Source organism: Pipra filicauda, unplaced genomic scaffold (genome assembly GCF_003945595.2).
Source record: "Pipra filicauda isolate LSUMZ 115617 unplaced genomic scaffold, ASM394559v2 scaffold395_size657635_pilon, whole genome shotgun sequence".
Lineage (NCBI taxonomy): Eukaryota > Metazoa > Chordata > Aves > Passeriformes > Pipridae > Pipra > Pipra filicauda.
The window spans coordinates 290,626-433,976 of NW_024104526.1; the positions used below are offsets into that span (position 1 = coordinate 290,626).

General features: G+C 41.3%; 5 protein-coding genes across 9 annotated transcripts; 3 read left to right on the forward strand and 2 right to left on the reverse strand.

Annotated features, from left to right (window-relative positions):
- The first annotated feature begins 2,205 nt into the window (after positions 1-2,205).
- On the forward strand, positions 2,206-24,704 carry DHX32 (DEAH-box helicase 32 (putative)). Its single transcript, XM_027726456.2, has 11 exons — positions 2,206-2,962; positions 5,532-5,725; positions 7,482-7,854; positions 8,070-8,315; positions 10,470-10,569; positions 10,685-10,843; positions 19,075-19,266; positions 20,227-20,376; positions 21,434-21,624; positions 22,466-22,647; positions 23,743-24,704. The coding sequence occupies exons 1-11, from the start codon at positions 2,693-2,695 to the stop codon at positions 23,936-23,938; spliced, it is 2,253 nt and encodes a 750-aa protein (XP_027582257.2). The 5' UTR covers positions 2,206-2,692; the 3' UTR covers positions 23,939-24,704.
- Positions 24,162-34,286, reverse strand: LOC113990757 (BRCA2 and CDKN1A interacting protein). The gene is made up of 7 exons (XM_027726457.2): positions 33,956-34,286; positions 30,642-30,716; positions 30,089-30,169; positions 28,935-29,033; positions 28,262-28,449; positions 27,009-27,186; positions 24,162-24,558 (listed from the first exon to the last, which is right to left on the reverse strand). The coding sequence occupies exons 1-7, from the start codon at positions 34,082-34,084 to the stop codon at positions 24,388-24,390; spliced, it is 921 nt and encodes a 306-aa protein (XP_027582258.1). The 5' UTR covers positions 34,085-34,286; the 3' UTR covers positions 24,162-24,387.
- Positions 34,203-46,492, forward strand: UROS (uroporphyrinogen III synthase). Of its 4 annotated transcripts, none has more exons than XM_027726460.2 (10): positions 34,204-34,549; positions 36,345-36,434; positions 37,235-37,318; positions 37,699-37,795; positions 39,526-39,600; positions 40,037-40,111; positions 42,719-42,802; positions 43,121-43,206; positions 44,374-44,472; positions 45,186-46,492. In XM_027726460.2, exons 2-10 carry the CDS (start codon positions 36,372-36,374, stop codon positions 45,330-45,332), a joined length of 810 nt encoding a protein of 269 aa, XP_027582261.1. In that variant the 5' UTR covers positions 34,204-34,549; positions 36,345-36,371; the 3' UTR covers positions 45,333-46,492. The 4 variants fall into 4 exon arrangements, with proteins under 4 accessions (XP_039241036.1, XP_027582261.1, XP_039241035.1 ...); XM_039385101.1 differs by having other exon boundaries at positions 34,204-34,514; XM_039385100.1 differs by having other exon boundaries at positions 34,205-35,031.
- Positions 46,493-46,711: 219 nt separating this feature from the next.
- On the reverse strand, positions 46,712-69,863 carry EDRF1 (erythroid differentiation regulatory factor 1). 2 transcript variants are annotated; one of them, XM_027726451.2, is made up of 25 exons: positions 69,736-69,863; positions 68,183-68,391; positions 66,689-66,755; positions 65,382-65,507; positions 64,768-64,892; positions 64,265-64,424; positions 62,925-63,026; positions 62,521-62,642; positions 61,730-61,841; positions 61,053-61,200; positions 60,870-60,978; positions 60,464-60,575; positions 59,294-59,554; positions 57,853-57,924; positions 57,587-57,737; positions 55,247-55,435; positions 54,023-54,223; positions 53,505-53,723; positions 52,167-52,390; positions 51,611-51,769; positions 51,073-51,222; positions 50,688-50,841; positions 50,306-50,421; positions 49,537-49,700; positions 46,712-47,529 (listed from the first exon to the last, which is right to left on the reverse strand). In XM_027726451.2, exons 1-25 carry the CDS (start codon positions 69,799-69,801, stop codon positions 47,358-47,360), a joined length of 3,690 nt encoding a protein of 1,229 aa, XP_027582252.1. In that variant the 5' UTR covers positions 69,802-69,863; the 3' UTR covers positions 46,712-47,357. The 2 variants fall into 2 exon arrangements, with proteins under 2 accessions (XP_027582252.1, XP_027582254.1); XM_027726453.2 differs by lacking the exon at positions 62,925-63,026.
- A 646-nt stretch (positions 69,864-70,509) lies between these two features.
- On the forward strand, positions 70,510-76,302 carry TEX36 (testis expressed 36). The gene is made up of 5 exons (XM_027726464.2): positions 70,510-70,613; positions 71,219-71,425; positions 72,233-72,364; positions 74,567-74,647; positions 75,952-76,302. Exons 2-5 carry the CDS (start codon positions 71,375-71,377, stop codon positions 76,207-76,209), a joined length of 522 nt encoding a protein of 173 aa, XP_027582265.1. The 5' UTR covers positions 70,510-70,613; positions 71,219-71,374; the 3' UTR covers positions 76,210-76,302.
- The last annotated feature ends 67,049 nt before the right edge of the window (positions 76,303-143,351 follow it).

Consider the following 143,351-nt stretch of genomic DNA (forward strand, 5'->3'; position numbering starts at 1 on the left):
TAATTGGCTTTGTTATAAAGTAAATGAAATCTGAAATCCTCTATTTAAACAACATTCTGGGGGAAAAAAAGAAGTGACACCCTCACATTCCCATTGCTGTTGCAAACTATTGCTGCCAAAACAGGGGAAGCAAAATGGAGCAAAGAAAGAAAGAACTCTGTACTGCCACTGATATCACAAATCTAAATTATTCTAAACTACACACAGAACATCCTCATCCTCTGAAAGATTTAACAGCAAAGCTGCAAAGAGTGCCTATATATTAAGAAGTCTTTATTAAAAATCCAGAATACGTTATGTGGTATTTATGGCTTTCCTAGAGCACATTATCATAAGCACTTGCACAACAACATATAATTTAAATCAATAGCAAAGTTCTCATTGATATCTTTGAAAGCAGCTTATACCCTCATTTCTAAAAGCACTCATCTGCAGCAAGTGTTTCTGTTATTTATTAGGATTAATAAAATCCTGTTGCATTATGTTAAAATTTACATCTTGCAAGTCCTTAAGGGCCTGCTGTAATAATGGTAATCAGAAGAGATGATTATGGAGCTCATCAGAAAAGGGTGAACCACTCTAAAAGGAAGAAGAGATCTGGCTAAATAGTAAAGGCAAAGCCAAGAACAAAGGCAGGTGGAGTGACAGGACAGGACAGACGGGACAGGCAGCAAAATTAAGGACTAACAGAGGCAGGAGCAGAAGCCAGTCCTCTGGAAGAGAATTCCAGAGCTGTAGCAATGAGGTTATCAATCATTTAACAACCTGGTCTGTTAAAACATTCAGTATCATAAAAGGAGTATTAGTTTCATGATATTTCAAATAATAATAAACATTTTTCTTGATTTGGTAACATTTAAATTTGCTTTTTTGTATCACCAAATCAAAAATGAGGAAAAATAAAAAGATTGCTGTGATATGACTATTTAAATTTGTTCAGTGAACCAGAAAATATTCCTCTCCAGTTCTTAGTGTTTTGAAGGTAAACCTGCACTGCAATTGAGGAAATCAGGGAGCACACAGTGCTACTGATGCTAAACATGTGAAAAAATAAGTAAAATAATAGCAATTCATGTGTTTGCTTCATGTAATTTTAAGCTGAATTTTACAAAAAAAAAGAAATCCTCTGTAGGATTGCACTTCCAATCCTTTCATCACATTTTCCTTATTGAGTAATTTTGGGCACATTTGAGAGGCAGAGATCTCAACGGTAGGGAGTTTGCAGCAACAAACAGGGAAGGATGTAACACAAAATCAGATAACCCACAGGGTAGAGTTATGCATGAAGGTCATAGGAAAAGTGGTTTCCAAGTTCAGCTGAATGACCTAATTCGGTGTTATTTGCTGTAACACCAGAGAGGGTGTTCAGGAGGTAAATCACCTTTTGCCCCTCAGAGATGTTCCACCAGGAGATCACACTCGGTTTTGGTCCCCAAACTGGGCAGTCTGTCAGTCCCTGGTGCCAGGCACTCCCAGTGCCAATAATCAGCCTGTTCTGTGAGCAACACAGACATATAATTAGACTTATCTCATTTGTACTGAGATATCCAGGCTGCTGAACAGAAGAGTTTCTCCTCCTTCTCTTTGTTGTTTTCCTGTGCTGTTGCCATCAGAAGCTGCATTTAGGGCATCATAGCCAAGATGGTCCAAAGCTCTGAAACAAGAAAAATTCGTAAGAAGAGGCAATAACTTTCATTCTATTACTTAGTGCAGAAAAAGCCTGATATAGAAAAAGCATCCAAGCATTGTGCTCCCAGTCTGTTCATCAAGACATTATCAGCATCATTATTCAGCAGGACACTTGCCTCTGGAGCTAAAATAACAAATGTTATTTAATATTTGTCTTGCAGTACAGATCAGTCAAGATTAGGAAACACTATTTTGTTACTTTTGAGCCCCAAGAGTTGGAGTCACTTTACGTCAGTAAGTTTTTCTTCCACCATCTTTCAAGGCCACTCCTGGTGCCCTTGGAGGGTTAGAACTGGACTCGCTCTGCTTTGTTTTTAACATATTAAGCATATTTTAACAGTGGCAAAAGCTGTCAAAGCCTTGCAAGGCCTCTGAGCTAATACACAGAGTATATAAAACGACTCTTTACTGCTCTGACTTGCTAAAACACTGCAAACAATACAAACCCAGAGCGCTGGCTGTTCCCGACGGACTCTTTCCGTCGCTGTTGTTGCAGAACCCAGGGGTGAAGCCCATTGTGCCGGGATTAGCCTCCCACATGACATCCCTGCAATCACAATAAGTGCTCCAGAGCCTCCTATTCACGGCAGCAGGAGCGATAAAGGTCAGGCTCAGAGTGCTCTTTCCCAATTATTCTCCAGCCTGGCCCAGCCGGAGCAGACAAGAGCAAACACGCCGGGACTTCACAGGCTACTGGAGTGCAAAAGCTACTCAGCTTCTCTTTAACATCTTTGGGTTTAATCATCGAGGCTTTGAAGAGTTTGGATGATTTTTTAAATATATTTTCTCAAGGTTATTAAACCACCTGGAGTGGGACAAGCAGACCACAAAGGCAGCTGGAGCCCACGACTGAACTTTTAAACCGAAGAGCTGCGAAATACTGATCCTGGGGCAAGGAAAAATGGATTTCCTCAGGTTTAGGGAGCCAGAATGATCCATCAGTACACAAAGGACTCCTTCCACTACTGATGTGTTTTTGCTGGGAATAATTTATGCAAGAAAAATGGAGCTTTTAGCCTTTTCTCCAGAAAATCACTGCTTTTCAGAGTTACTTGACAGCAGTGATGGTGATGAAGAGGAAATACTTGTATGTGGAGAAGATTTAGAGCTTAATCCTTTTGATGGCTTGCCTTACTCCTCCCGTTATTATAAACTTCTGAAAGAGAGAGAAGAGCTTCCAATATGGAAAGAGAAATATACTTTCATGGAAAGTTTGCTTCATAATCAAATTGTGATGGTGGCAGGAGATGCTAAGACTGGCAAGAGTTCCCAGGTCAGTACAACAGACTTGGTTGGGGTTTTTTTAAAATTATTTTTAGAACATTTAATGTTGTCCACTTTTCTTTTGCTATAACTATTTCACTAATACTATATATTCTTAAAAAATAATTTTGCAATAGTTCAGTATGCACAGCTGTTGCCCTGTATTGGGCACATCAATATCCAAATTTACATTTTCCTTGTATGTGTTATGCTGAGAACTGTCTGGTATTGCAGAATAAAAGCACCCAGTTCTGAAGAGATGCAACACACACAGTTGTATTGAGTTTAGCAGTTCTCAGTGCAGAAACAAATGTGCAGCCAACTATTGTAATCTGAGGTATTAAGGCCAGAGAGGGAAAGTGAAATACAGGAGGTGAATAAACATCAGTGCAGTCAAACATGGATTTAAAATTTATGAAACATTTAAACAACTTTCTTTAAACATTCACCAAAAATTGATACTTTATGTTTGTCTGTTACAAGCAAGTTTTACTTGGTTGATGGTGTTTTTAGGGTTCAGGGTAAGATAAGTTCAAGAGTAACACTTCTCAGATTGTCTCAGATGCTCATAAACAACTAATAAAAATCTCAAACTACAACTTTTCTGTATTAAATACTAAATTTAAAAATATCAAGCCCTTTCTGAACACTGCAGACCACATGCATGAACTGCTACAGTATAAAATCCAGAACCAAATATACACACAGCCTTAGAAAAATTCTGTATAAAATATTATTGTACCCACCAGTATGTTCACTGTTCATTTTTGTTTTGTTTTTATATCCCAATGTAACATCTCAACATGAAAACGTACCAAATGCACACTTCTAAATGTATTACAGAATGTATCAGCTGAAATCTTTCCTTCCTGAAATTATAGGTGTATTTCCACCATCTGCACATAGACCAAGACTAAGTGTAAAATACTTTAGGACTTATCTCAGGATTAGTATTTTAGCAGTAAATAATTCCTTCTACGTTCGGCTGGCCATTCTTTTGTTAATTTTGGGAATTTTGTTGCCTTTTCCTTAATCATGACTAAACTTGGCTTTTTTTGCTTCTTTTTGTCCATCATCACACTGAACCCCAGTGGAAATGGCAAACTCTGCAATGCCTGTTTTGGATTCAATGCATATTCTTACTTGGAAAGCGTGTTCTCGTTCTGATTAGTGCTACATCAGGAAAGACATACAGTGGATTTGCTGTCAGGTCATAAATGAAGGTGATAAAAGTACTCAGGGAATGAAGGATTGAAATCAGTAGGGTTGTTTCTCAGGGAGAATTAATAGTTTCCCTCCCTTCAGCCAGGAGCCAACACTTTTTCCAAGAGCACAAAATTACTTTGCAGAACTCATGCGAAGGCATCACTGAAGCCAAGATGTCAGTTGATTCTAAGCACACAAACATCAACCAGGACTATCAAATTCTGCTCTGACAATATATAACAATCTCAGTCTGTTGCCATAGTAAACAGAGAATTTTCAAGCAAGTGATAGAAGCCACAATATTATTGTTTGTGATTGGGAACAGGAGAAAACTTTCCTGCAGGTAAAGCTGTGGGATAATTGCTGTTGAAGGGCATCTCATACCTGCCAGAGACTTTGATGCTGGACACTGCTGGAGATCACATATTGAACTAGAGACATCACACTTCCCACTGAAAATTCCTATGTTCCTATAAAAGTGACACACACCCACCTGGTGCCTGGAATGGCTTTTGGAGAGCAGTCTTTCTTGTTACTGACTGTAATTTATACACAGCAAACTTTGTATAATAATAAACTACTTGGTAAGAAATGTTAGCTTTTAAATTGTCCTTAAACAAATTGAATAAGATGTAACACGTTGCTGGTTGGTTTTTAAACATTTTTAGAAATACATATATAACTATACCGAATAAATTATTTATGGCTGATGCACCTGATTTTATATGTTGATTAAGTAAAGGATTTGAAATCTAATACTTTCACTAAAATAATATTTATAATGCAATTGTACTTTCTCATGACAATAACACATGAATATTTTCCAGCGTTGATTTTATGTAAATCTATAAATTAGAGCACTGCTGTGCAAGCTGCTAGAGCAGTTCAAGTTTCAGTGATCACTGTTTGCAGAGTAATTCATCTGAAATTACATATATTTACTGTGGCATTTGTCAGTTTAAAGTCCTGTTCGTTGTGGGACGTGTTTCTATGGATATGATACAACACGAGCAGGTTTATTCCTGTCAGCAGCCCCTGACAACAACTGCTCTAACCACGCTGGATCCACCACCAGGTCCTTATTACGACACTGCTGGTGCCACCTCCTCCCTGGAGGCCAAATCTGTCCCTTCTGCAATATATTCAAACTAATCTGAGTCCAGTTGAGAAATTCCCAGGTAAACCTCCTCATTCCTGTTGAGCACTTACGAGATTCCAAGCGCTGACATCTATCAGGGCAGACGATTTCCGAGCGAGCTCAGCGGGTGCTCGCGTTGATTCAGTTGTTCTACGCTGTCAGCTGCTGAATTACAGCCTCTGTTAAACACGTTAAACACTACATCCTGGTGGTTTTTTTCCCTGTTTCCCTGCAGATCCCTCAGTGGTGTGCCGAGCACTGCCTGTCTGCCCGCTACCAGCACGGCGTGGTGGTGTGTGCGCAGGCGCACGGGCAGACGGCGGTGAGGCTGGCCCTGCGTGTGGCTGATGAGATGGATGTCAACCTTGGCCATGAAGTGGGGTATCTCATCCCTTTTGAAAGCTGCTGCACGCCAGAAACTATCCTGAGGTCGGTGCATTTGGGGTTTTAAGGCCTTCAGGCTCGCCTTGAATATTGTGTGCAGCTTTGGGCACCGCAGTATAAGGAAGATATGAAGCCATGAGAGGGTGTCCAAAGGAGGCAACAAAGATGGGCCTTGATTTGAAGCCATGTGAGGACACTGAGGGCACTTGGTGTGTTCGGCTAGAGAAGAGGAGACTGAGGGGAGACCTCACTGCAGTTACAACTTCGTCAGGAGGGGCAGGCACTGATCTCTGCTCTGTGGGGACCAGGGACAGGACCCAGGGAATGGCCTGAAGTTGTTTCAGGGGAGATATAGGTTGGATATCAGGAAAAAGTTCTTCCCCCAGAGGGTGGTTGGGCACTGAACAGGCTCCCCAGGGCAGTGGGCACAGCACCAAGGCTGACAGAGCTCAAGGAGTGTTTGGATGATGCTCTCAGGCACATGGTGTGACTCTTGCAGATGGTCCTGATGCTAAGGGTTGGACTCCATGATTCTTGTGGGTCCCTTCCAACTCAGCACATTCTGTGATTTTGTGATTAATGTGTAGCTCACAGCTCCTTGCAAGTGCAAAAGTTTGCAGCTGAAGCTCTGCAGTTCTTAGCTCTTGAAAACAAAGAAACCCAACACTGCTTTATACAGCTATGTATAATACTTTAAAATGCAGATTTGTGATCAATCAAGAAGCAGTAATGGGTTTGAAGGTGCTAAAAATCATAGTAGAGATTTAAGTGGGCAAAACTTCATCAAGCACCTCAGTGACTTCCTTTTTTTTTCTCTACTTTTGTCTCCTCTATTTTCCAGGACAGGAATGTTCATTATCATAAGAGAACGTGGGATAATCTGTCTCAAAGTAAAGCTGGAATTCAAAAGCCATCCAAAATCATGGCTAGATGAGGGTACATTCAGTAACAAGAGAAGAAAGTATTTGGGAGGATATTTAAGAGATAAGAAATGCATTTAATGTATTAACTATAGGCAGGTGACACCAGCAGCACAGGGATTCAGCTTTTGAGCCTCCCAGAAACTTAGGAGAGTTATTTTCTCTGGTTCCTTAACATGGCAGGCACAAAACTAGATCACAAGCCTTTTTCCCAGCCACCAATTTCCACTGGGGAAGAGGATACTCACCCCTTCTGAAAATCAATTTCAGCCACTCTGCCTTTTGCACATCCTTTCTCTTTTCACAGAGAATGCTGTAAACCTCATCCAGCAGCACAACTTCCTGCAGCTGCTCCAGCTGGGAAAGGGAGATGAATCCTGTCCTCTCACACATCGAAACCTGGTTCAAAATTTCAAAGTCCTGCTGAGCAACACAACAAAAAAATAACATCCTTTAAAAAGAATTTCAGGAGCAGGAATAACAGGGACAAAAGTGAGGGTATGAATTAATCTCTCATCTTGGTTCTGGCACTGCCTCACGTGCTCCTTCTTTTCCTCCTCTGAAAGTATTAGTTCCAAGCTCAGGAATTGTTTGTGGTGTATAATATGCTTAGATAGTTTGGAAGATAAAAGGCAACACAAGTCATGATTTTAGGGCAGAAGTATTTCTTCTTTTGCCTGGAGTATCCTTTCAACCACAGTGCCACTGAGTGCCATTGAATCTCACCGAGTGTGTAGCTACTTAAAGAAGGATTAAAGCATGGAGCTGAGACTGTGCCTTATGAAATCTTTCTTGTTAGAACAGAAAGAACCAAGCTGTCCCCAAGCCCCTGACTGAATATTCCAAGCCACTTTGCAGAGTTTTCTGTTTCTGTGTTGCAGATACTGTACAGATGATATGCTGCAGAGGGAAATGATGTCCACGCCCCTCCTGAGCTATTATGGGGTTATTATCCTGGACGATGTGCATGAAAGGACTGTTGCAACAGATGCATTGCTTGGCCTTCTCAAAGATGTGCTGACTGCAAGGCCAGAGCTGAGGCTGGTGGTCCTCACTGCCCCCCACATGTGCAGCACTCTGCAGGATTACTGTGGCAGCATTCCCGTCATCCGGGTGGAGATGAAGCACCACGCCGAGGTCGTGTATTCCTGCTCCACCCACAGGGACCTCTTTGGGGCTGCCCTGAGGCTGCTCCTCGAGATCCACCACACCAAGGAGAAGGGGAACATTGTGATCTTCCTGGCATGTGAACAGGTAAGGGATTGACCTACTCTATTATTTCTGTGTTTAGATGGCCTATAAATATCTTATTGCCAGTGCCTAAGACCTGTAAAATACTTGTATCTTCTTAAATATAATACTTAAGGTAAAGCAGGGGGGTTTGTGAATACTTTGATAATTTCATGTATTGCAATTCGAGTAAGAACATAATCGTTTCATGAGGAAAAATGCATTTCTCTTGATTACAGGAAATTGAAAAAGCTTATCAAATGATCAGACAGGAGCAGCCTAATTTAAACCCTGACCTTGGCGAACTCATCCCCATCCCCTTATACCCCACAAAGCAAGACCCAATTCCCAAACCAACGCCAGACAAACAGAAATGCTGCAAAAAATACAGGAGGAAAGTGCTGCTCACCACAAGCTTTGGACAATCTTTGATTTGGATTAAAAACGTGACCTTCGTCATCGATGTCGGTGTTGAAAGAAGAAAGGTCAGTAAAGCTAATCAGAGTCTGTCACAAAGGAACTGTGCAGAGGGGCCTTTTCAGGGTGGGGGAAAGGGAAATGTGCAGCTCAGATTGATGAAAATGCTCACAAGAGGACCGTATATTTTTCTTTTCTGTCATAAATCAGGTTCTGTCGTATTTTTAAGATACAAATTAATAAAATCTACATAACTTTCATGGATAGCTCATGTGAAAACCAAGAAAGAAGTCCCAATTACTTCCTAAATTCAGTCAGAAACCAAAAATTTCAAGTTTCTGAAGCCAGATTAACACATCCAGATGAAACTGCCACTCATTTGAGCACCAAACCAAAGACAGGTCACGTATCTCACTTTAGTTTTGGTCCTAACTATGTCTTCAGTATCTTATAGTTAAAACAAAATACAATCAGTTCTTGGGTACCTACTGGGAGATTTCCTGATTTGGTAGATCAATCTCATTCTTTGTTTAATGAGTTAATAATCCATGTAGTGCCATAACCATGTAACACCACGGGATGCTCACACAGGGAAACTCTCCTTTTTAAAGCTGCTTGTGCTCCTTCTGGATGTGTGTTACCATCCAAGCACCTCAAAATGCTGCAATTTATCTAATCAACCTTTGAACTTTTACAGTTTATTCTAAATATGTCCTCAGTTCTTGTTTCCCACCCTGGGAAGGGCTAGTGCAGCTACAAAAAAAAATCTCATTTCTTTCATTCATACAAAACTGATGAACTACAGAATGAGTAACTATGCAGGAACATGTCATTACACATGAGTTTGAAAGCTGCACTACTACAGACTTTGTAACCATCCCACATGGCCTCCTAGTCAAAATAAATATTGCAGTAGTAGGCAAAAGAAACAATATAATACAATTGCTTTCTATAATACAAGGTGGAAGAACCAAAATTGAAGTCAAGCATTCCTAAAATCTTGGAGCAGGGTCAATAATCCTGATTAGCTCTGAGAGAGAAGCCTGTGAACTACCAGGACCTTTCATTTTCATTGCAAAAACCTGTCATTTTTAAGGTTCTTATATGGGGGTTATAAACTAAGTCATACTCCAGTCAAGCTAAAAAAAAGTCCTACTTTGGTGTGCAAGAAAGAAGAGCCTAAAAGCAGTTTTCAATTAGACCATGATAAGCCAACTTATTTCTAAAACTCCAGGGTTTTTGGGTGCCAAAAATGAATCTCATTTCCATAGTTAACCTGAAGCCCAAAGTAAAATTCAGTGCTTCCAGACTTCTGTGAATCTAAAATACGAAGCAATGGGAACAAACCAGTTCCAGCAGTCCTGACAGCCATCAAAACACCTCTACTGGTTATGACATTTTTACCTTTAATTCAATTATTTTGTCCTAACAGCTGTAGTTTAGTCCTGTAACATTCGTCCCTCAGCAATTCAAACACATCCAACCCGTGTGGCTGAAAGTCAGATGAATATCGAGAGAACAGGGAAAGTTTAGTGCAAAACAAAATCCCACCTAAGTCTTACAGCTGGGATATTTACCTGGAGGAAAAAAATTTGTCCCCTGCACTGAAGGATACTTTTTTTTTTTTTTAATAAGACCCTGCTTATGGGAGACAAAGATATTTCAGATGTCATGATTAAAAAGTTGCCTTATCCAAACAGCCCTTTTATGTCTTGCTGAACACTGTGGGGGTTATGGACGTCATTGGTGGCCAGAACAGAGAGTGAATCAGCTCCTCAGTTTAATCAAAATAAAGTATAATTAAGAAAAAAAAAGAAACAGGCCATTGTACATCTTTAATACAGCTGCTGTCTCCTGTACTGAATTGTCAGATCTCAGTGTTAAGACAAAAATCTGGAGTTATGGAACAAAATGTTATTAGACTGTTATTGGAAGAAATAAATAACTTTTTTGATGCTTTTCTAGATGACACCATTTTCTGCTTTAGTAAGGTGCATTTCTTCAGAAAAAAGACATTTATCTTAGAGCACATTTGGAGTTACTGCAAAACTCTCATTTTGTCAGTGCTGACTACTCTCACTTCCAAGCTGGTGACATAAAAAGAAATGAAACTGTTACGACACTTTCTGTAAAATGACCTAGAGAAGAATTCAATAAAGACCATTAATATCTTTGTAGCCTTCTTGTACTTATCTGATGCTTAATATCTCTTTCATTTAAAGGTGTACAATCCTAGAATCAGAGCAGACTCTGTTCTAACCCAGCCTATCAGCAAAAGTCAAGCAGAGATGCATAAACAAATTCTGGGCATGTCTCCATCAGGTAGAATTATCAGCTCAACATTTACATCCATTAGCTCAAATTATTAATAGAATCAAACTGCAATGCGAGGGAAAAAAAATTAAAAAAAGGTAATTTTTCCCGAAATCTCTTCCAGGCAAACTTTTCTGTTTGTATCCTGAGGAATTTGCAGACAAAGAAATGAAACCACATGTCCCAGCCAAAGTGCAGGAATCCAACCTAACCAGCCTGGTGCTCTTCCTGAAGAGGATGGACATTGCTGGCTTTGCACACTGTGACTTCATAAGCAGCCCAGGTAAGGGAGATGCTCCAATTTTTCATCTTTTTGTTATTATTTTTGAAGGTATTTAAATATTAGTTTTGCCCTGTTACTCACAGTATAGTTTTTTATTTAAGTACTTGCAATAATATTACTCTGCTTTTACCTGCTACTACAGTTCCCAATTCAATAGCTGCACTTGAAAAAATACCATAAAGTATCTGAATGGAATTGGAGTGAAAAAAAAAAATCAATATTCCAAATATCTTCTCATCTAAGTTTCATATTATTTTCCCGGAACCCACAAAGAAAATGTGTGTCCCATTGTACAGATATCCAACAAAATAGATCCCTTTAATCAAAAGTTTACAACCCAAATAAAGTACTGTTGTTACCTGGGGGATATATGTGGAGGAAATGAGCTTCCTTCTTATCCTCCAGCATCTCCCACCTCAAATTTACAATGAACTGTTACTTAAGGACAATATTCTTTATAAAATAAACCCAAATAAACTTGCAGTGCTAGACAGGGAATACACTGAATTTTGATGTAAGCGTGTGAAGGAAGTTGCTTTTTTTTCTCCTGACTTCATAATTTAGGACTTTTTCTATAGAAGAGCATTCTCTGTTCTGGCCTATCAAAACACCCAGCAAATCCTGTTGTTGATTTGAAACCCATTAAAGTGAAGGAAATAGCACTGTTTTCATTGGTCTGGGGTGGATAATGGCTTAATTCCAGATAATTTTCCAGTCCAAATAGGAATAATTCTTATATTATCCTGCCTTTCCTCTTGGACACACATGAATTTGAAACAATCACTTGTCTTCTACATGTTGTGCACTGCAATTAATCAACAATAGAGAGTTTAATTCCCACTATTGGGTGTTGCAATAGATTGGAAGTGGAATTTTTAAGAAGAATGTATTCTACTTTTCTCTTGTTTGCCTATTTAGCAGAAACATGCCTAAAAGACATATGAGAAAACATTGCCAGTCTGTGCAAAAGCTGATGCTAATCAAAGTATTTTGTCCTTGTGAGTGTCACCTCCTGTGTTGAATCTAGGAAACCTGCATGGAAAATGCTTATGGAATACAGCTGTCTTCCACCCAAATTTAAACTGTATTTTACTACAAAAAAATATACTAAAACATGTAAGTTTTTTTACTGGATACGAAGAAAGTTGTTCTCGAACTGTAGAACAAATTAGTAAAATTATACCAGGAAAAGCATTCACATTTTGGGATTTAAAGACACAGTGGAGAAGACATTCAGAGAAAATGAAATGCTAGAGGCGTTTAAGGATTTCACAGATGTAGGGATTGTAAGTTTTGGCTGTATTTTGGATAATGCAGCTGAAGAAAAGCATTGTGTTGATGAGTACAAATCATGAAAGCATTTGGTGAATGCATGAGCTTTACTTGGATGGACTTTAAATATGAAAAAGTTTGTGCTAACTAGCCCAAAAGTGTGAGGTCGAGTATTGAATAGTTTTAGGAATTACTGAAACAGTGTGAGGAATGTCAGACAAACTGTTTGAACAAAGGAAAAATCCCACAAACTCTGTAGGGGTCCCCAGGCAGGAGATGAGAAAGTCTGCACCATTTCCTGGTCTCCTTCCCATCTTAGGCCACACACAATTAAATATTTGAGACAGAGCTGTAATGGTCTAGTACAGCTCTTCACTTATCCTAGGATAGGTCACACATTGGCTTTCTCTCCACTTTAGAGCAGGCAATGAACTTTTCTCCTACTGGTACTTAAACTGATCCCCCACCACAATCCCCCCTGTAAACCTGACGTGATCAGAACACAGTCTGAAGGACCTGCTGTGAAACACATTTGTCTGAAAGGAACAGGAACACTGAAGGAAGGAATTTGTAAGGGGAGTCAGTTATTGTATTAGACCAACTTACAGAACTCAAAACACACGTCAGGCTTTCAAGCACATAAACCCCAGAATGGTTTGAGTTGGAAGGGACCTTAAAGATCATCCAATTCCACCCCCTACCATGGGCAGGGACACCTTCCACTAGCCCAGGTTGCTCCAAGCCCTGTCCAGCCTGGCCTTGGACACTTCCAGGGATGGAATTTGGGTCCTTCATCTTCACAAGAGCTTTGGGTCAATGATCCCAGCTTGTGAAAGCCTAAGTTTTCTCATTCTGTGCCAAGATAGACCCAACCAGCCACAGATACTCAATGCTACACTGATCTCCAGTAGTTAAAATCCAGCACAATTATACAAATAGATATATATAAATATATAAAATAGACTGACCCTAAAATCACACCATGGAGCCCCTGCTGCCCAGCTCCAAATATCACTGGTACCCAGTTACAAGGGAGCTCTGAAGGTTTTTATTGCTAGTTATAAGGTCAAATAGATGTTACACCTTCTCTGGGTTATGTGCTGCAGGACAGTGATGCAGAGGAGGCAAAGAGAAGAGCTCTCAGAGACGGAAAGTGTCCTCTCCTGAGCAGGAGATTTTACCTTCCCGAAAAGGCTTCATTATCTATCATAGAATCATAGAATCACAGAATGGTTTTGGGTTGGAAGGGACCTTAAACATCATCTAGTTTCAATTCCCTGCCACGAGTTTGACTATTCCATGTCTCTTCACCTTGGACTTGATTTCCCTTCAAGAAAGGGAGTAAAGACACGACAGCATCTCCCATGTGCCACAGGTTTTCCTCTGGACCCTTTCTGCCCAACTCACATTCTCACCTTTCCTTTGCAAAGGAACAGATGGAGGCTTGGGGTTTTTTTTTAATCCATGCCGAACTTCTCCTAAACAAAACAATGTTTTCACTGAGATGAGTAAGGTATGGACAGGAACTGGTGAATAAACTAATCAGAAGGACACTGACATTCATAGCAAGAATTCCAAGTACTTCACAGTCCATTTCCTGCACGTGAAGGAGAGAACATACAGCAGATAAGAAGTAAAAATTACATCAGTAAAACATTTTATTTCTGCTCAGCAACAATGTGCACAAGGGTATTTTTTCCTCTGCTCTTTGAGGAAAAATAAAAGCTGGGATTAACTCTGACTCATTACTGCATTATGAAAGCAACAAACATGTCAGGCTTACAGCTGCTGCATTTAATTCATGCCATAATCGAGAGCAGCTAATGCAGCTTGTTACCCTTTTTAGGATTCATGAGCCATATGAAAATGTATCTGGCACTGCAGCTCTGAAGTGCATTACTGGAATTCCTGTGCCACTATAACAGGGATGTGTTTACATTTGCATCAGCTAATCAGATAGATTTTACTGTGTTTTATAATGGGACAAAAGAATTCCAGTCCCATGGATTGCAGCAGCGTTATGTGTTTTTGTAAATCACTGGAAAATCCTCATTTAAACTATGCAAATCAGTATAAAGATGAAGCCGTGTAAAATTTCTGTAAGAAATCAAGGTGGAAGCAGTTTGCAGATTCTGCATTCATTCACAATTACCATAAACAACTTTCAGAATAAAGTATTTGTTGATGGTCATGGAGACCATGAAATTTGACAGCTGCGCTATTACAACCCCACCAAGAATATATTTCTAGAAAATCCATCATAACAAAAGTTGCATAAATGTGTATAATTTCAAATTGTTCCAGGAAAGAAAACTGTTTGCTTATATTTTCAGTAGAAACAGACTGTCAAAGACAGAAACTCAATGTACCATGTAAGGTCTGCTCAACAGAGACCACTTCATGGCAGATTTAGTATTTCAAGTTTACTTGTTAATTCTTTGATGGTTTGATTTCTGAATTTCATCAGTTTAGTGTTATGTCTCCTAATGAAAAGCTTTCTGATAGCATAGACATGGCCACATAGGTCATGGTCTGTGCTGTACAAATCAGTGGAAAAGGATAAAAGGAATTGGAGGAGGTAAGGACCAGACAGCAAACAAAGAAAGGAAGGACAACCTGTCCCTTGGCAGCAGGAACAAGGGTCAGGGCAGTAAATACAGTCTAATAACTGAGCCTACACCCCACTGAAAGTAGCCAATTCCTTAGAGCTTGTATCACAAAGGGCATCCCAAAATTGCCCAGAGAAGCTGCGGCTGCCCCTGGATCCCTGGAAGTGTCCAAGGCCAGGTTGGATGGGGCTTGGAGCAACCTGGGACAGTGGAAGGTGTCCCTGCCCATGGCAGGGGATGGAATGAGATGGGCCTGAATGTCCCTCACAACCCAAACCAATCTGGGAATCTAAGACGAAAAATGAGAAGAAGGGAGGGCAGTAATGATATATAATATTATTTAAATGATTCTCTTTATGGATATACATGTTGCACAGTCATGTAGGTGCTCTGAGGGTGACACAGAGCAGACAGAAAACAAATGTTGCTAAGCAGTCAGTGCTATCCCTGGTGTGCAGATATTATTCAGTGTATGCTGTCAGGAAAGTGCAGGTCAGGCTCTGCCTTGCCTGTCCCTCCTGGCAGAAAACACAGCAGGGACCATGACCAGCCTCACTGGAGGGATGAAGCAGCGTAAGGGGGAATGGAAAGACTGCAAAGTGTGAGTTTGGAAAAGCAATGTTTAATGATCAACTATAATTTCAAAATAATAGTTATAGAACTAGTGGCTTCAGAGCAAGACAGACTCATGAAAAATCCTCCCTCGGTTACAGGGGAAAAAAGAGAATCAGGATGGAATCTGCACACAGAAGCCTGTGCTTGGAGAAGAAAAGCCTTTCCATGATTTGAGGAAAGTTGGCACTAGATTTCTCCATATCTTCAGTTTGCTATCCAAGGAGCAATGCTAAAAAACAGTAGCAGCATTCCCCAGAACTGTTCTCCCTGCAGTAATTACTTTGGCAGTTCTTCCTGTTGCTCAGCCCAACAGGAGCTGGAAAACTTGCTGTTTGCCAGGCAGTGAATCAGCTCTTTAAAGACAACATCCCTTCACCTGACATTCATGTCAGCTCTAACTTTACAACAGTTATTTCCATGGAAAGAAAAGCTCTACCAAGAAAAAGATATTTTACTTACTCAGTGTTTGCACAGAGTAGAAAGAACATAGGAGCTGTGGATCCTAAGTGGACTATTAAAAATTTTGAAATTTAAGTTTCCTGTCTCTAATATTCACTTATTTTTGAACTTTGACCAAATCCCTAAATCACTTGTTCCTTATGCAACAATAATAATACTATCTGGTCACACCTCGAGCACTTAATTTCAGCCATGTGGGATGTGACACTGAAAAGACTACAGGTGCAGCTATCTTCAGAGACATAATTTACTTGTTCATGTCAAAGTTACAAAAAACTGAAACAAAGAATATCATTTTAAGTAGTTTGAGACTCTCAGATAAATGAGTTCAGTGCTAACAATGACAATTAATTTTATATTTGCTTTCCTAAGCCTAAGAATGATCAAGAGCAGGGTATGCATTTCTATAAAACTGGTCAGAGTTCCTGAAACAAGCCCAGAGCAACCCAGTCTTGAGCAGCCAAAGAACACAGACAAGGGAAAGACAATATCAGATTAGGAAATACCTTTTCAAATTCCAGGGATGTGACAGTTTCTTGGTGAAAGCACAGGACACATCTTGAGAGCTTCTTTTTAACTCTGTGAAAGCAGCGGTGGAGCCACAAAGCTTTGTGGTTCAGCAGTGACTGGAGTTGGCATAAACCCCTAAAAATAATGACATTTGCTGGCTAGAAATAATTGTAAGACAATGCACAACTCTTCTTTAAAGAAGGGGTTTCCATATCTAAACATCTCCACTACTTTTGGTTTGTCACAGTTTTTATTTAAATAGGATCACACCATAAAAAAACTCTCCAGTGAGCACTTACTGTTCTTACACTGATTTTTTACTGATTTTGTGTCTCAAAATGCAGCCCCATATCTGAAAGCCCTACTCTGTATTTTTTATTTTTTACTGTTCCTTCACCTGCTCTAATCCTTTACTATCTTGTCCTTTCTAGAGCAATAAAACTCCAGGAGTCTTCTTTTTCTATTTTCAGAACACTCGTAGCAAGACAGGGAAGTAATTTGTGCTTATAAATCTCAAGACAACTAACTCTAGGGCATAAAAATGCAAACTACTGATGCCATCAGGAGATCGAAATTGGCTGCCATATAACCATATATTTTGTAAGTTCTAGCACAAACTATTTTGTTGATTTCTGGAAATTAGCTTTCCATGATTCCCTGGTAATTACCATGTATCTGAATGACCATTCTACTCTCCCTGTATTTTCAGCCACTGATATTTATTTCCTGTCACTGACTCTTAGTCATCATCAGCTGTTACTTTTCATTTCTTTAAAACCCCTAAGTATTTTCTTCTCAGATGCTTCAGCTTTTGTAAGGGCTCATCTTTTATCCCATTAAACCTCATACACCTGGCAATAAAAGTTCTCTCTAGACAGAAAGCCCTCATGTTGTAAAGGCAGAAGTAGGAATTCTGAGTGAAGCAGGTCCACAGTTTTAACAAGAATTTACAGACACCTGAGAATTTGTCTGAAAACTGGGTGTTTTAAAGTGAAGCCACAACACTGGAAGATTTACATACTGGAGAAGTTGTATAAAAACTCACGTAAGGGGAAATAACAAATCATTTTTTTTTTCCCTTCAGACATTAGCAACAGAAAAAGGTTAAAAACAACAGGTGCTTGTTTGCCTCCCATCTTACATTTTTTCCTTACTTGATTATAAGTAGTTAATTACAGAGAGATGGCAACAAACTAAAAGTTCACTGCCAGTGAAGTAAAAAACTCCTCTTAAGATCTTCTTGCAGCTGTGGTGTTATGGAGAAATGGGACCCACCAGCTAATTACAGCCTTGCTTTGCTTTTAACCTCGGTGATCAGAAGTGGCCTGCCAAGAGACATTCCCATTCCCAACAAATGCAAGAAATTACTTCTAGTCACCTAATGAAGACACAAGTCCAAATACACCCCCTGCCTGGGTGGGCAGCTGTGACTAGGGCTTGGTTATTTTATTTTGAGGTTTTTTTCACATTAATATGCAAACTGCCAGCAGCCCATAGAGGGCTGACAAATTGCCAGAGCACTCATTAACTTCTAGGGCTGGGGATGAGGCCAAGTCCTGCTGCAGTGGAATTTTTGCCACCAGCTTCAAGGGGACTAGAATTGAACTTGTTATCCATAAAACTGAGGATACATCAAGCAGTTCCTAAAACTGGCATAAGGAGGGAGTTGCTGCAGTGACCAGAGGGCAGTTATGGATACAGATGAGCTGGTACTCATAAAACACATTGACCATTGCAGTAACACCTGGGGTAGAAATCTACCTTTGAAAAGAGATGGGAGGAAAGAACCTTCACACTTCAAAAGCTCCCAAATTTCCCCCAATGTCTTTCATTCTCTAGCAACGACTTTTTGGAGAGTAGGCTTGACAGCTTCTACCCAGCCTTCAGGTTCCCTCTCTCCAGCCCCAGGACTGGAGCCAGCATGCACATGAAGCTCTTTGCTCGTTTGGCCACAGGGACCTACTTTCATCATCATCAGATTTCCTACAGACCTGCTCAAGTTCTAATTTTAAGTATTGATTTGCTCAATCCTGTCCTTTCAGGACATCTTCCTATATTTTCATTATGTTTTCACCTCACTGTTCTCACTTCTACCTATGGAGGTTGTAAGGAAGTTATAGCCTCCAATAAGAGAAAATTGAACAGTTAATTTTGTGGAGTGAGAAAGCCCAGCCAGTTGCTAGAGATACATTTTCTTTTATTACATTCCCATTTTTCTTCTGACACCATGAGAAACTACATAAAAAAATTAAAAATTAAACAAAAAGGCAACCAACTCCAAATACCTGTAAGAATAAGATAGTTACAATTTCTGTAACTGTTTGTCTTCTGTTTAAAAAGCTCTTTCCTAGAGCTGTTCTGTATCCCTCAGCACCCCTCAAATGAGACCACCCCTCTTTAAAAAGAACAAACATGCACCCAAGAAAACACCTGAAGGCTGCCAATAGTGGAAGGAGTTTTGACACAGTCTGGGGGCAATAAACTATTTAGCATTGTGTCTGGGCTTTTGACAAAAACTGTTCCAACATGAAAATTATCAACCAAGTTATCTACAGCTCTCTGAGTGTTACCTCTTAATTTCTTCCTCCAGACTCTTCTCAGCCTTCCGTTCATCTATTACTTTTTCTTCTTACTTATCGTCAAATAAAAGAATTTGACTTTTATCATTTTTACACAGGAAATATAAAACTGAAATACTATAATGAGCATTCATTCATTTTTAAGTAGCCATTCTCAAGAACTGGAATTCTCTGTCCTCTTTCTCAGCTCCTGAAAGCCTGATGCAGGCTTTGGAAGATCTGGATTACCTGGCAGCCTTGGATAACGATGGAAACCTTTCTGAATTTGGAATTATTATGTCAGAATTTCCCCTGGACCCACAATTGTCCAAGTCCCTCCTGGCCTCGTGTGAATTTGAGTGTGTGGATGAAATGCTCACCATCGCAGCCATGGTAACAGGTACCAGAAATCATGTCTTACTGCTTGGCTTGTGCCACCTGCCAAATCCATGTGCTTTCTTTCCAAGTCTATCCACAAAAGCAAATTTTTGTTGTTCTCATCCTGCTTATTACAAATACATTAAAATCTTTGGCTGTTTTAAGTCTTGCCTTGGTGTGCAATGAAATATAAGTAATGACTCCATAAGAAGCATTCCATTTCCATGCTTCAGCTGCCTGACTGGGCTTCCAGTCTTTTGCCTTCAAAACATCCCGTCAAAATTAACTTTCTTATCCCATATTAATCTACATTTGTTACAGACAAAGTTAGGGGAATTTCTGATTATAAACAATATTGAACTGTTGACCTACAAAGAATTACTTTGTGAACTTGTCTCTCTACTTCAAGTATGTTATAAAACCAACATAACTTCGGACTCTCAGGTAGAAAGGACATAAACCCACAGGATATCAAGCTGCATTAATTGTTCTCCATATATTAATTGTTCTCCAACTTTATGCCCAAGCTGGGTTGATTTTTAACAGTGGCCCTAAACTTGTGATAAAATTTTTAAGTACATGTAAAAAATGTAAAAGACTGAGCACAGGCACAACTTAGATTTTAAAAAGTTCAACCACCTCCAAAGACACAACCGAAGTGAAATGTACTGGGAGGCACAATTTTCAGTATATAGGGGCAAATTAAGGCATTACAGCTGTAAATTTAGTTTCTTTCTATAATAAATAAACCACATGGATTCTGGCTAAATTGGATCATGACACTATGAGGCATTTTTGGCAGCATTCTGGGAGAAAGCTGCTCACCTTCCTTTCTGTCTACAGCACACATTAACTCAACAAGAGACTGAGAGGAACCCTATTAAATAAACCCTTAGTGGGTTCAGCTCTTCAGCAGCTGGACACCAAAGGAAACTGAGGAAGGAAAAAACCAACATAACCACTGTGTTGATTTTTTTCCAAGCTCCTAATTGCTTCTTACACGCTCCTCCTGGGACAGAGGAGATCGCCCTGACCTGCTGGAGAAGGTTCTCCCACCCTGCAGGAGATCACTTTACTCTTATCAACATCTTCAATGCCTTCAAGGAAGTCAGTGCTAGCTCTACAAACCAAGGTGAGTGTGCCCATACCAAAAGGAAGCACATTGGGACCATTTGGAAAAGACAAACCAAAAATCTGATCAGCTGTTGTCATAAACCCTTCCTGAATGATTCCTTCCAGAACTGCTGATTTGCAGGGAGAAACCTATGAGAGTGGCTATTGCTAACGAATATTAGTTTATTAACTAATTGAAAATAACCTAGGACAGCAGCCCCCATCCAACATGGATATGCAAGCACTGTTCCAGTAGTCATTTAAAGTGACACTGATGGTTCCCTCTGTAAAAGCCCAAATCCAGGTTTAAGATGTGAAAGGACATAAACACAGCTCAGGAGGCCCTCGATTCCCTCAGCAGCCCAACAATTCTGATGGTTTTTTTGATAGCTGTCAACTCAAAGAAAAGCTAAGGGAAAAATGGAAAGTAGTAAAGGTCACATTAGGAAACCAACTAAAAGCCAGGGGACTGCACAGCAGCAGCAGCTCTTCACAGCATTTTCCTGTGCTCAAACATCTTGCTCTGGGTCATTAAACCCGAGTCCAGTGCTTAGACCATGGAGGGATAAATCTGCACACTCTAAGTAAAACCCTCAGACAGGAAAGAAGGATTATTTTCCATTCAGTCATGCTGGATGCTGAAGGGAAGTCCAGGAGAACCAGTCCTTTTCCAGAATGCAGGGCCATCACCAGCACTACAGATGTGATTTCAGCTCCATATCCTGGCCTGAACCCAGAAGGCCTGAAAAACAGAGCTGCTACTCATTCTCTTGAAAGCTGTCACTTTTAACAGACCAAATGAGGGATTTTATTCAGAAAGAAACAGTTAAAGTTCTATAAAACTAAGTGAGGATATCAGGAACTGCCCACTGACTTCACAAGGAACATCAATGAGCCCAAGACATCTGTGTGGCTCATTACCAGAACTGCAGACAGTCCAGACACAGCTACTCCCTCCAAAATGGTTTTAATTTCTCGCTCTACTCAGAGAGCATTTCAGAGCAGGATCTCTGTGGATTGTACCTATCAACAAGACTTTGCTTTGAGCCAAAATACTGGTTTTTTTTCCTCCCCAGAGTCCAGCACTGAGAAGTGGTGTCGGGATTATTTCCTGAGCTGTCCTGCTCTGAGGATGGCAGGAATCATCAGAGCCGAGCTGGTGGAGATTATGAAGCGCATTGAACTCCCCATTTCACAACCAGACTTTGGATCAAAAGAAAATGCACTAAACGTTAAGAAAGCTCTCTTATCTGGTTACTTCATGCACGTAAGGAAAAATACCGTGGTTTGATCTTGCTGCATTGTTAAATCATACAGAATGCTTTCAGAGAATTTAAGTTGGTGAAACCTCTTGGTCACCAAAAAGAATAAAAGTCATTTTTTCCATGGTGTATCAAACACTTCCACCCATTCCAACCTTTTCTCTGGAGTTCAGCCATCACAGAATAAGAAAAAAGCAATAAGAAAACTGTCATTATGACTTTCACTTAAAGAACTCTTTTACCCCAAAAAACTCTTCTACCTTGTAACATTCTCTTAAACATTATTTCCTTTTTGAAGGTGAAAATACCCTGGAAATAGAGAAATGACTTGAATATATTTAGGTGCACATAATACACAGCTTACTTCATCTCAGCCTAGTAAGATACTCTGATTGTAATTGTAAACATAAACAAGATTAATTTATTCCCACTGGAACACGTTTTCCTTCACATCACTGTGCTTCATCTCAGCACAAGAATGACCCCTCCAAACTACACTATTTCAAGTGTCCTGCCACACATTGTATTTCAAAGTCCATGAAGAGTATATATCTTAAAGAATATATGTTTATGTTTTCACACAGACCCTTCAAAGCCAAGTTCAGACACTTATGTACTCACCTGCCCTCCTCTGTTGCAGAGTTTCCTTTCAATTATACAGATGAACATTTTCTTTAAGCCTCATTTCATGGCATCCAGTCCCCACCTTTCCCACACAAATTTGGGAAGAGGTTTAGCCTCTCCAGTTGAAAGTGTCTGAAGGCAAGTTTAATTTCTGATTTTAATATATTAGGCAAACACTGATCAATTGAGCAGTGGATGACTCCCTGCATTCTTTTTTTTTAGATTGCTCGTGATGTGGATGGCTCAGGGAACTACCTGATGTTGACACACAGACAAGTGGCCCAGCTCCATCCTTTCTCATCCTATTACAACACCAGAAGGATTCCTGAGTGGGTTTTATTCCACGAGTTCAGTCTCTCAGAAGACAATTCCATCCGAGTCGTCTCTGAAATATCACCCGATCTGTAAGTTAACAATGATGAAACTGCTTCTTCCCTCCTGCCTCTACCACAGCATCATCACTTTGTGGGGATAAAAACCAATAAACCAGTAAAAGAGGCATAAGAGAAAAGGATAATCTCCATACCTAGTCAAGCAAGAGGAGATGGCATCACTGTAAGATGAAGAAATTGTTGCTTTTCACACTTTTTATATTCACTGGTGAATATATGTGGGATAAATTTTATTTCTTTGTTGCCAGAATTGTTCTGTCACTGTGTGTAGCTTTGCTTGATGGCTCCATTTTCCTTCAAAACACTCACTGCATTAAGGCTCAGAGCTACTAGAAAAGGGAAAATGTGTGATCTCAGCCCTTACCATTATTTTTGGGCAAAACAAAACATGATTTAAGTCAGCCTTCTGCATTTCCCAGCATGTGCTGATCTGTTCAGGTACTGAACTAAGTCTCAATAACTGCCACTGTAACTGTCATCAATTGAAAAAAATACCTTATAAGTTGCAAAAGCTTCTCACAAAGTAAAATATACAGAAATAAAATTCAAAGAGTTAACCAACCAGTGTACTCACAGACTAATCCAGCTGGAAATGTCTTTGTTCCCTGAAAACCTATTTTCCAGCAAATCTTTTTTTCAACATGTTTTCTGTACCCAGCCAGCTGAATCATCCTGTATCAACTCTCTACAGATTCAAGAGGCTACAGTCTTCCTGCTGCAAAAATCTCTTTACACCAAGAATATACATTTCCCTGTCCCATCTTTTCTATTTCCCATTTTTATAGGAGAGCCTTTTTCATAATGTTATTGAACCAGTATGTTCCAAACCAGGAAAATGACTATTTAATGCCATCTGCACCACTGAGAACTGAACAACAATCACCTCAAGTGAGGACTGAGTATATTAAATGCAAGTCTAATGAAAGCACAAAATACCACTACATCTTTCAGAGAATTTTGGTTTCTCACAGACAGGTTGGATTTTGGGTTGAAATACCAACTTTGCAGCTTTTATGCATCACCTTTTGCGTATGAGTGGAAATAGTTATTCAAATATTTCAGAATTCAATTTTAATTGAATTATGTTTTGTCTCATTTCCTCTCCAGGTTCGCTGAGCTGGTACCTCAGTATTATTTCAGCAATCTTCCTCCTAGTGAAAGCAAGGATATTCTGCAGGAAGTGATCAATCACTTGTCACCTGTTTCAACCTCAAAGGAAGAACAGAAAACTACCAATGACAACCAAGAAAACGAGGAATTTCCCACCGAGGCTCCCACTGAACAGAGATGTGCCATTCAGTGATTTCAGACTGAACTATGACATAGTGGACAACTACAAATAAAAGCAATATATGCAAAGTACATCACCACCTTAACACATGTAATTATTTCAAACTTTTGACAGAAATGTATTTGACAGAAGAAACGCAAAGAAAAAGCACTTTTCTCAACAAAAGGAGTTGCATCCATTATTTCATAACAAAAACACATGACTTAATTTTGGTTAAAAATACACTGAGCAGATCTTCAAGTTTTCTTTTGACACTGGGATTTTATTGACTGCTTGATGATGATACCAAAGTAAAATCGGATGAAATATTTTAAAAATATTAATTTGATGGCTGTTTTTAGGAGCACAGAGGAGGCATTTGAGTGGAACAAAACTGTTACCACCAAGTCTCGTGTGAAAATATTGCCAAGTCAGAGTTCTGCAAGGGCTGCCTTACAAAAACCTGGTGTTTGCAGGGGAGTTCAGAGTGAGAGGTAGTCTTTGAGTTTCTCCATAATGGCACTCATTCCATCAGCTGGAACTATCATAACAGTCCTCAAAGGCTTCATGGGTACATCATCAAAGGACCATCTGCCACCCAAGCAGGTGTCGCTTTCCTCTTGCACACAGTAGTTGAACTTCAGGAGGGCTTTCTGAAGGACACAAATAAAAGCACTCAGGTTAAAATTCTTCATTAGCATGAAGACAATACATCACCTAAACAAAGCAAAAATAATGAACCTATTATGCCATGCTTATTAAAAAGTTTTCTCCCATCTCAAAAGGTCCACCCAAAAAAATTCCGCTATTAAGAGTTTTAAACTGTCTGCTTTTCACAGGATTTATATGATTCATATTAAATTCTAAAATGACTGCTATCATTACAGTTTAGGATCAGAAAAATTACCTAAGACAGAGGGGGGGAAAAAAAAAATCAATGTCCCCTTTATACTCTTACTGTGCCTTATTTTAGGTCGTTTTAAGGCAGCACCTCATTCCATACAATCACATGAAGAAAGGCCAATCCTTAGAAGCTATTGTGCAACTAACAGGGATCTTGGACAGGAAAATCAGGCTCTTAATAGACCTTCAACCCTGGAACAAGAGCAAACCACCGTGTAATTCTGAGAATTAGCCAAAACCCAGATAAAAGGGACAGCAGGAGAATGCAGGTGGAACTGAGCCTGCACTAAAGATGATGGATTGGTGTGGACAACATCTGGAAGGCCTGAGGCTGTGAGAAGGCTCTGCTCCCTTCATAGCCTACTCTTAAAACTGCTCAGAGTGCTAAAAATTAACATATCTGCAAGGATATGAGGAACAGTAATTCCCCTCTTTCACACTGCCAGTAGAAATCAATATTAAGGGCATGGGCACCAATATGAATCCTGAAGAGAGTTTCAAAAAGCTCTTGGAAAGGCTGGAGCCACTGGAAGACATATATGTGCTTCTCCAAATAGGCAGGTGTTTATAATGTGTATTATTTCTTTTCAGGGATATATATATACTGCATACAAAGTCCCTTTTTATTAGCTTTCCTAGACAAAATACCTGATGGATAAGGAATATGTATCTAAGAAATGTTTCTAGTTTTCCCACAAGTCAGATTAAGGAGTATGAGCTGAACCATTTAGTAGAAAAACTTCCCTAACCACTTCCCTTTGCAGGGAAAGTTAAAATCCAGTCTCCTTTTAGGTTTGCTTCCCACTAACAGTATCTCAAGGCTGTAAATTTAATTTCTGAAGAACCACCACGTTAAATGAGGGGCTTTGCTCAAGAACAATATGAGCAATGGAAGCCCTAAATCTTTAATCAATTCCAAGTCTGGTTATAATAGATTTCCTGGTTATAATTTTAAGGAACAGAATAAAGCCCAGGGAACTGCCAAGTGGAAAAAGGCTTCTCTCTGTTTTATATGGCTGCAAGTGTCTGCCTCATCACATTTAATACTATTTTATGGCAATCTAATTAACCTTCTGTGTGATCAGGGAGGATATATACTCCAACACTAATTTAACATACACGCATTCTTAAATGCAGAGACCCTACTTCATCTAACACCCTCCATAATGTTTAAAATGAATTTTTTTTTTTTAAGACTGTTAAAAAAAGAAAAGCACTTTCAGTTTGAGTCCACCCACTTGAGCCAAAAATGACTGCAATTTACTTGAAAGCACACAATTAATTAGCCTTTAGAATGCCAGCCAAAATAACAAAGCAGAGAGGAACACAGAACAGCCCTTCTGGAATGTGACACCCAGGGACACACGAGCATCACAGGCTGCTCCCTGTCAACTTCTCAACAACACAGAGAGCTCAGGTTCAGCTGCTGTGGCAGGAACACAGAAAGAAAATCCCCAACTTGTTACTGCACTGAGGTAGCAATATTTCCTGTGGCTAAGAATGAATTCCCCCACTTACATGTTCCTTCTTCCCAAGAAATAAAATTACAGCCCTACCACAGCCTCTCACTGAGAGTCATGAATGATCACACACAGCAACCCTGGCCATTAACCACACAGTGCATGTGCAAGGACTTCATCCTGTAGGCACTGCCAGAAATGAAAAATAATGGTCCCTTGACAAAGCAATAATATTGTAGAATAGGATTTTTAAAGCTTGGGAAAAAAAACACCACACGATAAAAAATTCCTTGCATTTCAAAGCACGTTTTTAATTTAATTTCCTGCATCTTCCCCTCACCTGATCTGGCTTGGGACCAGAACTGTGTAGACAGATTGCCTTAGGAGATAGGAAGTAATATTTTCATCTCAGTATTTTTAGCACTTTTTATTAATATACTTGCCCTGAGTAGAAGAGACAGAAAAGGGAAATGAGAGCTACTTGTTTGGATCTTCAGAAGTTTTTTATTCTGAGCATTTTTTGAAAGTAACAGAAGGTGACCAAAAGGAAACACAAATCAGTGCACAAAAATAGCTTAATTGCTCATCTCTCAACACTACTCTAAAAAACCCTGGATTTAATTTAAAAGGAGTTATGATCATATCCTGTTAAAAGCTCCTCTTAAATTTAAGGTAAAACACCTTTTTCGGTGATCCATAAAGAAAAATTAACATCTTAAATTAAAAGTATCACGTGTTACCTCATGAAAGAATTCTTCCTCTGCATTTGCAAACATTAATTCCTCCTTTTGCTGATTTCTCCCTTCCCTCCTCTTAGAATTACTCTTTGTGGCTTCTGTGAAGGTTTTGCTGATAAGAAGATAATAGTGACACTTCCCACAAGGTCTGTTTGTTCTCTGTGCCTCAGTCAGCTCTTTCCTAAAGATAAATAAATATTTACACATTTTTAAAACATGTTTACATACACAATTTAAATCCTAAACAAGTATATAATAAACCTTATATTGCACTAGTGTAGAAAGGATATTCATATTGCAGCCTATTATTTTATGAATGCCTCAGAAAATAAATTTTGCATGTTTATTCCTAGTACAGAAATACACTATTTGCACTTTAAAACAATAAAAGTACTGATGTTTTTCCACACTTCACAAGATAACCTTTTCTTCCCAGAATCTTGTTCATGGTAGACAGTCTGTGAAGTGATTCTAAGTGCAACTCTCCTTAAAAATACATCACATTATCACTTCCATGAGGAATTATACCTGAAAACACTGAAAATAACTCTTGCCCAACCTTATGTTAAATATGTTGTCACTGAAACACTCCAAAACCTTTAGGAGAAAGAGGCTGAAATCTGAATTTCAGCTGTCACAAGTGCTGTATTTGCGGTGACTTCAAAGTTAAGCCTTCAAGCACCTCATTTTTTTCCTCTAAAAACCTTCCTGACCAACCCTATCTTACACATCCAAGTTAAAATTCCTTAAAGGTCTCCTTAATTGCTTAAATCAGCTTGTCTCTCAATCCAAATGCTGCATTCCAGAGCCAGGCACTAACACATGAGAAGAAACATCCAAGTTGCTCCTAATCAGCACCCTATAAAAAGTTCTCATTTTTAAATTTCCCCAGATCAATATGAAAATAATCTGCAATACAAACTAAACACAGCTAAATATAAGCTACACACAGCTATTTCTGTAGTAGAAACGCACATATTCTTAAATTATACCCTCTTTTTTGTGTTTTGTTTATATTTTTAAAAATTTTTTATATTTTAAAGTACAAAGAGTTTCCCAAGCCTAAAGATATAAAGAAAATTTAAAAATTAACTGAAGACCTTACATGAGATTAAAACAATTTTTTCTGTTCCTGCCTTACTTACACCTGTAGTACCACCTGCCTTAACATAGCTCCACATAAGTAAGATTTCTGAAAAAAATATGAAGTACTATTATTCAACATTGTGTCAGGAAAAAAAACCCAACAAACTTACTGGAGCTGCTGGTGCATGGGCAGAGCAATCTGGGGTGGAACATTGATGAATCTTTCACTGAGTATGAGGCCCACAGGCTTTGTACAGTCACTCAGGAGTTTACTCAGCTGTTCCACTACGTGTTGGTCACAGCTCTTCTCGCAGCGACTCAGAACCAGCTCTTTGATTTGCTCAGCACACTGTGTACCCTGCAATCAAAAGGTGTATTTTCTTTACCTTGCAGAAGGACTATTTACACAAGAAAACCTTGAATGTCACCTTCAAGGGGACTTCCTGCAGGCCTGGTGGCAATTTCCTCGAGCAGCCTCCGAAGCACTAAACAATTCCTCTGAAATCGTTCAGCAGCCCTGAAGCTGAGGGCAAACAAAGGTTGGCAGCTGGTGGGAACACAGAGCACTCCACAGCAAACCTCCAAACTGAGGAGGATCAAAGTGGAGAAACACAAGTGACTGACAGCTCAGCCACCCTGGAATTACTGGATTTAGTTTTCACTCTTTGACCTTCAGCAAGTTACTACAACCAAAAAAAAAAAAAAATCTAAGTCACGTGTGACTTTTATGACCCCACGCTGGAATTCAAAATCCTGATCCAGCTGTCCAGGCTTGTCACACAGGGCAGAAAGCAGGATGCAGCCTCATTTATCACTAACTAGATGTTAATGAAGAATACCAACCTTCCTTTCTGTTAAGTTCAGGCAGCTTATAAAACCAAAGACCTCATCATCGTCATCATCATCATCATCATCACTACTGTCCTCCTGGACTTCTGCTTGCTGTTGAAAGAATGAAAAAGCAACAACTCAGACTGACATTCTATTTCCACTCTGCAGCAAAAGCTGTTTGTCTTCCCAGGAGATGCTCAGCAGATGACAACCATCCAGGTGATCTGTACAAACATAAACTGCAAATTCTGGTGCTGCTTCACTGAACATCTTGCTGTACTCAGAGTCAGCTTTATATAAAGCCAGGTCATGCATCTTCTGCAGCAGGGGCTTTTGAAAGGCACTAAAGTTTGATAGCTCACATTTAATAAGCAGCATCTCGGTCCAAGGCACAGCAATATCTTAAGGAAAAGCAATTTTCTGCAGTTTCTAAAGTAGGGGAAGTAAACCTGCAGTGTCTTAAAAACCACAGAGCAATAAAGCCTTGATAGGGAGTGGGACAAAGAGCTCAACAAAACTCCACAATAAAAAAAATCTGGGGAAAGAATTGGGGATCATGCAGCTGGAACAGAAGGATCATATTAAACCTGGACAGAAAAACTGCTGGCACGGGACAAAAAGTGGATGTATAGCAATGGTTTAACAGCACAGCTGTGCCATGGGGGCAGCTTGTTTGGGTTTGAAAGCAATGTGGCCATGATACCTCGAGCACCACACAATATTAAGTAGCTTCCTGAGCCAGCAGAACTTGTTCAGCAATCATCCCCAGATCCTTTTCTATGCCCAAAGAACTCTGCACAAAAAAAATCTGCACACAGGGTATTTCTGATCTCTATCTTTGTACCTCCTGAGAATGCAGGAAAGACCCAAGCTCTATCTCTTATGGAGATGAGAACAAACTTCTCCACAGCATTTTCAGCATTACTTCCCTACTACACCAAAATTCAGAAAGTGAAAAGACTTTCATATGTAAAAAGAAACGAATAATAAATCAAATTCATTCTTTGGTTGAAAGCAGGCATAGAAAATTTCAGCTCCCATAAAACAATTACTCTCAAAGCCAAAAAGCAAGATACAAATTAAAGCATCCCCTTCTGAAATACAGAAATTATGTCATTTCAACAACAATTATTGTACTGTACTTACAAACATAAATTCTATCTTACCTTGATAATACTTCCAATATGGTTCTGTTGTATTAATATATCAGTCAGCTCAGCAGTGTTAACAGGAGCTTTTAGAAACAACTGGAAGACAGGAAATAAGTATTAAGTTTTAGGCACTGATAATATATCATGGGCCACTTAGTAGAAAATAGTCAGTAATGTCTCTAAGTTGCCATGGAATATTCTGTTGCATTTTTAATTTCTATTTAGTGAGGTTTTTTATTTAACTTCCTTCAATATAATACTGTAAAGACCAAAAATCAGCTTCTTGAAGTACTTTCTCCTGGACCCTCCACACACAAGGTTTCCTGGGCAGCAATTAACATTATGAAGACAGAAAGATGTAATGTGAAAGAATAATCCTATATTTCATTGGGTCAAGGTTTAGGAGACACATGTTCACATGCAGCTGTAACTATTTAATCTCCATGAGCTGAAGAACAGTAAAACTATAAATCAATACAGAGAATGTGAACTGATATCTCTGCTTCACTCTTTAGATATTATTTATCACAGTGGACATACCAACCAAGCTAATAAGTAGTCAAAGTACCTGTTGCAGTAACTTCTTTATCCCGTTGTAGTCATTGTCTGATATGGAATGTGCTTCAAATTCAATATTCACTTCCTGTGAAGAAGTAAAACAGAGAATATCAAACACACTTGGCAAGAACCTGTATCAAAACAAATCTAAATTTGAGGACAAGTAATGGCAGATATCAGAAGTAAAACTTATTTCCATGTTTCAGCAACCTCGGCAATTGTTAGTTATCATTTCTTCTGTGAAAGAAGCAGAGCAGCTGTGGCTGCCCCATCCCTGGAAATGTTCAAGGCCAGGTTGGATGGGACTTGGAGCAACTTGGTCTAATGGAAGATGCCCCTGCCCAGGGCAGGGGGAACGAGATGAACTTTAAGGTCCATTCTAACCCAAACAATTTGGTGATTCTGATATTCTCCTATGGTCTAGTAAGACAGGAAGGTCTACAGAGGTAACTGAGACCACATGATTTACTTGAAAAGCTACCTGGACATACGGCATTCACTCCTGGCACCCAGGAACTTTCTGACTGCTCTAAAATTCAAAGATCTCACTGAATGATTAAGCCACTAAATTCAGAACAAAACACAGTTCACACTTGTTCTGAATGCTGTGCAAATCACTGCTATAAAACTGATATGAACCAAGGGAGCACTGGATGTTTTAACACCAGTTTTGCTTCATGGCTTTTCCACTACCCAAAATAACACCCTGGTAGGACAGAGTTCACAAACCCTCCATATTTCATCTATTAAAAAAATAAGACAAATACAGACTCATCATATATTTTGGTGTGTCCTATCTTGCTGCTATGGGCTTCATCTCCTCCCTCCATGTTTATTCCAAAGCCAGAGCCTGCAAAGCAAGCTGTTAGGAGTTCAAGGGAAAGGCTAATATGGGAAAAGTAAAAATGCCCTTAAAGTATTACTTTACAAAGTTCTGCAGAGTTATAAATGCTCAGTACATTTCTTTAATATTACAGTGCACACCTTGATGTCTTATACAAGAATTGAGGGAAACTCAACATATCTTTATGTCAAGACTTCCAAACTGAAATAGATGTAAGAGTGATATATCATCCTCAAAAGCTGGGCTACTAAATTAAAATAAGTGTTATTCTGCAAATTTTATCAGTTTGAACTGAAAAGTAGTGCAGGACACAGAGAAACCATCCTCAAAACCCCTGCTACTGAAGACTCAAGAAACTTCATCCACAACTCAATAAAAACCACTGTCCTACCCACATTATGCAGGGGTGTTATGTACTTTTAAGAAAAAGGAGGAAAAAGAAAGGATTATTGTCATTAGCTTTAATTTTTAGTGTTGAAACAGTAGTGAAGTATCTTTTACCAGCTTACAAACACTGAACAGGACACACAGTACCAGCAGTGCCAGTCCAGAACTTTCAACATATGTTAGGTTAAACCAGGGCAGTGCCCATTCAACGTGGCACACGTTTCTAGCAAATGGGAAATGTGCTTTTCCATCATGTTACTACAACTGATAACACAATTAAACCTACACTTCTTATCAGGACATATTTTTTAAAAAAGACAGGGTTTGTGCTTTTTTTATCTGCTAACTTAAGTAGGGCCTCATCTAAGAAAAAGTGAAATCCTAGCGAACACAATCACTGCAGCAAAATAATTTAAAATGTACCAACTTAGAATCCACAGATACTTCTGTTCTTGGCCTTTTTAAGCCCTGTGAAAATAACAGGTTGCCTTATCTGAAGATTTTAGCAAGAGTTCAAAGTCAGTGCACAGAAACACAGAATCATTTAGGTTGGTAAAGCCCTCTAAGACCATCGAGTCCAACCATTCCCCCAGCACTGCCAAGGCCACCCCTAATCCGCATCCCCAAGTGCCACATCCTCATGGATTCTAAATCCCTCCAGGGATGGGGACTCCACCACTGCCCTGGGCAGCTGTGCCAGGGCTGGACAGCTGTTTTGATGGATAAGTTTTTCCTAATATGCAATCAAAACCTCCCCTGGCACAACTTGAGGCTGTTTCCCCTTGTCCTGTCATTTGTTACCCGGGAGAAGAAACCGGCCCCCACCTGGCTACAACCTTTCAGGTAGTTTGTAGCCACCCCAGTTCCCATTATTCTTGCAATACTCCAGGTACAACAGGTGTAATAAGGCCAAAAAGAGAGACCAAACATTTTAATGCTTCAAGATGCTAAACTAAGCATTTTCAAAGAAACACCTGGAATTAAAGCTGTAGGCTCTTGTGAGACTAAATACTGGTACAACACTCTGGAAAAGGGCCTGGTGACAGAATAAGGGGAAAGACTTTAAGCTGAAGGGGGGTAGCTTTAGGTGGGATATTGGGAAGAAATTCTTCTCTGTGAGGGTGGTGAGGCCCTGGCACAGGTTGCCCAAAGAAGCTGTGGCTGCTCCATCCCTGGAAGTGTCCAAGGCCAGGTTGGATGGGGCTTGGAGCAACCTGGGCTAGTGGAAGGTGTCCCTGCCCATGGCAGGGGGTGGAATAAGATGATCTTTAAGATCCCTTCCAACCCAAACCATTCTAGGATTCTCTGAAAAAAGGAAATCAGGGCAAATCCTCTGTGCTGAGATCACTATTGTCAAGCAGCTCCAGCCCCACACCTGAGCAGACACGGACACCCCACGGGCTGGGTCTGTACAACTGAGGCCTTGGGAACACCAACGTTTGAGAAAGAGTTAAAGAACTGAAGACTTTCAACAACAACAAACCGAACACGCTTTATATCACCATTATCTACACACAGTGAGCTGCAGTCGCACAGGAACGGGAGCAGCACCCACCGCCCCACCATGGGCATCACAGGGGCACAACCCCCTCCGGAACATCCCCTAGACATCCTCCTAAACAAACACCTAACCCTAACCCAAAACACCTTCACGAACATTCCTCCGAACATCCCCCCAAACATCCTTCTACACACCTTACCAAGCATCCTCCTAAACAAACTCCCTCCCAAACATCCTCCCGAACATTCCCCCGAACATCGTCCTACACACCTTTTACCAAGCATCCTCCTAAACACTCTCCCAAACATCCTCCCGAACATCCCCCCAAACATCCTCCTACACACCTTACCAAGCATCCTCCTAAACAAATACTCTCCCAAACAAACTCCCTCCCGAACAACCTCCCGAACAGCCCCCCAAACAAAAACCCTCCCGAACACCCTTAGGAACATCCCCCCAGATATCGCCCCAAACATCCCCCAAGCCCCCTCCCGACCCCGCTCCCGGCGCTCTCTCCCATCTCCCGCAGCTCCTCTGGACGCCGGGAGCGGCGGGGCCGGGCCGGCTCGGCGCGGGGCCCGCTCCCTCTCACCTCATCGATCGGCTCCTCCGAGTCCGAGCCCTCCGAGCCGTCCGATCCCCCGGACCCCGACTCCGACCCCGAGTCGCTGCCGGGCCGGTGCCCGCCCTGCGGAGCGCGGCGCTTGGCCGGCGTGGCCATGGCCCGCGGGGCGCAGGCGCGGCCGGAAGGGACGCGTTGGTGCGGGGCCGGCACAGCGACGGCGCTCCCGGGGTGCCGCCCAGTGTCACCCAGTGTCACCCAGTGTCACCGTATGTCGCGACAGGGAGTCGCGGGGTAGCGCGGAGGATTGGGGGGACGCGGCGGGCGGGCGGCTGGTGCGCGGCGCTGGGGGGGCACTCCCCGGACCGCCCTTCTCCCCAAACCCCCGGATTTCCTCTCCGCGCTGCTGCTGTCACTTCCTCCCGGCAGGAATTCCTGCATGGAAAGGGTTGTCAGGCGCTGGAAGGGGCCGCCCAGGGAGGCAGTGGAGTGCCCGTCCCTGGAGGTGTCCAAGGATCCGCTGGACGTGGCACTCGGTGCTCCGGTGACAGGTTGGACTCGGTGATCCCGGAGGGCTTTTCCAGCCTCAGTGACTCCGGCGTTCTGCGCTTCAAAAGGAACGGGGTATCCTGAGCATCTCTGACATGATTCAAAATTAGTACTAGTAAAAAATCAGTAAAGGTAGTAAAAACTGCGAATTGAAATAGGGATCAAGCGCTTGCTGCTTGCTTAAAAAAAAAAAACCAAAGGATAATTCCCAGCTTCCCCAGAACTAGACTCCCTAGTTCCGGATAATTCCAGGCTAACAAACACAAAAGGGAGCGAGGTACAGCACAGTAAGCACAGTGTGAACATTCTCTGTATGGAAAACACCAGTCAGGAAAATACGTGGAAAACTCCTAAGCACTGAAATTACCGAAGTGGTGACTAATGACTGAGCCTCAGTTATGTCGAACGTGCTCCATTTAAGTCTTTTTGTCTAATTAACGAAGAAAGGTGGATGTTAATGAGGTCACTGAAGAAGGGGACTGAGTACTCCTACTGTCAGCCACAAGAGCAAGGCACAGGGCCTGGGATGCAATTCCAGCTTTATAAATACAAACCAAGTAGGTTAAAATTTTTGTTTCCTTTAAAACATCAATCATGCCTCTGTTTTTTTGTTTGGTTGGTTGGGTTTTTTTGAGAGCTATACATGCTCTGGGAGTACTTAGTTCATTGCCAAAACGTGAATAATGATGCACAGGGAAAGAATTTAATGTAGGAAGGTGAATTGTCGGATTTTTCCTGCTGCACTAAAACTGCCTTTCTGGGGATGCAGTCTGTATGTGTATAGTTTTCCATTTGATTTGTGAATTTGAAATTAATTACTAATGACTAACTGCTTTTGGTAAAAATGCATGATGTAGTAGAAGGGTCGGAGCCTTTTGCTGCTCCTCTGAATCAGTTTTGTTGTTGAGTTTTGGGACTTAGACACCCAAATAGCAGGAATTATTCTTAAATCTTTTGCTGTTGGTTACTTGATTATATATGTCTTAGATTATCTGGGAATTTGGTAGGTTTCTGGACCATACTCCATGGCACCCTTACAGGTGGGGTTTTATCTTCCCTGGTTATTAAACCCAGCTACTTCTGGTAAAACATTTGGATCTCTATAATAATTTATTTTAAAGAAAATTTGCTAGTATGTAATCAGGAAATTAGGATAAATGTGGATAATTAGGGTAAATGTGCAGTTAGAGAATGGATTTCTGTTTTTATGATTGGTACATTTGTAACTGAATTCAACACCAAAGTGCAAGTTTTTGAGGAACTGAGAACTATCATCTTCCATTTTAATGGCAGAATGTGTGTTTTCAGTGTAGCATTGTTAACTAGAGATACATGAGAGAAAGCATGTGAATATTATGATTATATATATTATATTCAAGTAGCCACACATATGTTGTATTTAAAACAAACATGTTGAAACCCTGTTTTCCCTTTAGAAAAGGGTGAGATCCCAAAATGCATCAAATCAAATCTTTGCCTAAATATTATGATGAGCAGAGGGTGAAAACCAGCATGGACATTAATAGAATAAATAATTTTTCCATAGATAGGAGCTGATCACATTGCAGAATGTGATGGCATTGTAGGGGTTGTTACTGCTTTTACAAAATACTCTTTAAAATGTGTTCTCCTTGATGACTTTCATTGGAGCCTGTTCCTTGAGCAGTGTTATCTAAAGGCAGCATGTTATTTTTTGGCCTTATCAGGGTGGATATTCCTGCCCAGAGAATGCCCAGTAACTGCTTACTCATTGTGTAGGGAGCTGTACAACTGGTAGCAACCCAGTTCTTTGGAGCTGAGCTGCTGAAGTCACTGTTCAAGTAGATCTGATTTAGATCTAATTTAGATAAATTCCATTCTTGCATTCTAGAGTTCTGCTGCACTTCCTTGGTGAACAATGAAGGTTCTGCTGCTGAAGGATCCCAAAGACAAAGATTCGGGACCAGATCCATATATTAAAGTGAGTAAACTTTTAAAAAAGTAAACAAATGGGTCACTTCACTATTAAATAATAGTGTCAGATGGATGTAACTGTTTCAGGTGGAAAACATGCTTTATCAAAATTAGGAGTGGATGTTTGAAATTGTGATATTTTCTGAGGAAAATAATAAAAATAGGAGTACATGTCTGAAATTATGCTAAGAGAAGAAGTGTCCTAGAAAATATGCTCTTACTGCAGAAAATTATGTTAGTTACTGGGCATTTTTACTGAATTCACTTTTAAAGCTCTCAGCAAAGTACTGATATAAAATCAGTTTCATTTTAATTAATTAATATTGATCAGGTTCATATGGATAAAATTAAGATTACAAGAATTCTTACTATTCTTACTGGGAATGTAATGTGAAGTAGGGGTTAGTTGTTGGTGAGGTCCTTTCTGCTACTGCCTTTAGTCATGTGAGTGAGTCTTATTGTAAGAGCAGTTCTGTTGAAGAGCTTCTGTTTAACAAGAATTATTTCTTTAGAAGAATTCATTATTTAGAAGAATTTTATTTACAGAATTACAGAGGTGTCCAGGAATATTTTCAGGACTTGGGATTTCAGAGTTATCCTGTAACTCAGGAGGCCTCTGTTCCACAGCTGTTTGTAATACTAAACAACTAACAAACCAAACTAGATTTACCAGTAAAAGGAAATCAAAGGCCTTCTAATTTTGCCTTAGTAAAAAGAAATACTTGTGCTGACTTAGTCAGTTCTTTGAAAAAGGGAAAAACTGCTTTTTGGAACCTATTTCAAGAGCTGCAAACTTTTTCTTGATAGGAATTAGGATTGTATGGCCTTGAAGCAACGTTGATCCCAGTTTTGTCATTTGAATTCCTGTCTCTTGAAAGCTTATTTGAAAAGGTAAGTTCTAAATTATTCTGGCTGTCTTATTTTCAGCAAAATTTAGGCCATGGCTGCCAAGATCCCGTGTGTTCTCTTGGTTTAATTGTACCCTTTGTGGTACCTTTTTTAGCTGTGTATAATAAAATTTTGTGTACAGCACAGTCCAATGGTTGGACAACATCAGGGATCTTGTCCATACTTGTTAAAGAATTAAGGTGGTCAGACAAAATTCACATTTCAGTTGATGGACCATAGACAGACACAAGTATTGGGGCATTTCAGACATCTGGTGAAGCTGTTCTGTTCCTCTCAAGGTTGTAAAGAATTGATCAACTTAATTTTTAAATTAGTTTAGTAATTGTTTTTTGTTCACTTCTTGATTTACTGTTTATAAATAGCTTTCTCATCCAGAGTGCTATGGAGGCCTAGTTTTTACCAGTCCAAGGGCATTAGAAGCCATCAAAATATGCTTAAAAGAGAACAGTAAAAAAGAAGGTAAGTGGCATATTTGTATTCCTTGGTCTCTCTCTTTCAGTATCTTGTGAAATCTGTGTTGTATTGCATTTTATTTCACCCACCAGTAGATGTTTGGAGCATGACTTTTTAAAAACAGCTGTATCTCATAGTTCTTGTGGCATCCTAAAGGGCTAGTGGTGGATTGAGCTTTTAAGGGTTGGGTTTTCCACACTTAAAAATTGAAGGAAGGAGCCTTTGGTGCAAATTACTAATTAGTGAGAGCTTTTCCACTTGTGTTTATCTTGTGCAGTGCCTGGTTTACTCACTAACTACTTTCCTTCTTTAAAGAGAAGAGCATCTTATAAAAATTGGCCACTACTACTGTGCCTACTGTTACAGAAACAGAGATTTCTCTTTCTTGAATAAAAAAAACCCCTCAAGTGAATTAATTATTAGCTAAAAAGTGGTGAAGAACTGATGATACCTAAAAGCCAACAGATCAGCTGTGAGAATCCTACTAAATGGAAATTCCTGTCACAATGATCTGTCAAATCGTTGTGAACTCTTCAAAAATTCTTGTGATAAGTGATAGTTCTGCTATAGAGTTTCTACAAACACTTTAGTAGTTTTATTACTTCATCTGCTCCATGTTTGGGCTGTGGACTTACTAATCAATGTACTGGGAGTAAGGTTACACCCCTGAGTAAGCACTGAAACCCTTGGTTTATTGTACCTTTTCAGCAGCAGAGGACAATATATTAGGATTTGGAGTCAAATGTCATCTCTTATGTCGAGTTCATCCCTAATCTTGATTAGGACCTGCTGAAATACAAATTTTAATCAATAAAATGAGTCATTGGTTCCTATTTTTTTTAGTTCTTATTTGAGTTCCTTTCAAAGGCAAAAAATCCTTATCTTTTTCCTTTTTAAGAATAGTTTCCTCTGATTTGTTTTGTTTTGGTTTTTTTCTGTTGTAGTTCATATTTCTTTTTTCCCCCCCCAAGAATACCAGAAAAAACTCCCTGTCCTGTGCTGTGCTGGTTTAAGACAAGACAGTAAAAGACTTGGTGTATCTATTTTTGACCCATTAGGATTTTGGGCACAGGGATCAGGTTGCTGGAACCAAGAGCAGTAATTTATAACCTCCTCACTGCCTGAGGGAGGAAAACTGTCTCACAAAAATTTTATTTTGGTCTTGGGTACATTTTATTTCAGAGTTGATAACTTAATTTTGGTACATGTCCAAAATATAATCAGTTCTATATATTTCTTGTATAAGAGTTGCTTTATGCAGTTCTGTAGTGGATGCATACAGATTTTTACCCTTTTGTTTGTTGTCATGGAATATTATATATTTTTGCCTAAGTACTCAATTTAAACCACCAGTTTCTATGTCTAAATCTCCCTTTGCACAATGTGCCTTTTTTCCCCTACGAGTTCTGGTAAGTTTTTAATGCCAAAAATGAACATTGCAAGTTCCATGGGATCTGGCACAGGGCAAAGTGTACATTAAAAGTGCTACTTAACCAAAGCAGCCAAGAACTAGTTACTTAAATTGACCTTTTAAAAACATGTTGAAGACTGCTGTTTACACAGTGAAAAAACACATTTAAAATTCATTTTGTACATCCAGTGCACCAATATGTAGTGGGAATATTAGTTTTTATTATTTTGCTGTATTTGTAGATTAAAAAGAAGTCCAAATAATCGTTTAGCATTCATATTTTTTTGCCATGTGCTTTAATTTGACTTAATTCAATGTTTTTCAGCCTGGTCAAAATCTCTTAAGCAAATGTGGAATATCAAACCAACGTATGTGGTAGGAAAAGCTACAGCTTCTTTAGGTAAGCTGGTTTTAAAAAAGAAATCTTAAGTAAATCTGGCTTCTAGTACAATTTTTGGAATATTATCTGTTGTTCAAGGGTGCTCAGAAAAAAATATGAGTAAGTTTTCTAACTGAATAATTTGAAAAACAGGTAATTTTATACACATCCGAACTTTCTGTGCTTCAGTCAGGATCTGCCTTCTGGATTTCTGCTCCTTTTATTGCAAAGTGATGGTCACTAATTGAAAAAATTTGGTCAAAGCAGGAAAAACACCCCTTTGTTCTTAATTTGCATGTGGCTCTTTCATTCTGTTTGGAAATTAATTTGGATGAGAGGGATTATAACCTGATTGAGACTGTACACGTAGTTTCCCTCTCAACCCATATTTCTGTGACAGTAAATCTGAATTGTTCTCTTTGTTTTCAATGCTTTTCTCTGCTCCTTTGGGTTATAGTGGAAGAAATTGGCCTCACCCCACAAGGAGAAAAGTGTGGAAATGCTGAAAAACTGGCTGAGTATATTTGCTCAAGTAAGTAGCTAAAATTTTCTAGTCAAATTAAGGTACCTTCCATTGTTTCAGAATTTCCTAAAGATAAAATCAAGTGCACAGAGAGACAGAGAAATACCTGCTGCAAATATCTCTTGTTTGTAGGACCTGTGAATTCAACCTCTGGGTGATAACTCTGACAGACAATAAAAAATACTTCAAAATGTATATACAAGGTATTAATTTACATGAAATCTTAGACTCTCTAATTGATTAATAATATTATATGAGCCAGTAGGCAAAGTTTATTTTTAGTGAAAGGTCATGATTGGAAATTGCTGCTTAATCATAAGGTTTAAATGCTGAATTAACACATGGTTTCAGAGGGATCTGCTTTTGAACACCAAAGAAGAGTGGTTTTGAAGAATTTAAAGTGATGCTTTAAGTTTTGTTTAACCATTTTATTATGATTAAAGCTGTAATGCTGATCTTTGCTGCATCAAATTATCAGATTATTGGGTAATTTTTAAAGTCTTGTTAGTCCACTTCCTCTTTTGTTTTTACTGTAATTTGTTAAAATCTCCAATAGTAACAAGAAACATTTCTGGGCTTAGGGGCTGATTATTTTTTGAGTGGATGTGTCAGTACAAACTGTGAAAAAAGAGGCTGTGTTTTTGTACAGATGCCAGTGAATTGATCAGCAAAGTCTGCACAGTAGCAGAGATTTATAGGTAAAAGGAAAATACAATTGGAGCTGGCAAATATTGCTTTTCCTGGGCACAGTGTTCTCTAATTCACTGGAAAATAAAACATTTTAACTATGTGGAGTATGTAATGATAAAAGGCATAGTTGCCAACACAAGATTGAATAATAAATTGTGAAAATTAAAAATTATGCTTGCAATACAAAAAGGCCATAAGGGGAGAACAACTCATCTCTGCTCTTCAGCAGATACATTAAAGCAAAGAGAGGTTTTTGCTGATTTTTTTAGTGCTAGAAAATCTACTTCTGGCAATTAATTCAATATTTGCCAGTTGGCAGGTGCAGGGATTTTTTTTTTGAGAAGGAAGACAAGAGAAATACCTTTTTGTTCCGTTGTAGGAATGTGAAAAAACTCAACCAAACAGTGAATTTAATTGTTGGAGTCTGCTTGTTGTTGATATATATAATTATCCTCAAAGTTTTATTGGATTGTGCATATTTGTGTGCTCTCAATTGGTTTATAACAACCTCAGAAGTACAGATTCAATTATATCATGTTCCCTAGTATGTATATACTCATTTTTTAGGCATAAAAAAAGTAGATGAAAAGAACAGGTCTGAATTTTTTATATCACTAGAATTTATTGTCAGAATAAAAGGAAAATCTGAAATAATGAGTTTTTTTGTTGTTTACCTTTTGTGCTTTAAAAAAATATTTCAACCTAAGGGATTGAGAAATAAAGGAATTAACTCTGTAACTGGCCAGTTGGCTTTACTCTTTTTCAAGGCAAATATTTGGTTACAGAGGTAGGGGATACCAATACTTGTTGTGTTGTTCAGGCTTAGTAAGGAATTTTTCTGTCCTTTGTAAACACAAGTCCACAGTGATTTGTGTTTCTTTGCAGGTGTCATATTGATATTTCAATTAACTGACAGGAGTTGCAGGAGAATTGATGCTGAAATATCTTATTTTAAAACCTGTTTTGCATTCTGAGCCAAGTTTATTCTTCCTTCCTATAGTTTATGATAAGGATATCTATGTTTTCTAATAAAACTTCAGTGTGCAGGCAGGACAGGTGTATCTGTGGTGACTCCTATGAGGGTCTTTCCACGTGATGTTTCCTATGCTGCCCTTTATTTTTTATCCCTGAGAAATCTCTGCTGCTACATAAACCAAGAATCTCCTTCCAGCACTTAAAAGCATTTCTCTTACTAGTAATGGCATCTTAAACATGTATTAACAAATCTAAATTAGTACTGAAATAATGTGTTGAGGGACTCCCATTTCTTCTGAAAGCTGAGTGCAAAGCTGGAGCAGCTGTGCAGAATTTCAGCTTGAAATTTTCTCTGATTTTGTTATTTATAGAAAAGGCAAACTGGGTAAAAGTCTACTGTTAAATTGCTAATTTGACATAAACCAGTGAGGATATTCCCTTCCATCCCAGCAGTGGAACCAGAATCCCTTTTTCCTTGCAGAAGTAAGGTAGAATTGCAGATAGATTGAAACTTTTCAGCAGAAAAAAAATGCTCTGTCCTCTTCTTTGTCTGCCTGAATATTCTTTTATAGAGAGAGATCTGTCATATATTGAGTGGGACTGAGATTTTAAATATAAAATTGATGCAGATTGTATTGAGGAGGAGGAGATAAATTCCTTTGTAGAAGGGCAGGGGGAATAGAAATGCAGTTTATCTTTGGGGAGATCTTTTTAGGCAAAGTATTCATATTCCAGCTATGGAATATTTTTAATGTACATGCTAAGTAGCCTCTGTCCTCTGAATTGGGGATGCAGCTGCACTGCAGATGTTTTGAGCTACCTTAGGGCTGTGTCTGTGGTGAAGCATTTGATAAATCAGCATTTGATACCTTTAAAATGTATCAAATGTATCATGTTTACTCTTTACTAAAGACCTGAGCTAATTAAAGTTCTTGTTTTGTGTGTTTACAGGAGAGAAACCGAATTCCTCAGCTCTTCTTTTTCCTTGTGGAGCCCTGAAAAGAGAAGTTCTTCCTACAGTGCTTAGAGAGAAAGGTTGAGCTTCCCCTGGGGACTCCTTTTAATTAGTCAGTGATGAGAAAAGTTGCCTCTAAAGCTTGTGTACCAAATTTGAATAAGTAAAAATGGAACTTGCTGTTAAGTTGGCTGCAGGTTGGAGGATGGGAGTAAACACTGGGAGGGTGGATGGCTGCCCACAGCTCTGGGACATACAAATCCTTCACAGAATTTCTATCTTATCTTTTTAGCCTAAAATAATACACTTAAGGGCAATTAGTATGTTGTGAGTGTTTAATTGAGAGAATAGAAATTAAAGACACCCTGTTTAATTATGACTGTGTGTCCTGATTCCAGGCATACCTCTGGAAAGCCTGACTGTTTATCAGACAACCCAGCACCCTGATCTGCAGAAATCCTTGAGCAGTTACTTCTCACAGCAGGTACTGGATGCTGATGTAGTTTGAGGTTTTTTGGGGTATGTGACAATACTCTTTATTTAGTATAACTTAAATATCACTGGACACCTTTGCTCTGTATCTCAAACCAGAATCCAGTAGTAACCTGCCCTACTTAGTTTGTGTTCCCTCTCTGATTATCCAGTCTATGAATGCTTTACTGATCTCATTATAAGTGTTAGAATTCCATCTGACATGCTGTTGAAAAGTGTATTGAGATATGTTTGCTAGAATTATTAGTGTTTTTCTAAAAGCGTCTAGTAAAGGTCATTCAGGAGCAGTGAGTGCATTGTAAAAATAGTAATGGCTTTAAATTGTTTCAGTATTGGATTTCTGAATTTTCCATTTGTAGGAGCCTCATAGAATTATAGAATCATGGAATGGTTTGGGTTGAATGGAGCCTTAGAGATCATCCCGTTCTACCCTCTGCCATGGGCAGGGACACCTTCCACTAGCCCAGGTTGCTCCAAGCCCCATCCAACCTGGCCTTGGACACTTCCAGGCAATACTTCTCTGGGCAACCTGTGCCAGGGCCTCACCAGAGGAAGAATTCCTTCCCAATATCCCACTCAACCCTGTCCTCTGGCAGTGGGAAGCCATTCCCCCTTGTCCAGTCCCTCCAGGCCCTTGTCCAAAGTCCCTCTCCAGCTCTCTTGATGCCCCTTTAGGCACTGAAGGCGACTCTAAGGTCTCCCTGGAGCCTTCCAGGCTGAACACCCCCAGCTCTCCCAGCCTGTCAGCTGAGCTTGGGACTCACCTTCACTCCAGGCACAATTTGGCAGTTTTGTTTGGCTACAGCCTATTCCTGCTGCAATCCTAATTCAGTTTATTCTGGGAGTGACAGCCCTTCCATGTGTCTGCAGTTTTAAGGCATCACCTTGTCTTTGCCAGAGGATCTCAGGGCGGGGAGAACTTGGGCAACTTGAGACAAAGTCTTTGGTTACAGTCACTCCTGAACTTCAGCATTCCATGGCAGGATGGGGTTTGGCAAGGCTGACTGTGCCCCTGGAATCCCTTTCTGCTGCCTTCACTGCAGTTTCTCATCCATAAAAACCCTTCCCATCCATATGGAGACAGCTGAAGGAATTTCTGTGACAAGGCACTGCTGGAACAGGGAGGGATCTGTGCCAACCTCTGCTTCCTTTCACTCAGGGAATCCCTGCAAGTGTCGTGTTCTTCAGCCCATCTGGTGTCAAATTCTGCCTTCAGCACATTCAGCAGCTTTCAGGGGATGTGATCAACCATGTCAAGGTATCTTCTGTTAAAAACAGTGAAACACAAGAGGGAGTAAGTTTGGGGTGGGCAAGTGAGAGATAGGAAAGTTGTTACAGCCATTACAAACCTTGATTTTCTCTTTTGTTTATTTCTCTGAAAAAAACCCCAGATCATAGCAAATACAAATGTTATTATGTAGAGTCATAGAATCACAGAATGGTTTGGGTTGGAAAGGTCCTTAAACACCATCCAGATCCACCCCCAGCCATGGGCAGGGACACCTTCCACTAGACCAGGTTGCTCCAAACCCCATCCCACCTGGCCTTGGTTGGAGTCAGCTGAAAGCCTGGTTTTGTTTTTTTTTTTAAAAGGAGTAATTGTTTTCTTCTAGAATGTTTTCCCCAACCAGCTTATCCCACCTCCTCTAGGATAGACTTAATTTTCTCTTACTGAAGGTGTGAGGAGCTCTTGCTTGAACTGGGCTGAAGCTGATTAAAATTCCTCTCACTTTTGCTGTTCTGAGGGACTAAGAGCTTTAAATGTTTGTAATGATGGGATAAATATTAATCTTTCCTAAATAGTTTCTGAGTAGCTCAATGGATGGGTGCTTTTTAATATTGAAAATCCTCCACCTGAAATGGTCAGTGGTGTTGAGGAAGCTCAGCTGTGTGAGGGGGTAACTGGGAGGGCACACACCCGAGTTGTGATGCTTTGCCTGACCATTTCAACTGGAAATTTTGTCATTCCAGTTTGCTGCCATCGGGCCAACAACTGCAGAGGCCCTGGAAGCTGCAGGGATCCCTGTGAGCTGCACTGCAGGGAGCCCCACTCCCCAGGATCTCGCCGCTGGGATCCACAAAGCCCTCCACACCCAGAACTGCTCCTTGCCCAAGTGAGAGCCCAGGGTGCCTGGGAAGGTGAACATGGTGCTGTAGGACGGGTTTCCACTTTCAGATCTGTTGTTGTGCGAGAAAAGTGTTTTTCAGGAATATACAACGCTCTTGTCAGGGACCGGTGTGAGAAGGTTGCACCTAAATGTCTAAGAAACGTGGAATCTCCCCAGCATCTCTTAAAACATCCAACTATTCCCCTTTCCTCATGTGAATGTGAGTATTTTATCCTTGAAAACTAGCTGTGAACACCTGTACCCTGAAATCAGTTCCTCACATCACCTCAGGTATCTCCCAGCACACAGGTCAGGTTTTAATTTCTCTGTATAATCAGTTTTACAGACAGGTCTTTTGTGCAAAAAACCCCACGTTTCAATGAAGTTCTTTTGTAAACTTGTTTATTGTTCTGCTTTTCAGATATTTGTGTGAAAATGATGATCGTAGATTCTCAGTGGAATGGGAAGAGTTCTTGCAGTGAAGTTGCACTGTGTGGGGCTAATTCAGGTCTGCTCTTGCCCCTCAACGTCCTTACAGTACAGGGTCTGAAAAATTAGGTTTGGGTTTCTGTTCCTGTAAAGAAGGAGGGTTTATTAACAGGGAAATAAACTGGCTTATCAGAGTTTACAATGGTGTTAGAGTTGTGTTTCGGATGTAGTTTATGCTTTAATTATTTATCTGTGAAAGGGGAAAAATAATCCGATTTAGCATTAATGCCAAGGGATTCATAGAAGATTTAAATCATAATATACTCAATTATAATCCTCCTGAAAAAAATGATCATTTGTGTTGTTAGCAAAGTGCTGAGGTTCCTGGAATAACAGAGAAGCCTTTATTTGCTGTACAGTCCTGTTGTCTTAATTCTGAGGATGCAACCGGAATTTCCAGCCAGGTGAGATGCTCTGGACTTGGAACAAGAGTTAATCTGAGCCCAGTTGTGCTCCTGCAAACTGAACTCATTTCAGATTGTGGGTGTGGGTTCATCAAACTGGAGCCAAGTATTTGGCTGTATAGAGCAGTTCCATTTCTTGAGACGAAATGGAATCTCAGAAGGAGAATCACTGAATAGTTTGGGTTGGAAGGGACCTTAAAGAAAGCTCTTCTAGTTCCATGTGCATACATGTAAAAACTGTTTCTACCTTCAAATAAAGTGTTTTATGCTGCTATTTTTCAATAGTGAACCACATTTATTTGTAGAAGAACATTAGAACATCAGATGCTGTATTTTTAAAAACTTTGTATTTCAATAATGTGTATTTCAAAAAACCCAGAGTCCTCACATGCTGACATAAACCCCCCCCCCAGATTTTTTCTGCCTTTCAAGTAGTTTTAATTCTCTTTTAATTTGCTGCTCTGATGAGGGTCATAACCAAGAAAAGACAGACTTGTGAGTTTATATTTAATAAATAAACTTTTATTGAAAAATATCCTCTCATTTATTCACAGTTTCAAGTCTGAAAAAGATAATACTATTCTTGATCAACTCCAACACAGCTGAAACCATTCACTTTCCAAAACAAAATCTCCGAGGTGGCCGATAAATTTGCAAGAGTCACATCAAAGCTTCAAAGGCACAACATTTTTGTGCAGGATCCTCACTGGAATAAAGTAGTGCATCCACATATCCCACAGAAATTTCCCTGGGCTGACATCAGCAGTTAAACTGTTCCAATGCAGCCTTGCTTACAAAATATATTCCATTAAATACCAAACCAGAGCAGCTGTGAGGTTACATTTTTATGCAAAACATGGATATCACTGCAAAGCCCATTCCTGTAAGAGAAAAATCATTAATTTCTCCATGGTGAAGAACAGTTACATTTATATCCACAACTCCAACTTGGCATTTCAAACAAAGAAACGCTGGGAGCTGAACGAGTTTTGTTGGGATAAAAAGGAATCTGTGCTTTCCCAGGTGTCCAATGTAACAACGTGGTGATAACATCACCTCAATAAATACAGATATCCCATGGGAACACAGCCCAGTGATCCCATGCAGCAAGGCACTGGTTCTGCTGCTCTGCAGGGTTGCAGTCACTGGATCCCCCTGTTGCTGCCCTCAGAATTTGGAGCCAGCTGCTCCAGTAAATTCAGGATGAGATCCGTGCGTTCCAGCAGGGTCAGGCCCTTGTTGGCAGTCGCCCGCAGGAGCAGGGAATAAACCTGCTTGTTTGTCTTCAGAACCACTTCTTCTTCATTAATGCCCCTACAAAGAAAAGAAATCATACAAATTATTACCCAGCCACGATATTTTATTCTGCAAATTATCAAGACTGTTATTAAATAACAACATTGATGAGTATCCCTGTGGAACCACATGGCTGGGGTTGTGGAATCTCCTATTTCCTCAGCCCTCCCATATCCTGCTGTTTCACAGAACTGCAGTCAGAGCCTGCTCTTTATACTGCAGGAAAGAGCATAAAATATAAATAAATATTATAAATAAAATGTCCAGGCAGCAGTCAGGTTAATTGCAAGAACTTCAGGAATGACCGAGAAACGTTGAAGCAAATTAAATTCCTCACCCACTTGGCAGAAATCAGACAGGTTCATTTATTATACAGAGCAGGTAGTCAATAAAAAGCCACTGAAATGCAAAGTATTTCTGGGATAAGTTACAAGAATTCCCAGAACAAAGTATTACTTTAAATTACTTTTCCCCTCCGATTTGCACAGCCAAGTTCTGTTCTGCTCCTGCATTTCACTTTGAGAGGATAAAACTGGTTTCATCCAGTTTTATTGCCAGTCTGCAAGTTTTGCTATCAAACGTTAGTTTTCCCACATGTTCTCCTGTCCTCTGCACTTGAGACCCTGAAGCAGCATCTGTGAGCTCCAATTTGCTCCCTTTTCAGCCCGTTATTAAGGCATAAAACAGACCTTACCTTCTGCAAAGCAGAAGGGAAGGAAAGCACACAGGATGTACAGAAGGCACTAGAAAGGTTAAATGAAAGGTAGCTTTAAGCTTGGCCTCAAAGTTACAAGAAGTTGAACACATTTTAACAGTCCCATTTCACAGCATTCAAACATGTTCCCTGTGTGGAACCTTCCCTACAAAACCCCACTCAAGAGACAATGACAACCAAGTAAATATGGGGGGGAAAAAACCCTACAAACCAAAGAATGAGGTTTCTGTTTTACCACACTTGCCCATGTTATGAGACCAGAGAACTAAACCACTGTACTCAGTGAGCTGGGACATCTGCTCAGTGACACTCTGTGTTTCACATATTCAGATTGCCACCTTGTGGGAGCTTTTTTAGGAGGTGAAAGCATCTGACACTGCCTAAACCAAGCTAAGAACACACACAGGCTGTGTTCCCCTCATGTTTTCTGTTCACCACTCTCCCACTAGCAGCAGAATTAATTCATTTCACAGTTTAGTTTTAGCAAAACACCTCTTGCATCAGCAGCACTTCAATTCCAAAAACTACGAACTTCCAAGCCTAAAAGAATCCCCTAAAACTAATGCCCCTTTTTCATAACTTAACTTTTATATAACATTAGAAACAGCTCCTGCTCCCTCTCTATTTCCAGCATGACTGTGTGCCCACATTTCTTCTCAAGTATTCTGCTTGCAAAACTACACTGACATTTTATCACCAAGATAACTCCAGAGATCAGCAGCACACAGCAGGTGCTCTGTCCCACATGAAACCCAGTCTCAGGATGAAGGACACTACATAATGCACCTCATTCCCTGGACAAAGTTTGATTAAAACAAAAGACGAGAAGTGTGCCAGCAAAATCACATCAGTTAAACTGCTTTGTCTGTGAATTTATACCTAGGAGAGGATTTATATCCTCTAAAGGATAAGTTAGATATGAATCACTGATGCTTTACCACATTCTGTGATACCTGTTTTGTGCATTTCAGACCACATTTACAAGTTAGGGTTGTCCTATTTGAATACAGCCATTCAAGTCTGACTTTTTTGTCCTCGCTCCTGGACTGATATGAGGAAAGAGGAGAGAAAAAGCTTCCTAGGCACACTCAATAAAGATATTTCTTGGTCATTCCCTCAGTTACACACAAACCCACAGAAAACATTCAATATTTAGATAATCAAGGCATATCTCATCTCCTTCTCCATGCAGAAAGGTCATCTCCATAAAAGAATATATATTACACTTCCTCAAACTTTAAGAGTACACAGTTTGTGGGGATTTGTGGATGACAATCACACTGACACACATGTGCCAAGGTTCAACTTACCCAATCTTCTTTTTGGTTGAAGTTAACAGTTTGATGGACTGGAGGAGAAGGAAGGACATTCTGGACTCAAAGATACTGAGCAGTTTCAAGACTTCTTCTTTGTTCAGGCCCACAGAGGAATCACTTGGTGACACACCCTCAGCAGGACTTCTGTCCTTGCTGATCTACAGGGAGAGAAACAACCAAAAACCATTTCACTGAACTCCACCATTTAGACACAGGTAATGAGTCAGAAAACCCCACCTGCAGGTGAGCTGAGTGGTAAAATGTGGAAAATAGGGACTTAAATACTCCATGTTTTGCCCAAAATTGCCAGGAAGGGATAAACACACATCAGCAATTACTGCAAGTAATTACTGATTGAGGCATCAGGAACCTATTCACACTGGCTACAGACAGCCCTCCACATTTTAATAATTAAATATTAAATACACCACAGAGAAAGAACTCCCTTTTTTATTGGACACACATTTGGAGGTTCTTAGGTAAGGCTTTTAAGGGATAACATGGGCCCTTTAAGGGATAATAAGAGTTGCATAGAACACCATTAAGAGTTTTAATCCATCTCAGGACCATGTTGTAGAAGAACGTTGTTATCCACTTCCAGGCTAGGAGAGAACTGCAATAGATTCTAACTCTGTCCACACTATTTGAGGTACCAGCTCTGTGGAAAAGTAACCCAGGAATATTTTAACTGCCAAGTGACCAGTTTTTTGTGAATGCAAGAGCCAGAAGGGAGCAGGTATCACACCACTTGAGGTTCCTTTACCTGTTCACTTTCTGCCACAAGCTCCTTCCTGATGAGCTGGAAAGCACCCTTGGTTTTGGTCATTATATCCAGGGCCCCAAACAAAGTCTTCAATTTCCCAGCACTGCTGTTCTGACCTAAAAAAAGTAAAAATGAAGGACAAAATAGCTTATGTTACAGACTGTACTTTTTCTTCCATCTTCAAGAGTTCAGGAGAAAATCACATACTGTCCTAGTCAGCTGAAAACCAGCAAGATAAAAATGCCTTGTTTCCTCTCTTGAGGAAAATTCTATTCTGAGCAGCAGATTACCCCTGCACTCATACACAATGTAGGTATTTAAAAATGAAACCAAGTAGGCAGTGGGAGTTTGGAAAGCTGTTGTAAGGCAGAGCTACACTTACTGGCCATCTGGAATTCTGCAAAGGCCACTCTTTCCAGCTGCACACGCAGGAACTCACAGGGTGCATCCTTCAGGAGCTGGAAGAGTCGCACTGCTTTGCTGTAGTGAAGATCAGCAAGGACACGGTGCTGCTTCCTCAGGTGTTCATCTCCAACCTGCACTCAGAGTAGGGCACAGAGTGAATCCCAGACAGCGAATCCCAGTGAATGCAGCCACTAAAAAGCTGTATTTGCAAACTGTTGTGAAATACCACACATTTCTTTGGTTAAATAATTCAAATAAATATATCCCAGCTAGAGGTAGAAGGATAAATATCAACCTCCACACACACTGGATGTGTTAAGGATGGAACTGATGCAGGAAACCAACCCAGTGTGTACCAATACCTGGTTCCTCAGGCAGCTGTGGTACATGGAAGCCAGCCTGTGGTGGATGGTGGCAGCCCTGTACTGGCACAGGGGCTGTCGTTCGGACACTGTATCAACATCACAGTACTTCAAGGACTTCATCATGGCTTCACTCACTTCCTTCTCTATCTACAAAGTAAATAAATAAAAAAGCCCAAATTTAAAAACAGACCTGGGAGAGGGACTTTTCATCAGGCCATGTAGTGATAGGACAAGGGGGAAAAGCCTTAAGCTGAAAAAGGATAGATTTAGATGAGATACTGGGAAGAAATCGTTCCCTGTGAGGGGGGTGAGGCCCTGGCACAGGTTGCCCAGAGAAGCTGTGGCTGCCCTATCCCTGGAAGTGTCCAAGGCCAGGCTGGACAGGGCTTGGAGCAACCTGGGATAGTGGAAGGTGTTCCTTCCAACCCAAACCATTCTATAATTCCACAATTCCACCACCATTTTTGCTCCCTGTCCAGTTTTTCAGGAAGACAATTATACATTTTTCCCAGATGTGATGAATGCTCTCTGTTACCTGTTCCTGAGCCTTCCTTGATAATGGAGCATAGTCCTGCTGCAGAGTTGCCATAGTGAAGTAGGTGGTGGAGAGCTCCCAGTTCACGGAATCCCAAACAGCTGGATGCACATCTCTCTTACCCAGGGACCTTAATGCCTTCAGATAGTAGTCAATAGCCTACAGATGACAAAATCATGCACATACAGAGTTACTGCCTGTATTTCTAACAATGAGAAGTTAATTTCCCTTTACTCATCATCAAAGGATTCTCAAAATACCTGTCTGGGTCTTCTTCAATATTTTCTTTACATCCATTTGGTAAGAACTTTAATCCTGATCATGCAATTCTCTCTCTCTTGTGTGTGGCACTACAGTACATTAAACATCTGAATGTCACAGCCCCAGAGCAGTGAAATCAAACCTCAACAACAATACTGAAGCCTGCACAGCAAGGACTGGCATAGTATGAAAGCAGGATAGGTATTTCATCTAAACTTACACATGTTTACCAAGGTATTGCAAGTAAAAGGCACATTAGAGAGTCTGGGCCATGCTAAAACCAGGGTGATGTTACCTTATTGTAATAAAGGGCCTCTTCTGGGGAGAACTCCCTTTTGAAGTCCCCTTCAGCTGCACAGTGGGCCTGGGCACAGATCCTCATCAGCCTTCCTGTGTTGCACAGCAGCAGAGCAGCATTGGTGGCATCATCAATGGACTCAAAATTCTGAATTCCTTCTTCAAAGCAAGAGAAGCTTTTCTTCCAGAGCTGCTGCTCCGTCGTCGAGACGTTTTTACTCACTGGGGTGAAGGCACAAGGCTTAGAGACTTGTTCTTGAAAGGTAACTGAACAAACATTTCCATCATGTTCCCTTTCTCATAAATGACCTTTTAGAATTTAAGGGTGGGAAACGATTCTGAAGACCCAATTCATGGAAAATACTCCTAAGATTTCCATATGCTTGAGGGTTTAATACCTGAAGTGTACTACTACACATACTGTACTTCCAAAGAATTCCAATAACATTACACACAAAACACCAGGAAATCTACAGGATAAAGCAGATTTTGTTTCTGCAGTAACACTCAGGGTATTGGAGTTACTACTAAAAACTTAAAGCATGAAACAAATAAAATGTGACCTCTACACACAAGTAAAATTCAGTATTTTAAGCTTTGACTTTGGCTAAATAACAGTTCTGCAAAGACCCAGAGATGATGACAAATTACAAGATGGAAAGTCCAACCCCAAATCCTTCAAATATTACTTGGACAAAGGTCACAGGAAACAGCTGGTATTTGGGAAACCACCTGTTTACACTGAACCACCAGCACCTAATTCGTTCTAGTTTATACAACTCTGACTTGTGGACAAGATATTACTGGGTTTGCATTCAAAAACAAAACCCCACTGAACACCTGACTCTACAAAGCAGCTTATGCAACTGCATTTCCTCAAAAAAGCCCACCAAAAAATAAACCAGAAGGAAAGATTCCAAGGATTAACTTACCAGAAAGTTCACAGGCCGACTTTACTAAAGTTATTCTTATGTTTAAATTAAACTTCTGCTTGTTCATGCTGGGCTAAACCAAACATATCAAGAAGGCAACATGCCTTCCCTTTCATAACAGAGTTTAAAGTTTCCCTCATGCATTTTTGAGGGCATTCTAGGAATTTTTTTTAAAGGAATTTCTCCAAAGCTGTCTATTCCCTTACTCAGTCTAGGTTCAATTAAGTACAGTGTACAAGTAATCTATTGTAGACAAATAATTAAAATGGATATTAAAGAACTACTAAGTTATTTAAATGTCATCTTTACAATCAGAAATAGATGAGCTTTTTCATATTATTTGTGAACTTGATCACTGCTGTAGCTCCCTGAAATAGTCAGAAATGGAAAAAAAGGACACTTGCCCACTCTCTCTGTCTGCACTGCAGCAGCCTGGTTCATGTAGAACACTCCAATCTCATTCCTGATATTGCCCATCCTCTTTAGCACCTGGATGTGCTGCTCTGGGTTTTCCTTTTTTAAATTACTGAACAGTAAGATTTCATAAGCTGCTTCATAGCATTTGCAGCTGACAGAAAGCTGGTATTCCAAGTCTGTGGATAAATCCGTAGCCCAGGCAAACACTGGAAAACAAAATGCAAAGCCTGCATGTCAAACAGTATTTCCCAACATACTGAAATCTGGTAAATTTTACTTATTACTTAAAATAATTACTGTCTCTAGTAATTTTACAGCTTCAGGCTTGTCATCCAATATCTAGACAAGTATGACAGGCTTGAAAAGCTTTCTCTGAAGAAAACAGAAGGGAAGTGCAATAAACCCTCTGCCAGAAATGCTCCTAGTGCATGGTTTTGAACAAACACAACAAAATTACTGATGTTGGTCACATATCCAAATTCTGGCAGTTGTGTCAGGTTCGTACCTTGGCACCTGGATTCTCTGTGAAGGCTGTGCAAGATCTCCTGATCTTCTTTAGTCTGGTAATTATATTCTTCAAGATAAGCTGCTCTGTTGTTTGCATTCTGAGCCAGCATTAGCTGGATGTCTCCACAAAGGGTTAAACACTGGCACAGGAACATCAACACCTCTGGAAGCATGCTGCCACAGAGACAGCAGTAGGTATCTGTTGGGAAAAAAAAATCCATGGATGAGGGAGGGGGGAAGAAAAAAAATTACATATCCCAAGGCTTGACACAGACTGACAGTATAACTGGGTTTTATGTGACCTGTCTGCACACAGAGACTGTGACAACACAGGCTCTTCTCAGAACTAACTTATTTTAAACTCACAGTTGCTGATGGTTTAACAAGAGCACTCTGGTAATTACAAATGCTAATGTCAGATTTGACTAAAGGAAAACTGACTTTCTACAGATTAACTCAAATGAGATACAGCTTGAAAAGTTACTATCCAAAAGGTAGAGCTAAAAGTTGATTCTCAAGTCTTTAAGAGACTGAAAGCTGGAGAGTGCTCTGAGTTATCAATAAGCATGTTGATGCTTTGTGCTAAGATCAAGTGGCTTTGCTTTATAAGGCTCCTCCTGCCCCAAGCCCTACAAAAAATGGAAGCCAAACAGCAGCACTATAGCACTACTGGCATTTCCTAATTGTTACTCTCATTATGGCACTATTAGCCTGAACAGTCTGATTTAACTGCTTTCCTTTTCCTCAAAATTCGAGTAATACTTGAAGATGTATCTCATTTTAGAGGAGCATCCAATTCTGCTGATGAACAAGTCTGGTATTTCTCAGAGTCAAGAATGTATTTAAATGACATGGGAACCACCAGGCATTTCCAGGGAAAACACACCAGCTTGCAGGGATAGCACTTAGAGCACAGAATACTGTCTTGGTCTTGGCACCAGGGCTGAATCCCCCAAACTCAAACGCTCTGAAGCTCCAAATCCACACTCAAGTTTCCCAGCCTGTCAAAATGGAAGCATCTTTCTATCAATCAGTGACTAAAGTTATCCTCACTACAGACTTCCGTCCCGAATAATGAGCCAGACACTTAGTTTAACTAAACACAAGGTTGTCAGACCTGTCACTGCACACCAGTGGGATAAATCACGCACAGCAATATATGACATTCTGAGAGGTGTCTACAGGCAGTGGCACAGGAGACAAATCCCTTCTAACAACTTACCATGGCACTGCAAAGCCAGCTTGATGTACCGGAGTGCTCTCCCATATTTCTGCAGAATCATGGCAGCATCAGACAGGACATAATAAGCTTTTGATGATTTCAGAATGAGCTGGAGTTTCATTTTGTACTGCCACGATCCAGGAATCATTCCTGACTGACTGGAATGCTTACCCTTCTGAAACGAGCCCACTGCAACAGGAACAGAAGCTGATCAGTAAATCTCTCTGTAACACATGCCAGACACTGGACACAACTTCGTCAGCTCAGACAGAATGGAAATTGCCTTATTACAGCCCTGCACAAGCAGAGTTATGGCAGCCTGTCTGCCACTACATTTATCATCTGCAAAATGGACCCAGTGCTTGGCACTATTCCACGTACTCCTCCTGCTATCAGGATGCTGGAACACAGTGAGACAGTGACAGGGCAGCTCACCTCTGCCCTCAAACAGCTTGTGAAACACGGGTGCAGAGGCCAAGACTATTCCCTTAGGTAACAGAAGAACAGAACAAGAAAGCCACAGGCAGAATTTGTCATGTTATCCAGCAAATCCTTAAGATAAATGTTCTGTTTCAGTCTTGGTGACAAAGCCTCCATTTGTGGGTTTAGCCTCCAGCACAGAAGGAACTGGATAACCTGGTCTTTCCCACAAGGAAAACCGATGACTTTCTCATACTCATTTCAAGATATCCTCTGTGTAAGATGATGATGTTTTTCTTTGATGTTGCAGCAGTTATGGAACCAGAAAGAACAGACCACTGATTTAAGGCCTGTACCTGCCAAAGGACAGAATTTTGCCCTGACAATATTTGCACACAGAAATGAGTCTCTTGCTTGCAGGTGGACCTGCAAGGCCTGACTTGTAAGCCCACTGTCTTATAATAATATATAAGAAGTAAATACAGTAAGTAAAATTTTAAGCACTATTAGGACCAAAATAAATCTAACCCAGTGACACCTCACACACACACACTGCACATACTCTATATACATACACTATTCTGAAATAGTTCAAATCAGAAATTCCAGAATTGAGAGCCCTTATCCTTTCTGTATGTATGTAAATATATACATGTGGCACAGAAACTACATAACTGGCCTCACAGAAAACAAACCCATGTACTGGAAAAGCAAAAGTCAACAAGTAGCAGTGCTGCTACTTCAGGGATGAACTCGAGCACAGATCCAGGAATCAAATCAAGTATTTTTTTGTGTAATATTTGCCTCCCACACTCCCAGGAAGCACTTGTTTCTAAACTGAACAAGTGAATATGTGGGCACTCTCCCTGCCAGCTGGCAGGGAGCTGCTGCAGTGTGTCATCAGTTCCAAGCTGTGAAGGCAGAAGACAGAGCCTGGCTGCAGGAGAGCTGCCATCAGCACACTGCTCTTGCTGAGCTGACCTTGGTAACGCTTCTTAGGAAATCTTGGTACAAAAACACAACTTTCTGATAGAGGCCTTAAATTCTGTGGTCATGCATCTGATAATAACTAAGAACGTGTGTATATCTCCAGGTCATTGTCATCCCAGAGACAATCAAAAAATTGGAAGAGAAACATGAGGACACTGAAAGTCATATCTCAAAACTGAACTGGCTTATTATTTAGAGATTTTCAAAGGGAGAAAGGGGGGAGAAAGGTAAGAATAAAGAATTGTAAAAATAGGCAAGACAAATTTCTTTCTGAGCTATGCTTACAGGGCTCCTTGACCTGCTGAGAACTCTGCTACTTTCAGAAGAAAAGTCTTTCCTAGAACCTTTTATGTCACTCCAGAGAAAAATAAAATAGACTATAGTCTGAAACTTCTGGAGTTTGGGTATTTAAGATAACAAAACATCTTTTATTTGCTGCTTCCTTTCACAACTGTAGAGGTAAAAGAAAGAAAACAAAATCCTAGTTAACATTTTATATGCAATTCAGCAGCAAGCATAATGTAGGAGCAAATCCTGCCAGAAGGCAGAAGTTCTTCCAGGAAACATCCAAGTCACACACGAAGAAATTAAGACTATTTTAAAAACAACCCACAGAACTTAAGGTTCTCTACATACCAAAGCCCAAAATATCAAGCCCTTATGGAAGTCATCTGAAAGCCACATCTTAATAGGGTCCAGTAAAATTATGTGTTTACTCATAAAAGACTCTTTGATATGCAAAATATCCCAAATGAGCTTCTCTCTTCATATTTAAAAAGGAACAGACTGTTCTCCAATTTTAGGTGTTTGCTTTTCCTTAGGCAGTCCTGTAATTAGTGACTTAAGCACACTGCTTTGACAATCAAAATAAAGCAGCAGCAGTTTGTGTTGGCACTGGAAAGGTCTTATTTGCACAACAATACAACTTACTTTTGTCTAAAAATAAGGCCATCTGCTTTTCCAGACACTCGGGACCACCACTGGTGGATTCATCTTCATATTTCAAGGGGATTGGAGTGCTGGGGTCGGCTGCTGGAAGGTCACCCTCCTTTTTAACACTGCTGTCGACAGACTTCAAGCCCTGCAAAAGGAAGAAATGGTTTCACTCACCTTGAGAGCAATATTTAGCAAACATGGAGTAGATCAAGAGTTGGGTGGTGGGTGAGGGAGCATTGGGAAGCTGACAGTGAACTCACCTCCAGGACGTGGTTGAGCACCAGCCGGCAGCGCTCCTCGGTGCCGTGGCAGACTGGGAATGCACAGCTGGGCTTCATGGGAGCAGCAGGGAAGGAAGAGAATGAGTGTTCACCATGGGAAAATATGAAAATGACTGGCCAGAAGATGCAAATGAGAGGCAGCATTAAGGAAAAGCATTAATGGGACACCTGAACTCTGTGCTAAGAAGCGTCACAGTATTTCTCTCCTTTGCTCGGTGAGCAGTTCATGTACCCGGGCTCCTTGGTCCCTCCTGGTAATTCCAAAGACAGTGGAAAGCAGGGATGACTCTATTCCATAACATCATTAAAAAGCATCCAGAGAGGGTCTGCATTGCAGACCCTGGAAGATAAGCAGATTCAATACCACACCGAAATCATTTATTCAGCCTATATGAAGTTGCACTTTTGTCACCTTTGAACAACTCAATGCCCTGGAGTTTTTTGGGGAAGTTTGTATTTTTGTTTTCTTCTGGGGTAAAGTAGAAAGAGAAACTCAAATGTTTCTGCACCTGCACAAATTGTCATGTTTTCAACTGATGGACCTTGGAGTGTTCATAATTAAGACAGCAATAGCAGTTACAAATATTTTTAGGAAATCATCATCTTTGCTCCCCAGTACAGATGTTGGAAAAAAGGTTTCACTTTTGACCATTTAGAGCAATTTCATAATCACATCCCTACCTAGGGAAGGCAAGTAAAACATCAGAGGTAAAATGTTATGAACAGTTTCTTCACTGATCTTCCCAGATCCTTGTGTTCCTCTATTTTGTTACAATAATGTCCAGGAAGAGCAATGAAGGCAGCGCTGTTACAATTCTGATTATTGGTTTATGAAGCACATATATCCCAAGGAACTTTCAGGAATACTTTGGATATGCATCCAGCTGTTTCCTTAGACACCATATGTATACATGTGCAGAGTAAAGTGTCATCTCTATTTTAAAATTAACTATAACCAAAATTTCAAGGAAATCAAAATTGCTGGCTTCTGACCTTGGAAAGACAAATAAAAGTGGGAATTCAAGGACTAACTCTTTGAAAATGAAGTAGCTGATGCTCCTGGAGAAAAGATCAAACATTAAATGTGGGTCCAGAAAAAATTACTAAGATACCCAAGGTATCCACACAAACTCATGGTCATCTCAAAATGGCCAAGGGTGACAATTCTTTCTCTACTGCCAAGACAGGAATATGCAAAATTTTGCCCTAAAGAACATATGGAAGATGGTAGGGAAAAATCTGCATTAAACTGTAAAATTCAAACACCTCAAATTTTATGAGCAGCTCACAAAAAGTTTCTTTTCTCCCCTTCAGTTACCCTGAAGACAAAACTAACAGGTAACTGAATTTCACTGCCCAAGTTTGTCACAGGAACTGAATCTTCCCAGAAAACCCCTAAAACCCCCCCAGTGTCACTCACACGTATTCGATGCACAGACTTGTACTTTTCTGGCACTGACAACTCTCCAACAGATTTGATTATTGCCACTGCTTTATTGTCATCTGGGGGGTCAGAACTGTTACTGTAGGAACCATTTTCATCACTGTCTGGCATTTCTTCCTCTTCCTCGCTGTAACTCTCATCAGAATTTCCATTTATAGGGAAGTCTGTACTGTCTTCTTTTTTAGGTTCATCCAACTGAAAAAGCTCTGATAACATGTAGTTTGCTGAAGCAATAATCTTTTTAAAGAAGAGGAAAAAAAAAAAGTCATTTTCAAGGTATACTTTTCTTCTGAGAGACAAGAACAATATAAATTATCTTAGAATAAGGAGGACAGAGCACATGCAAACAGGTGCTTAATAACCTGTAAACAGAGCCTGATCAAGTTCCCTGAGAGGGAAAAAGATCCAAGCCTAATCAAGTTTAGAAGAGAATAAAAAAATCAACTGGTAAAGAATGAGTATTGCCTGTTCTAAGAGCTTGTAGATAACAGGAGACAGCACAAGGATCTTATGCAAGTAAAAAAAAAATTGCAGATTCTACTGGGATTTTGAGGACTTTTCACAGCTTTAGAAGGAATCTATGAAATTCTTAATAGTTTACAACAAAAGATGTAGCACATATTAACTAATCAACTCTAAATACAATTCAGGTTTTTCACATCACATTTTTGGGATTAATTTTCAGTTGAAAACAGCTTAAATCTAAATCATTTATAGACTGTCTAACCCAACCCACTTGCTGCAAGCAGGTTATCCAGTTGGGATGGAGACTAAAACCTCTCTGGTTGACCTGTCTCAATTTTCAGCCACCTTCAGAGCAAAAATGTTCTTATATTCAAATTTTACACTGTCTATCCAAGATCTGCTCCCAAAAGGCTCCTTGGGAACAAGAGTAAAAGAGTAAATGTAATGACAAGTTCCTTTTTAGAGAAGGACAGGAGACTCGTGCAGCAATGAGGGTCACCAAAGGCAACTAATTAAAAAAAATAGCGTGGGAATTCTTTAAACACAAAATCAATTTTTAAGGATTATAAATAAATTTAAATTCTCTCCCTTGAAAGGAGGAAGAAGCACACACCAGGTGCATTACAATGACAGCATTTCTATTTACTTACACAAAAGTACAAGAAAACACAGAATTCTTACTTGAGGGTGTCTGCCATTGTCCAATAACTTCAGACAATTCAGGAGCAATGTTCTGATAGTGCCATAGTGTTTCTTGTTCTGGTTTTTCTTCAGCATCATATTGCAAGCAACTCTGAAAGAAAGTTGAACAAAACAGTAAAATCCCTGGGTAATTTCTCTGTGCTTAGAAGAAAAAGAAGCTTCAAACAATTTTACTGCCAATGTAGATCTGCCAAACTTTAGGATGGGTCTACAACTTTCTTACATGGAGGAATGCTGAAAAGGAGAAAGTCTGTTGTGATTTAGTAGGACCGAAGTTTACCAGGTTTATGTGTGTGACTGTCATTTGATCATGATTTTTGGTCTGTATTCTTAATACAACTGCACCAAGAACTAAGTATTAGGACAAAAATTATGAAAAACTCACTTGTACAGAAGAATTGCCACTGGCATTGTAAAAGGGTTTTGGTATTTGTCTTCTGTCTCTTCACAAAGTGTGGTGAGATCATAGAGCTTTACTATATCACTCCCACTTGCTGCAAAATAAAATCTTTCATTAATCAACATGACTTTACCATAAATCTTTTCAAGTTAATCTAAACCTCCTTACCTTTAAACAACCAATAAGTATGTCCTTCTTTGGTGCAATTTGATTTCAGAAAAGACAAGATATTTTGAGCAATATCTTTTATCACTTTGGTCGAAAAATTTGAGTTTTCCAAATTGGGAATATCTTCAGTCTTGATCATTTCATATTTCTGCAAAGAATGTATGTTAAAACTCAAGATTAGGAGGGTTTTCTGCCACCTACGCCCCCAAAATTCACGTATCAGTGTCTCCATCAACAGCTAAAAGAAACAAAGTCTACAATTATGGTAAACTGAGTTAATTTCTATGATTTTAAGCAAAGACATCTTGACTAAACTACTCAATAAAAGCTTTCAGAAGGATCCACTTTGTGACAAACATGGTAAATGGAGAAAAAAAAAGATGTCTTGGCAAGATTTTAAGATGTAAGATGATTTCTGCTGTTGCATTTTTTATTTTTGCCTTCACTCATATATCAGGGGAAGAAGGAATCTTGCATGCATGAAAGGGAGGGGAAAAAAGAACACTATTTTTAGATGACTGCTGCAAGCTGTCTAGAGGCCTCTCATTCTGCAGCACAGGATTTTTGTAATCTTTTTTTGTCAGAACAGTAGAGAGAGATCTGCTACAACTGAAGCCATTTCAAAAACTAGAGAACAGATTATTCTATTGGCCCCTAATGCAAAGGGCCAGACTTACCTGAACAATTCCATTCACATGAAAGCACATCACGAGCTCTGGGACGTTGCATATTAAGTTGTCCAACCAATAGTCAATTCCTGTTAGCACATTTATTGGCTTGTTGTTATCCCTGAAACCAAATATTTCTAGTGTTATTTAAGTATTTATTTACTGCTGAGAGTACATTAGGGACGTTTACTAATGGGATTTAGATTTAAGTTACCTGAGAGCGGATGGATACTAAAACAATTATTTGTGAATTGTTTTAACAATGAGCTGTATCAAAACAGATTTACTGATCTCTCCAATGGAATATGCTCACATTCCATCAGCAGTTTGCAATTTTTGCCCACACTGAAACTTGAACAAGTTTCAGATGTCACATTATTACCAACATATGTACTTAACAAGGTCTAAAGGAATAGCAGTATTAGCTGCAACTAATTATACCACAAATCATCTCCCAGACCTTCCTCACAGAGCAAGGTGCTATTAATTCCTAGATGTGTCTTAAAAAGATGACAAATACACCAAGTGAGTTTCAAGTTTTTGCTCATTCTTTGCCTGTGTAGAGGCAGGAACAGAAAGAGTAGTAATCAAGTGATCAATATCAAAGTGTAACTGGAATACCTCTGTTTTACTGTTTAATAATATTTTAAGTACTTATGCCCGACTTACTTATTAAAATTCAGAGTTCCAGTAGGAGAAATTACTGCCCTCTTTTAGAAAAGCAGCAAAAAACACAGATAGATAAATAGGAAGCAAAGCAACAAATCAGTCAAGGCTATTTCCTGAAGTTCCAAGCTCACCTGAGACGCAGGCTCACAGCAGGGTATCTCCCACCTCCAAATATTGGCATGTTTGATCCCACCAACATGTGGATATCTTCAAAGGTCCACAAGATATTACGGACAAAGTCGTTTTTAAGTCCCTTCATTAAGAGAAAAAAGATTTGGTCTATAAATCACTGGCATCAGACTTGGTCTCTGTGACATTCTGTGGAATTATGAGACAGCAAGAAGCCAAAGCAGCAACTAAAAGACAGCACGTGATGAACTAGGCTACGCATTCACGGGAACTGAAAAGACTCGGGGTGCAGATGCCACAAAAGCTACTTCTACAGGGGACTGAGGTTCTCTCTGGGTTCCAATTTAGACCAGATTTGAAGTGTGTGATGTTCAGACTGGGGGTTCAGATCTCACAGATATCATACCTGACTGTTTTCCCCGTCATTGAACAAAGGAGTCAGGTTTTGTTCTTTGGGGGCTGAGGCCACGTGCCCCACTATATATGAGGGTTCAAGAGGCACATTTCCCTGTGGAAAGCACAAGGATAAGGAGTGATTCTGCTGCTGAGGTCAAGTTAGGCCATTCAAAGAGAATATGAACAACAAAAGCACATAAGGGAAAAACCTTTACCTCTAACATCTTTAAATAAGTATGTATTAAACTACCACAAGCCTCTAGTCAGTGACTAGAATGCTTCTTTTCTATAGATAGCCCCAAAGTTTTCTGTACTTGATTTATACACTCAGAGGATCTGGAAAGAAATCAGAAAGTGGTTCTAGGAACTCCTGATTAACCCAGGGGCAGCACCAGATTACCAGTCTCCAGAAGCAAAACCTCTTTCCTGCTGTTTTATTTATAAATTAAAGAAAATCACAGTGTGCTGCTCCACAGCTGCTTTATGATAAACAGTCTGCTGATTGGGCAATAGCTGCTCAAGAGGGTGGAAGGGAGAAGTAGTCCTTTTTCTAGCAGTTTTTACGTACTGAAATATTTCTCCACTCTGGAATATTGCTACAGCACAACACATGCAGTTACATTTTTATGGATAATGAAGGTTAGAAATTCCCTAAGCTGGCTGACCAAGACACTGAGTTGGTAATACTTTGCAAGCACAACTACAGCATCTTTATTCTATTAATGCAGAATGAATACAACAGATATTTCAACCTTTCCAAAACTGAATCAATTCCTGGTTTATATTACTCAAAACCCCACAGGAATTAACAGTTTTCATAAATAACTTTAGCCACAGATGGAAACCCTGACTTAGGGCCTGATAATAATCAGTTTGTTGCATAATTACTATAAACATATCCCTTTTCATTTGTGTAATCTCATAGTAAGTATTTGCAAATGTTGCTTAACTGTTTTGCAATAGATGTTTTCATAGATGTTCATTTTCCTCTTCCCCTAGTAAATTAAAGGCCACAAAAGACTGATTTTAATGGTAGATTTAAAAAGAAAGGCCAGAACCTTAAGCTTCCACATACACTTTTTGAACATCATTTTAGATAAGGTCATTGATGACTCCTCCTAGCCAAATGCTTTATTTCTGAGCAATGCTGGAATAAATAACATTTAACATTACAGCCACAGTACAAAGTAATTTCTGAAATTTGGAGCTCTGAAACACTGGTATAAGCTAAGCTGCACTTCCTGCCAAGCTCTCCTCATGCCTTAGTTCAGCTCTTTCAGCATTTCAACATTTCAACATCCGTGCCTCTACAAACACTGAGGTGCCACATAAAACATTCTACACACCAACCTGGTTGGAGGCACCTGGATCTTCAGATAACGAGGAAGGCATTTCAAAAGGAGCTGGCCAGGAGGCCCTTCCTGCTTCATCACTCTCACCTGCAACAGGACCCTCCTGGTGCTGTTTGGAAGTGGAAGGAACAGGCTGAGCAGCTCCATCACCATTAATGCTGACAAAGAAACATTGAAAAGTTCAGTTGACAATATGCAAACAGATCCATTTTGGAGTTATGTTTGATGCACTGTTCTCAACAAATGACTTGGCTAATATACAGTTAATTAAGTCAGGCTGTTTATTTTATGCTTTAATACTTCAATTTTAAAGTAAAATACTTCAATTTCTGGTAAAACATTCACATGTTATTTCCTGATCTCATCCCTCAATTTTCTCTGTGTAAGGCTAAGTCAGTAAATAAGACAGACCATAATGGAATTTTAACATTTACTTCAGGACCAGAAATGAGGCAAAAGTAAGTGGTGCAGAATTCAAGATTCATGCAGACAGAAGGTTACCTGTAATACAAAAATTTAGAAAGTATAGCCTTCTGGTACCAGTGTTCTTTACTCTTCTTTTTTCTTTGCCACTTCTGATCAATCAGCCTTTGATAAAATTCTTTCAACCACGTCCAGTCCCCTGTCTAAGCAGTATCAGAAATAGGAAATTAAGATCAAAAAGCAAAGTAAACAAAGTGTCTTATAAACTTGCAAATACTCGTCCAAAACAAGAAAAGAAATCCAGAAAATAACTTCATAGCTGAAGTCCTGAATTGGTCATTATTGAAAATTTATCTTCTAGGAAAGTTCTTACTGAAAATTTGACTTCATTAGAAAAGTCAGAAACACAAGAGGTGACACAGTAACAAATATTTATTAAAAATGAAATCAATCAAATAGTTTAGCAATACTGAAGTAATTACAGGAAAGCGGGACATGGAATTTTAGTCCTGCAGTACCCTAAATACAGGACACCAGATGTGGTCCATGGCTAAACTGATTGCCGCAGAACAAAGCACCTCTGGCACTCACATATGATCCTCAGGAACTTCCACACATATTTCCTTGCTGGCTATTCTGTTCCTGAAATAATGCATTTTGATGCCATACTTAACAAAAGCCAACTGGTTCACCTGAGAGGATCTCATGAAGAGCTCCTGAATATCCAGCTCATCCAAGAGAAGCGTCCTCCCGATGCGATGCACGGCCATGCTCACGTGGGACTTGCTGTAAGGGATCTTCAGGAGCTTTTTAATGTTCTGGCAGGAGAAAAGTGAAAAGAGACAATATTCAGTGTAATTATACTGCACTGTAAGACAATTATTCGCAAACTAAGGCTCCATCGACGCTGACTTGGGAAGACAAACACCATCACTTCAAACATCCTCCCTTTATTGTTCTTTCCCCCAGCCCCCTTTGGTCATTTGGGGTCACTTGTCCCGGCTGTGATTCCTCCCAATTTTCCAGGCACCCCCATCCCCTCACTAGTGTGGTAGCAGAAGCAGGAAAGGCCTTGGCTCTGTGTAAGCCCTGCTCAGCAGTAACAAAAATATCTCTGTATTTTCAGCCCTGTGTTCAGCACAAATCCAAAGCAATCCCAGACCAGCCAACAGGAAGAAAATTCCCCCAGCCAAAACCAGCACACACGCTCAGGAAAATAAAACCTTACAGTGACAGTGATTTTAAACCATTCCTCAAGAAAATACATTTGTTGAGGTCAGAGAACACAAACGACAGCGAGAGAGAGACCAAGCAGTCAGTAAACACTACACACACGATTTAAACATGTTCTCTCTTTTGATAATCATGACCAGCCATCAACAAAACATTACAAAACAAATGCAAGTGGATGGCTTGGATTTTAAAGCTTTATCTTCACCACCGGAATAGCAACACTTTGTCAGGTGTCCAGAGGAATCTGGAGAGAGATGTAAGTCTGAATACAAATCTGCCAAATCTTAACACAGTAAATGAGTGTGTATGTTCCTTCTGAACAGCCTCATCTGAATTCTACAGGTATTTCCACCACCAAAAAGCTGACACAAATCAGAGGAAAGAAGCAGCAAGTTGGAGGGCAGCTCTCTCTTCTAGATATGAATAGAAACAGAAATCATCTTCAGAGTAATAATTTACATCAGAATAACTAATTTCAAACACTCAAGACAACTGCCTTGCAAGAGTGATGTGCTACATTCACTAAACTGAATATTTTAGCTGGAGATTATTTGTAGAAACCCACAGAAAATATGATTTTCTCTCTGCATCTCTTACTCAGTGATCACAACATGGCAGGGCAGAAGTTTGGGAATCTGTGTTTCACTGGGGGATCTTTGCTTTTCCTCAAAGGACACAAAGATGCCAGAAAGCCGTGACAGCATATTAAAATAAAGTTTATGCAACATAAGAGTTTGAATGACAGAACTTAAAAAGCTGTACATACCTCTGAATCAGACACCACATCTACATCATTTCCAACTGAGTCAATGAAGTCATAAGCCATCCCAAAGCTATTTAAAAAAATATGACAAGTTAACACAGGTGCAGCATGACATTAGAGACCTGGGTTTAAGTCTTATTAAATCTTTGAAAGGTTTTTTCATCAAAAAAAAAAAATAGTCCAGCTAAACATCACCAAGTGTAATGAGACTTAAAATTAATGAACAAAACAATTTCATTTTCATACTCGACAAGTTTTTCAAAGATATCTTTGAAAGTGCTTAGATCTGATTTCAAGACATTCTAAAATACTTGAAGTTTTGTTGAATTCAAGAAAAAATTGAAGTGTTTGTTAAGGCAGCTATGGGAAATCAGAGAAATTGAGTTATTTCTTTAAAAAGAAGAACAGTTTTTCAAAGAGTTTCTCTCTAAGGCGTTAAGCCTGTTAAATACTTTAATTTTAGTAACTGTCATCTAATTTCACCTCTTATTTTTCAAAACTGCCCTGCATGTTGTAACAGACACATCCCTGTATATTCCTCCACCCTCATTAAGGCCTCTCTAAATTACAAGCTACTTAAGTTAGAATATTTCAATGTACAGATCATTCTTTAAAATTAAGCCAGATATTACTATAACCCCAAAAATACACGATGTGCAAGTGTCCAAAGTTATACTTGTGCTATCAGCTTTTTAATACTGACACTAGAGAGAGATTCAACTGCCAGCCTCTATTTGATAAATAAACATAATATCGAAAATAAACAGGAAAAAAATCATGAAGCCCTGAAATACATGTTATCCTGCTCAAAAAAGTACAGCTCCTAAAAGAGATTACGAGGATTTAAACACAGATTTTCCACAAACTGTTTAATTTCACTAATTGGTTGACTTGGTATGAATTTGCTTGTTCAGCACGGGATTTGAGCCTCCTCTTTATAAACACCCTGAACTCAAGTCATTCAACTGTTTAACAAACATTCACAGTGAAAGGTAACACTGCTTTTTGGGTTTGCCCCTTATTTCACCTCCTGTGTTCACTCCGGATATAACCAGGAAATTCCATTTGCCATTAGTTTGTCAGATCCAGTTTGTAAAGATCCAGAAGAGCTATAAATTGGCTCTTGGTTTCCAAGGGGAAGCACATTTGTTCCATTTTCACCTGTTATCACAGGCAGGCTGGCTGACTGAACCAATGCAGTTTAATTTTGGCCAACCCGTGAAGAATATAAAATCAGCTTGACTGTCTCAGGCAAGGTGTCAACACGCACTTGAACAAAATAATCATCCACAGCATTACCAGCATCATTAATCATTTACAAAGGAGACAAGATTAGAGCATAAAGGTAAGAACTCAAGATGAAAAAGTAGAGGGAGAATGGTTAAGACAAAGCAACAGCTTGTTGCTACGGTAAAGTCTGTACTTTACCCTTTAGATGACACAGATTCCAAGCTCACTATTAGAATTCTTCATAAAGGCCTGGAAGAAAATAATTACCTTGAGAAGGGTTTACTTTTTTTGCTGTTGCCCAGAATGGTTGTCCCTGCTGGCCCCAACTTGGCACTCTCACGTAACCAGTTGGCCGGGGGGAGCTTCAAGTCTGTTTTCTCCTGGAGCCGAGCAAAGGCTGCCTGTGGTGGGGCAGAGGAGTATTTCACCACTGCACTGCTCTTCACTTCATTGCCTCCAAGGAACAGCACCGACCCCTGGTTTGCAAAGAGAAATTAGCCTTTTATTTTTAATATGTTGGCAATTAAAACTATCAGGCTTGCTCTCTAATCAGGTATTTTTAATAGTAAGTGACCAAACCCCAGTCCTGTATTCACTTACCTCTTTCTCCTGCATGTGCTCACGAGTATTTCAGATATCCTGAAATGTGTCAAACACAAGCTCCACTTCGTGAGTTATCACAGAATCATTAAGGTTGGAAAAGACTTCCAAGGTCATCAAGTCCAACTTATGCCCAATTCCCACCTTGTTCCCCAGCCCAAAGCACTGAGTGCCACGGCCAGTCCTTCCTTGGACACCTCCAGGGATGGGCACTCCACCACCTCCCTGGGCAGCCCTTTCCAATGCCTGAACACCCTTTCCAGGAAGAAATTCCTCCTGATGTCCAACCTGACCCTCCCCTGGCACAGTTTGAGGCCGTTTCCTCTCCTCTTGTCCCTTGTTCCCTGGGAGCAGAGCCTGAATTCCAGCCCCCCGGGCTCCCCGCTCCTGTCAGGGAGTTACAGAGCCAGAAGGTCCCCCCTGAGCCTCCTTTTCTCCAGGCTGAGCCCTCACAGCTCCCTCAGCTGCTCCTGCTGTTCCAGACCCTTCCCCAGCTCCCTTCCCTTCCCTGCACACACTCCAGCCCCTCAATGTCCTACTTGATACGAGGGGCCCAAAACCTCCCCCAGGATGTGAGGTTTGACCTCAGCAGTGCCCAGCACAGGGGGAATATTCACTGTCCTGGTCCTGCTGGACACACCATGGCTGATCCAAGCCAGGTGCCACTGGCCTTCTGGTCCACCTGGGCACAGTCATGGGGCTGAAGTGCCATTACGGTCAGCTCCCCATGGAACGTGAAATCACTCAGAAAGGCCAAAATTAAAACATAACTCCCACTAAAGTCTGAGAAAGTAAGTGCTGACTAACACCAAGCGTTCACTAACACCAACGTTAAAGCTAAACACTTCAAGTAATAACAAATAAATAACCCTCACGGCTGCCTGTTTCTTGCTAAATACAGCAAAAAACACGCGGCTGTCACACGCGTGTGAGAAGCCCTGGAGTGACACACGTTAAGGGAAAAGCAGCTCCACGGGACACCACTTACGTAAATGCGATGCACTCAGGAACAACAACAGCAACACCGCTCGCAATTAGTGCTTAATCATAATTAGCGAGCTGCCTACCGCACTCCGGCCCTGACAGCGGCATTCCAGACTGGAAAGAGGATCAGAGCCACCACTTAAATTAGAGCACCACTAGGGGATGTGTTCGCAACCACGGCTCGTAACCCTCCCCTCAGCGCCGCTCCCTCACGGCCCCTCCTCTACCGCCCGTACCTGCTTGGGCTCCTCGGCGTCCCCCCTGAGCGGGGCAGCGGCGCCCGCGCCGCAGGGCTCCTCCATCGCCCGGGGCTGGAGCGGGAACAGAGCCGGGAGCGGGGAACAGGGAGCGGGAGCCGAGGCGCTTCCCGGAGGCGGCCGGCCGGGAACAGCCACCTCTCGCGAGACTCCGCGAGAAGGAGCGGGGAAGGCGGGCTCTGGGGCGGTGCCGTGAGGGGTGAGGGCGGGGCCGTGAGGGGCGGCGGCCACAGCGCGGTTACACAGTCACAGAACCAGTTCGGGTGGAAAAGACCTCCGAGAACATCCAGTCCAACCTGGTGGTGACCGATCACCACCTTGTCAGCCAGAGCAGAGTACTGAGTGACAGGTCCAGTTGTTCCTTGAACACCACCGTGATCGTGACTGCACCACCTCCCTGGGCAGCCCCTTCCAACGCCTGACAGCCCTTTCCGTGAAGAAATTCCTCCTGATATCCAACCTGGACCTCCCCTGGCGCATATTGAGACCGCCGTCAAGAGGAAATGGCCTCAAGTTGTGCCTGGGGAGGTTTAGATTGCACATGAGGAAAAAATTCTTCACAGAAAGGATGATTTGACATTGGAAGGGGCTTCTCAGGGAGGTGGTGGAGTCACCGTCCTTGGAGGTGTTTAAGGATTAAAGGAACTTAATCCTGGACGTGGCAGTCGGTGCTTTGGTCTGGTTGACAAGGTGGTGGTGGGGCATAGGTTGAACTCGATGATCTCCGAGGTCTTTTCCAACTGAATTGATTCTGGGATTCTGTGCTAGGACAGTGTGGTGCCTCTCAGCATCGTCTGCGTGTCCCTAGTGCTCCCAGCTCACCAGGGCTGTCCCAGCCCCATCCTGGGAAAGGACTGGTATATATATATATATGTGTGTGTGTGTGTGTGTGTGTGTGTGTGTGTGTGTGTAAAAAAAAAATAGAATCCTAGAATGGTTTGGGTTGGAAGAGACCTTAAAGCTCATCTCATTCCACCCCCTGCCATGGGCAGGGACACCTTCCACTAGCCCAGGGTGCTCCAAGCCCCGTCCAACCTGGCCTTGGATGCTTCCAGGGATGAGGCAGCCACAGCTTCTCTGGGCAACCTGTGCCAGGGCCTCACCACCCTCACAGGGAAGGATTCCTTCCCAATATCCCATCTAACCCTGCCCTCTGGCAGTTTGGATCCAGAAAGGATGAGTGTCATATTCTTTGCAGTCTGTCAAGACCAAGGAGGCAAAGTCTTAGTTTGTGTTACATTAGCCAAGTGTGCTGACAGTTAAATAGTCAGGATGTTTCCAAGACAGCACTCAAATTCAAAAACAAAACAAAAAAAAACCCTTAAGGTATTGCCATTCAGGTTGTAAAGTGTCCTGGAAGTGCTTGTGCAAAACTGATTTGTTTTTAAACAGAACTCCACTTCTCTCGCATTTTAAGACAACATTCAATCCCTTTACCAACTTTAATTTCCCCTCCCTGCAGCCGATGGGCAAGAGCAGCGTTGCTTTTGCTCGCCTGGATCTCACTGGAACACCAGGGAGGGTCTGAGGTCACAAGTGGGAGGTTCCACCCGTGTCCCCCGCTGTGAGCAGGACAAGGAGCCGGGAGGGATCTCCAGGGTGGAGGCGGCGCGGAGCCATGTCCCAGGACAGGTGGACCAATCCCAGGGAGCGGCGCCCTGGCGACTGGGTGAGGGCTGGGCAGGAGCCCCCCCGTGTCCCCCACGGGGCTTCTTTATCCTTTCGCTGTCAAAACCCCACCATGCTAAGGGTGACTTTATCTTTTAGCCAGACACTAGTTTTCCCATTTCTGATGTTTATGAGGAAAAAGTGTTCTAGGTATTCAGAGAAAGTGTGCTGGAGCAAACTCCGGCTGGATTTCTTTTCCAGTTTTTCAGCAATGCGGGAGGTCGATTGACATTTTTAGCCCTAGCTGATTTTCTTTCACTTGTGGAGAACTCCAGCCAGCGTTTCCCTCGGTTCTCACCCTTAGGATAACACTGTCGCCCCTTTGGAAGCGCTGGGTTGGGACATCTTGGCACCCCAGGTCACTGTGACACCCACCTGGCACAAGCTGTTCCTCAGGCTCTGAACCCACTGGTCTGACGATTGGTTGAGCTGTTCCCAAAAGTTTTGTCCTTTCAAACCCGTGGCCGTGCAGCAGCAAGAGCAGCGGGGGGGGGTGGGGGGGTGGGGGGGAAGGTTGTTAAGTGGATTTCCTGCGTGGTTATTGCTGTATAAATAGTCTTCAGAAAGTTGCTGGATATTCTTCTCTTGAAAGTTCCTAATATTCTTGTCTCCATGGGAAGGGTTGTGTTGTGTGTATGTGAGGCTCCTGATTTTTCCAGCGGCCACTAGGTGATGCTGCAATCCAAATAATAAAAAATAAATGGCAAAATACTACTTCGGCCACATTTCTGATCAGATTTATTTTTGGCAGGGTTTTTTGTTATGTTTGTTTGTTTGTTTGTTTGTTTTAATATTCGTTATTTTCTAGTTTGCTCATGTTGGAGAGTGCCAGGATGAGTTTGAGACAACGACAAGCGCCGCACAAAGACATGTCCTGGACTCCACAGCAGCTCAGGGCATTGATCACAGATTGCCTCTGGAATACAAAGCTCGGGACCCGGTGAGTTCCTGTGGCAATACAGTCGATTTCCAGAGCTCTTTTGCAAGTTGTCACTTGCTAAGTTGTAAGTAAGAACAGCTCTTGGGGTCGTTAGCAGAGCAGTCACAGCGGGCTTGGCAGACTTTGTGCCTCGGGGGATAAAGTGATTGCTGGCTGGGCTGAGGGAGAAACATATTTCCCTGTTACTCACTTGTAATTTTGGATACTCTAAGGCCTGCTGTATTATTGCTGATTTCAAGCATCAGTCACTTTTCCTTTCTGTTCTTGAGACACAGAATACATTATGATCAATCTCAGTCCAAAAGCTGTGTGTAAAGCCCTGTAAGAACGTTTAATTGAAATCTGAAGATCTGTTTTGTACTGAATGTCAGCAATTCTGTATATTCAGGCAAAGGATTATTCTTTTGATCATTAAAAAGGTAGAAGCTTCCCATTCAAAATGTTTTTAAGGCTTGCTTAAAAATGAGGAGATCTGGGACGATTTTAGGCTCAAACAAAATACGGTATTTTAAAATCACAAGAATTCAAAATGTTGCAGTTTCAAAAGCACGTTTTTATGTCCTTATTCCATTACCACACTGAGCTTTGCTTTACCCACCCACTTTGTGCAGAGAACATTTTCTATTTTCATTTTCTATAAGCATAGCAATTACATTGAGTTCATTTCACAGATTTTGCCATAATGAAGAGCAGAAATGGGCTTGGAAGGAATATTTAAAAGGGAAGCTTGGGGCTAGTGAAAAAGAGATTAGACTGTAACCTGGGTGTTCACTGTGTTGATATTACATTGGCCTTTCTGTGGAACATCTGGCTTTAGCCACTGTCTGAAAAGGAGAACCACCTTAGAGGGACCTTTTATCAACACCAGTGTAACTGTTCACCTGGTGTTTCATGTCTTGTCTTTACCAGCCCTTCACTGTTAAACAGAATTAGGGGAACTCCTGTCTGCCATAAATCAAGAATTAAAATGAGATCAGTGGTGAGAGCACAAAAGGCTAAAATGTGATGTCACAGGGACAAACTGAGGAAGATTGTTTATGTGACATTTAAAAAGTTGGAAGCTCACTGCATGTTTAGCTGGATGGCTCTGATCTCTTTGCATGAGGGAACTCCCTGGCTGTGAGGTTAATGAATTTTCTCAGAAATACTGTTTAAGCCTTATTTCTTACTTCATGATAGTTCTATAATTATTCTAAAATAGATTTTTTTTAATCATTAGTTAATATGGGGAATCCTTCCAAGAGATGATATTCAGTATTTACCATCCTGGTTTTCAATTTTCCTGCAGCACACAGGCATTAGTAATAAACACTATTGCTGAAATGTTGAGCTTGACAAGTAATTGCAGTAGGATATTTTAGTAAGTCTTACATTTTACTGACTTAGAAGGTGCGTATTTTTAAACACATATATTAGAAAATCTGCCTAGTAGACCAAATATCCTGGCATATGACCATGCAGGAAGATTTTCTACTTGGGGACCTTTCTTCTAGATCAGGCCTCCAGTTACATTTCTTTTTAGAACTGATTCAGATTCCCCTACTCTCAAAACACCTCTTTTAGACTGTGTTACATTAAAACTCATTCTTCTGTTTGGAGGGGAATATCATAGCTGGAATATTGCAATGATATATAACAAACATTAAAAAATTTAAATATGTTCAGTTCTTTTTAAAATAGATCTTTTGCAGTTGGCCTTTTTTTCTTCTGAAGAGACTGGATGAACATCATGTTAAAGAATGAGATTATAAATTAGTTAAGCAATTAATACCTCCTCCACTTCCCCTGCAACAAGCAATGTCGATGACATTCAGTTCATAAATCACAGACTAATTCAGTTTTGAGGTCCCTTTTGTAGTTTATTTTAATTAGCTTTAGGCCTGCTGCTAAATCAAACAAGGCAATCCTGACATATCCAGCATTTTGCTGCCTGCAGACAGAGTGTAGCATTTCTTATTTGAAAAGTCACACTTTTATATTAATCATGTATATAAACATAAGCAAATCCTCCTGATTATTTAAAAAAAAAAAAAGGTCCACATTGCCCCTATAAAATCATGGGCAGTTGAATATTTAACATATGAATATGACTTCTGTGCTAGAACACAGCTGTAATTTCAGAATATAAGGACTAAGATTGGTAGACTGCAAACAGGGTATATGAAAATTCATATTTTTTTGCTATAATTTCTTTTCTTTCAGAAAGCAGGGAACAAGAATTTCCCATTTTCTTCTCATGACAACAAACACAGCCTATGTAATGCAGCAGAGTATTTTGATCTTGTAAGTACTGGGCACTGAGACAAGTCAATCAAACTCATATCTATTAGTCTGCCAGAGATTGAACACAGTATCTTTTCTGTCCCCTGCAAAAAAAAAAAAAAAGTAATAGATGCTAAAACTTCTGAGAAGAGAAAGATGTAAAAAAAAAAGAAAAATACATTTTTTATTAGTGTAGGGGTGGGACTTCTCTGGGACTGTCACAGGTGTACAGCAGCACACATTGAGAGTGGGAGAATTCAACGGGAACAAAAAAAAACATTGTTTGGGTCTTGTATTCCTGTTTTGGTTTTCTACCCAGTTATAGGCCCTGTTAGTCTGCTAAAGGTGATTGGCCTTGCAATGAATTTTTGTAGGGCTCTCAAGCACTCCTAACCCACAGCCCCAAACATTTGGTTCAGACTCATCTTTATCAGAAGTTGAACCAAAATCCATTGGATACCCACAGTGCATCTGCAGGGTGTAATCTTTTCCAAAGCAGATCTCTATAACACACCTGTTTAAATGTATGCTGCAGAAGCCAGCACACAATATCCTATCCTTTGAATAGGATTGAAATTGTTTAGGGCTTCTCTGTATGTACAACAGTTTCATGTTCTTCCACTTTTCTTGGGTTGTTGGTATGAGTCCAGGCAGCAAAAGAAATGGTGCAGTTCACAGGATAATAAGTAGAGGAGGAAGCAGTGAATTGTAATATAGAAAGTTTGTCTGACTTTTGGCTCTCTCAGACTTTTTTGAATTCATATTTCACTGAGTAACCTCCATTTCTGTGCACTTTGTGCAGTGTCTCATAGTTTTAGAGATACTGATCAACCATAATTCCAAATAAATTTCCTTCAAGCTACGGAGTGTGGAAATCAGTCTCTGTCTCTCTGTATTTGGACACACAAGGGATGGCTTTGAAGATTCAGATTTCATGGTCTGTCTCTGTCTCTTCATTGCAGCCTGAACCTAAAATTATTAACCTATTTCTTTGGGTTACTCTGAAGATTAATTTAGCTGAGTGTAGATAAATAGCCTTGAGTACATGGTATGCTACAGAAATGCAAAGTAAAAGTGGTTTATTAGCACTAAGAGGTGGAAGGTCAGCAGATTTCCCATTATATATGCAACCAGAAACGTTCATCCAGGCAAGTCTGACAATATTATTTTTAACTTGCTAAAGATCAGCCCTGAGTTCTTGAAATCACTGTGGTAACAGCTTCGTTCACTTCCCAGTGGGGTAGTGACTGTTACAAGATTCATCTGTGAAGCTGTGACTGGAAGTCATATGTTTGCATGAATTTTTCTCTCCATTTTTTTCCCAGGGCATGGGCCTTAAGAAGTTGGATCCAGACAAACAGCAAGGGAGCTCCACTAACTTCTTTGAGTGGGCTCATGAATCCATCCCTAGCAGCGAGGATGGCTTAACCATTTACCAGACATCCTTTGTGATAGATGAAAACAATGAAAACACTGAGGGCCCCTGGTTTAGGCGGTTCCCAAAACACCACGGCACAAACTGGTGCATTGAGCAACCTGTTCTTGAGAATGCAAAAAACCTGCAGCCAGACAAGTCATCTTAAGTGTAAAAACACCCCTGGAGCACTGGCTTCCCAAATCTGAACTGTTCATTACTCAAATCAATGGTGAAGGAATAAACATTTTGGCAAAGTTCATGTGGCAGTACAGTTGAGGTCATTGGAATCAATCTTATGTTACTCTGAAGACATACATTGCTATAAAGATTTTCATGAAGAGGAGCATTATAAAGATTGTACATATTTTTCAAAATACCTCTCTATTAGGAGAACAGAGGTGGGGATTGTGCTTGTGTTATTTGATACTGGTTGACCCTCATCTTGCTACAAAATCTCCTTCAGGTTCCAGATCGGTGGCATGGCTGTACCTCAGGTATCTGACAGCACCTCTGTTGACACAGGAGCATAATGGAATTGGATCCTCGAGGGTTTACCACGACAGGGAGCCAAAACTCTTGTGTGTTCAGTAAGAGAGAAACCTTTCATAAAGGTTTAGTGCCTGTGAAGGCAGGTCACCAGCCACTGGAGAAAGGAGATAAAAAAGAAGCTGTGCGTTAAATTGCTGTGCAAAGCAGCTGTCATGTTGGGTTATAGCACAGCACTGTAGAAGTGGAAAAAGAGAGTGTTGTGGACAATGTTTGCACACTGTGAGTGCACACACAAAACCTGATTCCTGGGAGTAAGGGGGGGAAAAACTCAAGCTGAAGTGAAAGGCTGCATGAAGATTTGAGTTTGAGGTGACTGGATCTGAAAAGAACTGAGGATTTTATAGTTACATATCCCTAAGGAAATGAGTTCAGAACCAATCCTCCAAGCACTCTGCTCCTAGAATATTCACTGACGTTAGGATGTGGCAGGCTGTAGAGTCAGACCTCCAAATGATGTGTTTTCCTCTTCTGGATCATTTCCATTAATATCAATAAAATAATAAGCCAAACTGCGGGTCTTAAAATATCCTACAAATAAGGTTGTTGCTATGCAAAATAATGTTGACTAAAAAAAAAAATTAAGCACAAGTTTATGGGCCAATTTCCTTGATTTACAAGATAAATGGTAAAATAAACCCTTAACCCGTAGAATGCCCTGCACTGTAAGAGCTGCCTTGAACATGAGCTAAGTTAAGAAATGTCATTTCTGCCTTTCAGGGCACAGATATATCTTTTGTTATCAGCATGCAATGGCTGATGGCCTTTTTGTGTGCCATCAAAATAGGTGGGATTAGAGTATTTCCCCAAACATGATTTTATTATCACATGTTGAAATAATAAACTCATATTTTTTTATGAGTTCCCCCTACCAGAGTTCTTGGGGTGCTGCACAATACATTAAAATCCAAAACATTAATGAACAATGTAAAACCACATAAAAAGCCAAGTAACATGTGAAAAACAATTATTTTTTTTCTCAGAGTAAAGACAGCCTTCCTGACAGCTCTAGAGTCAGAATTTCCAGAGCTTTAGCCAACAATTTCATCTCCAAACTGATTCAGAACTGGAGTGTGTGCCAATCACACGGTGATTGAAGTGCCCCATGCTGTTTGGCAAACTCCAGAGGGCAATCTTGGACCTCCATCACAAGGAAGCAGCACATTCTTGCTCCATTAGTAATGTTTATCTGTGGTTTAGCATTACAACTGGATGTGGTGAAATAAATTGCTGTGGTTCGTTATGCCTTAAAACACCAATAGAAACATTCCAGATTTCTTTTTTTCCCCTCTTTTTTTCTTCTTCACATTTGATTAAAACATGGATTTTTTAAAACAAAAAGTAACTGTGAATTAATACATTGTTTCAACTATATTGTAATAAATATTCCAGAGGAGAAGCAGAAGAGATCATAAAGTCTCTATAAACTGAAATACACTGTGCTGAGTTGAACAAAACAGGTGATTCCCACACATCTCATGCCCTGGCAGTGTTTGTTGGGTAAATAAAAGGAGACACGATACACTGAATTTGGAAAGGAATGATAAATTCCCCAGATAAATTCCAAAAGTCATAGCTTTGTGTACTTTGGATAAAAACCATCAATTTGTTTAATCTTGGGATGATAATGTCTCTGAGAAGAGGGTCCTGTTGAGTTAAAACATTTTTGAAAGTGGATTTTTTTTTTTTCCTTTCTTCTTGGGGGATGGAAGAGAGGGGAGGAGGTTTGGCAACTCCCCTAAAGGTTTCCTAGAAGTGCAGGAAAGGGCTCCTGGCTGGGAGTTAATTGGGATCAGATGGGTGTAGGTAGGCTCAGCAGAATGAGTGTATTGTGGCTTAACCCGGCCAAATATTGTGCTGGAGAGGGAGGGGTTGTGCTCTGGGTGCTGCTGGTAAAGAGGGATGTTTTTGTCACTATTTTATTTTTAAAAAACCCCACCCTCTTTTCAGAAACAACAGACTTCATCCTAGAATCCTTTCCAATGAGTATCATTGCCCTCTGTTTTTTCTCCTGAGCCTTCATCAACTTAGGGACTCTCTGCACAGCATTTGTAAGAATTCTCCTCTGGGTTAATTTAAAAGCGTTTTCAGTTTATTAGTTATACAGAACTCAGACAAAATTGATTGCAAAATAGATTTAAAAAGTTAAAGCAGGGGATGGGCTGCAAGTTCCTTTGGTTTAATGAGTTGCTGCTCATCAGCTTAACCCCACAACATGTCCTGAAGTTGTGTCAGGGCAGGTTTAGTTTGGATCTCAGGAAAAGGTTCCTCCCCCAGAGGGTGGTTGGGCACTGCCCAGGCTCCCCAGGGCAGTGGGCACAGCACCAAGGCTGCCAGAGCTCCAGGAGCGTTTGGACAACGCTCTCAGGGACAGGGTGGGATGTTCGGGGTGTCTGCGCAGGGCCAGGAGCTGGACTCGATGACCCCTGTGGGTCCCTTCCAACTCAGGATATCCTGCAATCCCATGATGAATCCAGCTGAGCTGAAGAACAGCAACTTTGTCACTGAAGTTTCCACACCCTGGCTGCAGAAACCTCCGTTCTCAGGCTGTCATGGCTGCTGCACTGGGCTACAGCCTTGTGCTTGCTCTCTTGGGGAATCATGTTTGTTATCCTTTGGTATATTCACCTGGAAGTGAAATATTTCAAATTATGATTTCTTAAATGTGGTGTGCAGAGAAAAATGTAGTTTGACATAGGTAAGTGTCAGTCAAACAGAAGCCAAGAGGTGCTGCTCAGAGGGGACTGGTGGGACATACCTTGCAGCAAGGACTGGGACTCAGGAATGCCTGCTCCCAGGTGAGTGCCCAGCCCACTGAACCAGGGAAAACCCTGGGCTTTCTCCCAGGACCAGTGTTTAACTATTGCTTACAAAATGCAGCAGCTCTGGCAGAGGGGGGAGGGAGTGGTGGTTTCTTCCAGGTTACCGGAACCAGTTCAGAAAATCAGAAGAATCTTGAGAATACCCTTTTTTTTTTTTTTTTAATTCCTTGCTGTGGGATGCCTGGAAATAGTGATATGATGATCATAAAGCACTACCTAATAGCAATGAATTACTCTTTACGGCAGCCCTGTGAAGTATTTAAGTGGTAGTACTCATTTGGCAGATGAATTAATTGTGGCTTGCTGCACTGAGGGTGATGGCTCATTTGGCAGCAAAGCCATGACTGTAAGATGGAGGAGTCCTGACTCCCGGACTTCTGCTGTCACCAGCACTCCTTTCCCTGGGTATGGATTTGCTATGGAGCACTTAGGAACTTCTTTGGAGACTGCTGGTATATTATTTTAAGAAACTAATTGCTGTATATATATATTTTTATGATACTTTACAATACTCCACGGAGAGACAATTTTTGTAATACAAACCATGCTATTTCTGAATTTAAAATGAATTTAAAATGAAGATCTGCTCTCCCTCTCCCACCTTCCCACCCTCAAAAATGTAGATTGTGTTTAGGTTGACCAGTATATTCCAGTGCCTACAAATGGCAGTGCCAAGCCAATGATGCAAACAGACCAACACAAGGATCAAGTCCTGTGCTCAGATGTAAATCCTGTGGGCTCAGGCTCTATGATACTAACCTGACACTTCAAATGGCATTTTAGACAAGCATTAATGACCCTAAATGACAGACCTCCTCATCTTATTGCTTAATTAATCAATGGCCCAGTGGCACATGGGCAGTGCTGTTTTTCAAGCTGTGCCTCCTCTCACATGGTGATCAGATGGGATATGGCTCTGTCTACTTATGGGAAAGTCAAACCCCAATAAATAAAGTTTAATTTCCTGATTCCCCTGGGATGTAGTCATTCTTTTTAACAATGCTTCTTCAGTTGAGTTGAAATTAAAAACCAGCATGATCAACATATTGTGTAATATTTCATGGACAGAGTTAAGCACCAGGTTTAAAGACTTTAAAAAAAAAAAAGGAGGACTGGAGGGGGAAGATTGTTGATACAGAAGCACAATATTTTCCTTCAAAAATGCCTAATCCTATTTTTGTTACTGGTGTTAAACTCCACAGTCATTTTTTAAGCATTGCTGGGAAGGTTTTCAGTGCATGTGGGCTGTTCATTTTCATTCTAAATTAAACGTGCTATCATTTGGACTAGAATTAATGTTTAGTCTTCAAAATGTTTTGTGACATGCAATACATTTTGGTACCATAGGAGGGCAGATGTGTTGAATGGCTTGATTTGATACATAATGTTAGATCTACAATTGTGAGTTGAATTATCATATTTATACAAGTATCAGTGAGCTCTCAAATTGTGCCAGAGAAATGCAACAACTCGATTCAGACAGTAATGGAAATATGCCACTCTCTTGGGTTTTGATGCTTACAAAGTTCACAGGTTTTTCAATCCACACATATTTAATTTTGTCTTTGAGATCCTATAATCTGACTGCAGTTACTTATTTAATCAGTGACAGTATCCAGCAAATTAACAAGTTTAGTTCTTTGGTTTACTACTTGGATTTAAATCAACTTTTTGTTTCTCAAGCATCACCTTTTCAGTATGTGCTAATTTATGCTACAGTTTTCTTTATGCTTCAAGCTGAATTCAGGCTTAACTACAAAAGAGCTTTACCCTCTGGGTTAAATAATTCCTTACAAAATTTGAAATTTCAGTCCATATTTGCCTTTTCAAGTGAGTGAAAAAATGAATGAACTGATTTTGTTGGAGGCAGAAATGTGTGTGTGATTTCATGGCTTAGATGATCCAGTTTTGGAGAGGAATTGGGAGGGACTCCCCTACACTGAGTCCCCCTCTGACGGTGTTGGATTCAGGAATTAGTTGTGATGTCCCCAGTGTGTCCGTTTGGCTCTGTTGTTCCTGACCCCTCAGTGCCACCACAGGGACATCCCTGTGGAGCTGGGAAGCAGAGGTCTCCCTGCAGCCCAGGAGTGCTGCTTTCCTGGGATGGGCTTTCAGTGGGACGTGGAATTTCTTCTGAAAGTGGAGAAAATTTCCCGGCAGCTTTGGCTGAAAGAGCAAGAGAGCATTTCATCTATTTCATATAACGAAGTCCCTGAAGTAGGAGAGGGCTTATTAAGCAGTGAAAGCATTAAGAGGCCCAATTTCCAAGACAAATCCGGGCCTTCAGCTGCAGGAATGTCTGTGGCAGCCTGACCCTTCCTTGCAGTTCAGCTGACCCCTCCTCTTCCCTCTGAGCCTGGCAGAGTGTCTCTTGGAATACACGGGAGCACCTGGACTAGGAATCCAACCAGATTTCCTGCAGCATGAGGCAGCTCTAAACTGCTGTGGAAGCAAATATTCTGAGGTCATGGGAGGACAATGGAAGGAGCAGTGTCCTGTTGGGGTCCTGTTGGAGTCCTGTTGTCTCCAGCCCCAACAGCCACAGAAGGCAAACCCTACTGTCCTTTAAAAAGAAATTGTCACATGGTCTGTTAGCTTTTGCTTGCAGAAGTGGACATTTCTCTTCCATATCCTTCTTCTAGAACACAGCTTTGGACATCCCAAACAAATGTTAGGGGATTGTAACTTAAGGAGGATCTTCTTCACCTCCACTCCCTCACTTGTTCTCAGGTTGCTCTCATGTTTAAACTCTAGATTCTGATCTTGCTGCCAAAGTGTATTCGAAGGCAATATGGCAGCTGTCATACAGACAAAGATCCTGCTGAGATCTGGGAGATAATTCATGTGTCAGAGCACAGGCCATCTGATAATTTTATTTCTCTTGATGTGCAGGTGCCTGGTTGGATACATTCAGAATCCTTTCAGCCCAATGTGTGGTCTAAATGCTGGTAACTAAGACAGCAACAGAATTTGTCACAACTCTTGATGTCCTTAGGACACTTGAAGTCTGTCCTCACGTTTTCCTGGCACTCTGATAATAAGTATCTAGAGCTGCTCTGTCTGATGAAAACCTCTCTCCCACTTTCCAGAGTGGAACAACTGGAGGCAAACATGCCAGCATCGCTGTTACAGAGATGCAAAAACTTTTCTAGGCAGCACTGGTTTGCTTTTCCCTCCTTACTTCTCCCCATTCCCCTTGAACTCCCCCAGTAGGATTTTTGCAATCCATTTCTAGAAGTACTGTGTTCACCCTGACACACAGCAGTATCTTCAGCAGTGATAATAAATTAGGTGCAGTGGGAATTGAGGCTTGTTCTTTTGTCCAAGGTGATATAATGGGAGTCATTCATAATGAAGAAAAAAGTAATTGTTATGCAGCATTTTTGTATTAAACATGCCTCCCCAAATTATCCAGAGCATAAAAGAGAATGTTTTGAGTGCTTTGTTACAACCACGCTTGAGCAAAATGCATGTGAATGTCCCCTTATTTGCATAAATAGGATTTCTTAAAACACAAAGCATTCGTATTGTGCTGAGCTCCCTCAAGCCTCTCTACCTTACAAGATGGATCATAGTTTTATCATTAATCAAAACAAAGCCAAAATCAATAAACGTGCATAATCAGGAGTCTCTGATTCCAGTATGCAAATACACTACATATTGATGCAATGTTTCTGAATCTAAAATAGTTTTACTCTTTTTTTTTTTCATCTCAGAAGTCCCTGAGCCTTTTAATTTTAATATTTTATGCATCGCAGTGCAAACAGTATATGTGTATCAGAGATAACAAGTTAAAAGATAAATGTTGGATGGATCTCCTAATCGTTTTTGTTTGCTCTGCTGACTTTAAAGGCAGTTTATGCTTCCGAAAAGCTGGTAATTACTTGACCTTTAAAGTCCCAGTCCTGCCAAAGCAGTGGCTGTGCCGAGCACTCTCCAGCCGGTACCAGAGCACGGACAGCCGGGGCCTGGGCCCTGTGCCAGGGCTGTTTGTTAATTAGTGAAAATCATTTATTCCTTATGTTTGGGGTGATCCAAGGGTTACGTTGCAGGGGGACAGAAATGATGTGCAGTTGGGATGAGTCCGTGTCCTTGGTGTGTGGCTGAGGTGGGGATCAGCAGCACCTGCAGCTCCAACACTGGATGGTCAGAGCTCAGCTCCTCTCACACCCCACAGGTCATACAAATAATTCCTAAAACATACTTAGTGCTGCCCTCTGTACTTATAAATTCCTTATAAAACATACCTACATGATGATACAAGGCACATTATCATCTGAAAATGCAACCAAAGGTAAACGTTCCACCCAGATTCTCAGTCATTTCTTAGGTTTTCAGGAGTGTTGCACCACTACAGTTAAGAACCTCTATCGCTGCATGGCTGAAATTAATGCTGCAAATTCCTTTAATCTGAATCACAGATTTCTAACAAGTGAGCTGTGATGGACTGAATCTTATCAGCAGCCACGCTTAACTCGTTCTGAAGCCGTGCATATCCATAACAGGTACAAAATGGGCCCAGGAAATGGGCACATCAACGACCAAAGGATTAAAATAAAACAAAATTCTACGAAGGCCGTAGTTAAAGGAAAAGAAGGATGAAAAAGATCAGTGGTAGAAAAGCCAGGCTGCAATTAAGTTGAAAAAGTTCCTTGTTTGCTACTCAAATAATAAGCCGTGCCAGAGCTCCAGAATTGGCTATTCCTGCATAATTGCATCTCTTGTGTATCTGTGGGACTCTGCAAACCACAGGCATGATCCTCTCGTGAGAGTCATCCCCTCCGAGCTGATTCATCAGCCCTGTGAGAAGTTTAAAGGTGTGATGTTTATTTTATGTCATCATAAACTAAATGTGGCAGCGATCATAGATTAGGAAGCCCAGTTTCAAACTGTGAGAGTCTTTGAGACTGATTAATTTGCCATGGGCAGGTTTCACAATGGATATGTCAGTTTGCCAAGTAATGTTTATTTACATTTCCCCAGCGCTTGTCTCCACAACCACAGAGAGTCTAAATAATTAAATAAATTTCCTATAGGTGGGAATAGGTGCTCACCTGAAGAGAAGTGGTGGATCCTGCGTGTAACTGCACTGTTTAGTTATGGAGACAGTCCCAGCAAGCCAACAGTGTCATGTATGTGTATATAGCATAGATATGGATAAATATATAAGGTGAGGGGTGCAGTGAACTCCTCAAAGTCACTTACTTCTTGATTTCCATTTGCTACATGGATGGTTTATGGGAGACTTTGTACTTTTGCTTTTTTTAATTGATTCTTTGGTGAAACTTTTCTTTTAAAAATAAGATAGAGCTTTAATTTTCCTGGCAAATACCAGCACCACAGCATTTGGCAAAGGAAAGAGGAAAGGCTGCTGCTGCAATGGGTTGATGATAAGAGGAGCTGATATTCCTCAGCATCCTCCTCACTGCTCAGTTTTCCAAACCAGCCAAAGGAGTGAGAACTGTTTGTCTTTGTTTCAACCTGTGCTTACACAGTCTGAGGCAGAATTTAGCCTTTACCTTCCTTTCCAGATTTTGGTAATTGTAGTGCATTTCTACTGGACTATCACAGTCTTACAGTGTCTGGGATTGCTTTGTCCCCTGTTGCTGTGCTGCATCCATGAGTTGTAATGTTGAGTCTTCTACCTGTGCTGTTTGTTTATTTTAGCTGTAACTTGTCATTTTGGCAGGTCTAAGGCTAACAATTGTTATGACCTGGTGTATCAACACAAATTCTACATTAAATCTTTTTTTACTCAGTTGTTTTCAAAAAGGAGAAAGAGAAAAATCCATCAGCCAAATCAGGAGAAACAAACTCCAAAGTCTGTTTCTGGCAAGAGTGGTAGAGGAAAATACAACTGTGGCCATTTCCTTAGTGCTTGTGGAAGGTATTCAAATAAATGAGAAACGACACAGAATGAGAGTAGTGATGTGAGGGATTAATATTTTTAAAACTCTTGGGTTTCTTTGGCTCAAACTTCCTGCAGAAGGGTGGAGTGTTAAATTAACCACCTTCAGGCTCCAGGGCTGTTAGCCTGGCACCTCCTGTCATTGTTGCATTTAAAAAAGAGGGGAAAAAAATGACCTGGTGATCCTGCAGGAACACTGCTGGGAGTAAAGGGAAGCCTCATCTTCTCCTCCAGGTCTGAGGGCTGGGAGTTTTAACATCACTGTGTGCTGCAAATCACAGGCATGACTCCCACTGGGTTATTAATCTCTAATTCTGTGCACTACCACTTACACTTAGAGTCATACAACGTTTTGTGTTTTGAAAGTGTTTTTCACTTGAGGCTTCTGAAGTGCATTGAAGAAGACAAATGGACCTCTCTCCACCCACGAAGTATAATTGTCTGCTTGGCACAGATAGGATTGGAACGAAAGAAACCCCCTCGCCTTGATCTCCTTACCCTGCTCTAAACATTTTCATGACCTTTTTTGGAGACGCCTTGCAAAAGTAATATCAAACAGAGGACTTTTTTCCCATGTCCTCCTCTGTTTTATTGCACAGTGTGGTCTGTTTTAAATAAGCTCTACAGTGCAGTCATTTAAGGAAATGAAGATATTTCATAGCAAGCTTAACATTTGCATTTGAATGTAGGCCACCCTGCTGTTTGATTAAACTGGAGTTTAAGAAAACTATAAGAATCGAGGTTCATGTGCAGTGCAGTACTTCACACTCAGATTGCAAAGGTTGTTGAAGGAAAAAAAAATGATAATATCCTTGGAAGTACATGACTAATGAGAATATATATAGCACTTCTGAGACAGCTCAAATATATAATTATTGTGAGGATTTCACAGACACATAAATATAATGATCTTCAGCTAAGTAAATTGCTACCTACCAATGAAATAAATATGGTCCCTTCAGAATTTGAAATAATTCAGTACTGTAGGTGGTGGGAAATGATTCACCTTAGCTGTTATCTCTGGAACAGTAATATAGAAATATATCTGCCAGTACTGTTACATTTACATTGTTCTTCATATCCTGTGGAGTTTGTCAGAAGATCTGTGGTCCCCGCTGGTTTCCACCCCCTTATTTTGATAAGGCTCCTCACAGCACGACTCAGCCATGGGCTGGAGCAGCTAATATTGTTTACCACAGTAGGCATCCCAGCCATAATATTTTTCCAAGAAACACTGATGTGTTTAAAGGTCAGGTTGATACTGATTTGACTGCTAAACATGAATTCATTTCTCTGGGAGTAGAAGGGTGTACATGCCTTGGGATAAAGGTTAAACTGTTGTTTATGCACTCGAGAGGTGGAAAACACAAGGCTTTAATACACAAATCATAATGGCCCATTCCGGCCAGTCAGGGAGATCTGGTGCTTTACATGGAAGTGGAAGCTTTGAATCCACAGGCTTTTCTAACTGTTGCTGTAGGAAAAAAAACTCGCTGAAAACTTCAGTGCTTGCCTGGAATTTGCAGCCAATTAAATTTTTTCTGGGCACAGCAGGCCAGAACTCACCTGGGACCTTTGGCAGCACTGATAAAATTGATTTTTGCTACCCCTGATGAGGTACCAGGGACCGGCTCCTCCTTCTGTGGCAAGGGGAGTGAAAGGAAAGAGGAAGGGAGAGATGGACAGCCCTACACGTTTGGATTTGCTGTTCTTGCCATCTTTGATGGAATGGGAGTGATGTGTGTGTCAAAAGGCAGGTTCCTCTTCCTCTCCTCCTGTAGCTGCCCCTCTCCTTCACGTGCCTCTTCCCACGGCAGTGAAATCATGGTTGGGAGGGCTGGCTGAGCCTTGGGCATGTCTAGAAGGCAGCTGATGAAAACATCTGGATTTAAAGGAAGATGTGACATGTTCTGAGAGCTTCAGCTGGGCTGGCTGGGCTCCCCAGGAAGGCAAAGCTCAGCCAGGACATGCTCAGTTCCTAATTTCTTAGAGGTGACATCAGATGGAAGTGTGAGCACTCAGCGCTGAGCTGTGCTCTGCCTGCAGCGCTCTCTGTGATGTTCTCCAGGCCAGGTCAGGAGGCTGACACATCCTATAGCTCAGAAGGAGCTTGGAGACCTAGGATATCTCAGCATTCTTATGTGATTTCTGTTTTCCAGGTACTTTTTCTTATTTAAGTACCATTCCTTCCAGTCTCTAAAATATTACGCAGCTCTCAAGTGAGATTTTAACCAAACCCTGTGGTCAGTTTTGTGGGAAGTGGTTTTGCTTCCATCAAAGGGTGTTCTTTGACAACACTCTCCCTGCTTTCTTGCATTGTGTCCACGTCAGTCACGCCCTCTTTTCCCATTGTCTCTTTTTCTCCCAGCCTCTCAAGGCCTGAGTCACCTCATTTCCCAGTCATGGATATACCTTTCCCTCCAGCTTTCTTCTTTCTTTCTTTCTGTGATGAGGAAAGGTTTAATGTCAGGTTACAAAGAGCTGGCTGGAGCCATGTGGGATCACGTTATGCATTTCCTTAACCACACCTTTTGGTGTTTTGGGGCAGGGCTTTTGGGGTCCTCAAAGCCCATCCAGGATTGTTCCTACTGAATTATCTTACAAATCTTGAATAGATTCACAGTGGTATTTGATTTCTACAGATTTTGTCTCTGCAGAGACTCCAGTCCTGGTGTGGCAGCTCAGGTCACTTCTTTGATGTGGTTTTCAGTGGGATGTTCAGACACCTTGACCATCTTGGCATTTGCTTTGAGAACAGATGGAGGAAACAGTCCAGAATACGCCTGTTGGCCTAAAGGCAGAGCCTCTGGTGGTGCCGTGAGCGGCTGGCTGACATCAGTAGCACAGGATGTGTGTTTGATTAGCTTTGCTCTCACAAGAAAGACCCACTGTATTGTTTTGAAGAATGTGTTCAGTTGTTTTAGCAAACTTAAAAATCCCCCGTGGCTACAGAAATAGAACATTGAAGTGAAATGGCTGCCATGTCGGGGATAAAAAGCCTCGCAAAATGTTTTGTCTACAGATCACCCTTAATCCTGAAGCTGTATCAGCTCAGAAAAACTTCTGGATGTCTTTTTTTTTCCCCCACCTTCTGAAGACAGATAACTCTAGAAACCCTGCAGGAGGGTTTCTGACTTAGCAAATGGCGCTTGACTGCATTTTGGGTTGGTGTTTTAGCTCCGCGTTACAAATACTTGTGTCAAAGATCTTGGCTGGAATCCTGGAATTATTTCAGATGCAATGGTGTGATAACAAGAAAAAAATCCTCCCTAGGCTTTCATGCCTGCCTCTTATTTCTGCCAGGTTGCTCTCGCTGAAGAGGAGAAGTTGTAAAGATAATGTTGTATTCCTGGGGTTTCTTACAGTAGGATGATTCCTGTGGATGTTGTGTAAAGAAGCTTCTTTACTGTTTTTTAAAAAGAAAACATGGCTCAGAATAAAAAAAAGGTCCACTTGAGGACAAACAGTGCTGGGCTGGAAAGGAACACTCATTTTCTCTCATGTTTTTCTTTTTCCACCCCTGTTCCTCACGCCCAGAGTCCCATACCCCATTTCTCATCCTCATTATTAATCATTCCCCTGCACTTCTAATTGCTTTTGTAGAAAACCACCTCTGAATTCCTGATATATGGCACCTTATCCCACAAATGTTGAGCAGGAGAGACAGCCTCTTGTTAGATTAATTCTAGATACGTATTTTTACAGAGGTTAGGCCATATTTCTTAAACATTTTAGTAAGTAATTAAAAATACTATAAAGAAAAGCTATTGTATCTATTATCTACACTTGTTTGTGTAAGGAATTTAAAGGAGTGTTTACATTTGGCTGGTATTTGAGAAATATAAACCTACAAGTTTTTCTAGAAATCAGAAAATTTAAAAATATGGGAGAAATATCATTCCATGTTAACAGTTGTTTCAAACCAGAAAGAAGAAGAAAACAAAGCTTCATCTGTTTGAGAGATTCTTTTCCTGTTTGACAGTAACACATTCACCACAAAGTGTTAGTTTGAAATATTAATTGTACAAGACAGAAGATACAATTTGATTTTTCGTTTAGTGGTGAGTTTTATTTCATCCTCATTACCACAGTGCTGAGCATTTTGAATCACCCTTTAAGTGACAGAACTGACATCTGTCACAGTTTTCGTGTCCCTTCTTAGGGAGTTGTGTTTATGCTCTTCATAGATTTGGATTGGTACAATCTTGCTTAGGTATTTCCCCTCCCCAAAATGTGCTGACCAGACAAATAAACCACATGCCCTTTACTGGAAGGAGAACACGAAGTGCCTGATGAATTTTTGGATCCTGAATTGCCCATCAGAATAGTAGGTTGAGTGATGCCCCAAGACTGAACACTTCCTAGCGTTGCATCTGCTTTTCACCAGAGCATTTATCTTTGCTTGAGAACCTCTGTTTTTCCTGGAAACACGGAAAGCACACGGGGTAAGGAAGACGTAAAAATACAATATAATTCCTGGTTGTAGAGATTGAGACACAGTATTGCACCACCACATTGGACTGCCTCAAAAGGAGCCAAAAACCCCAGTGCTTTCTCAGTAATAGCACAAACCAAACCTGTAACTATGAGATGTTGCCTGAGCAAGTTTAAGGCCTATTTAATAGTAAAAGAAAAACAAACGTCTCAGAATTTTAAGAAAAATCCCCAAACAATATGGTTACGTTAATAGTAGAAGGCAAGGGTTGTAGACACCTTCAGATTAAAAAAGGCAATTAATATTTATTTCATATCAAAGGAGATTGCTAATTAGAGCTGTGCTCTTCCCATCCCCCAGGGAAATAATCAGGCAAGTGAATCTCATCTGGAAAGTTCATGTCAGGCAATGAGAAGCTCATCATGGAGATAAAACCAGCAAAAACCTGGAGACCTGATGAAATACTCAGGCTGTCTCAGACACTTTGCTCTCTAATGGGGTTTAAAAGACCTGGTATTAGTGAATTTATTTTACTGGTGTTCTAAAAGGCCATGATTACATATATAGCTCAGTTGTCAGAGTCCTGTCATTAACATGCCTAAAGAATCTTAATTGCTCAATCAGAATCACAGATTTTGGGTCTGCTGGTACAGCTTAAGAGGTTATTTAAGCCAAACAGAGAAAATGAAAATCCCTGCCCAAATGGACCCAACAGAAAGGACAAACCATTACAGGAAAAAGTCAAGCAAGACTAAGAAGAGAATTTGAAGAACAACAGAAGATGGAAAGATAAACAAGAAATTATTTCAAATATAGCAAATGTAAGACTAAGGGAGTGAGGGCCAAAGGCAGGGCTGGGTATTGATATGTCAAAAGATGACAGGGCTGAAATGAACGAAAAAATTGAAAAACAACAAGCTAAACTAGATAGAATTCAACATTTAAACCTTTGAACTACTAAATAACACTTCTTTTTTGTGAAAATCTTGTGTGTATTTGTTTTCCATTGGAAAATGTCTGCTCTTGCCAACCTTTCCAGTAGCATCATCAAGGTCCTCTCTGTTAAAAATTGAATGCTTGGGCTTTGGATGAGGAGTCCATATTCTGTCTTAAAAAAAAATTAGAGAAGTTCTTGGGGAAAATTCCCATTTCCAACCCAATCGAACCATAACTACACTGTAAGATATTTGGGTAAAATAGCTACTCTGAAAATCACTCCTTTCTGGTCTAGTAGAATTTTTTTGGGGGGGTTCTCAAGATGATAAATTTGGATTTTCAAATGTCTCTTGTAAACTTGTAGAACAAGTAAACTGTCAAGAGAGAGCTAATTTTTCTTCAGTTTCATAACTACTTTTTAATCTGGAAAAAAAACCCTGGAAACATCAGAACATTCAACTTCGAGTGTGAAAAAAATTACAAGAGATGTATCCCAAGGATTAATAACTCATGTCCTTCAATCTTTTAGCAGTGAGGATACAGTGTGAATTAAAAGATGCTAAAATTTACAGATGAAACAAATTAAATGCTGGAGAGAGGCAGATGAAACTTTGAGGGAACCGATATCTGTTGGTGTTTGGACACTGTGAAAGAAATGAAATTAGATGTTAAAGTTGCATCAAAGCATATTTGAAAGAATCTTTATAACTACTCACATGGATATAACACAGATAGTTTCTAAATTCATTCCAGACCCTCAGGAAAAAAAATCCAGAAGTCCCTCTAAGAAGGTAATGGATAATGCTTCAGATGTGTAATGTTCAGGAGTTAAATATAAGACTGTTTCCAGAAATGCATAGAACTGAACTATTTTAATGCCTTATGTTGATTCTGTGCGAAGCAGCACCTGAATTGCTTTCCTTGAGTCTGATCAACCTGTATTAGAAAAGGTTTAGTGGAAAATGGAAGAGCTAGTCTGTTATTGCAGTGACCAGGAAACACTTCCCCAAAGAATTTAAACAATGAATAATAAACTCAAGGAAGCAAAAGGCCTTCAAAATAATTAAAATAAAACCTAGCAAAGTGAGTAAAAGATCCATGCGATTTTTCTGATGTTTTCCTGTGTGGATATATGTTTAAACTCCTTCAAATCAATTCTTTGACGTTTTGTAGGTTGCACGATGTGCTTTGAGGTATTTGTGTGATGAAAGGTGAATAGCTGGATGGTTTTTCTGTCCCTTCTTTAAATGCTCTTTGCTATTCCAGGTTTAACTGAAAAGTAGAGGTTGTCTCTTCGAAGTTTAATGTTATTTAATCAGCAGCAAGATGTCTGACATGGTTTGCCATTGTTCCTAAAAAAATAATTAGGCATTGTAGTGGAGTCAACCCCCATGGAATACAGGTATATCTGCTTTATAACCTTTAAGACACGAGCCTTAATTACACCGTGGCAGAGTCACTTTAGCACTTGAGTCCATTTTGCTGGATGTTGACATTACTAAATTATCTCATGTTCAAAATGCAAAGGAGCTGATTTTTCCTAAATGCATTTCTTGGCAACCAAGAGATAAATTGGTCTGGTTCCATTTTTAAGAAGGGCTTTGTCCTTTAATAGTCCTTAAATTAATCCTGGTAATTCCACCTGAGAGGATGGCACTTCTAGCAAGCACAGAACAAAATCGTGCACTGTATTGCCTGCACACATTTACAAATATTCTGTAGTCTGTTCACACTTGAAAGAGATTTCTACAGTTATTTAAGAAGTGAGATATAAATAGATGAATGTCATTAAAGATCAGCCTTCCTGCCTTTGAATTTAATGGCAGGGCTTTAGAGGACGTGAAGGACAGTTCGTCCTACAAAATTGCAAGTTCTTTTTCAGCAGAACTGGAGCCCTTAAATTAGGGGATGGGCACACATTTAGAGGCATATATACAGCATAAGAATTTTTAATACACCTCCAACCCACATTCCTTGGTCCATCTTAATTCTTACCCTGAATATGAGGCTGTTAGTGACTGTTTTATCTAGTAAAGCTCTAAGGATCAGTGTTTAGCATCCTTACATCCTACTGCCTTTGCTCCTTTACATAAGACATTATTTTAGGCACAGAATTTCAGTGTTTGTTCTGATAGTTAAAAAAAAAGAAAGAGTGTCTAGGGGAGAGAGAGCAGAATCCAAGCCTGTCACACGTTTGCAAGGTCTCTCCAGAGTTTTGTTTTGTTTTAACTCTGTGATCCTGTAGCGCCTTACAAGAATTATTTTGGAGAAAAGTGGATCCTGTGTTTACCTAAAGGGAAGCCTTGGCACAAGAACACCTGAAGAACCAAACCTGCAAGGTACTAATGCCAAGAGCTGGGCTGGGTGTTCCCACATCCTCTGATGCAGCCATGCTTTCTCCTTTCCTCCTGTGGACGCACAGATCCCACTCCTACCTCCACCACATCAGGCTGGAGTTAAAGCAAGAGTTGTGTGTCCCACCCTGGGAGAGGAGACCGTGTTACCTGTCTCATCCTTTCCAGTCCTTCTCCCTGAAGGACAAGGAGAGCCAACGATGTTCAACAGCCTAAGAGGAGAGATCTCTGTCCCACTGACTTCCCGAGGGCCCCTCTGTGGCTGCGGACGGTGTCGAAACTGTTGTCACCACTTTTCCTTCCCTTTTTGAATCCGTGGAAGGAGCGCACGGTGTGGCAGGAGCGAGGGGCTCTCCGGTAGATGGTGCTGCTGCAAACCTTTGAGGAACCGCACTCACCTCATCCCTCATCCCTCACCCCTCGGGGGGCACAAGGAGGGCACCCTGTGCATGTACACGCTGCCTTAGGGCATGGGTGTTCGTCACAAATGCCCCAAAAAGGCCTTTCCAGCCGAAAAAAAAAATCCAGAAAAAAATATCTGCCTTTACTTAACAGAGCAAAATATGTTTTAAACACCCTAATTGTAGCTACATATGTCAGTTAATAAATAAAGCAATGCAAAAAGTTATTCTGCAAGGTACCAGCCCCATTATTTAAAATCACAGACTTCAAATTATGTCACTAAGGTTGGTGGCTTCAAAGAAAGAATCCCTTTACTGACCAAAAAGACCCCTAAATCAATATAAGCAATTAATAATAGTAATAGTGTATCAGAAAAAAGATAGTGTTCTGCATGCTCCCTTTGGCTTGGTATGGTGTTGGAAAACCTTTCTAGTGTGGGGTACAAAAAAAAAGAAGAAGACTTGAAGGGTTTCTGTACTTACAATCATTTTCTGTAAAGGGAATTATTAACAGTTCTGGATTTCAGGTTAAGACAGACAGGTAAAGTTAATAACAATAGTTCAAGTTCTCTTCCAAATGCTTTTTCTCTGAAAATTCAAATAGTAAATTTGAATTACCTGTCTTGGCAACACAGGTACTGAGGAAGGAAAAAAGCTCTTAAGAAAGTTAAATTTTCAATTCAGTATCAGAACCTTTCTCTCAAAATCCAGGCCAGGCACTGGAGGTGTTAACACTGTCTTTAGTCAGCAGGATCCTGTTCCTTCCAGAGTCCTTGGAGAATTTGGATTTGAAACAGGGAAGTATTTCTTGGTTCAAAGATTAGTAGTAGATTAAGTGTTGCCTGCATCAGACTTTTGCAGTTATTGCAGATAAAGTTTACACGATGTGCTGCTTTTAAATGGATACAGCCAAGGTCCCACCATCCCTCACCTTGAACAAACCTCCTGTCAGAGGTGGAGCTGGGCTTTCCCTTCTCTGCTCACCTGCCCTTTGCAGGGTGAAGTGAAAAGCAAAAGACACAATTCTGTTTTCACCTCTGTCTTCCTGATTTAAAGTCCTGAATTTGTTCCTTTGGGAGGGGGAAAGTTTGTATGGAAGGGCATGGAGACCTGGGACCAGAGATCTGCCCACCTGGAATAACACAGAGATTGGCAGAGCTGATGCTCCACAGAGACTTTTTTGTGTCTTCCTGCTTACCTTTGTTGGGATCAGGGCAATATCCTAAAGTAGTTAAGAATATGTTTTAAAACTGAATTAAAATGGTTTCAGTCTGTGATGCTGCCAAAAGCAGGGTCTGGGCTCTCTCCTGGTTCTCAGGTCCTGGTCTATCCCAGCAGTGGTGCTCGAGGAATTTTGCAAGCACTCAGATCAGCAAGGTGATGCTGCTGAAAGCACACTCGTCTGAGAAAGGAGAAGTAAACTTAGTTTCTTGCATAGACCACTGAAAGTGAATCCAAAGAAGCACTGGAGAAGCACTCAGGGTGGAAAGAGGATCAGCCCTTTCAGAACTAACAGTCTTAAGTACACTTCAGCTGGCTGCCAGGCTGTACCCACAGGAACCTAAATATTAAGTAACATTTACTGGCTACTCTCCAAAACAGAGTTCCCATGAAGTTTAACTTCCTGGCTATGTGCACCCAAAGATGCCCAAGTCCTTAAATTCCCCTGTTCCTTTCCCGTGTTTGGTAGCTGCCTCAGGATCCTCCTTGATGTGAGTATCACCTTGTCCCCAAAACATTCAGAGCTGTCACTGGGGAGGGATGCAAGGACAGCAGAAGGAGGGAAGTGATCTGAACACCAAAATGTCCTGTGAATAGCTGTGATCAGAGTACTTACACAAATAAATGTAGTGTGTTCATAAACAGATGTATGTTCCTTTGAACAGTGAAATTCAAATCTCAGCTCTCAGGTCAATTATTTGAGTTAAAAATGGATGGGGCAAGAGCCTTACCAATTTTTCCCATTAGCCCAGTGAACACTGGTAGGAACAGGAGTCCACAACCCAGTACATAAGGCACAGTTTGAAAGGTAAAGGGCTGAATGGGATCTATCCTGGCCTTAATAACTGATTGGCCTGACATTCAGGGGAGACATGCTCTAAAGGAAGTCTAAAACCTATTACATATTGACTTGTGGTGTCCCTGGGAAGTTATCAAATCCCGTTAATCCTAAAACAAGACCTTAACGTGGTTTATTGAGGGAGCACAACTTGTGCATTTATCTGCTTGTCAACCAGCCTGACCCTCTGTGCTGGTATCGTCTGACTAAGAGTGTAGGGAGCCCCTGGACAAACTGAATGCTCTCGGTTAAACCTCTGCTCTTATGTGTGAGTGTTTGTGCTGCAGCTGAATCACCCACTCACCAGGACAGTGGGCTGCTGGAAGTCTCAAGTTTTAGGCGATCCATGTGAAAAGAGAGCGCAAATGGATTTGGTTGATTCTGCTGAAAGATTATTTGGTCGTGACTCTTTTTAAGACCAAATGCTTTGGAAGCATTGCCTCAGAGATTGGTGAGTTTATTTGTGTGGGGTAGAGATACGAGAGATTTTAGAAGGAAGGCAGTAATGACATTGATTTTCGTAAAAACTGGACTCTGCACCTGCTCCCGGAAGATATCAAAAAAATGGGACTTTTTTTCCATAATTATGATTAAATGTCTGCCCCGTGGCTGCATTTCTGGTATCAAAATTAACTAAATATATTTTGCATGGCTTTTATTGCAACTGGCAAGTGAGCAAGTCACTAATAGTAACAGAGCTGTTGTGTAATCGAGGCTAATCCTTACTCATGGTAAGAATCAGAGTCAAAAGCCCATAATCCTACTGTAGGCCACATTCCTCGGTAGGTTTCCTCTTAATGTCTCTTGCTTTTTGCTCCTTGTGAACTATTTTCTGTACTTTTAGATGAAATTCTTGACCTAAAATTTGTGTTATTTCTTTTGAGTCGTTTTTTTTTTTCCCCATTGGTGATGTGCTCTTTGAGTTGCCTCCGTGCCCTCTCCACTGCACTGCAGCCTGCCTTGATGTCTCCAAAGACAGTCACAGCACTGCCAGGGCTCACACACTGCTGCATTGCTCACATTCCAGATTTTTAGAGTCCTGCTTGATTTCTGAGTCTCAGCTTTTACGTAACAAAGTAAGAGGAAATAAAATCTTCGTGGCTGTGGAGAAAGGTCTGCCAGAAAGGCTCATGAAAGAGAGGAAAATAAAAGGCCTTCGAATTAAGTCCTGTGTTTTTGCGGACCTGATTCAGAAGTTTTGAATGATTCCAGCTTAATATCTTAATGTTTACCTTTTACTGGGTTGTGGTTAAAAGGGACACTGTGCACAGGCACATGTAGGTGTTTGCAAAGGCTTTTTTGCCATTATTGAACAAGTGCACTGGAGTCTTTGCTCTGAACGAGTTCTGATGGCAGCACTGGAGATGAGTTACAACTCTTTACTGTATCCTCTGATTTCCTGATGTACTATGTTTATCGTAATTAATAACTAACAGCTGTTTTTGTGGCTCTTCACAGTTTTTTCTTTTGGAATAACTTCTATCAGTGTGATCCCCAACTTTCATGTATGAAAGGTGCCTATCCTGGAATGGACCGTGGGTCCATCCGGTTTGGCAGCCATCCCTACCAGCAGCTCATCTCCCAAACTGCAGAAAACAGACTGCACAGCACTCACAGAGTATCCACCAGCTCTGTGCCTGGCTCTGTGGGAAAATTCTTCTCTGAGACCTGTCAGAGATCATCTTACAGCATGAGAGGGAATACTTATTATCTGGATTTGAATGGGCCCAAGCTCTATCAAAGCTAGAGGAGTCCCTGCCCTCCCTTGCCTGTGTGCTTGGCCATCAGAGACTGTGGTACTAAAAGAGAGAATTGACCAGAAAAAACGTTGCCTGAATTAAAGTTGAGCATTTTCCACACAATTTTTTTCTTCTTCCTTTCTCCGTCTGTGCATCTCTGACTGATCCAGGTAACAGGAGAAATCCAATCCCAGAGTGGCAGCACATTGAGAGCAGAAGGGTCACATAGCAGCCAAAGAATTGGCTGTCACAGGAGTGACTTTTGTGCTCTGGTGGATATGATCCGACTCAGCCATTAGATCCCTTCTCCCTGCCCCTGGGAGCAGCTCTCAGAGGTTACATTCCAAAGCACGCACTGAGCCTCTTCCAGCTCCTCCCAGCTGGGAAGGAGATCCCTGGAGAAGACCCTTTGTGTAGGGGCCACAGTTCCTGCCTCTGGAGGCATTTGCTGGTATTGATCCATTTGGGCTTGGTGTACCTTGCACCGTGGGAAACCCCACAGGGTTACAGGCAGGGTCAGCCCATCCCAGGGAAAGTTCCCAGGGGAGCTTTGAACAAGGACAGATGGATCATGGCTCTAAGCAACAACTTCAGCCCCAGATCAAGCCTTCTAAAATCACCAAAAATCAGTTTATTGTTTTTCTCTCCTTCCTTTCTCCCTTCTCATTTTTTCCCATAAACCGCTAAGAATTGCTAATTTTCAGGTATTTTCCCGCTCTGAAACTTCATATAATTCTTTAAAATATAATCCTGGGTATTGAAGGAGAGTAAAAGGAGTCACAAATCCATTTCTAGCCAAAGAAAAACCAGCATGGGAAACAAAGCTGCCTTAAAATCTATTTTTCTGCCCAAGATAAAAAAATGGTTAAAACTGCAGGGAGATTATGGTGTTATCAATTATGAATTGAATGAGGAATTTTGTAGCTGGACATGCATTGGCGATTAATTCAATCAGAAAACAAGATTTATGACCAGTCTGCAATGTACTCCTGCTGGTTTAAACTGTATTGAAATGATGTAATTTTGTATATTAAATTTATGTAATACTGGTAGAACTGCGATCAATATTTCTTTCAAGTTTGTTGGTTTTTCTTTTGGTTGTTTTAGTGGAAATGAAGAATAGAAAAGTGTTTATTTATGAAGTTTTGGGCTCGTTAGAGTTTCAGGCACAAAACTCCCACTGGATACAGTGCCGTACTCATTCCTCCACCTGCAACAATCAACACTTCATTAGCACTTGCCTTATAATCTGGAAACTTAATTACTACCATTAATTACTACCACTGAGCAACAATTTCTCACCACTTATCCTTCCCTAACAAAATACATGTTCTAAACTTGATTCTCCATGTAGAAATTGGGTAGAAACTTTCCACGGAGTTTCACGCAGGTATTTGGGATTGGTCTGATCACTGGAAGTATCCTGGAGTGCTGTGTAGTGTTATATCATCACTTCTGTTTCCAAATAAGCTGTGGTAGTGAAGTGTGAAACCAAAACCACTTGATCCACTGTGGCTTGAAGTCACAGGGAATTAAAATGAAAAGCTTTATTGTCTAGCAAAGAATTCTTGTTGCTTGTCATCAGCAACAATGGATTTCTTCCTTGTTCTTGGAGTTTGGAAATGTTTGCCAGTGAAAAGCCATGAATGAAGAGTTTTTACACAGACCAGATTATTTTTTCCTTTTTTATTTTTTTTAATAATTAATAGGAGTTTTGTCTAAGTTGGAATGCAGGACTTGAAGCTTTATTTTAGGTCATTTTAAATCTAGAGGGGCTTTACAGGACAAGAGATAGACAAGGCATTGGAATAGCTCTTGTAGACAGGTTGTGGTGTCTCCCTCTGAGGAATTAGGTTGGCCTCAGAAGTCATTAGGTATCATGATCCTGTTTGTGCTTTGGGATGAAACAAATTACCTTCAAAAGTCCCTCAAAATCCTACTATTTCATGATGAAGCAGTAACTTTCCAAACTTTACTGTCCTATGTATCTTGTATAAACCCAGGCTCACACCACTCCAGTGAGATTTATACGAGGATGTTTCAGAGGCAGATTAGGAAGCCCTGGAAAAATCCAATGGCAGTTGTCTCTTCTGGCACCACATTTGTTTTTTTGACTCAACAGTCCTAAGAGGCAATGAAAAAAATAGAAGACACAGAACTATAAATATAAAGACATCAGAGGAAAGACTGGGTGGATGAGTAAAATGAATGGCAAAAGATGATTCACAGGGAGGAAATGTCAGCATATATTATACATAGGAGACAAACAGCTCTCTAAAATCAACAGTTTATTTTGCTGAACTCTCTTCATTGCAAGCATCCAAGCTAAAGGATCAAAAGGAATTAGGATGCACTTCATCTCTGGTAGTGCCTGCTAATAAAGATTGAGTTGGTGAATATTAGGGACAGTCTCCACCAGTTCTACTCATTGCCCCTCCTTTCATACACATACATTTTCTAAACCATAGCAATTAACCCTTGTGATTCTGAGCAACCCCCTTCTCATGAATAGGTGTAGGTTTTTTTAAATACTAACCAGAGTTGCATATAATACATCTCTTGTGCATGGGGAGGGGCTTTGGGTAGCAATAAACATCCTCTTCATGCTGCCATGGTTCTGTGATCCGTCTTTGACTTGTAGCTGCCTTTGCCCTTGTGTGATTGTTGGTGGGAAATAGAATTTACTGATTCCAGAGGCACAGGGAAACACCAAGACCCAACAGGAAACTACAGAACTCCACAGAGGCTCTGCAGCATTTTGCACACATCTGATGGTGCAGGAGGGTGTTTTTCCCAGCTTTCAAGAACTGCCTGAAGAGTAATTTCGTATTTAAACTCAGCAGACATTTTAAACTGGCTAAACCACTTTATCTGTCAACATTTGTGCCTCCTGTCAAACCTTGCCCTCCAATGGATTTGCAATTTCCTTTTAACTATCACACATTTGCAGCAAGTGGATGGTCCATATGCTATGGCCACCAAATCTGTTGCTTCATTTAGCCAGAAAAGATCATTTGATCAGTTTAGTCTTCAGGTAACATCTACACCAGGATGTCACCTGGCTATCTTATTTTTGAGTGCAATCCTTTTTTATTGAGAAGGAAGAATCTGAGTTTCATTTATTAAAAGAGCCTTTGTTCTCATGTAGGAGGAGAGTGTAGTCAGAGATAATCTTTACCTCTCAGTCTCTTGATAGTACAGAAAAGCAGCTATCTTGAGAGCTGGCTTTCAAGTAAAATGGAAAGTCAGGGGTTTTTTTCTCATGAAATTTCATTTTTAATATTTAAGTGATTGAAAAACAGGAACAAAAAATAGTTGTAGGAGTCCCTGCATTTGTGATTACGGCAAATACATTTTAAGTAAATTACAGATGGCTTTTTACTAAAAAAATGTTCAAAATGCCTCAGTTAACAAATATACTTAGCCTGGGTGTGTGATAAAGTGGTAAGCAAGCTGACAAAACAAGCCAAAACTAAGTGATTATTCTCTTTTCCGAGGAAGCCACAAATGGTGACTGTTGAGAGAGGAGCCCAGTCATCAGAACCAAGGGATTAATCTGCGCAGAATGAGCTCTGGGCTCAGAGCAGGAGGAAAAGTTTCAATAACAACAATGGGATCATTGTTGGGAAAAAAATGCAGCAAACCCATCTGCTGGAGCCATGTGACTGAGTCCCAGAAACAGGGGTGAGCTGTGCATCCCAGGGAGCAATCTGGAGATCAGCTGAGAGGAGATCCTGGACAGAGCCTGGACCTGCCTTTGGAACACCTTTCTAAAGGAAAGGGGAAAAAAAAATAAAAGGATACTGAAGAGAAATTTCAGATAAAAAGTTCCCACTTGCCCAATTAATGGACTGACCTTTCCAGAAACTCTTACAAATTTCCAGCCTCTGAGTTTTAGGTTTGAAATATGAATTTAAAAGGGGGGGTGGGAGAGGGAAGAGGTGGAAGGGGAGTGTGTCATTTCTTTTGGTATTTTGTTTCCAGCTCTATCCTTTGATCTCTGCAGCAGTGTAGCTCAGACAATCTGTAGAAATATTGCTAAACCAAGTTACTTTGTTATATTTTACTTCAGCCATTTGTCAGCATATGCCATAAAAATTTTAGTTTTCTCTCTTGATCTTTATCAGAGATTGCTGTTTCTCTTTGATGTCTCCCTCCTTATTTGACATTTGGGTCTGGTTTCCCATTTAATTATCTAACTCTCTATTGCTATTTTAGTTTAAAAGTTCACTGCAATATTTTACTCCTCCTGTTTCTCAGTCCCTTCCTCTGTGCTCCAGCTGAGACACAGGAAAAGGATGAGGGTGATCACCATGTCAGGGGGGTTTGTGCCCAAGCCCTCCTGTGAACAGAGGGGAGCACAGACCCCTTGGTCGTTGAGCATGGGCAGAAAACATGAGCTTCAAGGCTGGCTCTCCTAAATCAAAATTTTCAGGGGCCATTCTTTGATTGAATGGTAAATTAAGACCGTTTCATGGAGGTTTGAAAGTCTGAAATGTAAACAGCAACACAGTCAAAATATCTGTAAAAGATTTAATACAGTCCCAGTTCCTACAACCCATCTTATGAAAACACCATCCTCACTGCTGTGTTGGAAACCAGAAGGAATTCTTCACACTTTGTAGCCTAGAGAAGGAGATTTGCTCTCAAGAGAAACAAGCTGAAGCAGGGTGGACATTTTACCTCCTTATTCTGGAAAGATGTCTTGGAATAGCTGGAAGCCCTTCAGGACAGCTGATTCCTGGTGTTGTTGGGGCTGTTTCAGGAGCCACAGGCCATGGGGATGACCAAAGCACCAACAAGGACTTGGTCTGGTCGGTTTGTTGCTGCAGAGTGTGGCCATGTGAGTGTGAGACACGAAGGACTCTGTCTCCTGGCACTGCTGAAGAAGTGCTTGTAAACCAGAGGGGTAACTGTGCCACCCCAGTGATGGGGTGGGATGAAGTCCTGGTGAACTCCTACAGGAACAGAGAGATTTCAGCTTCATGCAGAACACGAGAGGCCAGAGGAAGAGACATCTGGGCACTGTTTCTTGCTCTGGAGTACAGGGCAGGTTAGAAGAACCTCTCGATGGGTGCTCTGAGATAAAGGATCAAAGATTTGTTATTAAGGGCAGAACTGGAACCACGTGCAGCGATGGGTGAGTCCTGGCATATGGGCTGGGGATCCTTGTGGATGGTGTGAAGAGTGTGTAGCTCCATCTGGCAGCCCCAAAGGAGAGGATCCACTGGAAACCCACAGCAGACTGAACATATTGTGCTTCTGACTGGGTGACCCCCCCAGCCCAAATTTGGCAACCAGACTAAAACTGTGGAGGGAAATACAAGACTCTTTTTTTTTTTCTTTTTACCCCCTTCTCAAATGAAATCTTTGAAAGCAAAGATAAACCAGGGAAATTATGCTCCCAACCTGCTTATGTTCAGGAGTCAGAGTGCTTGTCTAGCATGAAGCAGACCTAGGTTTGGCCCCCTCTTCTGCCTGAGAAGTCTGGAGTTTGCCTTTTCCACCACTAAGGAAAATAACCCAACTGCTGGGATATTTGTAGATGTATCCAGATAGATGGAGTTATTTTCATGTATTTGCCATATGTCTTTTCTGTTAAGCGAGTTCCTCTTTGTGAGAAGTGCTCAAATATTGATGGAAGAAGAAAAGGGACTGTGAGAGGGACTCCCTGGCATAACATTTCTAGCCAAAAATATGGAGGTGATTTGTTTCACTTTCTGCTCTTTGCACTGCAATAGCTTATTTTTGTCTGCCAGATAAGGCACTTCCCACAAGACAGTGCTTGGAAATACACTCCTTTGAAGGCAGGCAGAAAATATTCTCTCACCTCTGGATTCCCTGGATATGCCCAAGGCTGGAAAACCTCATGTTCCACATCTGAAGAGGGTTGTGAGTCGGTTTGCTTCCTGTGTGGGGATGAGGCTCTGAATTTGTCTGCCTTGCCCTGGTTCACCTTGTCTCCCAGTGGGAACTGGGATTTAACAGTGAAACAAAGAAAATGTTTGAAACTCAGGATAGATGTTTGGTAACAAAACATAAATAAAATAAGGAATTATATGGTCCTGCTCTGTAATTGAGAGGCAGCTGTTCCCTAGATCTTCCCTCTTTCTCACCTAGATTGTATTTTTGGGGATATTTTGGGTGAGTTGATCTCCTTGGGTAGTACAAGGAGCTTGATCCCAAGCTTTTGGGTGTGAAGGAGAGTCCTCTTACCTCCCCATCAAGTTTTATTCTAGCTGAAGTAATTCAAGATTTCTTGGGCAGTTTCCAGGTTATTCTTCAGTTCAATGTTCTGGGATTGGGGAACAGAATTGCCCCTGTTGAATAGGAAGTGCTCAGGATTTTATGAAGCTTTTTTTTTTTTAAATACAGGTTGGAATTTGAATTCTGGGACAGATGATTTTCAGTAATATTTTCTTTTCCTTAGTTTAATTCTGTTCAAGTCAACTTTCAGCATGTATGAAACAACTTGTCTCTGCTAAGCACTGACAGTAAAACAACAAGGACATTGGAAAACACCTTTCTCCTTTAGCATCTCAAAATGCAGGGTATGTAAGTCTTGGGATCTCAAACTACTGAACTGTGCCTGTTTTCCCACTTAGGGTCAGTGACAGCAGTGATCTGCACGTGGCAGATCCCTAAGTGTGCTCCAACAGCTGGCTTTACATCCTTTGCACAGAAAGGATGGAATCATAGAATCCCAGAATAGTTTGGGTTAGAAGGGACCTTAAAGATCATCTGGTTCCACCCCTGCCATGGGCAGGGACACTTTCACTATCCCAGGTTGCTCCAAGCCCTCTCCAGCGTGGCCATGAACACTTCCAGGGATGAGGCAACCACGGTTTCTCTGGTCAACCTGTGCTGGGGCCTCACCACCCTCACAGGGAGGAATTTCTTCCCAATATCCCATCTAACCCTGCCCTGTGTCAGACAGTTCACCCTCAGGTGACTGCAGGGTTTTATTTACTTCCATGGCATCTTGTGTGTCCCTATGGAAAAGGGAGTTTCATTTGTAGCCATGCATTGCTTGAAAAAGACCACTAATACCTCTCTAAGTTTCCTTTTGAAGTTTTACAGGGTAAAAAAAGAGAGCCAAGGCGTTAAGGACTTTACATGCTCAGAAGGACAACAGCAGAAAAACAAAGAAACTTAATCTGGGATACACAAAGAAGAAAGGGGGGGAGCCTGATGTGGCTCTAATGAGAGAGGGCAAGATTGACATGGAAAAGATGGGACAGGCAGCAGAGTATAAATAGTAGCCGCAGTTTATTTGTAACTCTCATTTTTAGGTGGGGATGATTGACACATGGATGGGCTGGATGAAGGTAACCTCCCTGATCTTTAACTTGCAGGTCACATGGAGAAAACTTTGAGAAAATACTCCAACATGTAGATGTCAAATTGAGTGACAGCCGCGTGTGAGGTGAATTGCATTTCCTGGCTTTTTTACATGCATCACTTCACAGAAATGATGGCTGCCAGCGGAACAAAGAGACGTCCCTCCCGACCGGGGTCAACACACTGACAGTGCCCACCCATTAATAGAAAACACTGTCATTTAAAATAAAATGCTGTGGAGAAAACTTCAAAAATCTATTAGCCAACACAGCGGATAGTATCAGTTTGTGCCGTGAATTACTGTATACCATTCCAGTGTTAATGTACAGCGCAGTGTGTGGCACCATTTTCATCTGTAACAATATATATAGAATGCCATATGGCTGACAGCATGTACTACACATGTCAGGCTCTTCTGTTTTCTAGCTCTGTACATCTTATTTGCTTCTGCCTAATTATCTTGTTCTGTTGAGGGGAGGGAAAAAAAAAAAAAAACCAAGAAAAGCCAATGGGGATTCAAAAATCAAGGGCAGCAAATAGTGCCAGTTACTTAATTCCAGTGTTAATGCGTTTCTGTGATGTTTCTTAAAAGATGCAATTGGACATCCGTTGCTCGAGGTGGAATGTGGGGCTGTAGTAAAGGCTCTATCTGTGGCATTTCAAAATAAACAAACAAAAACAAATGAGAAAGAACAGCCCTGCTTTATGCCGTCCACTTATATTGCTTAATTCTAGGCATAATTTTTACAGCTGTTAGAATGTGCCTACGTTGCCTCCGATTCTCAACTTCTGTCTAAAAGTAGTGCCTGGTTTGTTTGTTTGTTTTTTTCCCCAGCAAAAACAAAATAGGGCTGAAAAGAGTTGCCCTAAAATTGGACCCCTGAATCTAAAGAGCTCCTCAGAAGTTTAAGCCCTGAATTTAATTTTTTTCTTTTTTTTTCGGAGGGATTTTGTATTGTTTAAAGGTCAAAGCCCCAAGATTTGTCTTCAGAGATTTAGTCCTGGCTCATCTGTCAGTCACTCTCACCCTCATAAAGGCCAGAGGCCATTGCCAGCACCCCCCTTGCTGCGCTCCCCCCTTACTGAGCACTTGCTCCACAGGGAAATATCTTGTCCTAGACTGGAAGGAAGAAGTTCCCATCACTCCTGTAATGAAAACTCAAGAGAGAGAGGGGAAAATCAGGACTGACACCTACTTGCAATGATCCTGAACAGGGCAGAACCACTACGACCACTGCAGCCTTCAGGCTTTGCGTTCTCTGTGGTCAGAAAGAACTGGTTGGCCCACCAGGAGCTTAAAATAGTAACATTTTTGGATCATTAACTTTTACTAGCTGCTGCTTTCGAAATGAAGCTCAGTTCCATGCTGAAAAGTCAATATAGTTAGAAATGAGTTGTAAAATTGGTGGGGAAAAGCAAATGCCACAAACGGGGGGCTTGGTGTGGAAATGGGCTGGCAGGTGCTAAACAGGACTGGTTAGCACTGATCTGCCTATAGAACAGTTCGTGAGTGAGGGCAGAAAGTGAACACCATTTTTAACCTGCACAGCAAGGTCTTCCAAGCAGGAAAAAAAGACTTAACCCATGAATGGGGTGTTAAGAGCTGCCTTGGTGCAGTACCTACAGTCTCTGGGGTTGGGACGTTCCAAAAGGGGGCATTCTTTGATCAGGAAGGCAATTTTTCCTTAATGTTTTCAGTGGCAAAATGGTTTTTATAGTACAGATTTCATTGAAAATTCAGGAAGCAGCCAAAGTTAACAGCACTCTGCTCTGTTGTGTGAGGATCCCTTGCCATATTTTCTCTTAAACCTAATTAAACATGACTATCCATTTAGGAAAAGAAGCCCTAGTATCATTTTCCAAAAATTTTCTTAGTTCAATAAATTATTACTTTATACCATGACATTTTGCTCGGTTGATGGGGCCATTTCTGCTAAACTTACTGCACGATTGCAGCTGGAGTTTCCTACTCCCAGGAATGTTCTTCCCCTGAGCTGTTGTGATCTTTGTATCAATTCCAAGTACATGATATTTCATTAACTCACATTTCTTCTTGTTCGTATTTTTGTTGATTGTGTCAGATTCCTTCTGCACAAATTCCATGGCAATTATGAGGAAGAAGCGTGTTCCATGCTCCCACTTTGGTGTGAAACCTGTTCCAGCAAATGGCACACGATTCCTCTCTCCCAGTTTTAAAGTGGAGTTTTCATTTTCACACCAGAGGTGCCTGAAGTTCCAAAACAGGGATGTAGTGCAGCAAGGCAGAAATAGGAAACTTTTAACAGAGAAAGTATGAATTTAATACAATGAAAACCAAAAAACTGAAACTCTTAAAATGCATCTCTGAACAGCGTTTGAGTAGTTTTTGCAAAGTTGAGAAAAAGATCACAAAGCGCTGAAATACTTTGGAGGGGAAAGGAGCAAAAAATGGAGGACAGAAAAGAGAAGAGTGCTGTGCTCTCCCATGTGTGTGCTCACTCCAGGACACAAACAGGATTGGCTTTGCTCTACACTTCTATTTCCCCCCCCCTAAAAAAAGATCATTTAGAAAAATAAAAATACCAATGTGTTTGAGTTTGAGCATCTTACTGGACAGCCACATACATACATACATAACTTTTATAAATGTTATATACCGTGAGTTAAATTCGGCTCTTTCACCCATAGTCATGGAGATTCAACCTTCCCAAAATGGATGGTTGACAAAGATGTGGTGTGAATGGAAAAAAATAGCTCATTTATCCATGACAAATTACAGGATCGAGTTCTCCTATGTTTCCTTAGTGCAATCCGTAGTATTTCAGTTACTTGAGCATTATTTTTCTGGCTTTCTACCAGGGCAGCTGAATCCATGGAGTACCTGATGTCTGTCAGCCTGATCACACTGAGGAGTGTTTTGGTATTGAATAAAGTGGTTTTGTGATATCTTGGAAATAACACAGGGCCAGAGTTCCCTCCAGGCTCAGGCAAATGAGGCAGTTGCCTGGAGCAGGAGACTGTACAGGAAGCAAAATGGCCATGGCTCTTATCCACTGCTACAGCAAACCCCTGCATGGCCAGAGCAGCTCCTGCTGCTGGGCAAATTATCATCCCGGATGGAAAACTCAACAGGGATGACCACCAGGAGTAGGGGACAGGGAGTCTGCCCCAACAGCAGCAGTAAATCTCTTCCTTTTCCATCCATGGTCAGCAGAGCCAGCCAGGCTCTCCAGAGTCCCTGCTCCCCGTCCTGTATCCCAGTTCTCTGTTTCCAATATGCTCTCTGCCCTTTTCCTTCTCTCTTGCTCCTCTCAGCCACGGCCCAGCTGAGCTCTGGCCAAACCCTGTGCTCCTGTCTCAAGGATATAAACTTTCAACACTGGCAGCGCTGCTGGGAAACCTGTGACACACCCCTGTGATGATTCAGGTCCTTACTCCATGGTCATAGATGGCATTTTGGATAGTAATAATAAACCGACCTGCAAGAATATCTCCAGTGCCTCTCCTGGAGCTTATACACATTCCTCCTGTAGTGAAAACTAAATGTCACCTAGCTACATATTCCCTCCTTGTTACCTGATCACTGGGGCTTTCTCCTTCCCTCCACTTTATTGCTGTGAAGAGACATTACAGAGCATTGCTGCTTCTGCCTGAGAAAATGACTGTATGTTTGGTCTAGGGCTGGCTTCTGGATAGGATTAATCATTAATTCTAATGAAGTTAGTGGTTTGGATCCCATTTCTGTGCTGCAGTTTTGCGAAGAACACTTATAATCTTAGGATGAAAGGTTCGGAATAAATGTGAGGTACAATCTGTCCTGAGTATGAATAGCTCACTTATTGAAGCCACTGTGTGTGATTAGCTTTGCCTATTTGGTCATTAACTTTGGTCACAGGCACTTACAAGAAAGCAGAAAGCCTGTGGAGAAATCACACCAGGTCTTTGCATCTGCCCTTTCCTCCAGAAAAGACATTCCTGTTTCTTCTTCTTTGTGACTATGGGAGTTATTCCATACATGGAATGATGTTCCATATGGAGAGATTCTAGCTATGTGACCCTGTACAATTGTTTTTTATGCATATGTGTATAAAGCATATAGATCTCAGTGGGTTCCCCCTCTGCTGCCAAATAAGCCAGTACTGACATGGATGGGGAATTGGGGAGCCCATGGGACTGCAGCTGTGAGGGGGCAAGTGGAGACACAGGTCTCCATGGTGTCCAAATCTCCTGCTTCTTGGGAGAAGAAGCTCCTCAACCCTATGGGCAGTGCAGCCTGGCCAAGTTATTTCCCATAAAATCTCTGGGGTTGTGACCAGGGAGAGGCCACTGCAGAGGGGAGAATTTGCCTGTCTCAGGGCAGCAGGATCTGCAAAGTGTGGGAGCCTTGATAAGCTCAGTCTGAGACAGGGTCAGAAAGGAGTCTGAAATGGGGGAAAACGCTGGAGCCACCCAGTCTGGAGTCTGTGGCCCTTCTCTGAAGGGACATCCAGAACCTGGATCCTTTGCACTTTGAGGAGGAGCTTGTCCCTGTTGCTTCAGGAGGCTGCCCGCTGTAGGGTACACATCTCTGCCTCCTGTCATGTGTTTCTGCCACACTGAGGCCCCTCACGCCCGGCTCATTTTGGGGAACAAACTGTTGCTGCAGGCCAGCAACAGCGTGTCTGGCCTCACTTGTGCCAAAGTGTCCCTGTTTTCCCCCGAGGTGAGCTCCCAGAAGAGCAGTGTGTCCATGCTGAGGCCTCTGTCTGTGTTGTCTCCTCTGGGCTTTGGTTGCATGTGAAAATTCGGTTCTTTCTGTTTCACTCCCTCAAGGACTTAGGTCTGTTCTGGGACAGGAGGTGTGTTTGCATTTCTAACTCTCTTTACCCCAATAGCTCTGTGTTTCTTCTCTTTTTGTTATCTTTTAATCTGCTGTTGGATCTGCCTGCCCTGTGGTAATGTTTCAGCCTTGTGTATCTGGCTACTCAGTGGGAAAGACAGTTCCCAGAGCAACGGCTGCAGTAAATGCTTTTTGGCATCCAGATGTGTATTCTGTCATTTCCCATGCTGTGCATGTGCTGTCTCTCGTATCCATGGATCAACAAGTGTGGACAGGTACAGAGGCATATGGTGCTGCTATTTCATTGCTGACACTGAAGAAGGGCTTTCTCATAAGAAACAAACCAACTCCTGTGTGACACCTGTGCTCTTACAAAGGGACCTCTGCAAACTCAGCTGCAAATCTGGTTTTCCCTTCAGTATTGACTGGCTTGCAAGTGGGCAATTTGCTCTCCATTCCAGCTCCAGGCATGGCTGGAAGCATGCTGCCAAGAGATCGTGTGGATGCACTGTGCTGTTTGTTAAGCAGATGATTCCCAGACAGGTACATGGGAAGCTGATCCTGACATCATCCAAGCTCCCACAACTGTACTGTCATTAATCCTGCTCTGTGTTGGATCCCTCTTTCAGAGTGACCCTGGGTGGCAGAAAGCGAATGAAGAGAAGATCTGGGGTTCTTGGTAGTGCTTTATGCCTCGTCCCTCTAACTGCAGAAAACATTTAATCCATTTTATTCCAGCAAAATGAAATTTAGATACACAATTAAGAAAAATGCTTCCCGTGGGATTTCCTGCAGCCCCAATAGCTGTACAAAGGATCTACAAATTCAGAAACTATAATGGGTGACTTTTAGCTCTTCAAATTACTTTATTATCCTTCCTCTATCTGTAACATATGCTAAATAATGTTGTTATATTTGGCTTTGATTTTTATTGTTTTACAGTATTGAAACATTCATAATCTTGGCTAATCCTAAGAGTGTTTGTTTAGGAGCCTTATTCATTATTTAGGCCAAAATATTAAAAAATGTCTGTCAACTCTGGGGCCTTGCTTTTTTTCTGAGTTTTATTTGAGTTTTCTGGTTTTGTTTTTTGTAGCACTGATCCTTGGCATTAATTATATAGACTTTCACACAGCACATGTGCTTGCAGAGAAAGGACATCTCCTACAAAACTTGTTGTACACAGCCAAGCCTTCCCACGCTGGTGATGAATATTTATGCCATGAATGTAGGGTGGAAGGTGGCATCTTCCTTGATGAATTGGGGGCTAGATGCTATGACTACATTATTTAGACCACTTTATTATAAGGGGTTACAGTTTTTATTGCCTGTTGCAAAGCAGAGAGATACAGTAGATCTTCCCAAAGATCAAAGTGTGTCTCTAGGGCAGCCAGTAAATTAGTGGAGATTATAAATGAGTGCATAGTCATTGATGTCTTGAGAGCTCGGCTCAAGAGATCAGAGAGTATTCTTTCCCCCTTTCTGTTCATAAGTGTCTTTCTAGAATAGATTACTTTTTTTACACTTAAAAGCAATATTCATGGACTTCATAAGAACAAGTGTTTCAGTAGGACATGCTCTGATGGCATCACTCCCTGTTGTATATGGACTTATTATGGACTGATGCTTCCCTGAGATACAGGCTCATGGAGACTGATGTTGGTGATGTGTGCTCGGAGAATCGTCTCACTTAACTGATTCCATCGTACTTTATAGCAAGCACAGCCTCCACAGGAACTTTTTCAGCAGAATGAGAGCTCTTCAGAGCTCTGTTATGAGGTGCAAAGAGTGTATGAAGCAAAATAAAAGCCAATTAGAGAACGCTTCACTATCCTGAAAGAGGAGATTATAGCTATGGTGGGGAAAAGTAAGTATAAACCAAATCACACTATGCCAAAAACTGCACATAAAAACCCCCAGAATAAACATCCATTTCATGAAGGGATTTGAAGTTAACTTTTAATATCCAAGCTGGGAGAGAAGTCAGAATTGTGTCTTTGTGCAGAAGATGGAACCGAGCTCTCTCTTACAACAACAAATCCGGAGTCTGTATATTGTGAGAACAACCTCAATCTGAAAGACTTAAATTTTATTTTAAAGTTTCTGTATATTTTGTAAAATAGGAATAAAAAAAAAGTAATCCCAAGCCGCAGTTTTCTGGACCTCTCAGCTTTAGAGAAATGCTTTGTGTGGAAATCAGCACTGCAGAAATAACTGAGTAGGATTACACTTTCAAGTTTATCTGGTGGTGGCAGTGGAGACACCAGCCTTAGGTTTTCAGGGAAGGCTTTGATTAACTCCTTTATCCCAGTTCCCCTTTACAGAAAGTTTCTGCTGCCATCCCAGTGGATGCTCAGGCTGGTCGGTCTGACAAGTTCAACCCAGGTGAGAGGCTCCTGGTGAAAGGAAAGACTCATAGTGCAATATAGAAAAGCAATGAGAAGATCAGTCGATGCTTTTCCACCCATCCATCTGCTCCTGTAGTAAGCTGAATGTCTCAGACAACATTGCAATTGTTCATTTGCCTGCCCTTGGGCAGCTGAGTCAGTTTTTGTTAGTGCTACCTTTTCCTTCAGGTGTGTTCTTAACCTTGAACCAAGTTCAATAACAGACTTTTTTGGCTTTGCAATGGCAAGGTCAGTGCCATTAGTTTTATTTCTTGTTTAAATGAGGATTGGCCATCATGGAAATACTACACAGCTGTCAGGTAAACACAATTTTGTTAAATTGGGCAGTTGGAGTAGTATGAATATCTGGTTAAGTGCAGAGATTGGTACTGATCTTTTAGTCTAGATTTTGCTTGGTGGGGCCAGGTTCTGTGCAAACAGTGGGATGATGTTTTGCATGAACTGCAGCATTTCATGACCAGCCACTGAAGCCCATGTGGTCACAGGGTAAGATGTTACCAGCCCTGTAACTGTAGATTCTTTTTTCAAGCTTAATCCATTCCAACGGCTCAAAGGGAGCCAAAGATGTTACAAAGATGCCATAAAACCCAATCTGATTGAAAAGTACTAAATGAAATGTCATGCCAGAAGTAGCCTGTTGCCAGGAACAGGTTGCCAAGATGAGATGTGTCTTTGTGATGCAGGGTTGAAATGCTTCACTCCTCGCTGGAGAGACTGTACATGTGCCTTTGCCCTTAAGTGTCCTCTTCCTACAACTGGTAGGACTGACCAGGACTGGCAGTGAGCACCAGCAGAGCTGTGGATTTTGTTTTGTAGATCAGCATGTTTTGAACTGGCTCAAGCTCACAAATTCCTTTAACTGAAGCAATCCTACAAGTTGTAGGTATCCATTGGCCTCTCTATCTGCCACGGGAAAACTGGACAAGGAAATTTCGGAAAACAACACTCTGTGTTTGAAGATGGTACCATTTTGATGAGGAAATCCAGTCTGTCAGAGATCCCCGATGAAACCTCTCGCTGTGGTAAATGGCATAAAATAAATCACCAGCTGTAAACAGAAGTGGGTGGGCTGTGTTTGTTTGTTGTGTTTCCACCCAACCTGGATGAGTGACATCCCACAGAGTGACACGGGCCGTGCTGTCCACGCTGCATCGCTGGTGCTACAAGCTCCTGAGGGCTTAGCACTGAAGGCTTCGTTTTGGTGAGCAGCTTAAGCTGTAACATCTGCTCAGAACTGTACAAAAATGACAGTATTGGTTTCTACAGAAGGAAATTCCTACTCCCTAGGTGAATTCCTCTGGAATTTATTTTCACTCTCGGGATACAGAGGATTCGATGAGTGACAAAATGCCATGTCGAGAACAGGTCTGATTATTGATGCTTTTTCATGTGCAGAGGAATGGGTTATTTGGGGAATTTCTTTGCTTGAAATGTGGATCCTATTTTCTAAGGTGATCCCAGAGGGATTAAATTTTTGTCATCATGCTGTTGTGCTTTTTCATCTACCCTTACAACGTATTTATACCATTTTTTGAGACTTGACGTGATGCTTCCTTAAATGTTGGTTTGCACCAACTTTGATGACATCTTTTGCTACTTTCACAGAAACTCCAAACCCTTTAATTCCCTCTCTGTTCAGAGGCCTTGATTACCCACTTTGGTTGTTACACAGTGGAGCTGTTTGCTGTATTGTTAAGACCCATCTGAGGACAAGCGGGGTTGAATGGCCAATGCAATGTAAACATGTGTGACTAATCCGTCTGATATGGTGCTGTTTGGGCTTTAATATTCCAGGCTGGAAGATCACGTCTGAATGCTCCTGTCAGAAGGGGTGGGAAAGGGGCAAAAAGCTGCTTCCTTTGAATCTGAAGCATAATCTTGCCAGACTATCAGGTGGTAAACCGAGATTTGGACTAATCATTAAAATATGTTTAACTGTTGGGGTTTTTTGGGGGGTATGATTTTCTGAGTCAACCTTTCGTTCAGGTATGAGTGCTCTGAATATACGTAAATAGCTAAAATTACACCTTTCATGCTTCTGCACAGGAGGAAAAATACACTTATGGTATTTTAGTTTTTAAAATATGTGGAAAAAAAATCTGTCCCTGTGTGCTGTGCTGGAAGCGCGTGGGAATCCAACCTGAATTATTTGGCATGATGTGTTTTCTCCCTGTCACTGGATTGCTACTCTGGTTTTTAGTTCTTTCTGGATGAGGAAACTTCTACATGAATCAGATTGCACACGAATATTTGTCTTCTGAAAACAGGTGACTTGACTCAGTAGAAAAGCCTTTGGCCTCAGAAATGTAGACACTGCTCTAGTGTAGTAACATGTTGCTAAAAGTGATGGGATATTCAGAGATTACAGACCCACAGAAGATGCTGAGTTGGAAGGGTCCCACAAGGATCATGAAGTCCAACCCTTAGCCCTGCACAGGACCATCCCCAGAGTCACACCATGTGCCTGAGAGGATCATCCAAACGTTCTTTGAGCTCTGTCAGCCTTGGTGCTGTGCCCACTGCCCTGGGGAGCCTGTTCAGTGCCCAACCACCCTCTGGGGAAAGAACCTTTTTCTAATATTCAACCTAAACCTGCCCTGACACAACTCCAGGCCATTCCCTGGGGTCCTCTCCCTGGTCCTCACAGAGCAGAGATCAGTGCCTGCCCCTTCTCTGCCCCTCCTGAGGAAATTGTAGACTGTGATGATGTCTGAGTCAACTGTGGAAGGATCCTTTTCTCCTTGGAACATAGTATTGACCAAGTCTGGACAACACTCTCGGGCTACAAGGTGGGATTCTTGGGGTGTCCTGTGTATAGCCAGGAGCTGGACACAATGATCCTTTTGGTCCCTTCCAACTCAGCATGTTCTATGACTCTGAGTTTCTCCCAGGACCTGAGGGAAGCGATTGAGTTCAGAGGATGTGAAACACTCTGCAAAGTAATAGGAGAACAGACAGAGCAACAAGCAAGGCGTTTATCTTGGTGCAGAGCGTTGCCCCTTGGACAGGGCCCATGTCCTGAGCCCAGCCTGGCCGTCAGGGCAGAGCTGCTCTCCCACCTCTGCGCTCCGGCGTGTCCCTGTGGCAGGACTGGGCTCCGGTGCGTCTGCGGGGCCGGTGGGCCGTGAGCTGATCCCTATTGATCGGGATGCTGCCCACACCCGCTCCCAGCGCCCGCTCCCATCGCCATGGCAACCCGGAGCCCGAATCCTTGTCCACGTACTTTAGGAACCTCATTAAATCAGGCAGCAGGACAGCAGCTGTGGGCTCAATGTGTTCTGCTGACAGCCGGGGACTCGCTTTATGATGCTCAGGTGATTTTTGGCCCTCTCTAGGCCAAACTGTTGAGAACGTGGAGCTGGTGGGACAGATGGCAGAATAAATAAATATTGCCAATATGTTTAATGTGCACACATCTTCTGAGAGGTGCAAAGCAACCCCGCTCAGTCTTATCAACTCTGATAATTTTAAACAAAGCATAAATAAAGGATAAAAGAGTAGAGCTGAGCTGAGGGTTTTCTTAAAAATTTATTTAAGAAGGTGATTTTAAGAGCAAAGGGATTGAACTGCGGGGTTGTAGAAGATCTCATAAAATTTTGCACAGATATAAGCAATTAAAGTTCTCTATCTCGATATATAATCATGAAAATTCAGCAATGCAAGGCCCAGATCTTGAGAGGTCGATTCCTTTTTTACCACTTGTCTTCCATGAGGCTCTGCCAGAGGTAACATCAACAGAATAATATCCTCTATTTCTTAGGCAGAGTAGTTTCTCATGCACCATAGGAATTAAATACTCCAGCCACCCCCCCAAATCTGGTTTTCATCAAGCTCTGCTGCACTCCCCTGATCTGGGGTTTGGAATTATTAGCATAGATGGGACTTTATACCATGGGGCTAAGCTAAAGATAGATTTAGCCCAAAACCACTCTAAATTCATGTACATTCACATTTTATGTGATAATGATTGCAATTATTTCATCTTCTTCATAGTTCACCTATTTTGACTTAGGGTGTTGGGAAGCAGTAAAGTCAGAATGTAATTAGATGCTTCGTGTCCTGGTATTTTGCATAATTCTGAGTTGGTCTGGGCTTTTACATTATTGCACAAATAAAGTGGAAAAATGGTGGTGTAGAGTTCTGATGCTCCTTTTTAATGTAGGCAAAATTGGTTGTATTGCTGATGGATGATTCCCCTGGTGAAAGGTGGTCAGCCAGAGGATATCCGTGGTTCCAGTCATTTCCAAAGGACCAAATTAAACAAGGAAAACACTGAACTACATAAAATCAGCATGTTACAAACCCCAAGATCCCAAAACTGGTATGTCTCAACAGGAGCCGAAAAATAGCAATACTGTCATCCAGGTGCTTTAATTTTTTGCGGAAGGGAATGACAGATGCCTCAGACCCTAAATTATAATTTGTAGATCCTAAACAAAGAACCTCAATTAACCACTAGTAAAGCAATTATTAATACTGGCTTGAATCCATTCTGCCCAGGGTCTCAGATTACAAACCAGTCCAGTCAGCTGCCCAGGACTGCCTGACCTGGTAGGCACCTAAATTCATTTCATAATTCCCTACATCCTTTGAAATTGCTCTGGACCCTTAGCCAGAGAGCCAGGACTGGGATCCTTTGTTTTGCATTGGGATTTTTTTTGGTAGCCATTGGTGGTGTCATATAAAACCGGCACAAACTGTAGGGCACAGGCACCAAAATGTGAGGGTTTCCCCCTGCCCAGTTGGTGCCAGGCGTGTGGTGGGAGGGAGGTGTCTGAGCTCGTGAGCTGTGGATGCCCACCTGCAGTGCAGGGAGGAAAGGCAGAGTTCTCTCAAGCTGAGTATCTTCCTGGAGAGAACATTTCCTTGTGAGGTCGATTCCATTGCCCTCAGTGCCTGGAACACAGGGCCACCTTCTTTGTCCCTAGACTTGTATACAAATGAGAGACCCACTGCTGCCAATCTGATTAATGAGCAGTCCTGGAGATGAAGAAACCTGGAGGACCTGGAAGAGGAAAAGGTGGAGTCACCATTCCTGGAATTGTTCAAAAAACGTGTAGATATTGCTCTAAAGGACATAGTTTAGTGGTGACCATGGTGGTAGTGCTGGGTTGACAGTTGGACTTGGTGGTCCTAAAGGTCTTTTTCAGCTTTAAAACCTGGATTCAACGTGGAGAATGACACCAGAATGTTCCTATTGCTTCCTGTAGCCTCAAAGAGGCAGAAATGCATCTTCTCATCTAAAGAAAGCCCAGTGAGGGATTAATAAACCCATAAAAGTCTCCTCTTGCTAAAAAAAATCCTCAATTTGCGAATAGTCAGTGGAGCAGTGGTCAGGCCACTCTAAAAGAGAGGACTCTGCCTGAGATGAACCTCTGGTCTCAAATATGACCATCCTCATGTTTAACTTCAGTGTATTGGATTGCTGTCTAGAGGTTAAATTTTGCATATAGCTGTTGGGAAGAGGGGAATGCAGACATTAGACTGGATGCTCTCTGTGTCTCTGCAGGGTTTCCATTACAGATTAAGCAGTTACATGAAATGAACCCTCCTACCCCTGCTCACTGCCTGCCATGCAGGTACCTAAAACCTCAGTCAGTCAACAATTAAGATACATCTGTCAGAGGGACTCAGAGGGACCCTTGGAAAAATATTTTCAGACTGCTCCAGCCATTTTAGGAATATGATGTGTACTACGCCTGGAAAATTGGATGCTTCCTTTTTTAGCAGGTTTATTTTTCACTCACCGTCTTATTCCTTTTGTGTATTTGGAACTCCAAATAAATGCATTGTTTTATATAGTTCATGATCAGGGACACTTTGTTATGCAGCTGATTTCATTCCATCCGTTGAAAAGAAAAATGATACAAATACCTTTTTTGGCTGTGTAAATAAGATGAGCAGAAAGAATCTAAATTTAATGACCAAATCTGGGTTGCCTTTCTCCTGCAGTAAACTCCAGGGAATCTGCTGAAGTAACTAATGTGCACAGAATCAGGGTTTAAATGTGGCTGTTTCACCTGAGAGAGCTGAAGGACCAACTTAACAGCATCCTCCAGGAGTCCTGCACAGAACAGGGATAATACCACATATGCTGATAATATGTGATCATCAGCTGCAAGCAGCTGCATGATAAAAACTACTTTTGTTCTCCACCACCACCATAAGAGCTCAAGGAAAGCTACTGGGGCATTCCTATAGCTGATTCCCAAGTGCACATGAACAGGCTCTCTTAGGCCACCATGGGCTTTTCCAAGTGGAGCACAAAATGTTTGTGACACGTGCCTGCAGCACTGCTCACCTCCACTTTACTGGGCATTTGTAACTGTGTAGGTGTTGACCCTGGAGAAATGCATTGGAGGCTTGACTTGGGTAGAGTAGAATTACTCTCTCGGTCATAAATAAAGTATTTCAGTTGTTGGTCTGCATAACAAATAACCAAAATAATATCATATAAAAGAAGGGAAAATCTTATTTATAATGGCCAACCATTAGTAACTGACACAGAAACTGTCCATTCCATCACTTTTAGTGATGTTTAATAACTGAAAATACCTTTATTCCTTTCCCCTATTAATTTTGTGGGTGCTTGCTTAACAGATAGATATTTGTATTGTACAATTAAAATTAATTAATTCCCCCCCAAATTTACTAATTTAAAATTACTCTTAGTAAAACCAATTAAACAGCAAGTATTTGTTTTGCTTTGTATCAGTAGTTTAAAAATGGCTTTTTAAGTTGAGCAGCAAAATACAGCCCGGTGAATGCACCTGTGTTTCTAATTAAGCAATCCACATTGGAAATAAATAACAGGAACACTTTCAAATGATAACAAGTGAAAGCCAATTCAGCTTCCATTTTAGTATTTGTGGTCCCAAAGATAATGCCCAAATCTCATCAACTCCACTGAGACTTCAGCAGAGTTATAAAATTTTCATATGTACTCCCAGACTTTGCTGAAGAGTTGACTTAAATTAAGGTCGATGACAGGCAGGAGTCCTGTGGGAGTCACCAGAGTCATATTAGCACAGAAGGAAATAAGCTGTCCTAGTAATCTCTAATTTCTTTTCCCAAATCCTGTAAGAAATTCCATTTCATTATGCACTATTAAAGCAGTTCTTCACATGATGTGACTGATAGTTTTCCATCTCTGTGTTTCAGTGGATTAGCTGGAGACATGACAGAGTCCACAGCCCACTTGTTTGAGAGGAATTACCTTAAATTTCTTGGTCTTTTGGTGTCAGAAACGTCCAATTTACACTGTAGGGGAAACCTGTCGTCAGATAAAGGGCATCCAGGTGGGAAGAACCATCTTCTGAAGTTCTTCTTGAAGCACATGAATGTGTACATGCTGAAGACTTAAACCTCACTTGTTCTCATGTAGAAATATCCATTTTTTCAGTGGAAATTGTTCATTAAAAAAAAATATGCTCGGTTTCTGTAAGACCAACCCAAACCTTACCTAAAAATGATGTTTCATTCTGTTTTACAAAGCAGCTGTGGGCCATTTTCCTTGTCCCATGCTGACTCCACAACAATGGTAGTGAGCAATAGCTGGCTCCTGCCTGGTGTGACTAATTCAGACACCCAGAATACTCCAACAACACCCTGGAAAGTATTTCAAGGTGAAACTCCATAACTCCTTTGGAAATAGTGGTGGATAGGGTCTGGGAAAGGAGCGTGCTGTGAAGGAGTCTCCACCATGGGGAACGTGCTGGATTGAGCCTCTACTCCCCTGAGATCAGGGTCAAACCACCAGGACTTTGTCTTGGAGGTGCTGCCTGTGAGGGACATGTAGGAAGGGATTAAAAGCAGACTCAGGTTAAATTTATTCTTCCCCTTGTTTCTATGACTAGGAAGGTGATGTGTGTTCTACTGCCCAAGGCTGGCTTGCACATCCTATGGGAAAGGGGTCGGGCACTTGGCAAAGTCCCTTTGTGAGCCAGTAGACTATCAGACAGACTCTCCAAACCTCGTTAGTAGCAGCACGTGGACTTATCTGTCCATAAATACTGGTGAATTAGGAGGTGGAGGTATTTCTTCAGCAGCTGTATAATTTTACAGATTCGTTTTCAAGCGCTGGCATACTTTAAAAATTAATCTCTTTTAAATGAAATGTTCATTTAAAAATGATGTTTAATGAGGTCTAATGCATCCTGAGATGCTGGCAGAAGAAGGTTTGTTCTGCAGCTGATCCTGACAAAGGAGGGTGGGGAGCTAATTAGGAAAGACAATCAAACTTTCATTAGTATTAATAAAACCTGTACATTAAAATACTTTGATGCAAACAACTGCTATTTATGTTTCTAAACCCCATCCTTTTCTATCAGTGCTTCTTTTAAAGATGCTTTACTGCGTGGGTTTCTGGATGACACCACATGTAATAGATTTCTTGGAAATAGAGTTTAACCGTTAAACATGAGGATGTGTGTCATTATTTTCTTCAGCTAAATGCCTGAAGGTGAAGCTGAGTGAATTTAATGCATTAAGAAAGGTAATTATCAGATAATCTTGATTGCCAAGATTCTTCCTCCTCCAACAAAAACTGATGGTGGCATAATCTGTGTTCCTTTCTGACTTTGATTTAGGTCTGACAGCAGTTCACAGCAATGTTTCTGTGTTATTTTGTGTTTTCCTTCTAATATTTCTTCTGTATTTCTCATCTGTTTCCTTGTTCATCTGCATAAATTACGCTTCTTTTACCAACTCCTTTCCTTTAAGTAATAATTATACGGTCAAATGGATTGCTGTGCATTAAGGGCTAGAGGGAAAAAATTGGCAAATTTTCCAGTAACAGATTTTTTTTTCTCCTTTTCTGAAAGCTGAGGTGTAAGTTTGTCACAGCTTTTGCAAATCTTCTTTCTCAGCAGTCATGCATCAAAGGCTTAGAACTGCAAATGAATTATTTTGATTACTGCTGCCCTGGGAAGATCTCCAGGGAATGGGAGGTGGCAGCTTAGCTACTGTCCATCCCTGCTGAGCTGAATCCTGCTCCCAGGGAAGTAAGGCATTAGGATTTTGGCCACTGACTTCCCTGGATTTAGCATGGAGAGCACAGACATTTTTCTTTCAAGAAAATAAAATACCAAGTTCATGCTCCTGTGAAGTCAACTCCCCAAATTTGGTGGAATTCAATATTTTCCTTCCCTGCAGTTAGACAATATTTAGGCAAGTGAGGGAAAGGAAGATGAAATGAAGGACACTTGTGGAAACAACAAGAAATAAAATAAAAAGAAAATTCTTTCCAGATATATTTGCATCATCAAAGGCAGAAACAGCTTTTCTTTCCCAGGTTTTTGCTTTTCCCTGATGGATCCTTACAAAACTGACTCTGCCACCTCACTGTGGGAAGGATTAGAGATGACGATAAGGATAAAACTGATGAGGATCTAGAGAAAACAGGCAAAACAAATATACTCAATGTTTTCTGCAGGATGTTTTCATCAGTTCACAAAACCCTGCACTGCAAGGTGTGAAAGGTTGTTTTCATTACAATTTTTCCTCCATCATTCATAACTGGAAGGGAAAAAGGCTGGGGCAGGAGGAGTTCCTGGAGCCTGTATCCTCACCTCTTCCCAATTGCTTTGTCACCCACCCCTGAGGGCAAGGAAACTTGGCAGGAGGATGGAGCCAGGTGTGGGTCAGGCTCTGCTCCCAGGGAACAAGAGACAGGACAGGAGGAAACTGCCTCATGTTGTGCCAGGGGAGGTTTAGATTGGATTTTGGGGAAATTACTTCCCTGTAAGGGTTGTCCAGCCCTGGCACAGCTGCCCAGGGCAGTGGTGGAGTCCCCACCCTGGTAGGATGTAAAAGCCTGTGGATGTGGCACTTGGGGACACGGGTTAGTGGTGGCCTTGGTGGTCCTGAGGGAATGGTTGGACTCAACGGTCTGAGAGTGCTTTTCCAGTCCAAATGATTCCGTAATTCTGTGATTCCCTCTTCTTTTCCAGTTTGGCTGCCTGTCCTTCCCTTGCTGTGCAAGGAGCTGTGCTGTCCCTTCCCTTGGAACCAATCCCTTGTACATCACCAAGCCCTGCTTTTCCAGCTTCTCCTTTCCGTGTGATCTGGGGAGGCTCAGACAAAGTCCAAGAGCTGGGAATCCCAGAGGAACATTGCATCTTAAATCACAGAAAACCCATGGAAAGTATCAAATGGCCAATAAGTGTTGCTGTATTTACGCAGCAGCAATAGTGGATTTGCCAGAGAGCATGAAGGCAAAGTTCTTGTCAAGGAAAGCATATAAAATAGTCTCTTATTTTAATTAAAGTAATTATTCAAGGGACACCAGATGTTTAAAAAAAAAAAAAAAAGGAACAAAACCCTTTGCCTGACAATGAATGGCAACATAAATCGCCCGAGTTCTCTGTGTCAGGACAGAATGGATCCACTGCTCAATATATCCCTCCAGTTTTATAAAATAATGTTAGTGGCTATTGCTGTCAATACTCCTATGGAAAATAATTTAATAGAAGATTATTGTCGATCTATTACTTTTTTTTTTAAAAGCCCCATTCATTAGAATTATATCCTTCTGCAAGTTGTCTGAAAAAAGGGGCTCTGAAAAGGACTCCCTGCTGTAGTAAATTCTATAGGCCTTCAGAGGAAATTCCATAGAGCCGTATTACATTTCTATAGATTTAATTCCTAGTGCTTTCTGTGGGATTTTTTTCCTGGGAGGACATATGTGAGAGATCTAATGCTCTATTTGTATGTGCTTTAGCATTCAGTAGGCTTCATCCTTTTTTTCTTTGTGGGCTACCAAAAAAATTTCCAGTAGGACATGTTGGCTCTTATGTATTTAATCCAAGCTCAGTGACCGTAGATTTCACTGCTTATGTGGGAATTGGAAGTCAGCAGACTCCAGTGGATCCGTGAACAACAAATTGGGAATCTCTGCTTTATTTATTTCCTTTATGCTGGCCATGGAATAGAAAATGTACCCACCACTGCATTTGGAAGCAGCTGAGAAAAGCCGCTTCCACATTTAGACTCGTAACACATTAGTGTGATCGTCTCCACTGTCATTTATTAATTTACACAGATTCACATCTGCTTCTCCAAAGTGAAGATCAGGCTGGAATTACCCCCCAAGTATGAAAACAGGAGCAGTTTTAAATCATGAGCAATGTTGCTGCCATGGTGCTGGTTTTCAGAGGAGCAGCATTAGGGGAGTGGAGGGGATACTCAAGGAAGAAAATATTCCCAGGCTGCTGGGAAGCTCAGACTGTGAGAGTGCGCAGCGAATAAAAAATCTACACCATAGAACAGAAATGCAGCCTGTGTGTTTGGACGTGTTCAGTGCTGGGTTCTCACTGGCACTCATTAAAATATGAGACTCATATTTTATTCTTTCCAAGACCAGCATTTTGCCCCCATTTTGGAGTTGGAAGACAAAAGAAGAACCTTTATAATATTAGATAATTAGATTTTCTTGACTTCTAGACAGTGAGTATTTGTTGTTGTATCCCTCTTGGTGTGTAAGGCAGACAAATCAGTTATGAAAGTGTTCTTGCTGGCTCTGAGATATCACACAGATGAAGGAGCAGAAGTTTTAAATTATCCTGATGCAAAACAATTCTTGAGTCGGGGTAGACTCTTTTTTTTTTTATGTTGTAGGATCTTTGCAAGTGCCCATGAATCAGTGCATTTGGAATCTTATGGAACAGGTTCAAAACTGTCAAAAAGGTCTATTCAATATTGAATATGCTTGCACTGTGAATAGCAGAGAGGAAAATCCAATGTCTGCCAAAGGAATGTAAAAAGGACTGATAAAACAAGCAGAAATCAGTTCTTTCAACTCCAAAAGGTTTTGTTTCTTTTTCCTTTTTTTTTTTTTTTCCTAAGTAAAAAGACATAAACACAAAAGCTGCAGTTGACAGTGTCTCTTTGACAGCACTTTTGTAGCCATTTAAGCAAAACAATGCAAAGCAGCTTTCTGGAGGCCGCTGGCAGAACATACTGTAGCTTTCAAACTTCACACAGACTGCTGAGAAATGAAATGTTTGACTGAGAAGCTGATGTGGGTTTGGCAACATTGCTTAATTGATAGTGTGAAAAGAAAGAGGATTCTGCTTCCACCATCTGCAGCAGTAAAGGAGACCAGCTCTTTGTCTGACAGCATCTGTAGCCTTTCTCCCACCTCTGCCTCACCAAAATAGGGTAATTGCAAGGAAACAGTCCAGCACGTGAACCGGGGAGGATCAAAGAGTGTGGATCTCCTTTCAGGTTTAATTACTGGTATGAAACTCCTCTTGGGTCTGTCCTTATTCCTGTTGGAGAAAGGTTGTTTGGAAGTGGAGTTTGCTGTGCTGCACTGGCCCTTCTGAGGCTCACAGGTTGGTGCTACCCCAGCTGAGAGGGGTGAGGGGCTTTAATGCAGGACTTCCAGGATGGCTTGTGCATTTGGGAATGTGATTGGGATTTCCTGCTATTTACAAATTAAAAATCCTTTCCAAGGCATTTGTGGCTCTCACACCAATCCTTGCTCCTCTGCTTGGTCCTTCCCCTTTGAGAGAGGGGATTTTCTTGTCCTTGAGCAAACATGACAGTTCCCTTGATGGCCCAGAGCGTGGCCTGTTTATTCCAGCAGCAACGGCCAATGCAGGGAAAATGCAGTATAAACACAGCCACTTAATGGATAAGCCAGACCAATCCAGAGCACTTCTTCCCAGTTCTCATAAATCATGAGCTAAATTAAGCCCTAGGACAGAAAGTTTTAAATCTCTTTGAAAAAAACCAAAACCAGACATTTATTTTCAGGTAACAAGAATGGTCTCTTGTGGAGCTTTGCACACTTCCCCAACTCCTTCCTTGTTTTCCTTTTTAATATGGAAAGGGGCTGATCTAGCCCTGATGTGACAGAACTTAAGCAAGGAGCAAGTTTCCTAATGAAAACACTTGAGCATCTATATGACCAGACTTAGGAATAAGGTGCTTAGTTGTTAAATTTTGATATTTTGAAAGAGATTTGCAGAAAGTTTTATCACGCCAGCCTTTCAGTTTCTGCAGTGCTTAAGAGAGGAATTATGGGGCAGTTCCTGCTCTGGTATAAATATCATCTGTGAAAATAATTTCATGTGATGAGAGTGTTTGTGACTAAGAAGTTGCACCATGCATTGCCATTATCGCCTTAATCTCCTCTGTGTCCATCCATCTGAATTCCATTCCCAGTCTGCCTACAGGCGTGTTATGTACAATTAATAAATCATCCTGAGTAACTCTGGTTTTTTCCATATATGTAATTTTGGCTGAATTGTTTTCAAAAAGGAGAACGGTATGTTGGTTGATATACAAAGCCTGTATTTGTAATCTCTCCTGTATTTAGCAGCATACATCATACTGCTCAGACAAAGTTGGAATCCTGATAAATCTGTGCCCAGAAGCAGGGAACCATGTGTTGGTCTGGCAAGCCAGTTATGGATCAAGTAAGGAATACACTTGAGGTGACAGTGGACAATTCAAAAGCAGGAGAAATGAGTGGAATGTATTGAAAATCTGTTTTCAGGAAGTTATACCCAGCTCTTATTTGGACTCCTGAGCATAGAGCTTGTCTCCTTCCTCTTGGGAGTGTCCTGTCCCAGCAAAAATTTCCTGGCTTTCTCCCACTGTTGCCCTCACTCGGACTGCAGACCAACCTCAGGGCTGCAATGGCTGTTCCAATTTTTCACAGAATCATAGAATGGTTCGAGTTGAAAGGGACCTTTAAAGCTCACCTACTCCAATCCCCCTGCAATAAAGCAGGGATACCTTCCACTAGACCAGGCCTTGAATGTTTCCAGGGATGGGACAGCCACTGCCTCTCTGGGCAACCTGTGCCAGTAGTTTACCACTTTTGTTGTAAAACACTTCTTTCTTATATGTAAACTAAATCAACCCCCTTTTAGTTTAAAACTGCTGCTCCTTGTCCTGTCACAACAGGCCCTGATGAAAAGTTTGTCCCCATGTTTCTTATAGACCCCTTCAAATACTGAAAGGCTGCAATAAGGTCTCCCTGGAACCTTTTCTTCTCCGGGTTGAACAGTCTCATTTTAGCAGCTACACTTCAGAGAAGGACCAAGCTGGTGAATTGCCTGTGCTCTGAGTCCTTCAGCAATGTTGCTTCTCTTTGGGAATGTCAAAGCAGAGTGATGAAGTGACATTATTTTACGTGCAGCTCTTCAAGGTGTGGTCCTTAAATGCTAATAAGTGTCTTTTAATTTTTACACAGACCAGCTGCAATTCAGGCTTCTTCTAAAATGTCAATAATGAAGTTTTAACTTGCAAAAATTTATGATCAAAAAAACCCGGGGACCCCGTTTTCTGACTCAATTTATTAATTTTTCTGAAGTTCTAAACATACAAACACATTTTACTGAAACGGTGTAACCCAGAGGGAGGCATTTAAATGTACTGGCCTCAGAGGAGATGACCCCTACTCTTGTGACTTGTAATAAGAGCCTCTCATTGAAATTGCCAGGAGTGTCTGCTCATTCTGGCCGTCACTTGTTTTTACTTCAACTGGCTAAAAAGAAAAAAAAAAAACAGTTTTCTTGCAGGTTTTTATCTGCAAAAATCACAGCAACCTGTTGTGACTGGTATAGATCTGTGAGAGAAATTATAGCAATGTTTTGATGTGTAGTGGTAATACTTCTGTCATCTACACCCAATGCTGAAGGCAGAGATAACTTCTCCAGGAGAAGGATTAGTTAAAGTAATCTGCAAATAATAAAATAAATTTGGTCTGGGTTGTAAATCACTTCAATGTTCTTCATAGTATTTTGTCTTCCTCACTGGCTTTCAGAAATTTGGTGTCTTCACTGGACCTGACAAGTGTTTGTGTTTCCTCCCTAATGAGTGACTTGAGTAGGGCAGCAGTTGGAAAAATTCAGAAGTCCAAGTTTGGGGTTTTATAATTGACACTTTAGGGGTTTATTTTCCCTTCCCAGAAGCCTGACAAATGTTTTGGGGGTTACTTGATAATCAGTAATGCTGAGGAAAAGACTGCAGGGAAAGCAGAGTGCAATTCAGTGGAAAGCTTTCTGAAAACTTGGAAAGTTGATTTTAATTTAATTTATTTTAAAAAATCCCATGTAAAACTAGATTTTCTTTAACAGACAAAGTGCTTACAAAATTCTGCTGCTATCTCTGCTTAAGTATTTGTACATACATGTTACTTACCAGTTCTGTACAGCATTTTAAACCACACGTCACCTTTCTTACACTTTTAATAATTTCTTACACTTTTAATAGAAGAGACCCCTTCAGTACAGATAAGAACAGTTCACCACAATTTAGATTGTCCTTTTCTTTTCCCAGGGGAAAAGAAATTGTGCTTGGGACAGAGCAACGTTTGTGGAGAAGAGGTTTGTCTGTTCCCTCCGCCCAACGGCTCATGAGCTGGAGATAAATGAGGCGGCAGCAGCAGCTCCAGAGGAACCTGGAACAGGCCCAGCTGTGCCAGGTGAAGCTGCCTGGCCCTGCCTGGAGCCGTGGCAGCTCCATTATCCGCCTCCTCTAATGATGTGCCGAGACTTCCCGTGGGCCACCCCTCGTTATCCGACGAGACAGCGCCAGGAATGCACCTTTCCCGGCTGGGCTCCTCCGTGCCCGGAGCCCTCCTACAGCTCCCCAGACAGGCAGCACCTGCCCCTGCTTCCTGGGACACCCACAGCTCCAGCCAGGTTTCCTTCCCTTCCCTCTGCTTTTGCTGCTTCTCAGATGTGTTTCCTGCTTCACACTTGGCTAAACCTCCCCTGGATACGAGCGTGTCGCTGTACATTTCCAAGCTCCTCATGTGGCATGCCTTGCAGTTAGCTCATTCTTTCTGCTGGATGGAACCTCAATACGTTAAGAAAAGGATTAGTATGTGCAAGCACAAAAAAAATGGGAATACTGTAGAGCACTTAATTGGCCAACTGCCGTCAACCATTTCAGCACTTGCATCTTCAGAGCTACTTGTACCGTATTGTTGGAGGAGAATAAATCATTTGACACAACTAGGTTTTCGAAAAATATGTGAAAACCATTCAGGCAAAAAATCAGTTGAAATGTATGAAATTTTCCGTCTGAGTGCTCTCTGCTAAGAGAAAATATTTCAGTGAGGCACAATATTTAATCTTGTTTTAAAATAAATAGTTTACTATATAAAATCACTTGGGGTGTAATTTTTTTAAAAGGCAATGTAATTTTATTTCAGTTTTAAGGTTTGTACCTTAAAATGCTGGAATGCTGGAACATGATGAATAAGGCCTAGGAAAAGTTGTGTGTTAGAAATAATCCTGCAGCAGTTGGGTTGTATAAGGCAAGTGCATGGATTTAAATATATAAAACACTTAAATAGATAGAAATCTGTGAATGTGACTAAGGCAGAGCAGAGCTCATGATTGCTTTTGTACAAAGTGTGGCTTTCCCACCTCTGCAATGCATGACCTGGGTGAGAGGTTTTTCCTCATCTACACTGTTTGAAATGGTGGATTTCACAAAATCACAGAATGGTTTGGGCTTGAAGGGGTCTTAAAACTCACCTTGTTCCAACCCCCAGCCATGAGCAGGGACACCTTCCACTTTCCCAGGTTCTCCAAGCCCTGTCCAACCTGGCCTTGGACACTCTAGGGATGGGGAGTCCACAGCCTCTCTGGGCAACCTGTGCCAGGGTCTCACCACCCTCACAGAGAAGAATTTCTGCCTAATATCTAATCTAAATCTACCTCCCTTCAGTTTAAGGCCGTTCCCTTTATCCTGTCACTCCATGCCCCTGTCCAAAGTCTCTCTCCAGCCTTTTGGAAGCCCTCTTTTGGTATTGGAAGGGTCTCTAAGGTCTCCAGAAAGCCTTCTTTTCTCCAGGCAGAACAGCTAAGAGAAGGAAGCAGAGCAAGTAAATGATGGACTCCAGCTCTGAGCCCAGGTGGCTCTTTCCATTTTCTGCCAAGGCTTGGGTGGTGCTCACTGATGTTTGGGACCTCTGACCCACGTTAAGAGTATGGCATAAAAATACAAAGTTTGGGCAAGGTCAGTTTGTATAAAGGTTTTATTCCAAGCTCTGGTTTTTTGGGTAGAGATTTAAATATAGAAAAGAGTGTGTCAGACCTGATCTACTGCAATTGAAAATGTCCACTATGGAACACTTAGCTAATTAAGTAGGGCATTAAAACTATAGGGGTTTTGCAACACATGCATGGGTGTGAGCCAGTCATGGCTTATTAAAGTCCTAATCCTGAAAGCTGCTGAGAACTGGAGACATTTCTCTGAACTGTGCAGTCTTTTGCTCTGAAGTTTTATGATCTACAGGAAAACAGTCCCGCATCCGACATCGATACAGGACCAATACAATCAAACAGTAAGTGGCTCCACATGCATTCCCTTAATTGTTAGCTGTCCTATTGAGATTAAATTGGGCATTAAATTAAAGAGAGATTAAATTGTGACCTGAGGTGTAGTAGTCATATACATACTTAAATATAAACCCCATTGTTTATTGGAAATAAAAGAACTCATGTTGCTTTGTTTGTAGAATTTAGTTTATTGTTCTTAATAGAGATTAAAAAAACTTAAAAATAACTTCTGACTGAGTACAGTCAGTGTTTACTCTTTCAAAGGAAGAGCAAAAGGAAAAGCTTTAGGGTACAGAAAGCTTTTCCATCACCCTCCAGCTGCTTCTGCAACATTCTCCTCTTCTCCACAGGTAGTGATCAAGGAACCTCCTTAGAAATCCTCTGCACACAGCTGGGAATCTTCACATTTGTGGATCTTAAAAACTGAATTTGCCTCTTTTTTTCTGAATGTATAGGGGAACGTCTATTTTTTATGACTTTATGGCTGGAGGATTTTTTTCCTCGTGTTTTAGCATTGTTTTGGTGACTTGATCATCCTTTAACAGGAGGGTTGGCAATCTGTGGTGCAGGTTCTGAGAAGGACGGTGGATGGGGGTGAGTGGTGGCAGCAGGTCCACACAGGCTGAGGTTTTGGAGCTGCAGACAACAGCCCCCCTGAATTTGGGACTGAAGTGGGATGGGCAGCCCTTCTCTGCCATAGCAGCAAGACATTGCCAAGCAGCTGCTTGACAGCATCTTGTTTCTTTGAGAGGCCACATCTGCCAACTCCCACCAAACCCCTGCCAGTGCATGTAACTCTAATCGAAAGGAGAGAGGAGCAGACTGGCACACTGCTCCCAAAACCTTGCTGATCTTTGCATTAATGACCCAATCTTTGAGTTTATTTTGTTCCTGCTTGTCCTTCCCTGTGTTCAACTCTGCTTGCTGTTGCTCCTCCTCTATGTATTTTGACATTTCTCCACGTTTCTTCGTGTATAGCAGTCACTGTCCATCCGAGATTTCCAGTGGTGACTGGGTAGATGGCAATGTACACTCTTCAAAGCATTTAGGGCTTTTGGGGTATCTTGTCCCTAAACGACTCTCTGTGAGTGGCAAGCCTTGGTGCAGGATATAGACCTGGCCCAATTTAGCTCCAAAACCAGTGTGGCATTGCCCTGCAAGGGCCTACATGAGGTAGGTCTTCTATCCATGAGACTTGGTGTTCCTTAGTGAGTGTACAAACAGGATGATCCCAGACATGGGAACAGAGGGCTGAGTAATGCTTAAGCTGTGCTTAAGTGAAAGTGGTTGCTGAAGATCCAACCCATTATATTTTCTGTTCTTTTGAGGCTGAAAATAGTGCTGGTGTGAAATGGGGCATAAAGTTGATGAAGAGATCAAAACGCAAACCAAATTTGGTCTTTTAAGCACTGTCAGGCAGAGGACTGAACAGCCTCAGATGAGTTTGGTAGTTCACTTGAGAAAACAGGCTCAAGCAGTGTCTAATCTGGAATAGATCTTGAAGGATTCTAGCTCCCAGTCCAGTGCTCAGCTCATTAGACAACACTTTTTTGCCACTTCAAAAAGCAGTTTTACAGTTTCCTCATTTAAAACCCTTTTGTTCCTATTGCTCCATTTTTTATTTATAAGAATGTTAAATTAAGCATTTGCCTTAAATTAAATCCTGTAAGTCTGTGATATACTTTTCATTACATGAAATATTATGAAATAAACCTTGTCATATAAACAATTAAAAGAAAGAGAAAACTCAGACACATTCTAGACATTGAGCCGTCAGCCTTTGCAATGAAATGCAATTGTATTCATAGAAAAATAAGTTATGAATTTAAATAATGAAAAACTATACCCAAACAGGGCTGTCACATAGGAGCTGATCTATCAGAGCTCCATGAGATCAGTTCTCAAACCTCAGATCTGCAGGGATGATACACAGCAAAAACCTCCCACAAAAGGGCACGAGCTATAGGTGTGAATTACTGTAATTACAATTCATTTAGCAAAATTAGGCTGCATATTACTCATTGATTTGAAAGCAGTTTGGGTGTTGAAGAGGAAAGGTAATGATTCCATGCTCAGGAGATGGTAGAAGGTTCTTGGAGTCAGGCGGTGGGATCCCCAGGATGGCTCCTGGCCATCAGAGCTTGCTGGGGGCTCCAGCATGAGAACCTGACCTCAACTGCCATGAAGTTATTTGAGATTTAGATAATTTCTGTCAGCTTCTGAGCCAGATCCTGGGCTAATCTGCACTTTGTGCAAATCCATGAGCTTGCAGTGTTGGAAATCGGAGCCAAATGAGATCAGTTTGTGCAGAATGAACATGGTAGTGGGTGATGTGATGTGTACTTGTTCCCGTCACTTCTGTTGATCGTGTTTTTGTTGGATCTAAATTTGCTCGTTGCATCCTCCACTTAATTCCAATTGTACACTCCCTATATCATCTTGTTCTCGGTTGCTTTCTACAGGCTGTACTAGGGGTGTTTTTTTCTTTCCACCCAAAGACTGAATTTCATGTCGTTTTTATAGAGGTTTTTAGGTTAAATGCTCCAATATTTCTGTCTCTATTTCTGGGCTTGGAGTAAAGTTCTTCTCTGCTATTTCCTCACTGACCTTTTTAGAAATTGAAATTACTTTGAGCTCCCTGTTATGTTTGCAAAAGACTTCTGCATTCTCCCCTTCTGCAGTGGCATATTATAAATATTTCCTTTGATGTGTGCCTTTACTCCATTCCCTCCCACCCTCTCCTTTTCCAGAATGGTGTACTGTTCCCTTTCTTTTTCTTCCACACCACGGCAGCTTATCAGCAGCCCAAAGCGAGGAGGTGGTTCCTTTAGCATGTAAATAAAGCAACACTTTTTCCAGCAAGCAACTCAGGCTGGAATTCTATGCCAGAAACTCTCCTCTACACAATGTTGAGTTCAAGTTCTGCATTGTGCAAAGGGTTTTTTCTTTCACAGTAGGAAAGGTGATCAGTCTGCAATTAGTCCTCTCCTTCCCCAATCTTTTGTGGCTCCATCTTTGCTAATTTCTCATCTCCCAGGACCAGAGCCGAAGGTAACTTTTCGGAATCCATTTAATGTGACAGTCCTCCCATCATCCAGCTCTGCATAAAATGAGCCTGTCCTCCAGCTGACGCTAAATGATGTGGCATTAGAGCAATATTTGGAAAGATGTGCCTGGAGTTCACTATTCTGGTCAGATGAGCGGGGAACATGCTTTTGCATTTTAATTTGAAATTCAGTGAATATTTTGAATGCCACAGCATGTCTATGACATTATTTAAAAGATCCTGTGCACTCAGGCATGTAATGATTGACATTGGCTGTAACTTGATGCAATGTTGCACTGTTTTAATTCTTTTTGGGGCAGTGTTATCTTTGATCACTTCGTATTCACTGGAAAAATCCCACAATTGCAATCCCACATTATGTTTCAGCAAGGATGCCAAGTTCTCTATGGTACGTAGCTATTCAAGGCACTTTGTCCACCCTCAGGCTGCTCATTAAAGTGATGGCAGTTTCTATTTTAATGAATAAGGTAGAGTGCAAATTCCCAAGTTCATTCATAGACCTTGAATGGTCAAAAGGAGTGGGTTCTTTTTTCAGTTCCCAACTTCTTTGTTTTCTTGGAAATTGTGTAAATGTGTTCATAACCATGGCCACAACTCCATGTGCATGTAAAACCCACCAAAATTACAAGTTTTTGTGTCCAAGGTCTGTGTTATTAAAACTTCCCTTTGTGACCAACACCTCCCATCCCAGATTTCATTTCTAGACACAGCTACGTGTCCATATTGCAAGAGGTAAGAGTAGGAAGGTGTTTGTGAAGAGATACTTAGTTCCCTCTTTTACTTCTCTGTTATTCCCTCGCTAGTGTCAGTGCTGTGCCAGAGAGCCTTTCCATACAAACCCAACATTCCTTGCTTTCAGGGACTGCCATTTCAAAGGCTGCGCTTGCCCACAGTCACACAGCAGGGGCATGAAAGCTGCTGCACGTTTCCTCTCAGTTCAAACAGGGCACTTTAAGGTAAAGCATGAACTAAGTGCATCGCCGAAGTGCTGCACAGGCGTGAACAGCCGGTGTAAGGGAAGGACACAGAGTTCTCCGCTCGCCCTCCTGCCCATTATCCACGTGCCACTCAAGCCTAACAGCCTGGATGCCTTCTTTTGACCCTGCTTTGCTGTGAAAAACTCTTTTCTCCTGCCCATTACCCAAAGTTTGGGAATAGCTGTGGCTGCCAAGTGGAGGTTTTTTGAAGGCGGTGCCGAGTTGCTCCTCGAAACTGGGTTAAGGAGCACGTGTATTTTTTGCCGTGCCCACGTTTATCCCAACCAACCCCTGCAAGCCGGAGGGAAAAGCATATTGGGGTGCCCAGGGCTGCCCTGGCTGGTAAGAAGAGCCAGCTGGGGGGAAGCACCGACACAGAGATTCAAAGCAGAGCCAGGAGTGTCGGGCTCATCACTTGGGTGTCAGCCTGGTGGGGGAGGTTGAGCTTTGGGCTCATTTCAATCTGTGCTCAAACTCAAGGAATGCACAGCAAGAGCTGCTGAAGGCCCTTTCCAAGCCCCAGCACTCTGGTGAAGTGCCCTTTGCGCTTCCCAGAGATCCCGAAAAGTGTATGACTTTTCCTCAAGGCCAAGCCATGGGGCAGTTGGAGACTCACCAAGAGAACTCTGCCTTCATCTTTCCCTGCCCACAGCTCCTTGGACCAGATCCATCTGTTCTGCAAAGGCTTTGGCTTTGGCTGGAAGGTACAAGTTTCTTTGCTTAGTGCACAACAATTTTTTTACGCCGTTGTATAAAATCAGAGAATCAAGTACAGGTGGCTTTTAATTTTTTTCCTTAAGAAAAAGTGAAGACAAATATTGAAATGAAAAAAGGGGGTTGCTATTTAACAGCATTAAATCACTACATGTGGTTGCAGGAGACTAAGGAATTATTTTAATATTATTTCAATTTGCATATGTTCCTCCAAAATCCTCTTGCTGAAGCACACAGTTTCAGGGGAGAGGCTGAAACATTTAATCATTTAATAAAAGCAGCTCTTGCCGTGTATTTGTTATAGTCATGGATTTTACACACCAGAGGATCTCTGTGGTACACAAAGAACATGATCCTGAAGGGGAAAGTCCAACCTCTTTCCAGCTACACTAAAACATGTTTTTTCCTTAAAAATCTTCACCTTCTTTATCAGTGGGGCTTAGGGCTCCCTGGATGAGGAGTTGGTGTCAACGCCAGGGAATTCTCACCCCATCATTGTGTTGTGATAGAAACCGTGTTTGACTGGAAAATGGGATTTAAGGTAGCGAGTGGAAGTAGGGCCACACACACCTGAGTCAGAAATGTTAAATAACTACCAAAACCTGTGCAGGGTTTTCTGGAAGGATTTTCTTCGTTCAGTAACTTCATGTTTGCATCATGTTTGCATCCCAGCACCTTTGCCTCTCTCTCATGTACACATCCACAGAGAGATGTGCACAGAGATTGCAGATTCCACTTACGATTTTCACCCTTTGACAGGTTACTGCATTAAGTGATCTTTTCTTCAGGCATATCTTCTGTGGCCTGTTTTAGATTTTGTGATTTGGGGTGATTAGTGGTTGCTGTGACCTCAGATTTGCAATACTGTTATAATGTCATTTGTTTTTCTCCTGAAGACAAAAAGTGCTGGTTTCTAGTATTCCTTACCCTGTATTAGTAGAATGTATTACACTTGGGCCATGGAATGCTGACACCCCTGGAGAGCCTGGTCACCCCAGACTCCTCCATTGGGCAAGTCAACACCAAGGAGAAGGCTCAAATTAAGGGGCTTTTCATCTCTCCCTGTCTGTGGAGGCTGGGGCTTCATTCCCAAGGCTCCCAGCTGTGCAGAAGAGCGTTTTTTACTAAAACTCGCTGTTTTGGTAAGATTGGTGGCTGTTCCCAGGGAGGGAGCACTGTCACCCTTGGGCAGTGGTGCTGCCAGGGTGGCAGGAGATGTGTCCCAAGGAAGCCAGGCTCACGGTAGATACTGCACAGGAAGATTTGTCTCTCCTTAGGAAGATTCCCTGGAATGAATCTTGATATCTGCAAATCTGTAGAAATTAAAATTTAAATAAAAGGTTGGTTTGGGTTTTTTCCTTAACTGGTAGCTCTTGTGAATTCAACAGAGAAAGCCACTTGGTGGCCTTTTTGCCTTGAGCATCCTCAGCACAAAGATTTAGTGTTTGGAATTTTAAATTATGATTTGATGATTTTCCATGTGCCACAACAGATATTGCTCACTCTCCCAGAGCTGCAGGAACTGAAAAAAAAAAAAAAAAAAACAACCCAGAGAAGAAGCAGGAGGGTTAAACAAACAAACCTTAGCATACAGAACTTGAGCTTTTTAAAGAGCAGACACATTATTCCAAGGACTGTGGTCTTAGCAGTGTATGACCCCTAACAAGCAAAAGCAGTAGATCATTGAATTAAAAAAGAGCCATTTTCCAGAATGTAATTGCACCTTAAGGGCAAATAAATACCTTCTTGCTGCTTAGATTGGTAGCGTTCCTTCCCATAACTGAAGCATCAGGAATAATTATGCTAAAAGACACTTAAGCTTGCAGAGAAAACACATATTGCATTTTATGATGCTCTTGCTGGGCTTCTTGTGTAACATGAGGGAGATTATATTAACACTGGTGCTGCGTCGGTGTAGAATTACACCCCCGTGTTGGGCTGAACTGCATTGTGCAGCTTTCCGCACTTTTTATAGCTCTATTAATGGCTTTCAAAAACTGTGGGCTAAAGGAGTATTAAAATGTCTTGGCAATGTACAGTTGCTCAATCTTTTTACTGTGGGATTACATATACCTTGTTTCTGTTTGATTTTGATTGCTTGCTTGGCCTAGATTCCCTGCAAGCGTTCGGTACGACTGAATAATTTTTAGTTGTACTTTCTTGCCATGCTTTATGCTAATCTGCTGATGTTTTGCAGCCACAGCATTGCCAGTCAATGCTCCAGCCTACAGTCTTTATCCTTTACTGGATTTTTAAAAGGGTATTTTATTGCCTGTCATTACCATTCATTGTGGCTTTATGGACTGTGCTCGCGCTCTCCCGGCGCTGCGGCTGCCGCTCGCTCCCAGCGCAGCTCCCGCCGCCTTTGTTCTGCCCAGCACAAGTTTTACACGGTCCCTTCTGCCCCAGATACCCCTTCGCAGGGGCTGCTGGAGCTCCCAGGTGGGAGAGTGTAATTTCAGCTTCGTGATTTAAACAGAATGGGGTTTTTTTTTCCCCCCGAAATATCTCCGGCTGTTTCACAGGGTGAATGTTAAACACAGAATGTGCAATGCATTCTGCTGTGGGAGTTTTGGTATCTCTCGAGCATTTTTTATTATGCTAATGCACACTTGAAAGCAGCACCAATGTTTTGTTCAAGTGACATCATTAAATTAATAATTATTTATTAGGAGCGCATTAAATTTCTCATGCCCTGCTTATGCATATTTCTCAGCTTTATTTAATAACACATGGGTCAAAATCAAACCCAAAGCTGCAAATTGCAAACCCATTTGCTCAAAACTGGTGGCTTGCTTAAAGCAGAACTCTAAATAAAATTATTGTAAAACTCAACTGTAAATAAAATTATTGTACCTCGAGGAGATTCTTACAACTCGATGCTCACTTTCTTTCATCTTTAGTAGGTAACAATTTTGGATACTTCCTTTTAGTTGGAGATGCTTTTGGGACAGTTAAGTCATTAGGAAAATATCGAAGCTCTATGAAAGTAGGGGTTTATCACTTTAAGTCCCTGAAAAAACATGCAATAAATCATAATAATTTTTTTTTTTTAAGGAGGCAGGACTTCATGCCATGCTGAGCCCAGAGCCCCACTGAGACGTGAGGCAGTGCTGCCTGTGAGCTCATAGACATTGCCCCTGGTCACAGAAGATGGAGCAGTGAGGGCTGAGGCTGTTGGGCAGGTCGGAGTCTGATGTTGCCTGCGGTACATCACTTTTTCACTGCTGTTGCCCTATGAAGGTCTGAGATCATGGAAAGGAGGCAAGGCTGGAGATTTGCTGGTTTGGAGTTAGTTAGACCAGAACAGAGGCATTTATGTATGAATCTGAATACACATCAATCTTTGCCTGACTACTCAGCAAAAGGAAAACGGATAGTTTCCTGTAGCAACACTTAAATGTTTTGATTGGTGCTTTTAGAGTAAATAAATCATTCACTCTGTACTTTTTCGTGAGGTGATTTATAACCTTAAAGTGCAGAGTTCTTTCCAAGCAGGGCGCTGTGTCAGATGGGGAGAGCAGGAGTTGCACTGTCAGAGCCCTGTTTCCCTGCCCGAGGATCTGCAGTGGTGTTAACAACAAGTTACCTCCCCTGAGCTGCAGAGACACACATTTTAGAAAGCCTGACTGGAACACTGACTTCAGTGGGAGCTGAGTGCTCAACACCTCCCAGGATTGGACCTCAAATACTTATCTGTAGGAGCTTTCCATTATTCATTCTACAAATGAAACTGGTTGTAATGTAAATTATAGAATGAATCTTTCTATGGCTTAAGATCCTGTAACTTAAACCTCCTAGGCTGCTTATCTGCCTTCTGCCACCTACCTACAGTTTATCCAGTGCACTTGGCATTCTTGATTGTTCTGTGCATATAAATTTCAATCATACCCACAGGGTCCCTCTATTCTATAATAGCCTGCATTGTGAGCAATTTAGCAGAGAACTGCTCTGCCCAAACGCTGAGTGAGACATTTGCTATTGGGAGAAGCAAAACCCTTGGGAAGTGCCATGCATATTCCTCACATAACGCTGTAATAAGGCAATTGTACTGAAATTAAAAAAAGAGATTGAGAGATTTATCTCCCCTTTCAGTCACACGGTATCATGGAGCTGTCCAGGAGCCTCTAAGCAAAGCAATCCCACGGATGCAAAGTCAGCCGGCTCGGGAAGTCGGGCTGATTGGTTCACGATGGCTTGATACCTTCTACAAAAGTCATTAAAATTCTTCCTTATCTCAACAGAATAACTTTGCACTGTAACAATCTTATTATACCCCAGTTGTTCTATCCCTCTGCCTGGCAGGTGACGCACAGCGCCTGCCTCTGTGATTCCGTGCCTGCCTTTCATCCTGCTCCGTGTACGGCTCCAAGCCGGCACGAGTTTCTCCAAAACACCACAGATGCTGCTACAGAAACTGGTCCTGGCTGTGGATGCACAAACACCGTAGCCCTTCATGGAGTGTGTCATCTGGAGACCTGAGTAACAGGGAAAGCATGAAGGATGTCTTTGGGGTAGCAGTGCTTTCCGAGACTCTGTCCTCCCACTACACTCACTTTCTATCTTTGGTGTGAGGGAATAAGAGGGAACATGAAGAAGATTACGATGTGTTAGGGAGATGAGGTCTGTGTGAGTAAGGTGGAAGTGGAATTAGTCTTGAAAGCCTGGTAGTCTATGAGAAAGTGTAAGGAAATGGGAAAGGTGCCATTTGTATGATTATATAATCACAGGATGGTTTGGGATGGAAGGAACCTCAAACACCATCTCATTCCCACGCACAGGTGAGGACACCTCCCACTGTCCCGGGTTGCTCCAAGCCCCGTCCAACCTGGCCTTGGACACTTCCAGGGATGGGGCAGCCACAGATTCTCTGGGCAACCTGTGCCAGGGCCTCCCCTCACTCACAGAGAAGAATTTCTTCCCAATATTCAATCTAAACCTACTCTCTGTCAGTTTGAAGCCATTCCCCCTTATCCTGTCGCTACATGCCAGGGCTGTAATTTGGAGCAGTCCTTAAAGTCTCCCAGACTGATATACCCTTTTTAAGTGAATCCTGAGGAGCTCTGACATTTTTGGCTGCATTTAACTCTGTGTAGTTTTTAATTTAAAAAACCCCACCTGTAATTTACTCCTGTGATTTACCATCTTGTGGTACCTTGTAGCAGCACATTCAGAACAGAGTAGTTTGTTTGGAGAGACCAAGAGACCAGAGGGGATCCACAGTAGGAACTGTTTCAGGACACTGGAGGCAAAGGAAGTCCCTAAAAGTCTTCATGGAAACTAAAAGATGTATTCACTGCTTCCTACCAATAGTAAAAAACAGCAAGAAGGATTATGCTTAAAATCTATTGCAAGTGATTTCCTTTAATATAGTTAAGGAGATTTCTCTCTGTAATACTCATCATGTTCCTCCTGAAGTTCATTCTATTATCATCCTCAATTGTAGTTCCATGAAGCCTTCCTAATATTTATGAGATAAGGGAGTTTTGGCCTCAGGTACAGAGGAGAGCATTTTAGGGAGGAAAGGCTGTTTGTCTAGGGAGGCAATAGTGGAGCATGGCAGAGTGCTGGTGTGTCCTGCTGGCAGCACTGCAGGAGAAGAGTGTGAAAAATGTGTTTGCCAGTTCAGCAAATGAATGAAAATGCAGTTACTTCTTCTAAAGATCCTTTCTAGTCTGAAGTGAAAATGTTTTCTCACTGAAATAAAACCCAAAAGAATCTGAAATACTTTTTGGGTCAAAACTGGAAGTAGTTCACTGTTAAATAAAATGCCTGAATTTGATGTGGGACAACTGCCAAAATCAAAGAGAAGAAATTTCAAGGAATGGTAATAGTGGTTTCCTTCAATCCATCAGTCTTTGACGGGAAGTCTCCCCATGGAATTGGATCATCCAAAGGCCTCCAAGTGAAGACTCTTCCTGTAGAAATCAGAGATATCAACTCAAGCAGTGTGATGAACTGAATTGGAACCAACCACTCTCAGGTTAGTGTCCTCACAAGAAAGCTCTGGAGCATTTCTGGGCTGGATAGCCCATCCTATGGGGTTCCACACTGTAGAAAATACATGGAGAAAGTGTGGGTGGCTTTATGGCTCGATGGTACTGTGTTTGCCTGGGAGAAACAGCCTATCTCTGTGCAAATACAGAAAATTTAGGGCAAGATGATGTCTTAGAAAGTCTGTGCTCTCCCTTTATCCCTTCTACTGTCAGCCCTTTCACCCCGGGTGCTTGAGCTCAGCTAGAAGGGCCAATCTGCAGAAACAGAGAGACTTTGGGGGTTTTTATTATGGCCCTCAATTTATGGACTTCATAAAATAATTCTTTTCTTTAGCTTCACTTCACCTTCTGCAGAAAAGTAGGGAATACCCATTGTCCTGACCTATCCATTTAGACACAGATGATTTTTGCATGTATTTAAGAAAGAAGCTTTTTAAGTCAAACTTAAGGGAGAGATCGATTTGTTGTATTTTAGCTGGTATTCACACTAATCCTTGGACACACCAAATAGGCTGGAGTCCCAGTGTGACACATCTTACAAGGAAGAGGAAGTGCTTGCCTGAAGAAGATAATGGTCTAAAAATTAAAGAAAGAAGAAAAAAAAAAAAAAGAAAGCCTTATATTCCACATGGTCACATGTGGGAATTCAAATTCATGTTGGATGACAGATCCTGGGTTGCTCCTGAAGTCTCTGCTAATCTCTAATCCCAATAATCAAAATCATTGCTTCAAGCCCCATCTCACATTCAAGTGCTCCATGCTTGCTGGTTTCTTTCTTTAACAGGTAGAATAATGAGTATTTCTTGAATGTTGCCTTTAGCCAGCTCTAATCTGCTTCTGTGGGAATTCCCTGGGAGAGCTCCTGGCTTCCCATGGAGCTCCAGCACAGCCAACACTCATTGTAAACACAAGGTGGTGGTAATTACATCTGTTTCTTTGCTGCACAACCTCTGTGTAGAACTTTCCTCTGTCTTTGCCCCAAGAGCTACAATACGTCTTAAAATCAATAAAGTCGATACCTTTAAAAAAGATTTGTTGATGTTTGGACTACACATAAAATTAGATCCTCTGATTAATAGCACAACAATGTGGCAGCATCACTGCATTATGGGACGTGAGGCTCTTCCTCACTCACCCACTTACAAAGAACTGTATCTTGGAATAATAAAGACTAAAAATTACAGCTAAAAGAATAGTTATTGACTCACAGAAATAAACTGCAAACCCCTTCCACTGTGCTCCCCTTCCATATGCATTGTGTTGTCATTTATTCACGTCCATCCTCACGCTGGATGTCAGAGCACTTCCCAAAGAGACACTGAACAAACAAGCAGTGCAGTCCCACCATAGGGTTTATGTGGCAACTGCTCTGCTGTAAATAACAGCCCATCATAACCAGCCCCTTGGCTCAGCAGGTCCTTGAAAAAACAGTGATGGACAAACTTTGGAGTGAGGAACCATCTCCTCTGGGGCTGGTGGCCACGTGAGTTATCTCTGCAAGTTCTGTGCTTATAAATAAGGGACTTGAGGACTTGTTTAAAAGATTTATCTAGGTGTAGGTGTTGTTTCCAAATTTTTTCTGGTTTCAGCTTCTTCCCCAGACTATAAGAGGTTGTCTTCCCAAAACGACAAAAACATGAAAGCTGGAGAGGGGCTTTCGACAAGGACATGGAGTGACGGGAAAAGGGGAAATGGCTTTAAACTGAGAGTGTATTACATGTAGATCTGCTATGAGACAGAAATTACTTACTGTGAGGATGGTTTTTACACACTGATGCCTTCAAAGATGTTGTCCCTGCTTTGTGTTAACACCAGAAGCAAATTGGCTTCAAGTTTTTCATCATTTCCCTTCCTACTGCCATGGATGTGCCACAACACCTGGGGAATTTCTTCTCCAGTGCTTTTGGGCTCTGGGAATGTTCCTGGGACTTAAGGAACAAACAGGTGGGAGTGTTTTGCCTTGAAGACTGGGTTGTCTGTACTGCTTGGGTTTATTAGATCTATGTCCCATCCTATAAACTTTTGCACCGTGTTATTGCACTTCCATGGATTCATCTCTCAGTAGATTGGGTTTAATTGCTGTGCAATGTCTCTGAGTTTAGTTATTATCAAATGAGTTTTTTTATATTTTAATTACAGTTACAAACCTGTGGTCCCTATAAACTCAGTCTCAATTATATTTTCCCTCTGGAGTATCTCTTGTTTCTCTTGTGTCTGTGTAGCGAGAGACTTCACTCTGTTCCTTTTGAAAATAATTATTTCTTCCCCCCCCCCCACTTTTCAATCTCAAATAACCATGTCAAGGTATATTATTTTTTAAAGCCTTGATAAGAAGCTATTTTATTATTCTTCAGATGAGTAATCAAAGTCATTGGAGATTGGTAGGTGAATCAGAATGGAATAACACGCTGAAATGGAGCCTTTTGGGAGAGAACAAAGCAGCTGATAATTGGCTGTATTATCTGAATTTGCCTGTTTGGTGGGAGGAGCTGCCAGGCACAGGGATACTGGGGGAGGAATTTGGAACCTGGAGATGGTGGTGGTGTAAACTGGAATGGGGACAGTCTGGTTCATGTGTGTTTAGTGGGAAACCAGGAAAAGGAAGGAAGGAGAAGAAAGTTTGAAAGAGGTTGGAAATTTCAGAACTGGGGAAGGAGGCTCAGCTCAGGGATGTGTTACAAAGGCTTTCTGGAGAGTAGCAGGAACAGCTCCCTGTGTTGTTATCCAGGAGACAGATGGGAATAGGGATGTGGCTGTGCTCTTTGGGGGAACTGGCTTTGAGTGTGAGTGTGCAGCCAGGCCTGGTGGCAGGGCCAGATGTCAGCAGATGACAGCAAAGGTAGAAACCTGGTATGGCCACAGTCTTCTTGCTTATCTGGTGCTGCCTCTGCCACTCATGGGTTCTCATCTTGAGCCTTGACAGCTTGTTAGATTGTGAAGGAAAAGGGGGAGCAAGTCCTGGATGTCCCCCACAGTGCAGTGGTGGGATGGGCTGTTGGGTCAGCTTGGCCTGGCTGTGCCCCATTGCCTTGTACCCCTCTCTGATGGAGGGACCTTGAGCTGAGAGGAGCAGGCTGAGGGAACCACACCAGTGCTGGCTCTTGCTGCCTGTAAAACATCAGGTAGTGGGGAAAGGCTGATAGTTAATCAGTAACTTTAGTACTGCCGTGAGATTGGGAGATGAACATGACCTTTGCAATAAACTGCAGGAAAAGAGCATGAATTACCTCAAAAGCCTCACACTGCAAGTTGCACTCAGTTTTATAGGACAAGACAGCACCAGAATTGACAAGAAAACTGTGATCTTGATCCCAGTCCCAGTCCAGCACATCAGAGCTCCAAACCCACCCTGGGTGAGCAGCAGCAGTGGGTGCTGCCCCACTGACAGGCAGGGGAGGGGGATTGCTTGAGGGCCCTCCAGAAGTGCTTCCCACTTCAGGGATTTGCTTTGCAGCAAGAGACCTGGTGTTTGTTTTGTTTGTTTCTTCCTCTCTTTTT

Coding starts and splice junctions, on each gene's coding strand:
- DHX32 (XM_027726456.2), top strand. CDS start 2,693: ATGGAGCTTTTAGCCTTTTCTCCAGAAAATCACTGCTTTTCAGAGTTA. Junction 5,726..7,481: donor ACGCCAGAAACTATCCTGAG/GTCGGTGCATTT, acceptor TCTGTGTTGCAG/ATACTGTACAGATGATATGC. Junction 19,267..20,226: donor CATCGCAGCCATGGTAACAG/GTACCAGAAATC, acceptor TTTTTTTCCAAG/CTCCTAATTGCTTCTTACAC.
- LOC113990757 (XM_027726457.2), bottom strand. CDS start 34,084: ATGGCCACGCCGGCCAAGCGCCGCGCTCCGCAGGGCGGGCACCGGCCC. Junction 29,034..30,088: donor ATATTGGAAGTATTATCAAG/GTAAGATAGAAT, acceptor TTCTTTCAACAG/CAAGCAGAAGTCCAGGAGGA. Junction 24,559..27,008: donor AGGAAGAATTCTTTCATGAG/GTAACACGTGAT, acceptor TGTGTCCTTCAG/AAAGCCCTCCTGAAGTTCAA.
- UROS (XM_027726460.2), top strand. CDS start 36,372: ATGAAGGTTCTGCTGCTGAAGGATCCCAAAGACAAAGATTCGGGACCA. Junction 37,319..37,698: donor TTGAAAGCTTATTTGAAAAG/GTAAGTTCTAAA, acceptor GTTTATAAATAG/CTTTCTCATCCAGAGTGCTA. Junction 39,601..40,036: donor AAAAGCTACAGCTTCTTTAG/GTAAGCTGGTTT, acceptor TTTGGGTTATAG/TGGAAGAAATTGGCCTCACC.
- EDRF1 (XM_027726451.2), bottom strand. CDS start 69,801: ATGGAGGAGCCCTGCGGCGCGGGCGCCGCTGCCCCGCTCAGGGGGGAC. Junction 66,756..68,182: donor AAAAGTAAACCCTTCTCAAG/GTAATTATTTTC, acceptor TTTTTTAAATAG/CTTTGGGATGGCTTATGACT. Junction 63,027..64,264: donor ATCCAGGTGCCTCCAACCAG/GTTGGTGTGTAG, acceptor TGCTTTCCACAG/GGAAATGTGCCTCTTGAACC.
- TEX36 (XM_027726464.2), top strand. CDS start 71,375: ATGTCCCAGGACAGGTGGACCAATCCCAGGGAGCGGCGCCCTGGCGAC. Junction 71,426..72,232: donor AGCGGCGCCCTGGCGACTGG/GTGAGGGCTGGG, acceptor GTTATTTTCTAG/TTTGCTCATGTTGGAGAGTG. Junction 72,365..74,566: donor AATACAAAGCTCGGGACCCG/GTGAGTTCCTGT, acceptor CTTTTCTTTCAG/AAAGCAGGGAACAAGAATTT.